Source organism: Pseudophryne corroboree, chromosome 8 (assembly GCF_028390025.1).
Source record: "Pseudophryne corroboree isolate aPseCor3 chromosome 8, aPseCor3.hap2, whole genome shotgun sequence".
In the NCBI taxonomy this organism is placed as follows: domain Eukaryota; kingdom Metazoa; phylum Chordata; class Amphibia; order Anura; family Myobatrachidae; genus Pseudophryne; species Pseudophryne corroboree.
The window spans coordinates 196,572,172-196,716,350 of NC_086451.1; positions in this window are offsets into that span (position 1 = coordinate 196,572,172).

Genomic DNA, 144,179 nt, shown 5'->3' on the forward strand with positions numbered 1-144,179 from the left:
GTTGTATATCTCTTTCCGGCAGACACAAGTCTGCAGATGTTCAAAGACCTGCTGGTCAGACAATTGTCAAGTCAAGTGGAACGTGACTTGCCAACAACTCCTCCTTCATTTTCTGCCGCCACTGGAGCTGCCAGGAAAAGGATCAAATTTCTAAAACCACCCGCTGACGGTGATGCAGGGCAGTCAGGAGCGAAAACTGACATCTGGTCCGGACTGAAGTACCTGCCAATGATTACTGACATGTCGTCTACTGTCACTGCATATGATTCTGTCACCATTGAAAGAATGGTGGAGGATTATATGAGGGACAGCATCCAAGTAGGCACGTCAGACAGTCCGTACGTATACTGGCAGGAAAAAGAGGCAATTTGGAGGCCCTTGCACAAACTGGCTTTATTTTACCTAAGTTGCCCCCCCTCCAGCGTGTACTCCGAAAGAGTGTTTAGTGCAGCCGTTCACCTTGTCAGTGATCGGCATAGGAGGTTACTTCCACAAAATGTGTAGAAGATGATGTTCATCAAAATGAATTATAATCAATTCCTCCGTGGAGACATTTACCAGCAATTGTCTCCAGAAAGTACACAGGGACCTGTGATGGTGGATTCCAGTGGGGACGAATTAATACTGTGTGAGGAGGGGGATGTACACAGTGAAAGGGGTGAGGAATTGGAGGATAATGATGAGGTCGACATCTTGCCTCTGTAGAGCCAGTTTGTGCAAGGAGAGATTGATTGCTTCTTTTTTGGTGGGGGCCCAAACCAACCAGTCATTTCAGTCACAGTCATGTGGCAGACCCTGTCGCTGAAATTATGGGTTTGTTAAAGTGTGCATGTCCTGTTTATACAACATAAGGGTGGGTGGAAGGGCCATCTTTCACTTCTTTTTTTTAATTTATCTTTGCATCATGTGATGTTTGGGGCCAATTTTTTTAAGTGCCATCCTGTCTGACACTGCAGTGCCACTCCTAGATGGGCCAGGTGTTTGTGCCGGCCACTTGGGTCGCTTAGCTTAGTCATCCAGCGACCTCGGTGCAAATTTTAGGACTAAAAATAATATTGTGAAGTGTGAGGTGTTCAGAATAGACTGGAAATTAGTGGGAATTATGGATATTGAGGTTAATAATACTATGGGATCAAAAATACCCCCAAATTCTATGATTTAAGCTGTGAATGGATAATATGTTCAACCACCCCACGTGTTGCGCAAATACTTCACAAGGCTGCCTTATAGTTCCCGTGAGCAAAAACCCCTCAAAAACAGCTTAAATCATAGATCTAAACAAAGGAAAATTATGGCCACGGGTACCACCGGGCACCTACACCAAATAAATCTTGTATAATGGTGTCTAAATATGCTCCACTGGTGATATCAAATAAAACATATACAACCCCTTGTCTGATGTGGAATGTCCAATCTTCAAGATCCACAACTCCTCGCAGCGTGTGTCACACAACACGGCATATGCAACAGAGGGGAGAAGGAAACCACATGTGTCGTACAGTATTTTTAATAACATATACACACATATAATAGGACATCAATCACAAATGACACAAAAAGGGAAAATTATAAAATATCCCATGTGTGGGAGCCACAGGGGGAAAATGCGGAACAATTACCGGAGTGTCCGAGAACCCACAAAAAGTTCTCAGACAAGTTCTTTAAAGTCCAGAAGCCGCCCGGGCCGCAAACCGGAATGGTCCCCGATCTCTGTATCGCAAGATGCCCTCTGGATGCTGTCCACGACTGGGTGCTACCAACGCGTTTCAACTCCTTTCCGGAGTTTTTCTCAAGGCTGGATACCATTTTTGAATCTCACTGTCCAGATATTTAAATGTATCTCTAGCCAATCAATCTTGGCGTTGTTGCATTGTCTCCACCCCCCCAGTTCCAGCACATTGCCAGATTTGCAATGGTAACTGGAAGTGTATACCACATCACTTCCGCCCCCGGGTCCGTGCATTTGGTTGCCACGGTAACTATACGCGCCGGCCCTTCACCTCCGGAAATCGCGTCCTCTCTCCTGCAACCATAGCAACTGGACGCAAGAACCTCCTCTCCCTGATAGGACGTCTTCGACTAACGCTACATCGCCATGGCAACTGGACGCGCCGATCCGTCACTTCCGGAGATCCCGTTCTCGCTCCTGTAGCCATAGCAACCAGACACACGGATTTGATCTCCCTGACAGTGCGCCCTCGGCTAACGCTGCATCACCATAGCGACCATGTACACAAGCCCGCTGCTGGTAAATAGAAGGCAATACCATTGAACAATTGTGAATAAGCAGTTCCAATAATCCTTTAAAATAGTTGATTGCATAATCATCTCATAGATTCTAAAAAGTACAAAAATAAAACATGTAAACAAACCAGAATAAAATTTATATAAACCACTTTAACTCAAAATCATTATTTAAGCCCATAGGGTGTAAAGTTTTAAAATCATAAATAAAATGCATTTCACTTTTGGCTAAAAGTGTAGTGATGTCTCGTTGCCGTGGTCCGCATTTGACCACTTTAATGGCCCCAAACCTAAAAATATCCCCTGTAGAGCTCTTATGATGAATTTTAAAGTGGTTTGAAAGGGCATGGGACTCTAGGCTTTTTTTAATGTTCCTACAATGCTCGCTTAAACGAGTTTTAAGCGGTCTTGTAGTTCAGCCGATATAAAACAAGTGGCATTTGCATTCAATAAAATAAACAACATTCTTTACGTTGCAGGTAATAAAATATCTAATCTTGACCGTCTTCCCATTAATACACACGGACTCAATTTTTTTGGTCCCATCATTTGGTACCTCCCGGCAACAGATACACATGCCACAATGGTGGAAGCCCTGTGTTAAAATTCTACCCTCCCTCTTTTTGTGGTGTATATAACTTTTGACCAGGGAATTTTTTAGATTAGGAGCCCTTTTATATATAAACGTGGGATGATCAGGTAATACACCACCTAAAATCGGGTCTTTCTTCAAAATTTTCCTATTACGTTTAACCAATTTCTCAAGAATTTTGTGCTGAGAGATGTAGCCAGTTAAAAATGCCCATTCAAATTTTTCTTTGCTGGCCAACCTGTGGGGTTTTTCTAGTAGCAGTTCAGTCCTATCCATCTTTTCTACTACCTCCATAGCTTTCTCAATTTTGGTGGTGTCATAGCCACTTACTTCGAATCTACCCTTCAATTCACGGGCTTGATTCTGGTAGGTCTCAATCTTAGAGCAATTCCTTTTCAACCTCTTTAGTTGACCATAAGGAATGGAGTCCAGCCAGTTATAATGGTGACAGCTTTCGGCGTGGATATAGGTTAGTTAATCAGTCTCCTTTGTATATGTGCTTGTGGATAGGCTGTTTTCCTCTACATTCAGGGTCAAATCTAAAAAGTTCACTGTAACCCTACTGATGGAAAAAGAGAGCTCTATATTCAGAGTGTTGGAGTTCAAATAGTTACGAAACAGCTCCAACCCTGTGTCATCCCCACTCCAAATGAACAGAATATCATCGATGTAGCATTTCCAGGACACAAGGTTCACTCCAAATGGGTGAACTGTGTAGACAGAGTCAGATTCCCATTTGCCCATGAAGATGTTTGCATAGCTAGGAGCGAACCTGGTGCCCATTGCCGTACCTACTTTCTGTATGTAATACTCCCTCTCCACAACAAAATAATTGTTGGTAAGGATAAACTGAATCCCCTCCAGGATAAATTGTTGCAAACTCTCTCCCAAAGAACTGTCTTTTCAATAAGATTCAACAGCACAAACCCCTGCCTCATGATCAATGATAGAGTAAAGAGACTTAACGTCAGCAGTGACTTACACGTAATCACTCCCCCAGGTTAAAGTTGACAAAAAATGAAATAAATCTTTAGTATCCCTCAGATGTGAAGGGTTGGTGAGTACCAGGGGCTGAAGGAAAAAAATCAATATACTCTGAGAGGTTTGCGCTGACTGACTGGATGCCCGAAACTATTGGGCGTCCAGGGGGATTCGAGGCATTTTTATGGACCTTGGGTAAGAGATAAAGAGCTGGTACAACTGGATTGGGGTTAAAAATGAACTTTTTCTCTGTATCCTCCAGAACTCCCAAGGTACTATACTTATCAATAAGAGTCTGCAAATTAGAGTTAAATTTACTTGTTGGGTCCGACCTAAGTTTTGAATAGGTACCCTGATCCCTAACATGTATTTCCAGTTCTCTAATGTACCAGCTCTTGTCCATCACAACAACTCCCCCGCCTTTATCGGCAGGTTTCAAAATCAATTCTGTATTGGACCTCAAGTCCTTAAGTGCAGCCCTTTCCTTAAAGGATAGGTTGGATTTGAAGCCAACTGGTCTAATTTCTCTCAAGTCCCCCTGTACAATTTCACTGAAGGCCTCGATAAAACTGCCCTTTACATGGGCAGGAAAAAGAGGGATTTGGGTCTAAATGGAGTAGTGTTTACAATTTCCGCTGCTCCAAGTTCACCAGTTAGGGATTTAGACATGAAACTTTTTTTAGACATAATTTCCAGACAAACTTATGTATGTCCACAAATGTCTCGAATTTGTTAATTGGTTTGGCCGGGGCATACTTGAGGCTCTTCTCCAAAACACTTTTTTCGTGTTTGGTCAAAACATGGGAGCTTATATTAAAAAATTTTAAACCCTTATGGGGTCTATTGTAGAGTCACCCACAGTGGGATTAATGGGTTCTAAGGTGGTAAATGATGAACTCATATTAGGGGGTGGGTCTGAAATTGTTGTGGTCCTTTTCTTACGTTTTTTCTTTTTACCTTTTTTCTTTCTCAAACGTTTCCCCTTGTTTCTACCACCCCTCCTTCCCCTGTGGGTAATACATTGGATTATCTCCATCGTGGGGTTCTCATTCCCCCCTCTAAAAAACGGGAATTGTCCCTAATTTGCCTCAATGGCTCATACTTATTTTCGTATCTAATCGGGGTAGTATTAGAGAGCTCTTGCTCATTTCTTCTTCCAAAATTATTCCTTTGCCTATTGTTAAATACCTCCACCAAGATCTGACCCCCCCCCCCCCCCCTCGGTCTATTATCCCTCCAATATTTGCTCTGATGTCTTGTTTGATGATATCATTGCGGTGAAGGACCCCTTCTTTGTCGTGTATAAAAATGATGTTCCTCCTAGTCCGTCTGCTTTCTCTCTCTAAATCTATTGAGCCGGAAACCACTCTGATTGTTCCGATAATTTCTAGGTTCATTGGGCTCATGCGGTGCTCTTTTTGGGTTACGATCTCTTACCCTTTGTGTATCCTGTCTATGGTTATATATCTCCTTAGGTTCCTCCTCCTCATCCTCTTTAAATTTGATGGACCTATTAAGTGGTTCTAAATCTTCCCCTTCCATATTATTCGTCTCCTTTTTGTCTCTAATAAATTTCCTAATCTATCTGTCCGCAAGGAGCTTTTCATGTTTCTTGATATTAAGTTTAATTCTATTTTCAAACTCCCTGTAGTCAGGAAGATCCCCGAAAGGGGCTTTTAGATCTTTATACTTTTTTATTTCAATATCCAAATTGTTAAGTTCCCTCCTCCTTTCATTTATGATAAGGTTCATCAGGGAGAAGGAACACTCATTTACGATCTTGCTCCATTCCTCCCTGAAAGACTCGGAAGCTGAATCAAAAGATGACTTTTATTGATCTTAAGTTCCCTTGGAATCAGTTCATGTGCAATGTACTTTTCCAGGGTTACGGTCTCCCACCACACCTTATTTTCTTTTAATAGAGTGGTTTCTAATTTCCTCATTATATTCTCTAGGCTCACATCTAGGAGCTCGATATGTTCGCCCTCATCCTTAAATAAATTCTCCAACATGGACCTCCTTTGGTCCCGGTCTTTAACATAGCTGCAGCAATTTCACAGAGTAGTTTTGGACAAAAGGAGAGAAAAAGAGTAATAACAGTGAATAGATAATATTTCCAACCACCCCACGTGTTGCGCAAATACTTCACAAGGCTGCCTTATAGTTCCCGTGAGCAAAAGTGATGTCTCTCCAAAACACCACAAAATAAGTCTAAACAAAGGAAAATTATGGCCACGGGTACCTCCGGGCACCTACACCAAATAAATTGTGTATAATGATGTCTAAATATGCTCCACTGGTGATATCAAATGTGGTTTCCTTCTCCCCTCTGTTGCGCATGCCATGTTGTGTGACACACGCTGCGAGGAGGAGTTGTGGATCTTGAAGATTGGACATTCCACATCAGACAAGGGGTTGTATATGTTTTATTTGATATCACCAGCGGAGCATATTTAGACACCATTATACACGATTTATTTGGTGTAGGTGCCCGGTGGTACCCGTGGCCATAATTTTCCTTTGTTTAGACTTATTTTGTGGTGTTTTGGAGAGACATCAATTTTGCTCACGGGAACTATAAGGCAGCCTTGTGAAGTATTTGCGCAACATGTGGGGTGGTTGGACATATTATCCATTCACTGTTATTACTCTCTTTCTCTCCTTTTGTCCAAAACTACTCTGTGAAATTGCTGCAGCTATGTTTAAATACCGGGACCAAAGGAGGTCCATGTTGGAGAATTTATTTAAGGATGAGGGCGAACATATCGAGCTCCTAGATGTGAGCCTAGAGAATATAATGAGGAAATTAGAAACCACTCTATTAAAAGAAAATAAGGTGTGGTGGGAGACTGTAACCCTGGAAAAGTACATTGCACATGAACTGATTCCAAGGGGACTTAAGATCAATAAAAAGTAATCTTTTGATTCAGCTTCCGAGTCTTTCAGGGAGGAATGGAGCAAGATCGTAAATGAGTGTTCCTTCTCCCTGATGAACCTTATCATAAATGAAAGGAGGAGGGAACTTAACAATTTGGATATTGAAATAAAAAAGTATAAAGATCTAATAGCCCCTTTCGGGGATCTTCCTGACTACAGGGAGTTTGAAAATAGAATTAAACTTAATATCAAGAAACATGAAAAGCTCCTTGCGGACAGATAGATTAGGAAATTTATTAAAGACAAAAAGGAGACGAATAATGTGGAAGGGGAAGATTTAGAACCACTTAACAGGTCCATCGAATTTAAAGAGGATGAGGAGGAGGAACCTCAGGAGATATATAACCATAGACAGGATACACAAAGGGTAAGAGATTGTTACCCAAAAAGAGCACCACATGAGCCCAATGAACCTAGAAATTATCGGAACCATCAGAGTGGTTTCCGGCTCAATAGATTTAGAGAGAGAAAGCAGACGGACTAGGAGGGACATAATTTTTATACACGACAAAGAAGGGGTCCTTCACCGCAACGGTATCATCAAACAAGACATCAGAGCAAATATTGGAGGGATAATAGACCGAGGGGGGGTCAGATCTTGGTGGAGAGATTTAACAATAGGCAAAGGAATAATTTTGGAAGAAGAAATGAGCAAGAGCTCTCTAATACTACCCCGATTAGATACGAAAATAAGTATGAGCCATTGAGGCAAATTAGGGACAATTCCCGTTTTTTAGAGGGGGGAATGAGAACCCCACGATGGAGATAATCCAATGTATTACCCACAGGGGAAGGAGGGGTGGTAGAAACAAGGGGAAACGTTTGAGAAAGAAAAAAGGTAAAAAGAAAAAACGTAAGAAAAGGACCACAAAAATTTCAGACCCACCCCCTACTATGAGTTCATCATTTACCACCTTAGAACCCATTAATCCCACTGTGGGTGACTCTACAATAGAGCCCCCGATGGATCCTCATAAGGGTGTAAACAATTTTAATATAAGCTCCCATGTTTTGACCAAACACGAAAAAAGTGTTTTGGAGAAGGGCCTCAAGTATGCCCCGGCCATACCAATTAACAAATTCGAGCAAATTGTGGACATACATAAGTTTGTCCGGAAATTATATATAAAAAAATTTTCATGTCTAAATCCCTAACAGGTGAACTTGGAGCAGCGGAAATTGTAAACACTACTCCATTTCGACCCAAATCCCTCTTTTTCCCTGCCCATGTAAAGGGCAGTTTTATCGAGGCCTTCAGTGAAATTGTACAGGGGGACTTGAGAGAAATAAGACCAGTTGGCTTCAAATCCAACCTATCCTTTAAGGAAAGGGCTGCACTTAAGGACTTGAGGTCCAATACAGAATTGATTTTGAAACCTGCCGATAAAGGCGGGGGAGTTGTTGTGATGGACAAGAGCTGGTACATTAGAGAACTGGAAATACATGTTAGGGATCAGGGTACCTATTCAAAACTTAGGTCGGACCCAACAAGTAAATTTAACTCTAATTTGCAGACTCTTATTGATAAGTATAGTACCTTGGGAGTTCTGGAGGATACAGAGAAAAAGTTCATTTTTAACCCCAATCCAGTTGTACCAGCTCTTTATCGCTTACCCAAGGTCCATAAAAATGCCTCGAATCCCCCTGGACGCCCAATAGTTTCGGGCATCCAGTCAGTCACCGCAAATCTCTCAGAGTATATTGATTTTTTCCTTCAGCCCCTGGTACTCACCAACCCTTCACATCTGAGGGATACTAAAGATTTATTGCATTTTATGTCAACTTTAACCTGGGGGAGTGATTACGTGTTAGTCACTGCTGACGTTAAGTCTCTTTACTCTATCATTGATCATGAGGCAGGGGTTTGTGCTGTTGAATCTTATTTAAAAGACAGTTCTTTGGGAGAGAGTTTGCAACAATTTATCCTGGAGGGGATTCAGTTTATCCTTACCAACAATTATTTTGTTGTGGAAGGGGAGTATTACATACAGAAAGTCGGTATGGAGATGGGCACCAGGTTCACTCCTAGCTATGCAAACATCTTCATGGGCAAATGGGAATCTGACTCTGTCTACACAGGTCACCCATTTGGAGCGAACCTGGTGTTCTGAAAATGCTACATCGATGATATTCTGTTCATTTGGAGTGGGGATGACACAGGGTTGGAGCTGTTTCGTAACTATTTGAACTCCAACACTCTGAATATAGAGCTCTCTTTTTCCATCAGTAGGGTTACAGTGAACTTTTTAGATTTGACCCTGAATGTAGAGGGAAATAGCCTATCCACAAGCACGTATACAAAGGAGACCGATTAACTAACCTATATCCACGCCGAAAGCTGTCACCATTATAACTGGTTGGACTCCATTCCTTGTGGTCAACTAAAGAGGTTGAAAAGGAATTGCTCTAAGATTGAGACCTACCAGAATCAAGCCCATGAATTGAAGGGTAGATTCGAAGTAAGTGGCTATGACACCACCAAAATTGAGAAAGCTATGGAGGTAGTAGAAAAGATGGATAGGACTGAACTGCTACTAGAAAAACCGACGGGTTGGCCAGCAAAGAAAAATTTGAATGGGCATTTTTAACTGGCTACATCTCTCAGCACAAAAATCTTGAGAAATCGGTTAAACGTATTTGGAAAATTTTGAAGAAAGACCCGATTTTAGGTGGTGTATTACCTGATCATCCCACGTTTATATATAAAATGGCTCCTAATCTAAAAAATTCCCTGGTCAAAAGTTATATACCCCACAAAAAGAGGGAGGGTAGAATTTTAACACAGGGCTTTCACCATTGTGGCATGTGTATCTGTTGCCGGGAGGTACCAAATTATGGGACCAAAAAAATTGAGCCCGTGTGTATTAATGGGAAGACAGTCAAAATTAGAGATTTTATTACCTGCAACGTAAAGAATGTTGTTTATTTTATTGAATGCAAATGCCACTTGTTTTATATCGGCCGAACTACAAGACCGCTTAAAACTCGTTTAAGCGAGCATTGTAGGAACATTAAAAAAAGCCTAGAGTCCCATGCCCTTTCAAACCACTTTAAAATTCATCATAAGAGCTCTACAGGGGATATTTTTAGGTTTGGGGCCATTAAAGTGGTCAAATGCGGACCACGGCAACGAGACATCACTACACTTTTAGCCAAAAGTGAAATGCATTTTATTTATGATTTTAAAACTTTACACCCTATGGGCTTAAATAATGATTTTGAGTAAAAGTGGTTTATATAAATTTTATTCTGGTTTGTTTACATGTTTTATTTTTGTACTTTTTAGAATCTATGAGATGATTATGCAATCAACTATTTTAAAGGATTATTGGAACTGCTTATTTACAATTGTTCAATGGTATTGCCTTCTATTTACCAGCAGCGGGCTTGTGTACATGGTCGCTATGGTGATGCAGCGTTAGCCAAGGGCGCACTGTCAGGGAGATCAAATCCGTGCGTCTGGTTGCTATGGCTACAGGAGCGAGTACGGGATCTCCAGAAGTGACGGATCGGCGTGTCCATTTGCCATGGCGACGTAGCGTTAGCCGAAGACATCCTATCAGGGAGAGGAGGTCCTTGCATCCAGTTGCTATGGTTGCAGGAGAGAGGACAGGATCTCCGGAAGTGAATGGCCGGCGCGTCTAGTTACCGTGGCAACCAAATGCACGGACCCGTGGGCGGAAGTGAAGTGGTATACACTTCCAGTTACCATGGAAATCCGGTGATGTGCCGGAGCTGGGGGGGTGGAGACAATGCAACAACGCCAAGATTGATTGGCTAGAGAAACATTTAAATATCTGGACAGTGAGATTCAAAAATGGTATCCAACCTTGAGAAAGACTCCAGAAAGGAGTTGAAACGCGTTGGAAGCACCCAGAGGGCATTTTGCGATACAGAGATCGGGGACCATTCCGGTTTGCGGCCCGGGCGGCTTCTGGACTTTAAAGAACTTGTCTGAGAACTTTTTGTGGGTTCTCGGACACTCCGGTAATTGTTCCGCATTTTCCCCCTGTGGCTCCCACGCATGGGATATTTTATCATTTTCCCTTTTCCCCTTTTTGTGTCATTTGTGATTGATGTCCTATTATTTGTGTGTATATGTTATTAAAAATACTGTACGACACATGTGGTTTCCTTCTCCCCTCTGTTGCATATGCCGTGTTGTGTGACACACGCTGCGAGGAGTTGTGGATCTTGAAGATCGGACATTCCACATCAGACAAGGGGTTGTATATGTTTTATTTGATATCACCAGTGGAGCATATTTAGACACCATTATACACGATTTATTTGGTGTAGGCGCCCGGTGGTACCCGTGGCCATAATTTTCCTTTGTTTAGATCTATGATTTAAGCTGTTTTTGATGGGTTTTTGAAATAAACACTCGAATCCAAAACACACCCGAATCCAACAAAAATTTTTAAGGGAGGTTTTGCCAAAACGCGTCCGAATCCAAAACACGGCCGTGGAACCGAATCCAAAACCAAAACACAAAACCCGAAAAATTTCCGGTGCACATCACTATTATAAATACACACATGTAAATATATGTGATATGCATAATTAGATATGATGCTGAATTTCTAGAAAATCTTTATTTATTTCCAACCCACTGTCAGCAAATTTTTTTAGAGACATACACAATAATTCCTGCTTAAAGGAATATGGTATAGACCTCTTCTATTTGTGAGAAGCAGCAACCTGAACCATCAGGTGACCACTCACTAGGGTACTGTATACCATTATTAGTAGGTTTAACTGGAACCAGTCTGTGTTCTAGGCAAGGTGCGAGACTGTACTGTGGAAAGTATATGAGAAAACATTTCTCAGAGAGAGACTCATAGACTACTTATATTATCCACAAAGTTCGAACATCCTTGTCAGCAGATGTAAGACACATTATAAGTTTGTATAATAGACGTGGTGTAAATGTTTTTCTTTTCCTTGTAAGGAAATGCTGACCTAATTTACTATGTGGAACAATAGTCAGCATCATAGCCAGTAGACATATTACCGTGTGTATTGAAAATACAAATATGACATCACTATCTGTCTTTCTATGATCTATCCATAGTACAAATATAGTGGGATTTATATGCGTATCCAGAACAACAAAATCTATTATATATATAACCATTGACCCCCTGAATAAAATTTAATGTGTAGCCCTGATTTACCAATCATCAATACAGTTATAACATTCATCAATTCAATGTAATGAAATAATAACACAGTGAGCCCATATGATATTGTAATCAATTTTATTAAATTATACTTCTTACATGTGTGTTTATATTTCATAAAACAGGATATTTTAGAACATAAACAATAAAAGTTGTTTTAAAATAAAATCAATAATCATATTGATATTTTATTCTCTTCTCTTTAAGTGTGCCAACATAAAAGACAATCTTGTTCCTTCGTCCTTTTGTTCACAAAATCTTTAGGCTGATGCCCTTTCCCGCTCCTGGGAGCAAGAAAATGAGTTAAGTTCAACTGAAAAGTATCCAATTATTGATCCTGTAGCATTCTCCACAGTGGGAGTGGACTCTACGTCTCCTCCAGGGAAAAGGTTTGTCAAGCCAGCACTCAGGAAAAAGCTCCTTCAGTGGGCACATGCTTCTTTCTTTGCTGGTCATGCAGGCATTCATAAGACCTACAAGTTCATCACTAGGCAGTATTGGTGGCCAACCCTCAAACGGGACGTACAGGACTTTATTGCTTCTTGCTCTAAGTGCGCAGAGCACAAGATCAGTCGTCAGTCTCCGGCCGGGCAATTAATGCCCTTATCTGTGCCCCATCGTCCATGGACTCATCTCTTGATGCACTTTGTTACAGACCTCCCTGAGTACAATAAATACAATACCATCATGGTGGTAGTTGACCAGTTCACCAAGATGGCCCAATTCATTCTGCTCACCTGTCTTATTTGTGCAAGAGATCTTCAAGCTGCATGGGCTACCTGTGGAAATTATTTCTGACAGAGGAGTCCAGTTCATCGCCAAGTTTTGGCAAAGTCTCTGCCTTATACTCCAAGTCAAATTGAAGTTCTCCACGGCCTATCACCCCCAGACGAATGGACAGACTGAGAGGGTGAATCAAGACTTGAAGTCATTTCTTCGAATTTATGTATCCTCCTCTCAAGACGACTGAGCCCACTTGCTTCCTTGGGCAGAGTTCTGCCATAACAACAACAACGTACCACTCTTCATCCTCATCCACACTATTCATTCTAAACTATGAGTTTCATCCCAGAGCTCCTGAATTCAGCCAGCTTCCAGCTTCTTCTCTGCCAGCAAGGGATCTTACACTCCAACAATTCTCTAAAAATTGGAAACTCATTCGATCATCGCTTCTCCAGGCATCTGTAAGGTATAAGAAGTTTGCTGATAGGAAGTGGAAAGAGGTTCCTGATCTCCAACCGAAAGATCGTGTGTGGCTGTCTACCAAAAATCTGAAGTTGAGAGTGCCCTCCATGAAGTTCGCTCAAAGCTATATTGGTCCATTTGCAATTGAGGGAGTTGTCAATCCGGTGGCTTACAAGTTGAAACTGCCTCCTTTCCTGAAAGTCCCCAACACCTTTCATATCTCACTGTTGAAATCTCTGGTCCTGAATATATTTAATTCCAAGCTTCCCAAGGCACCTAAGGTGCAAACTCAGTGAGGAGTGGAGTACGAAGTGGCTAAGATCCTGGACTCTCGTATTCGGTATGGTCATCTCCAATACCTATTCGATTTGAAAGGGTCTGGTCCAGAAGAGCGATCCTGGACCAATGCATCTGATGCCATGCTCCGAAACTTGTCCAAGCCTTCCATACCAGGTTTCCACGCAAGCCTAAGAGGTTTGATTGCTCCACTTGCATTTACCAGGCAAGCCTTTAGAAGCCTTGGACCACCTCTAAAAGGGGAGGGGGTGCTGTCAGGGTCTGGGTAATTGAACAGACATTCTTACCTCTCAAGTGCCTGCCCACGTTGTCACTACGCTCCAGGCCCAGTTGCTATCAGCATGGTCTGCATCCACTGCATAGTGTGGCATATCTGCAGCCACATGTAACACAAACATAGTTTCCTTCCTAAACCAAACATGGGGGCTGCCATGTTTGATCCGGTCCTCTGATTCCAGTGAGCCTATCCTGAGCATCCTGCTGTCCAGCTGATTATCCCAGCCAATCACTGCACACTGGCTGCTATAAGAATGCTGGGTAAGGACTGCCTAGTTGCCAGTGCTATGATTGTCATTCTCTGTATGGTTGTTTGCTCTCAGCTGCTTCCAGGTTACCTTGCTCCAGGAGATTCCACTCTGTCCTGAGACTTGAGTTCCATCCAGCTTGCAGCTCTGCCTGGTTCATCGGTGTTCCACCATTGATCTTTAGCTCCATCAGTGTTCCGCCATCGATCTCTAGCTCCATCGGTGTTCCGCCATCAATCTCTAGCTCCATCGGTGTTCCGCTATTGATCTCTAGCTCCATCGGTGTTCCACCATCGATCTCTTGTTCCATCGGTGTTCTGCCATCGATCTCAAGCTACAGTGGTGCTCCGCACCAATATCCAGTATCATCGGTATCCATCTCATTTCCAGTGGTCAGTAACCTTGTGCTCATTCAGATTGGAACTTCATCAGTGGTTTACACTGCATCCAAGTCTGCTGCTGTGCTTATTTATGTTGAGACTTCATTAGTGGTTCACACTACATCCAATATTACATCTTGCCATCGATGTTACATCTGCTACAGCATTGCCTCAGTTCCTATGCCTAAGTTACTGCATTATCTGTGATACCGATTATCTGACTCTATTACCAACTGCCGCTTACTATATTATCTTACGTGCTGAAAAAAAGACTTATTTTATTTTACAATCTCTGTTGTTTGGGTCACGCCTTCGGGCCTATGCTCTAGTACACCATGTCCTGGTTAATGTACAAGAACTTAGTCAAAGCTGCCAGGTTCACATACCATTCTGCCCCTACGCATGAGATCTCTACTGTCCAGAGTCCACACTCAGGCGTGACACGTAGCTACCATAGGTGTAGAGAGTGCAGCCGCAATGGAGCCCAGAGCTGGAAGGGGACTACCATTGCTATCAAAGTTACACGTGTTATACACATTTTTCACCATTGGGTGGTACATAGAGGCCCTCACAAACGTATTCCTTGGGGCATACAAATATCTAGTTAACGCCTCCGGGCCTGATCATTGTAATGTGTGAAAAAATAAACTGGAGGGCATTATAATGTTACATAATATGAAATTGGGCACTATAATTTGGCACACTATAAGGTTAAGGCACTATAGTGTGGCAAAATATGAACTGGGTGCACTGTAATGTGGCATAAACTGGGGAAACTAACATATTGTGAATTAGGAGTATTACAGGAATTCATTTTGTGTGCTACAGCATACATTCACTGATGCATTTATAATGGGTGCAATGTGTGTGATGCCCAGTGGGCCCCCACACGGCACAACCTGCACCCATTTAATTATACGTACCACCCTGTTGGCCCAGCGCTGGTTGCAGAAGTGCTAAAATCACTGGAAAAAGGACAGTTGCAGCACTTTTCAGGTGATTCGTGCATGTCCATATGGGCATCATGTTCCCAGAGACCTGCGCATACGCAGTAGACTCTCTGAATAATGCCTGAACCTACTGCACCGCAGGAGAGGAGGGGGCCCAATCGGAGTCTGCACATAGACCCCCTCCTCTCTTAAAGCGCCTCTGTATGCATTGTTGCAAGGTCATTAAGACCAACTTTATTTGCAATATTGCAGAGCCATGGTGAACAGGAGCTACCTCCAACTTTCTAGACAATGCCCTCAAATCAGGATCCTCCAGGACAATTGGGAGATTTATGTATTTACTGTCAATAAGGTATGCCACTGACTACCAGTTAGTTATTTTCCTACTGTAACTAGAGCACCCTTTTCCCTGGATTTAAAGACACAAATTAGCCACATAAATAAGGAGGATGACTGGACCCCTTCAATAAGATCCTAGATTACAACATAGAGAATCTAGCTATGTGCTCACTGTTTCATTTGCAGCAATACATCTAAAAGCTATAACTGTTCAAACTAAAAAAAGGCTATCACTGCTCAAGAGTCAAAACTAAAAATGTAGTATTAAAGGAATGATTTAAAATAAAAAAAACATTCCACGTATCCTGTGCGGGAAGTTTGATTGCTCCACTTGCATTTACCAGGCAGGCCTTTAGATGGTATTTTAGTTGTCCAGAATAGAAGCCCTCCAGGGCTGGAATGAGGCACAAGTCCAAGGGTCCTGGGAGGATATGACGGGTTCCGGGTGTTGGGGCGCTGCCAGGGAATTGTGGTCATTTGCCCTTGCTCCCTTTGGTATTCACAATTGTTGTGGCCTTGCCTCACACAATTGGCCATGCCCCCTATTCCTGGTAGTCCTGAGCATGCCACATGGGGGAGGGGGGGTTTGCAGAAGGCAGCAAAATAGGAAGATAGAAGAGTCTGATATGTACAGCTCTGGATGAAACAAGGTAAGTAGGGAGTTACTGTTAATTTAAAAATAGGCGAGAGTGGGAGCTAATCAATTAATGGTGGGTGGGAGTTATTTATATATTAGTACGGTACTATTTGCTAACTGTGACATGTAACAATTCTCCTCTCTACCTGATACCAATGCAGCTGCGTCTATATAGCAGCACAGCTCCAACTGCACATAGAGCAGTGAGATAGAGGAGACTGCTGCTGCTGCTGAGCAGAAGCAGTCTTTTCTCTCTCACTGCCTGATGTGCCATTGTGGCTTAGATGCTATAGAGACGCAGCCGCAGTGGTAATGGGCAGAGAAGAGAAGTGTTACAGGTGGGCCCCTGGACCGCACCTCCTGCCCTGGAGATACACCTGTGCCACGCACATATTATTTTGATAACATTTCTGGGTGAGGGGCATGGACATGCCTCCCAGACTTGACCATGACCCCCAGCAGGGCCGAAACTAGGGTTTCTGTCACCCGGGGCAAGACAGTCATTTGGCGCCCCACCAACACCACCCCCCACCCCCACCCCCCACCCCCATGATACAGAAATACATCCTCCCATACATGTACACACCATCAATAATACACAGTATGGTACATATCTACACAGCCCCTGAATATACACATACTACCAAAATTAACATATATACGTGCTCCTGTATATACACATACCCCAATATACTGTGATTAAATACACCCCTCCTATACATACAAATGAACTGCTCCAACACATGCACACACACACAGGGGTCACACTGCACTGCTCCAACACATGCACACACACAAAGGGTTACACTGCACTGCTCCAACACACATACACACAGGGTTACACTGCACTGCTCCAACACACACAGGGTTACACTGCACTGCTCCAGCAGACACACACTGGGTAACACTGAACTGCTCCAGCAAATGCACACACACACACACACACACACACACACACAGTTACACTGCACTGCTCCAACACATGCACACACACAGGGTTACACTGCACTACTCCAACACACATACACACAGGGTTACACTGAACTGCTCCAGCACACACACTCACACACAGGGTTACACTTCACTGCTCCAACACACATACACACAGGGTTACACTGCACTGCTTCAACATACACACACAGGGTTACACTGCACTGCTCCAGCACACACACACACACACACACACACACACACACACACACACACACACACACACACTCAGGGTTACACTGCACTGCTCCAACACACATACACACAGGGTTACACTTCACTGCTCCTACACACATACACACAGGGTTACACTGCACTGCTTCAACATACACACACAGGGTTACACTGCACTGCTCCAACACACACACGGTTACACTTCACTGCCCCAACACACATACACACAGGGTTACACTGCACTGCTTCAACATACACACACAGGGTTACACTGCACTGCTCCAACACATGCGCACACACATAGGGTTACACTGCACTGCTCCAACACACATACACACACACAGGGTTACACTGCACTGCTCCAACACACATACATACAGGGTTACACTGAACTGTTCAAGCACACATACACACAGGGTTACACTGCACTGCTTCAACACACACACACACACACACACACTCAGGGTTACACTGCACTGCTCACACACATTAGGTTAAAGTACACTGCACACACACATATTGAACATATATAGCTGCCCGTCTCTCCCTACCTACTTTTACTGCTGATCTGACTGTCAGTCAGGGCCCCTCCTCTCCATTTCCGAAGCGCGCTGTCACAGTCACACACACAGCGCTGGCAGAAGCGACGGCTGTGTTACTTTCCGGGTCGGGAAGCAGCTCTGACTAGCCTTTACGGAAGTGTCCTGGCGCAGCGGAGTGGGACGGCGTCTCTTCAACCCTGCGCCGTCATGCACTGGTAGTTCCCGCTTACTGCCTCGCGCCGGCGCCCTCTCCTTTTCCGCGCCCAGGTCGCGTGCGCACCTAGCCCCCCCCCCCCCCCCCCCCCTAGTTGCGGCTCTGCCCCCAGTACCAGGGCCCTTTGGAGTTCTCAACGGCCCTGATCGTGCACTCTCTGGTGACTTGTTCATGGAAACCCACCTCTAGAAATCCCATATTTGTGCTGCCCCCAATAACTTTAACATCACATCACACTGCTTTAAAGTACAAAATCAGTGTGACAATGGGTAATTGGGCATAAAGTCTGGAAAAGAAATGTGAGAGTTGTTGATGAGGCCAATGCTTAGTACTGCCAGGAACAAAGGTAATCTTGTGTTGCTTGATACTAAAAATATTACACTTTTTGTCATCGGCCGTGGCTGTAAATGCAACATATTGCTTGTAATAATGTTGGGAATGCTATAAACATTCAGCAAAGTACATACAGAGGAAGAGAGACTTTCAGTGTCAACAACTCTACAATTCTATTTTACTTCCTCTAAATGACTGTTCAGGTCTGCTCTCTTTTCCTACAGCTGTACAAACCTTATTAACTTACAACATGACCTCATTGTCTTATGTAAACAAGCGTATGTGTATATTCTGTGGTCATGCTTTGAAATAACCTGTGTAATTTAAAAAACATTTTGCTGTCAGATTCGTTTTTTGGATGAAAAGAGTTTTTAAGATTTGTTATTAGATGGATAATAATTACTCATAGAGAGATGGAGACATTTGGATGTCACACTGCATGATTCTGATAAATTCATGTGTGAGTTTCACATGTGTTTATGCAGGTGAAACAATACTTTGTCCAAAGGAAAAACAAGTTGTGTCCTGCGTACTCTGGTTAAACAGTAACTGCGTTCATGTACAGGGGCTATTTCTAAAAGTCAAAAAGCCCTAATCCTGTATAAATGGGACATTTTCACAGGATTTACATCTATCATATGCAATGAGCTTTCAATGGGGGTCATTCCGAGTTGATCGTAATGTGAATACCAAATTGCTTTCTATCAAATATTTAAAATGCCCACTCTAATTTATACTGCAGATGCCAGGCGCATGTTAGTACCATATACGATAAAAGTGCGCTGTACATCGCAAAACACTACATCCCTTAAGAGAACACAATACACCCACACATTATCTGAGTTCCAAAGCTCATTGATGTATATATTTGTTATTAAAATGATATGTATTCAATATATCACAATGTACAGTGTATATATATATATATATATATATATATATATATATAGTTACATGGTTACAATTTATACAGTAAGCAGTTAATACAAACTGAATCAAATACATACAGTTACAGGCCAGCAAATACATCACCGTATCTTTCTCATATAAAGTCTTCCCTCCATATCACTCTCTCTCTCTCTGTAAAATCATGTAGGCACAGGTCTGGCAGCATCTCCATCATCGTCTGGGACAAAACAGCAACTCCTGTGTGTCTGATCAGCAATGTGCTATCTAGTTTGGGGGAGTACACACATCTAGTCTAAGGGAGGGAACTTTCTCATTCATGATGAGTCACTGGTCAATTCATATGCAAACCAGGTTCAGCCTTAAAGACATCAAAAGGGCTAGCGTGAGTTTCCTGTACACCACCTGCTTGGAATGTCCATTGTTCTAATAAGAGTGACTTTAGCTTTCATACATTTAATCATAACTACTCATAGCAATGTCCTACAATTTAATAACAAGCATCAAATGAATCTACACATTAATCTGGTTACAGTAATACCAAACACGACATGTCTATCTTGCTCTGCTCCAATAATACACATACATGACGTTACTCCATTATATAATTTTAAATCATTATGATGTCTGGAACTTGATATGTTATAATTATGTGCTGTATGAAATATGTGTCGAATCTATCTCTGTGGCATGTCTGTGTAAATGCGTATGTTACCATATATTGCTATGCTCGCTGCGCGTATTTGCAAGCATAGTGACTCATAATGTGTGGAGTCTGTATGTTCTCTCTATGTAATATTGTTGACTTCGACAGTCCACCCTTTGGCAGTAAACAATAACTGCCATAAATTATGAACATAAGAAAAATATTTCAGACAATAATAGGTGACCTAGACACAAGTATGTATTCATTTCGCAAATCAGATGTTTGACCATATTTGGGGAAGACAGGGAGGAGGACGAGACATCCTCTATATGCACTCGGCAGTCACGGGACCACTGGTTGGGTGTAGGACAACATTCAACCTATAGAGCATGCTGGGACAGTGCTTTGGCCTATAATGTCTGATTTGGATGAACATTTCACACATACATGTACCTACATCTTTGTACACTGATGTTCGGATTCGATTGAGGTTCTGCTGGGTAGATGAAGAAGACACAAACAAATCGTGAAAGTGACATATAAAATTTTCATTATTTACATATTCCTATCATTTTCTGAACATTGTTTCCATTTTTGGAACGTATGCTAGGTCTGTTTAATCATTGAACAAGGGTTATATGTAGTGTCCTTCCTAAATAGCATAAACCTTCGGAGTTCAGGGAGAGCCACTCATAAACCTTTCTTCCACATATATTAATGAGCTCTTTATCTGCAATGTGTGAATAGCCATTGTCTGATTGTTCCTGATTACCTCCCAATTTCCTGAAATTGGTGAGATTTAAACATACCAAGGATTTATTTATGGTACTGGTGGATCTTAAGGCTAGGGGGTCTAGTTATATTATATTCTTTGTCCACCAGTCCCCTCCCCCTTCCGTGTAATTCAAGTACCTCAGCTAACTCTAAAAAAAAAATATGGCACTAATCCTGCATCTTTTCGTCTTAGAGGTACCTGTGAGCACATCCAACACTCCGTTTGGTTTAAGACCTTACCCACTAGTGAGTTGTAATCACTCAAGGGATGTCTGTCACCTTATTGCTAGACTGACATCTCTGGACGCTCTCATCTTCAAATATAGTGTCACAATAACTACAAAATACAGTATTCCTCAGACAATAGCCTATCACGTTACCTCCGAACTCCGTAACTACTAGACCTTTGATTTTTTTTCTGGCTTTCACAAACTGATCGGCTAATACTGGGATCCTATAAGGAAATCACTCCTTCCTCCAGAACCAGTTCCAGTCCCACACTCGACTCCTCATAAAAAAAACCTCGCAAAAATAGAATGTCCTGAAAAAAAAATGTTTGTCAGCGGGAAAGAGAGAAAAGAGAAATAGATCAAAACAACTCTTGTCCATAGCAAATCAATTATGACTGGTCTTTCTGTGATCCTTTAGCACGCTCAGGTAGTGTTCAACAATGCCACCTCTCAGTCTTCACGGAACAGACTCTCTGGTGATACTTTTGCGATCTCACTCCATTTACGAGTTCCTTCCGGACTTCCGATTTTCCTGCAATGGGAACCGTGGACCCAAGTCTCTCTCTCGGCTACTTTCACTGGGATAGTGCTGTCAACAAAACTTGGTACGGTCCTACCCACCTGTCTATTAGGCAACCTGAGCGTAAGAACAATCACACAGTCTCTTGGTTCACAGTCAAGACAGTTAGTATTTGGCATACCAGCAATCAACAGTTTCAAGTTCTTTTGTCAAGTTCTCAAATGCTGGCTCATCTCGATAAAGTACTGTACTGTCACCTCATTGGTGTATTTCTGATCATTGTGCGGATCAATCATGACATGAGGTTGTCTTCCAAAAAAAACAAAAAGACACAAATACCAAAACCAAAACAAAAACAAATTTCGAAGATGGTGATTCGTTAAGTGAAGATCTGGGAGTGGTTCCGATGCTACATAATACTAGTGGCAGTATCTATGATCACAATAGTACAATTTAAAGCTTTGCTCCTACTTCTAGGGGTACCATTATCTACACACAAATTTCTGCGCAATTTTTCTTTGCAGTAAACACAGCAGTATCTGTGGTGGCAGGAAATGCCTCTACCCAGTTTGAGAAAACACCAGTGCACACCAATACATAACAATAATTCCTAAACGGTGTTAACTGTACGAAGTCGTTGTGCGTTTGCAATGTATAGTATCATGAGCATAATTAAAAAAAAAAACATCTCTAGAGGAGAGAAAGAAGGAGAAAATCAAAAAAGAAAAATGTCAGGTTTGCCATTCACCAACATCAGTGTCTATACAAAATTTCCCTTCACAAGTATTCTCATCCTTCCTCCACCCTTTGTGCATGACAAGGCACACTGCAGTAATACTGGTGTTATCGTGCTGGTGAGATATAGTGGGTTCGGGCAGAACTCTGAAGGACCAATTAGGCATGTGGAGTTTGAACTGTAATCGGGTCCATATATTGTACCACCCTGTGTGAACGCAAAAGATGAAGAGGAAACTGTGGAGAAACAGAATAGAGGTTGGTGACAGATGAGTTTGTAGAGGTGGAGAAGATTTTACTAAAATGAAAAATGGATTGGGCACTACGGGGAAGTGATTCTCTACTTGGTCTACTTCCCGTAAAAAAAATTCTGTGTTTGTTGTATCGCTATTGGGACTATCTCAGCCATCAATCCAGTGTCCTGTCCATCCTAAGTTCATAGGGAACCCGGTATCTGTGAGATAATTTCCTCTACCTGTGATGGACATGCATCTAGAACAGTGAAATGTAACATTAGTCTTCGTGGGTGTCTAACATACTTTGTACTTCCTGAGCGGGAACACATTATATGTATATCATATCTAACAAAGCTCCTGTTAAGTTAATCAGGGGCCATTTCTGCTAGGAAAAGAAGCAAAAGTTTAGAGGCCCCACCTTAACCCCAGCAAGTTTTGTCAAAGGGTAATGTTGCATTTATTTTGTTCTTCCCATTAGCCGAATCTGTGTTTTCTATATGGCTTATGATTCCTTACTATATGTCCCTTGGTCCCGTCTAAGTGTTTAATAATGTGGCTTGTGTTTTCTGTCTAGGGGATCTATATTGACTATGTTTCCTACTACTCCTACAATCTCTGGCAAAATGCCCTTCCTTCCTACAAGTGTAACATATTATTGACCTTGACTTACCATTAGGGATCTGGGGTGTAGACTGATGGGTCTTCCCTGTATGTGCCTGTATACTTACCGTCCTCAACCTCTCCACCTGTTGTTCTCTGCGCCTAGCAATATTCTTGTGATGTTCAATAGCACACTCTCTAAGATTAGCTACTGTGACCCCTTTCCAATTTGGCAAAGAAGTCTGCACCCTGACCCTCAATGCCTAATTGAGCCAGTCCATTAACACAGAGACAGCCACCTCCCATTTGCCGAATTAGTGTTTACCAGTGATCTTATCCAGATGGAGAGTTTACTATTACTGCAAAAGATTTTTTTTTTTTTTAACAAGCTTCTAGGTCATGCGAAGTATTCATTCAATCCTTCTCATCCCGTATTAAGGGTCTGTACATGGTCCAACAAACATTTCCGAGCTCATCTTGACTAGGGGCATTACTAGGAATGAATACTTCTTATATGGTAACTAAAAGAAATACCCGGGGGTTACCCTGTCTCTGTCCACTTTCTTACTGGCAAATACTAATGTGCTGAAAGGTTTTTCTCCATTTCTGATGTTACTTTCTTGATTTTTATTTTATTTTTGTGTTTTACTATATATATATGTTGTAACACTGTAGGGGTGCAAGGCGCCTCTTCCTGGGGAATATGGCAGCACGCAGCAGCTGAGGAACAACACAAGTCCAGTGTCTGGTACAACTGGCCCCGGCCAGTTTTATTGAAACAGAAAATAAAACAAACACCAAAAGAAAATACCTTACCTGTCCGGCACTAACTAAACACAAGATGTTCCTAACTATCACTAAACAAAAACACAGAGTTCTCCAGTAAACGCTGTATAGCTCACTTGTATCAGGAAGCGTGTTTCTCTCACACAGATCCCTCCAGTCTTCCCAGGCAGACTCTCTTACTAATCAGGCTAGCAGCCCTATAACACTCTTACACAGCTGAAACCCTGATTAGCCCTCTGTGAGGCCTAAGACCCGAACTGGGCCCAATGTCTAGAACTCGCCCTATCTCTCTCTCAGAGCCTTTACCCAGCTTTTACAGCAAACTGAAAAGGTTCTGACAAAACAAAAGCATTTTTCCTAGAAGTTTCCATTTTCTAAAACATGTAAGACAAGAACCTGGGACAAACATACCTGCCCTCAAACACTATCCCAGTGTTCTTGTCACATATCCCCCTCCCCTGTTTCGACCTAGGGGCCAGAACACTTGTAGCCCCCAAACAGAAGATGCGAGACAATGCATCTGCGTTGGCCAATTGTGTTCCCGGTCTATGTTCGACAGTAAACTTAAAATCCTGCAACGCTAGAAACCATCTAGTTACCCGAGCATTCTTGCCTCTATATACATACATCCATTTTAAAGGGCCATGATCCATCACTAGTCTGAATTGTCTACCCAAGAGGTAATATCTCAAGGTATCTAGTGCCCACTTAATGGCCAAAGCCTCCTTTTCCACAATGGCATACCTTTTTTCATGCTCATTGAGTTTCCTACTCAAATAAATGATAGGGTGTTCGTCCCCATCTCTGGTTTGGGACAGCACAGCACCTATCCCTACCTCTGAGGCATCTGTCTGTACCACAAATTCTTTTGAAAAATCTGGTGTTATCAACACCGGTTGTGAACACAAAGCCACTTTTAACGCTTGGAACGCTTTTTCTGCATCAGGGTTCCATTTCACCATATTTGACTGCTTCCCTTTGGTAAGGTCTGACAACGGCACCGCTGTGGTCGCAAAACTGGGAATAAACCGTCTATAGTACCCAGTAATTCCCCAAAAAGCCCTTACCTGTTTTTTATTCACTGGACGAGGCCAGTTTTGAATAGCATCAATTTTATTCAATTGGGGCCTAATCAGACCTCTGCCTATGGTGAAGCCCAAGTATTTGACCTCCTCCATTGCGAGGCAGCACTTCTTTGGGTTAGCAGTTAACCCTGCCTCTCTGATTGAGTCCAGTACTGCTTGTACTTTAACCAAATGGGACCCCCAGTCTGTACTGTGAATTACCACATCATCCAAATAGGCAGCTGCATATTTTCTATGGGGCCTCAAAATTTTATCCATCGCCCGTTGAAAGGTTGCTGGAGCCCCATGCAACCCAAAGGGTAACATCTTATACTGGTACAGCCCCTCCGGAAACGAAAAGGCTGTTTTTTCTTTGGCGCTATCAGATAAAGGTATTTGCCAGTAACCTTTGGTCAGGTCCAACGTGGTGAGAAACCTGGCTGTTCCCAGCCTTTCTACAAGCTCATCCACACGGGGCATGGGGTATGCATCAAACTTGGACACCTCATTTAACTTACGAAAGTCATTACAGAAGCGTATGCTACCGTCGGGCTTCATGATGAGCACTATGGGACTGGACCACTCACTGTTAGACTCCTCTATGACTCCAAGTTCTAACATGGTTTTAACTTCTTTAGAAATAGCTTCTTGCTGAGCTTCAGGAATCCTATATGGCTCTAAATGAACCCTGACCCCTGGTTCTGTGACAATGTCATGTTTTATTATGGTCGTTCGGCCAGGCAGCTCTGAAAATATCTCCCTATTTTGGATGAGAAATTCTTTAACCTGATTGTTCTGATCAGCTGATAATGTCTCTGACACCTTCACTGCGGGAAGCATCCGGGGTGAACACACCGAAGGGCAAGGCTCCGCTGACAGAGACAACCTGTCTTTCCAGGGTTTGATTAAGTAAACATGGTAGATCTGCTCTGGTTTTCTCTTTCCCGGCTGGTATACTTTGTAATTAACCTCATTCACTTTTTCCCTAATCTCAAATGGACCCTGCCATTTAGCTAGGAATTTGCTTTCCACAGTGGGTACCAAAACAAGAACTCTATCTCCAGGAACAAATTCCCGTATCTTGGCACTCCGGTTATAGACCCTCTGTTGAGCACTTTGGGCCTGTTCCATGTGCTCTCTGACAACAGGTACCACGGCTGCAATCCTATCCTGCATTTGTGTTATATGTTCAATAACACTCCTATAAGGAGTGGGCTGTCCTTCCCACGTCTCTTTGGCAATGTCCAACAGCCCTCTGGGGTGTCTACCATACAACAAATCAAATGGAGAAAACCCCGTAGAGGACTGAGGAACTTCTCTGATGGCCATTAACAAGTAGGGCAACAAACAATCCCAGTTTTTCCCATCTCTCTCAACAACCTTTTTTAACATACTTTTTAATGTTTTATTAAACCTTTCCACCAACCCGTCAGTTTGGGGATGGTAGATGGACGTCCTGAGGTGAGTGACCTTAAATAATTTGCACAATTCTTTCATGAGCCTTGACATAAATGGAGTACCTTGGTCAGTCAAAATTTCTTTTGGTATTCCCACTCTACTAAAAACCTGCACCAGCTCCCTAGCTATCGCCTTGGTTGTGATAGTGCGTAAAGGGACAGCCTCAGGATATCGAGTGGCATAGTCCATTATTACCAGGATATACTGATGGCCCCGAGCGGACTTCAACAAGGGCCCCACGAGATCCATGGCTATTCTGTCAAACGGGACCTCTATAATAGGCATGGGAACTAGTGGGCTCCTGAAATGGGGTCTAGGGGCATGATACTGGCACTCAGGACAGGAAGAACAATATTCAGACACTTCTTTATAAACCCCTGGCCAAAAGAACCTTTGTAAAACTCTTTCAGTGTTTTTTTTCTGCCCCTAAATGTCCTGCTGTAACGTGACTACGAGCTAAATCTAGTACCGTTCTCCGATAAGGCTGGGGTACTACCAGCTGTTCCACCACATCCTCACCCTTTTTGACAATGTGGTACAAGAACTCATTACAGATGGCCATGTGGGGATACGTAACCCTGTCACCTGGTACCACAGGCTCCCCATTAACAATCTTAACATTCTCTCTAGCCTTTATCAAGGTAGGATCCTTTAACTGTTCAGATGCAAACAGATCCTTTTTTACCTCCAGGTCAGGCACGCTTTCGTTTCTACCCACTATGTCTCTGTTCCCAGCAAGAGGGTCCTCACTGGACTCCTAATCTGTCACTTCCCCAGCCAAACTGGCAAAAGGCAAAGGGTCAGAAAGTTCAGAAGACACACGTACATCCATACAATCACCGGTATTACCAACTGGCTCTTCACTTCTCACATCTGTTGATAAACGTGATTCCCACAGTTTCCAAAAATGAGGAAAATCCCTCCCTATTATGGCCTTATGCACCAAGGTGGGGACCAGTCCTACTTTAACCAATGCTGACCCACAACAAGTTTCTATATTCACTTCAGCAGTGACATAATATTGGGTATCCCCATGTATGCAAGTTACCCCAATAGGTATTTGCTGGACCTTTAAGGGGTTCACTAACCCAGCTTTCACGAGGGTAACTAAACTTCCTGAATCCAGCAAGGCCTCTACCCGGTTACCCTCTAAGAACACATCACACATTTGTTTTTCCAGCTCAGGTGAAGGTACCACAGTACAGGCTAACCTAGCAAAGAAAGACATTCTGCGACAATCAAAGGCAGCATCACATTGCATGGGTTCTTGCATAACTGGGCAATTGGCAATAACATGACCTGGCATACCACATCTAAAACATTTAACCACACGATTATCAACCCGTTTGGGCAACATAGACCGTTCTAGCCCCATTGGCCTGTCTCCAGGGCCAGTGTTTACAGTCTCTCCAGCCTTGCGTTCTCTTAACCGCCCAGCAACGTTTTCCCACGGAACAGTCTTACCAGTTTTTACTGAAGGGCGCTGTCGAGGATCTATGGGTTGCTGGGTGGTCATCAGTAGTTCCTCTGCTGCCAAATACCGCTCTACCATGTCCACTAATTGGTCAGCAGTACCCGGGTTTCCATGGCTCACCCACTTGCACAGGACCATGGGCAAAGATCTCAAGTAGCGGTCCATGACGACTCTTTCAATTATCTGAGGACCAGTTAATGTCTCTGGCTGTAGCCATTTTTTGGTTAGCTGAATAAGGTCGTGCATCTGGGAGCACGGAGGCTTCTCCATGGCGTACACCCAACGGTGCACCCGTTGTGCTCGTACTGACAGCGTGACTCCCAGGCGGGTCAGGATCTCAGTCTTTAGTTTATCATAGTCCCGAGCCTCAGCAGGGCTTAAATCAAAGTACGCTTTTTGGGGCTCGCCTGACAAAAAAGGTGCCAGCAGACTGGCCCACTGCGCTTTCGGACAGTTCTCACGCTCGGCAGTCCTTTCAAACGTGGTCAGGTAGGCCTCCACATCATCAGCCTCTGTCATTTTCTGCAGGAAGTGACTGGCCCATATAGAACTAGAGCTGGTCGGAGCACTGACGGCCACATCTCCAATCCGGGCTGCAAGGCTCTGCACCACTTCTGCTAAGGCCTCTCTATCCTGACGCTGTTGCCTGTAAAGTTCGTCAACAGCTGTCTGCTGTTGTCTCCTATTTTCCTCCATTGCCATCTGCTGCTGTCTGTTGGCCTCCTGCTGTAGTCTCCAATTTTCCTCCATTGCCACCTGCTGCTGTCTCCTATTTTCCTCCATTGCCACCTGCTGCTGTCTGTTGGCCTCCTGCTGAGCCGCTGTAGCTTGCAGCAAGGCTTTAAGCAGATCCTCCATGTCGACAGATTTTCCAGGCGGCTTTGTAGCTGCTTTCACCCAGGACATATATCAAACCCTCAGGGGTGAGTCTCAGTAACTTCCCACTGGGCTGTATCTGCATAAACCACCATTTTCTGCAGGCCTCACAAAGCTGCTGCTTTTACTTATGCGCAGAACGGCATTGCTCGCATTCTCCACCAAGTTGTAACACTGTAGGGGTGCAAGGCGCCTCTTCCTGGGGAATATGGCAGCACGCAGCAGCTGAGGAACAACACAAGTCCAGTGTCTGGTACAACTGGCCCCGGCCAGTTTTATTGAAACAGAAAATAAAACAAACACCAAAAGAAAATACCTTGCCTGTCCGGCACTAACTAAACACAAGATGTTCCTAACTATCACTAAACAAAAACACAGAGTTCTCCAGTAAACACTGTATAGCTCACTTGTATCAGGAAGCGTGTTTCTCTCACACAGATCCCTCCAGTCTTCCCAGGCAGACTCTCTTACTAATCAGGCTAGCAGCCCTATAACACTCTTACATAGCTGAAACCCTGATTAGCCCTCTGTGAGGCCAAAGACCCGAACTGGGCCCAATGTCTAGAACTCGCCTTATCTCTCTCTCAGAGCCTTTACCCAGCTTTTACAGCAAACTGAAAAGGTTCTGACAAAACAAAAGCATTTTTCCTAGAAGTTTCCATTTTCTAAAACATGTAAGACAAGAACCTGGGACAAACATACCTGCCCTCAAACACTATCCCAGTGTTCTTGTCACGATATATATATATATATATATATATATACGAATGATACCATACTTACAAGTTCCACTGGTCTCAGCCACTTCCCCAGCAGGCTACTGCTCTTCTTTTACCGGTTGGATACTCCTCTGAGTGCATGAGAAATGGCTGAAACCAATCAGGTCGCCTTCTCCTCCTAAATAAAACTTTAACATTCATTAGTACATATATAGGTTACAGTCATATTTTTCATATTTTTATTATTTCCTATAGTTTGCATGCTGGCCGTAACTGCTTCCACGTCTACATATGGCGGTGTACTTGCTTTCTCTTTTTCTTCCTACTTGTTTATTGTTGCTACAAGTTCAAACAGTTCTTATATTTCCATTCTTGTCTTATATATGACTTTGGTTAGACATACCACCTGCAATACCTTAGGACCAAACTCCCCAACCCCTCTTGCTGCCACAGGTTTAAACAATTTGTATGTCTGACCCTTTGTTTTCTGGATTTAATCAGACATATTTTAATCTTTACGTTCTGTAACACCTCTGATTCAAAGCTATCCATCTTTGGGAATGGGCCCTATCTTCCGCAGTCATACGCACCCACTCATTGCAAAAAGCCTCCGTGTGTGAACCATATTTTTCACACATAATAAACCTTGCTGACCCTCTCGGCCGCAATTCTGACCTTCTCGGTCCCAACTCTTCTGCCTGAACCCTAGTTACCAAACGCCCACTGCTTGTGCAATTGGATCCCATAACGGACTTTTTGCCAATAAATGCAATCCCCAATGCACCCCGCAAATAGATGGTGAAAGACACCTAGCGCTTTCACTCACTCCTTCTTAACTTTTCCAGCGAATATCCGCCATTGAAGATTTTCCTGAGAGAGACTAGCGAAAACTTCCCTTTTTGACTTACACAAATCACGCTTGCATATGCTCTACACAGCGCTAATGATACCGCGATTTTACGCAAAAGCTTGTAAAAGGGGTATCAAGTTGCGCTATGTATCGCACCCACAAACATGCGGTCCAATTGCACAGCGTATAGGTACTTGTTACCTATCCGCCCTACGACCACTGGAATCGAATCACAAGCTGCGAAACCTCAGCCGGAGCGTAATACAAAACCTTTAAACTTCAATTCACAATTTCTATACTTCTGCACAATGCACAATTCTATATCACGCTCCTCTACAAATCACCTCACGATTTGCGTATTATCTCTACCTTTATTAATGTGAGTCAACCCAAATTTCCGGTGTTCAAATCCTCTCACTCCACTTTCACTCACTCAAATACACCTTGTTTTTCTTTTCTGTACAGAAAATTTTTACTCCCCTAAGTCAGCAGCTTTATTCCAGAGGTGCTTACAGTTTTTAAACTAAATTTAGAGTAACCAGCTTTTGAAATCGGATAGTTATGTGCTATTGTATTAAATGTCTACTATCCCACCTTAATTGAACAAATATTGTGTGTTTTGTACTTAGCGTCTGCACTCCTACGCAACCTTGTGTAATCATGTGACCAGCGTGTCTTTTACGCCACGTGTGCGACCCTGTACTTTGTCCGTACCATGTGTACAACGTACGTTAGCAATTCAACAAACTACACAGTCTCTATAAATGTGAGCAATACTTAACACAACACCCAGTTTTTTTTTCTGTATAAACCATAACCAGGCCAGAACTGAGTTTCATGTCTTTATAATTACTCCCTTAAATATATTTATTTAAAATTTATCTGTATAGCAAACAAATGTATCCGATTTCACACATCTATAATGACTGCAATGATCTATAATTTAAATGATATGGTTCAGATTGGATAGCTATCTTGCAGAACATATACTGATATGAATATTCAAATAATTATAATAATATTATATATATATATATATATATATATATATCATTTACTGCCCTCCTATGATACACCTTACCTCTTCTCTGCCTCTAATTTGCATATCAAAGATATTTGCTGTTCACTACTAAAACAAGTAGTTACACAGTTTAATTTGCATTTCAATGGCTATCCTCCACAAGTCTTGGAAGAAAAGAAAGTAAAAAAAACCCTCTTAGACAAGAAGGAAAAAAAACACTTATCTCACTATTTACTCTCACTAGGCCCAATTGAAACTATTTGTAATTGACTATGGCATGGGTTAAATAAATTCATTGGTAACTCATAAATGGTGCTGGATGTGACAAATGAAACTGATTGTTCTGAGCACACTGAAAATCAGCTATTTAGAAAGAGACCTTCCTAAAATGGCCACTGCTCCTCCCCGTTCCCCATCCATGAGGTTTACACAAGATGGCTGACAGGCCATGTGGTTAGTCCAAAATGGAGGACAGACCATGCGGTTCCTTTGTCACAAAGAAATCACTCTCCACACTGGCACCAAAGTTACTTTAGGTCTGAGTTTTAAAAAAAAGCTATATCAAGGCTATGCAGCAACTTTTAAATGTACTTTTAAATCTACTTAACAGATAAACAATCCAATCTGAATCAAACACAAAATGACTTATTTGAACTTTTTTTTTGCAACAATAAAAATACATTTTAGCATTTTAAATATTATGAGAAACACATTGTCCCTTGAATTTCATATCAGCGGCTTACTAATAACACAACAGAACACACGGATGTGATTTCTCAGCGTCACGATACGTCCACCATTAGCTGATCGACTACAGTGTCGTGTTTGTAATGTACAGTGCATCATTAAGACCGTGATATCGCGGACGCAGCCCTCATCTGTGAATACCAAATTGCTTTCTAACAAATATTTAAAATGCCCGCTCTAATTTATACTGCGGATGCCAGGCACATCTTAGTACCATATACGATAAAAGTGCGCTGTACGTCGCAAAACACTACATCCCTTAAGAGAAAACAATACACCCACACATTATCTGAGTTCCAAAGCTCATTGATGTATATATTTGTTATTAAAAGGATATGTATTCAATATATCACAATGTACAGTATATATATATATATATATATATATATAGTTACATGGTTACAATTTATACAGTAAGCAGTTAATACAAACTAAATCAAATACATACAGTTACAGGCCAGCAAATACATCACCATATCTTTCTCATATAAAGTCTTCCCTCCATATCACTCTCTCTCTCTCTCTGTAAAATCATGTAGGCACAGGTCTGGCAGCATCTCCATCATCGTCTGGGACAAAATAGCAACTCCTGTGTGTCTGATCAGCAATGTGTTATCTAGTTTGGGGGAATGCACACATCTAGTCCAAGGGAGGGAACTCTCTCATTCATGATGAGTCACTGCAATTCATATGCAAACCAGGTTCAGCCTTGAAGACATCAAAAGGGCTGGCGTGAGTTTCCTGTCCACCACCTGCTTGGAATGTCCTTTGTTCTAATACAAGTGACTTTAGCTTTCATACATTTAATCATAACTACTCATAGCAATGTCCTTCAACTTAATAACAAGCATCAAATGAATCTACACGTTAATCTGGTTACAGTAATACCAAACACGACATGTCTATCTTGCTCTGCTCCAATAATACACATTCATGATGTTACTCCATTATATAATTTTAAATCATTATGATGTCTGGCACTTGATATGTTATAATTATGTGCTGTATGAAATATGTGTCGAATCTATCTCTGTGGCATGTCTGTGTAAATGCGTATGTTACCATATATTGCTGTGCTCGCTGCGCGTATTTTCAAGCATAGCGACTCATAATGTGTGGAGTCTGTATGTTCTCTCTATGTAATATTTTTGACTTCGACAGTAGCTGTGCTAAATTTAGCACAGCTACGATTGTAAACTCAGACATGCAGGGGGACGCCCAGCACAGGGCTAGTCCGCCCCACATGTCAGTGCCGCCCCCCCCCCCCCCCCCCCGCACAAATACAAAAGCATCGCACAGAGGCGATGCCTTTGTATCTGTGGAGTAACTCCCGGCCAGCGCAGCTCCTGCGGCTGGCCGGGAGTTGTGTGTCGCTGTCGCTCGCCGCAGTGGCTGCATGAGACGTCATGCAGTCGCCACGCCACCCCCCCATTGGTCCATGCACAGTTCTGACCCGATCGATGCGCTGCGACAAACTGCAGCGAGCGATCGGGTCGGAATGACCCCCATTGTGTAAGTCCTTAGCAAATAGGGCCTAATTCAGAGTTGATTGCAGCAGCAAATTTGTTAGCAGTTGGGCAAAACCATGTGCACTGCAGGGGTGGGGGGGGAGATATAATATGTGCAGAAAGTGTTAGATTTGGGTGGGGTGTGTTCAAACTGAAATCTAAATTGCAGTGTAAAGGTAAAGCAGCCAGTATTTATCCTGCACAGAAACAAAATAACCCACCCAAATTTAACTCTCTCTGCAAATGTTATATCTGCCCCCACCTGCAGTGCACATGGTTTTGCCCAACTGCTAAAAAATTTGCTGCTACAATCAGGTTTGAATTACCCACATAGGGGGTAATTCTGAGTTTATCGCAGCAGCAAATTTGTTAGCAGTTGGGCAAAACCATGGAGATAATTCCAAGTTGATCGCAGCAGGAATTTGGTTAGCAGTTGGGCAAAACCATGTGCACTGCAGGGGAGGCAGATATAACATGTGCAGAGAGAGTTAGATGTGGGTGTAGTGTGTTCAATCTGCAATCTAAATTGCAGTGTAAATATAAAGCAGCCAGTATTTACCCTGCACAGAAACAAAATAACCCACCCAAATCTAACTCCCTCTGCACATGTTATATCTGCCTTTCCTGCAGTGCACATGGTTTTGCCCAATTGCTTACAAAGATCCTGCTGCGATCAACTCAGAATTACCCCCCATGTTCACTGCAGCTGGGACAAATATAACATGTGCAGAGAGAGTTAGATTTGGGTGGGGTGTATTCAAACTGAAATCTAAATCGCAGTGTAAAAATAAAGCAGCCAGTATTTACCCTGCACAGAAACAAAATAACCCACCCAAATCTAACTCTCTCTGCAAATGTTATATCTGCCCCTCCTGCAGTGCACATGATTTTGCCCAATTGCTAACAAACTTGCTGCTGTGATTAACTAAAAATCAGGCCCATAGTCCTTAGCAATATTATCAGCGGATAACACAAGAAATAAAGACTAGTTTGTTAATTCTGATGCATTTCTAGTTTTATCAGATAATTCTGTTACGAAACTGGACAATCTATTTGTGGATAAATATGTCAGACACTAACAAACTTTGAAGTACAGTACCACAGCTTAAAGGTAGGCAGAGATAGGAACAGTTTAGATAGCCTGTGCCCGCACCAGCCACCAAAGCACAGCCGCACACCACCAGCAATCGGAACCCTGGATTCTTTTTCACTCACAGACTTTTTACCATATCACTCGCTCTCATAAAAGAGTGTAAACATTGCTGTCTAACAACCTTTTTCTTTACAGGCATCACGTTTAAAAGCATTTTATTTATTTTAAGCGCTCCCTTGTAACAATTATATCTATATCATTAAACGGAGCTGCTATGTACATAAACTATAGCTAGCGCGGAGTACCACTCACAATATATAAACTGATGACTGCACCTTGTATAGATGATTAGCAGTCCTCTCTGAAATTTAAATGCAGTTTATTCCAGGACACCTGATTCTATGGACAACGAAAACTGATCATCTACAGAGCAGTGATTGACTCATCTGCAACCACTGATTCAATTAAGCCATGGCCACGACACTGGTGATTGTTAAGCCATTTTTCTATCACTGGATTCATTTACCACTGAGGAAGAATTTGTGCTTGGACCATGCACCATGGCTTAATCTATTAGGTTTATTTCAGTTTGCTGTCTATGACTATTGCCTATGACGATTGTTGCAAAGAGATTATTTTCAGAAATGTTCAATCAATGCCATACCCAGATGTGGCTAAATTCTGCAGGGACCACAAGCTGATAAAACCCAACCTACAAAACTAAGCAGCTAGACTGCAAATTAAAAGTTTTTTTTATATGAATTGCTTTTATTTGTATGGTCTTTCAATCCCAAACCAAAAGTGTCCCAAAGACTAAGGGCCTAATTCAGCACGGATCGTAGATGTACAAAAAAATCGCACATCTACAATCCATTACTCTGACATGCGGGCAGAGGCGGGGGCAGGGTGCCATGTGCCCCCCGGGCCACTCTACTGCCAAGGGTCACGGGCCGGCCGCCACCTTCCACTACACCAGCGGTGGCCAACCCGTGGCTCTCGAGCCGCATGCGGCTCTTTCTGTCTCCGCATGCGGCTTGTAAGCTCCCGCGGCGCCTCCCGCAGCCCTAGTCTGCAGTGCCCAGCGCCGGCCTGTAAGCCAATCAGAGCTTGCGGACCAGCAGCCAATCAGGAGTCTTAGCTGCCGGTCTGCAAGCTCTGATTGTCTCACGGAGCGGCGCGTAATTAGAGAGAATCAACGCCGCCAGAGAGTGGAGACTGAGGGGCAGGAGAGGTGCACGCTGCACTCTACTCCCCTCACAAGCAGCAGACTGATCAGAGCAGCAGCGCAGCGGTGAGCAGCACTTGGGGGGGGGGCGCAGTGTGGGGACATGTGTATCTTACACTGGGGGCATATCTGGCACTGGGGGGACGTGTATCTGGCACTGGGGGTATATCTGGCACTTGGGGATGTGTATCTGGCACTGGGGGCATATCTGGCACTGGAGAGATATGTAGCTGACAGTGGGGGCATATTTGGCACTGGGAGGATGTGTATCTGGCAGTGGGGGCATATTTGGCACTGTGGGCATATCTGGCACTGGGGGCATATCTGGCACTGGGGGGACATGTGTTTCTGGCACTGGGGGGACGTGTATCTGGCACTGGGGGCATATCTGGCAGTGGGGGGGACGTGTATCTGGCACTGGGGGCATATCTGGCACTGGGGAGATGTGTAGCTGACAGTGGGGCATATTTGGCACTGGGAGGATGTGTATCTGGCAGTGGGGGCATATTTGGCACTGGGGGCATATCTGGCACTGGGGAGATGTGTAGCTAGCAGTGGGGGCATATCTGGCACTGTGGGGATATGTGTATCTAGCACTGTGGGCATATCTGGCACTGTGGGCATATCTGGCACTGGGGGGACATGTGTATCTTACACTGGGGGCATATCTGGCACTGGGGAGATGTGTATCTGGCACTGGGGGACATGTGTTTCTGGCATTGGGGGGACGTGTATCTGGCACTGGGGGCATATCTGGCACTGGGGGGGGACGTGTATCTGGCACTGGGGGCATATCTGGCACTGGGGAGATGTGTAGCTGACAGTAGGGGCATATTTGGCACTGGGAGGATGTGTATCTGGCAGTGGGGGCATATTTGGCACTGGGGGCATATCTGGCACTGGGGAGATGTGTAGCTAGCAGTGGGGGCATATCTGGCACTGTGGGGACATGTGTATCTGGCACTGTGGGCATATCTGGCACTGTGGGCATATCTGGCACAGTGGGGACATGTGTATCTGGCACTGTGGGCATATCTGGCACTGTGGGCATATCTGGCACTGGGGGGACATGTGTATCTTACACTGGGGGCATATCTGGCACTGGGGAGATGTGTATCTGGCAGTGGGGGCATATCTGCCACTGGGGGGATATGTGTATCTTACACTGGGGGCATATGTGGCACTGGGGAGATGTGTATCTGGCAGTGGGGGCATATCTGGCACTGGGGAGATGTGTATCTGGCATTGGGGGCATATCTGGCACTATGGGGACATATATAAAATATTGAAGATGTTAATCCGGGTGTAACATGATTTGCAGTTGTTAACTAGTCATAAAACTTTCTTCAGCAGGTACATTAAAATCAACTCAACTAAATACAAAATACAGGTTGAACGCGATGGGCATTTTGCCTCTTTCAACCTTGAATACTATGTTACTATATGTATCTGACACTGTGGGGACTGTAAAGTTAGATTAAATTACAAGGAAAAACACAAATTAATAACCACTAAGGTACATATGCACGTTGTGTATACACGCTGACACGCTGTTCGCACAATGCAGCGACACGTGTGGCTGAATACACCTTATTGACCAAACAAGAATGGAATGTGACATCAGTAGTTATGTGTTATGTTGTGGTCCAACGCATCAACAAATATTTACTCATAAGATACAGTATGAAAATATACAACAATATTACAGAGAAGAGCTACAACCAATAGTACATATGTTTGTTCGCCAGCGCTCCCGGATCCGGTCCTCAGTCAGTCTTAGCAAGATGACCTTCAGAGAAATAGACTGAGCTTGGTCAGGAAGCCTTTCTTTTATACAATGGGTCCAAATTCAATACAATGGGAATGTAAGCTCTTCTTCCATAGGTCAAGGGGTAGGTTATTTACAGTACATGAGGGGTCATAGGTTGGTTTGAATGAGTGGGCAATGCTTGGTCCAGGTGTGCTTGCAGGTCTCCACCACTGGGTTCCCGCCGAATATCATGAGTACAGTATTTACAGTATTTGTGAATATTACAATTATGTGCAGAAACATGCGATTAACTGCACATAACAACCAGGACATAGATCTCAAAATACTGCACATCTGGATACCAAACACTAAGTCCTAACCTGGTTCTGTCCCCTCACATCCTGTAAAGCTGGATAACTCTATTGTCCTACCCTTTGAGTAAATGTAATTTGCTGTCAATGTGTGCGGAGACTATGTGCACTATATGAATTGTTTATTGAATATGTCTTTGTAGCTTTTTTGTGAAAATGCGTATGCTACCGTATATACTCATATCACGCGCCAATGCGCAAGGCTCGTGAACCAATGTACGTAGCATGCGTGTATGCGTACACACGGTGATTACGCGCAAGCACAGAGGCAACTCTGTGTGGTGTTTGCACGTGGAGTGTGTGTGTAAGATTTTTTACTTCGACAGGGCATATATGTATCTGGCACTGTTGAGGAATATATGTATCTGGTACTGTGGAGACATATATGTATCTGGCACTGCGGGAGCATATATGTATTTGGCACTGTGGAGGTGCCCATTTTTTGGTGTTTTTATATGTATGTGGAACTGTACAGGGGTTTTATTTGTATGAGGCACTGTACAACATGACTAAAAATGGGGTTATGACAGAAGGTCCTACTCCTACAAACGTCAAACCGAAAGGTGTGCGCATAAAAATGGGGCGTGGCTTTGTGACAACAAGGCCACCCCCCATTTTTACTTGCGCGTGTCACAACTGAGGGTTTAAGCTGACGGGAGGAAGCCTCAGTTGTAGGGGCTGGAATGAAGTTAAACTTAGATGGTTTAATCAGACCCCTGGACATGTAAGTGTGGAAGGAAACCCGAAGGTGTGACCATGACAAGCAAGTTAAAAGTCAAATGAAAGTTTATTAAACAGACTCCGTATAATCACAACAGTGTTCACAGTCAGTATTAGCAGTGGCAGATAATACAGTTCCTGGATCACTAAACCATAGAAGGTATAACAGGGCACTGGTAGGTTGCAAAACAGATGTTATAGTCCTTGGGTAGAATAACCTTACCAGGCCAGGCTGTAGTAGTGGAGACAACCGAGGAACACGCCAGTAGGTGTATAAGATGATGCTGGTAACTGGAATGCACTGAAGGAGTCACTGGACGGAACCAGCCAGATGGTGGAGATACGGAGTTAAAACTGAAAGATGCTAGGGTGCGTGGAAACAGATGAAATGAAGAGGGGTTACCGGTGGTAGTGGATACTGCTGGTAAGTAGAAATCCGCTGGGAGAACACCGGCTCTTTAAGGAGGTTGAATTCTGTTGAAAGCAGGTTGCTGGAAACAGATGGGTTAATAGCTGAAAGCTTGGAAGCTGGAAGCAAACGAAGTAATGGCTGAAAGCTGGAGCAGTCACAGAGGATTGCAGAGTCAGGCTGCACCGCAGGATGGAAAGCAGGTGCGGGTCTCTTTGTGGATGCTGGAGACAGGAGCTGGAACCTGGAGAAACAAACCACAGGAGAGAGAGACTGGAACAAGGTATGACATTCAAAGCACTGACATCTATCTGGCCTAGACACAGGATACTTATACCTGCTGCTATGCAGGCATTGGCTAGGCAATTATGCAGATTCCAGAGATGGTGGATTGGAGGAATTGGAGCATGTGATCAAATCCAACATGGCTGCGCCCATGCTGGAACCTGGAGGGAAAACTGGTTTGTAATGAAATGTGCAAACATAGTGATAATGGCGGCGCCGGCCGCGGAGGACAGGAGACGCCAGACGACAGCTACATGCTGAGACACCTGGAGGGCAGCAGAGGCCGCGGCAGGCATGATACATGATTCTGAGAACCTGCAGCAATAACACAGTAATGGCGGCGGAGGCCGCGGAGGACGGGAGACGCCATGTTGGATTCAAACATGGCGCCGCTGTGGTAGTGTCTCAGAATGACAGGAGGGATGTGCAGAGTGTTGACACAGATGAGATCCGGATTTGGAACGCTGGGCCAGTCTCAGAAGACAACTAAACGGCAGGTAATGGCGTCCAGATACCCGGATCGTGTCAGCACCCCCCCCTTTAGGAGTGGCCCCAGGACACTTCTTAGGCTTTAAAGGAAACTTTGAGTGGAAATTTCGGACCAAGGCAGGAGCATGGACGTCTGAGGCATTGGTCCAAGAGCGTTCTTCAGGACCATAGCCCTTCCAGTCAATGAGATACTGTAACTGACCGTAACGGAAACGTGAGTCCAAAATCTTGGCCACCTCGTACTCGACTCCCCGTTGAGTCTGAACTTTGGGAGCTGGAGGAAGTGCGGAATGAAACCGATTTAGGATCAGCGGTTTCAACAAGGAAACATGAAATGTCCTGGGTATTTTCAAGAAGGGTGGTAACTGTAATCTGTAGGCAACAGGATTGATGACTTGTTCAATCTTGAAGGGTCCGATGTAGCGAGGTGCAAATTTCATGCTGGGAACTCTCAACCTCAAATTCTTTGTGTACAACCACACACGATCACCCACCTTGAGAGCAGGAACCGCTCTACGCTTCCTATCGGTGTTAGGGTCTCCTGCCCTGTGCTGCCACGTCGTCATGGCAACCGGGAGACAAGTGCTAGCGGAGTAACCTGAGCGCAGCTGATACTCCGGTTCGGGTCTTTTGCTGTGCAGTGGTTATAGGCTCTGTGCACGGCAGGGAATCCGGTGCTGGTTTTTGTGCTCACAGTCTGTGAGGTCTGAGTGGGGCGTGGACAGCACCTGCTTTATAAGGCCTCTTCTCAGGTTAAGCAGATGCTGCTGAATCTTTGTTGGTTAGTCAGTTCCTGAAAGTTAGCCAGTACTGTGTAGCTTTGTATTTGTTTGTTGCTTACAGCAAATAGGCCTGGGGATTTGGTATTACACTCTGCCAATCCAGACCTAGCAGTAAGACTGGAGTCAGTCGTTTAGCTTGCTGGGGTTCTGTTACTACTCTGTGAACTTAGCAAGTTTGCGGCTGTATTCTAAGACTTGCCTGTCTAATCCTGTCTCACTGTGCTAGGTGTCAGGGGTCAGTTTAGTGGCAGTAAGCTGAACCTGTGCACTGCAAGTGAGAATTAGGATTGTGGAGACTCTCCTTGTGTCTATCATTCCATCTCTGACCAAGGAGTTTACTGCCACACCCGTTGGTAACCCTTTAGGGTTTTGCTGTTGCCCTTAGCAACAGCATTTCGGGTTCTCTACGTATTAAAACAAAACATCTTGCTTTTCCCATCTGAGCATTACTAATACTAGGGAGACACCCAGTTCCTTAGCCTCTGGGCTTCTCTGTTCACTTTGTGTGTATTTTGTTACCCTATCACCTTCTGTGTACGTAATGTCATATTCCCCAGTCTGTCTGTGAGTCCATTTGTTTTGCATACCTATCTGTTCAGACACCAGTACATTCCTGCAGGCACTGGTGTGCATAACAGTTCAAACACCAGTACATTCCTGCAGGCACTGGAGTGAATAACAGTTCTGACACCAGTACTTTCCTGCAGGCACTGGTGTGCATAACATATTCAGCAGCCTAATACTCCTGTTGAAATTTTGTGGGAATATGGAGCATACCCCTCAAAATACGTTGCAACAGGTGGTCGATCAGGTGCAGGTCCTGACTCGACAATTTAATGATTTGTCCATTAAAATGCACACCTCCCAGGCTGCTGGCGGAGCTCCCGCAGCAGCAGCACCTGCAGGGGTTAAGGAGCCGAAAGTAAATCTCCCGGATCGTTTTTCTGGAGATCGCTCGCAGTTCTTTTGTTTCAAGGAGAGCTGCAAGCTATACTTCCGGCTTAGGCCTCAGTCTTCTGGGTCGGAGATTCAGCGGGTGGGCATAGTGATTTCCTTGCTACAAGGAGACCCACAGGTCTGGGCATATGGGTTGCAGCCTGACTGTCCGTCGCTTAAAAGTGTTGATGCTTTTTTTACGGCACTGGGCATGTTGTATGATGACCCTGACAAGACGGCCTCAGCTGAGGCTCAGATTTCGATCCTTAAGCAAGGGCGAAGGCCAGTTGAGGTTTACTGTGCGGAGTTTCGGAGGTTGGCCCATGATACCCAGTGGAATGACCCAGCCCTGAGACACCAGTACTGAAGAGGTCTTTCTAACCAGATAAAGGACCAACTGGTACAATATCCCTTGCCTGATAGCTTGGATCAGCTCATGCAGTTATCCATCCGGGTGGATAGACGGCTGAGAGAGCGTAGGCTTGAAAGGGAGACTGAGATTTCCTTCTTTCCCAAGGGAACCTCAGACTCTGAGGAATTTTCCGAGGAGCCTATGCAGATTGGGGCTACCCGCCTCTCCTCGCGTGAGAAGACGCGGAGGAGACAGCAGGGGTTGTGTTTGTACTGTGGGAATAAAGGTCATGTGGTAGTATCATGCCCAGAAAAGCCGGAAAACTTCAGGGCCTGAGGGTGATGGGAAATATCCTGTCAGGCCAGAAGTCAGAATTTCCCAAGAAGACTTTTATCATTCCGGTGACCTTGAAGATCCTCGGTCAAACTGTCAAGACTGAGGCCTTTGTGGACAGTGGGGCCGACGGGGTTTTTATGGACCGCCAATTCGCCCTGAAACACTCTGTTCCCTTGGTACCCTTGGCATCGGAAATTGAGATTTGTGGGTTAAACGGGGAACCATTATCCCAAGGTAAAATTACCTCTTGCACTAGCCAGATTTCTTTGTTTATTGGAGCCACACACTCTGAAAAATTGTCCTTTTATGTGACTGTCTGTACTTTTGCCCCATTGGTGTTGGGGTTACCCTGGTTAAGGGCCCACAATCCTCAATTTGACTGGGTCTCTGGGGAGATTCTTAGTTGGGGTACTGATTGTTTCAGGAGTTGCTTGAGCCTTCCAGTCAGGCTCTCGCAGCTAAGTTTGCCAGGATTGCCAGGGTGTTATGCAGATTTTGCGGACGTGTTCTCCAAAAAAGTTGCAGAGGTACTACCTCCCCATCGCCCCTATGACTGTGCCATTGATTTGTTGCCAAATGCTAAGCTTCCCAAGAGCAGGTTGTACTCCCTGTCACGTCCTGAGACTCAGGCTATGGCAGAGTACATTCAGGAGAACTTGGCTAAGGGATTTATCAGACCTTCACAGTCTCCAGTTGGGTCGGGGTTCTTCTTCGTGGGTAAAAAGGACGGTTCGTTGCGACCCTGCATCGACTTCAGGGAATTGAACCGTATCACGATTAAAAACTCATACCCACTGCCTCTCATTTCGGTCTTGTTTGACCAGCTTCGTACTGCCACCATTTTTTCTAAGATTGACCTACGCGGTGCGTACAATCTAATCCGAATAAGAGAGGGGGATGAATGGAAGACTGCCTTTAATACCCACTCAGGGCATTATGAATATTTGGTGATGCCTTTTGGGCTCTGTAATGCCCCGGCAGTCTTCCAGGATTTCATGAATGATGTGCTCAGGGAATATTTGGATAGATTCTTAGTTGTATACTTAGATGACATCCTAATCTTCTCCCATTCCCTGGAGGAACATCGGAAGCATGTACGCTTAGTCCTCCAGAAACTCAGAGACCACCGGCTTGGGGCGAAGCTGGAGAAGTGCGAATTTGAAGTTCAGCAAATCGCATTTCTAGGATATATTATCTCCCCAGAAGGTTTCCAAATGGAGGGTTCCAAGGTACAGGCAGTCCTGGATTGGGTGCAGCCCACTAGTTTGAAGGCGCTTCAGCGTTTCCTGGGCTTTGCGAATTTTTATAGATGATTTATCGCTGGATTTTCGTCTATAGTGGCGCCCTTGGTGGCACTCACTAAGAAAGGGGCGGATGTTGCTCACTGGTCTTGTGAGGCTAAAGCGGCTTTTGCCCGTCTCAAAAGGGCATTTGTTTCGGCCAAGGTGCTGCGACACCCAGATCCAGAGCGTCCTTTTGTGGTGGAGGTGGATGCCTCTAAGATGGGTATTGGGGCAGTGCTTTCTCAGATGGGAGTGTCTGATAATCGCCTTCATCCCTGTGCTTACTTTTCCCGTAAATTTTCGCCTGCCGAGATGAATTATGACGTGGGTAACCGGGAATTGTTGGCTATTAAGGATGCACTCGAGGAGTGGAGACACTGGCTTGAGGGGGCTAAGTTTGTGGTCTCAATTCTCACTGACCATAAGAATCTGGCATATTTAGAGTCAGCGAAGCGTCTCAATGCCAGGCAGGCACGATGGGCTTTGTTTTTTGCTCGCTTTAATTTTTTGATAACATATCGCCCTTGGTCAAAAAACATCAAGGCTGATGCGCTCTCGCAGAGTTTTGCTCCAATCCAGGAGACCACCGAGGAGCCGTTGCCCATTGTTTCCCCATCATGTATTAAAGTGGGCATTACCCAGGACCTGTTATTATTAGTCCTTAGAGCACAGGAGCAGGCTCCTCCAGACCTTCCGGTAGGTCTTTTGTTTGTGCCTCCTAGGTTAAGACAGCGAGTGTTCCTGGAATTCCATGCCAAGAAGTCGGCAGGTCACCCGGGTATTGCCAGAACTCGGGAGTTGCTATCTAGGGTGGTGTGGTGGCCCTCGGTGGCTAAGGATGTGGATCAGTGGGTTCGGGCATGTGACATCTGTGCCCGAAATAAGACTCCTAGAGGGGTTCCTGTTGGCCCATTACATCCACTCTCTATCCCATCTAAGCCATGGACCCACATTTCAATGGATTTTGTGGTGGACTTGCCCAAATCCTCGGGGATGACAGCCATCTGGGTTGTCATTGACAGGTTTTCGAAGATGGCGCACTTCGTTCCACTGGTTGGGCTGCCATCGGCCAGACGCCTGTCTGAATTATTTATGCTGCATGTTGTGCGTCTCCACGGGTTGCCACTTGATGTGGTCTCTGACCGCGGATCCCAGTTTGTGGCCAAATTCTGGAGGGCATTTTGTTCCGATCTCCAGATTTCTGTCAGCTTGTCGTCAGGCTACCATCCGCAGTCTAATGGGCAGACTGAAAGGGTGAACCAGTCCTTGGAGCAGTTCCTCAGGTGTTATGTCTCCAAGTGTCAGACTGACTGGGTTGCTCATCTGTCCATGGCGGAGTTTGCCTATAACAATGCGGCTCACTCTGCTACAGGGATCTCTCCCTTCCTTTGTGTGTATGGGCATCATCCTAAGGCCAATTCTTTTGACCCCCTGGACTCCACGCCTGGTGGTTCCTCTGTGGTTTCGGTCCTTAGAGGTATTTGGCGGAAAGTGAAGAAAGCCCTTGTGTCTGTGTCATTAGTGACCAAAAGGGTTTTTGATAAGCGGAAAAGACCCTGCAGCTTCAAATTAGGAGACTTCGTCTGGTTGTCTACCAAGAATTTGAAGTTGAGACAGCCATCTCATAAGTTAGGCCCCCGGTTCATCGGCCCTTATAAGATCACCAGGGTTATCAATCCGGTGGCATTTCAGTTAGATCTGCCCCGTTCTTTGGGTATCAATAAAACATTTCATTGTTCCCTTTTAAAACGGGCGATTAGTAATCCTTCTTCCAGTGGAAGACCTTCCCCTCTTCTGATACGTGGCCAGAGGGAGTTTGTTGTTGAAAGGATTCTTGACTCCAAGGTGGTTCGGGGTCGGCTGTCATTTTTGGTGCACTGGAAGGGGTATGGCCCGGAGGAGCGGTCGTGGGTGCGCAGTTGTGATCTTCATGCCCCCAGACTGATACGCTCTTTCTTCTCGCAGTTCCCCGATAAACCCGGTGGTAGGGGTTCTTTGACCCCTCGTCAGAGGGGGGGTACTGTTAGGGTCTCCTGCCCTGTGCTGCCACGTCGTCATGGCAACCGGGAGACAAGTGCTAGTGGAGTAACCTGAGCGCAGCCGATACTCCGGTTCGGGTCTTTTGCTGTGCAGTGGTTATAGGCTCTGTGCACGGCAGGGGATCCGGTGCTGGTTTTTGTGCTCACAGTCTGTGAGGTCTGAGTGGGGCGTGGACAGCACCTGCTTTATAATGCCTCTTCTCAGGTTAAGCAGATGCTGCTGAATCTTTGTTGGTTAGTCAGTTCCTGAAAGTTAGCCAGTACTGTGTAGCTTTGTATTTGTTTGTTGCTTACTGCAAATAGGCCTGGGGATTTGGTATTACACTCTGCCAATCCAGACCTAGCAGTAAGACTGGAGTCAGTCGTTTAGCTTGCTGGGGTTCTGTTACTACTCTGTGAACTTAGCAAGTTTGCGGCTGTATTCTAAGACTTGCCTGTCTAATCCTGTCTCACTGTGCTAGGTGTCAGGGGTCAGTTTAGTGGCAGTAAGCTGAACCTGTGCACTGCAAGTGAGAATTAGGATTGTGGAGACTCTCCTTGTGTCTATCATTCCATCTCTGACCAAGGAGTTTACTGCTACACCCGTTGGTAACCCTTTAGGGTTTTGCTGTTGCCCTTAGCAACAGCATTTCGGGTTCTCTACGTATTAAAACAAAACATCTTGCTTTTCCCATCTGAGCATTACTAATACTAGGGAGACACCCAGTTCCTTAGCCTCTGGGCTTCTCTGTTCACTTTGTGTGTATTTTGTTACCCTATCACCTTCTGTGTACGTAATGTCATATTCCCCAGTCTGTCTGTGAGTCCATTTGTTTTGCATACCTATGTGTTCAGACACCAGTACATTTCTGCAGGCACTGGTGTGCATAACAGTTCAAACACCAGTACATTCCTGCAGGCACTGGAGTGCATAACAGTTCTGACACCAGTACTTTCCTGCAGGCACTGGTGTGCATAACAATCGGCAAACTTCTTATACCTGGATGAGGCTTTAAGCAGGGCTGCGCGGACGTTCTTCCAGTTATTTGAAAACTAACGCAAGGTGACATCCACTGCTGGAACAGAAGTTGCGATAAGCGGTTGAAATTCTGGGACTTTAGGGTGGAATCCATAATTAATGGAGAATGGTGTCGAAGAAGATGAGGAATGGTATTGATTGTTGTGGCTGAACTCGGCCCAAGGAAGGAGTTGAACCCAGTCATCTTGAGAGGAAGACACATATATATATACGGAGGAAGGCCTCCAAGTCCTGATTCACCCTCTCCGTTTGACCATTGATCTGAGGATGGTAAGCCGTGGAAAACTTTAACTTGACTTGGAGGGCTTGACACAAACTTCGCCAAAATTTGGCTACAAATTGTACTCCACGATCCGAGATGATCTCTTCAGGAAGACCGTGAAGCCGGAAGATCTCTTGTATAAATACTTGAGCCAACTTGGAAGCTGACGGAAGACCGGTGAGAGGGATGAAATGTGCAATCTTGGTGAACCGGTCAACTACCACCCAGATGGTATTAAACTTGTTGCAGATAGGTAGATCGGAAACAAAGTCCATCGACAAATGGGTCCATGGTCGACGGGGAACAGATAATGGAACCAGTTGCCCCGCAGGCGACTGGTGGGAGACTTTGTGTTGGGCACACTTTGGGCAGGAGGCAATAAATTCCATAACGTCCTTCTTCAGAGTTGGCCACCAGTATGACCTAGAAATAAATTCAAGGGTTTTCTGAATGCCTGTTTGTCCAGCAAAACGGGAAGCATGGGCCCAATGCATGAGCTTCTTCCTTAGAACTGGCTTAACAAAACTTTTCCCTGGTGGAGGCGTAGAGTCCATCCCTACCATGGAGAATGCCAACGGATTAATAATAGGATGCTTGTCTGCAGACTCGGACTCATTTTCTTGCTCCCATGAGCGGGAAAGGGCATCGGCCTTACGATTCTGAGAACCCGGACAGAACTGGAGTTTAAAGTCAAACCTAGAGAAGAAAAGTGCCCATCTGGCCTGACGAGGATTCAGACATTGTGCGCCTTTGAGATATAAAAGATTTTTGTGGTCGGTAAGTATGGTGATTGAGTGGGAAGCTCCCTCCAACAGGTATCTCCACTCCTCCAGAGCGAGCTTGATGGCCAGCAACTCCTGATCGCCAATGGCATAGTTGCGCTCAGCTGGGGAGAACTTCCGGGAGAAGAAACTGCAAGGATGTAGATGTCCATCTTTGGCCCTCTGGGATAACACTGCTCCTACTCCAACGGAGGAGGCATCTACCTCTAAGATAAAAGGAGAGTCAGTGTCGGGCTGTTTCAGAACTGGTGCAGAGATGAACCGTTGCTTCAGAAGGTGAAAGGCCTGCGTAGCTTCCTCGGACCACTTGGACGGATTAGCACCTTTCTTGGTTAATGCAGTGATAGGCGCCACAATGGTGGAAAAGTCTCGTATAAATTTTCTATAATAATTGGCGAACCCTAAGAACCTCTGGACCCCTTTGAGGGTTAAGGGTATAGGCCAATTCTGGATTGCTTGGAGTTTCTCGGGATCCATCTCTAGTCCGGAACCGGACACAATGTAACCTAGAAACGGAATGGTTTTAACTTCAAACACACACTTCTCCAATTTACAATAGAGGTGATTGACACGGAGACGGGAAAGAACCTCTTTTACCCAGAAACGATGATCTTCGAGATTATTAGCAAAGATGAGGATGTCATCCAGATAAACCACGACATGGCGGTACAAGATGTCCCTGAAGATCTCATTCACGAAGTGCTGGAAGACTGCTGGAGCGTTGCTCAATCCGAAGGGCATGACGAGGTACTCATAATGTCCATCACGGGTGTTAAAGGCGGTCTTCCACTCGTCACCCTCACGGATTCGGATGAGATTGTAGGCACCCCTCAAGTCCAGCTTTGTAAAAATGGTTGCACCACGAACTCTATCAAAGAGCTCGGTAATCAGGGGTAAAGGGTATTGGTTCTTGACGGTAATGTCGTTCAGACCTCTGTAGTCGATGCACGGACGCAGACCACCGTCTTTCTTCTTAACGAAGAAGAAGCCTGCGCCGGCTGGAGAAGAAGATGGTCGGATGAAACCCTTCGCCAGGTTCTCTTTGATGTACTCTTCCATGGAGTGTGTCTCAGGCAGAGACAACGGATAAGTTCGGCCTCGCGGTGGAACCTTCCCTGGAATGAGGTCGATTGGGCAGTCCCATTCTCTATGAGGAGGAAGGATATCAGCAGAGGCTTTACTGAACACGTCCGTGAAGTCTTGATATGGAGGAGGCGGAACATCAGATGACCTGGGGAAGGAAGAACAAACAGGAAGAACTTTGGCTAAACAAGTCTCAGCACAGGAGGGACCCCATGCCAGTATTTGCGTAGTCGTCCAGTCAATCGATGGGTTGTGGAGACGGAGCCATGGAAGGCCTAAAACCACTGGATGTGTGGCTCTTGGAATCACTAGAAAAGAAATATACTCAGAATGAAGAACTCCCACTCTCAGACGAACTGGAAGAGTCCTTAAGGAAATGACTGCGTCAAAAATCTTGCTGCCATCCACGGCAGTCAAAGAGATGGACGAGGACAGTCTCTCGGTGGGTAGGGACCACCGTTTAACATAAGCTTCGGTTATGAAATTCCCAGCTGCTCCGGAATCAAGGAGGGCAATGACGTTCCTGTAACGTTGAGCAATTTGGAGCGACACTGGGAGGTTACAATCATGAGGAGATGGAGAGGAGATCATAACTCCTAGCCGGCCCTCTCCTTGGCGAGCTAGGATCTGGAGTCCCGAACGTTTGGGACAGGCGTTGATAGTGTGCGACGGAGCTGCACAGTAGAGACATAGAGACTCTGAGAGGCGTCTTCGGCGCTCAGCGGGAGATAGACGGGAACGACCAATTTGCATAGGCTCATCCTTGGATGGAGATGGTTGACGAGGAGGAGGAGCAGAAGATTTAGGAACGGATGATCTTCCTCGCTCGGTTGCTCTCTCTCTGAACCGTAGATCAACCTTCGTGCATAGTGAAATTAGCTCATCCAACTTAGAAGGCAAGTCTCTGGTAGCTAACTCGTCTTCAATGCGTTCTGACAAGCCATGCCAGAATGCAGCATACAGGGCCTCGTCGTTCCAGGCCAGTTCAGATGCCAGGATTTTGAACTGTATAAGATACTGTCCCACAGTACGTGTTCCCTGGCGTAGACGGAGAATCTCAGATGAAGCAGAGGAAACCCGGCCCGGCTCGTCGAAGATGCGCCTGAATGATGCTACAAAGTCAGTATAGGAGGACAGCAGGGGATCAGACTTCTCCCATAACGGTGATGCCCAATCAAGGGCTGAGCCACTGAGGAGAGAAATAATATAAGCAACTTTGGTACGGTCACTGGGGAAGTTGCCAGATTGAAGCTCAAAATCGATTTCGCATTGGTTGAGAAATCCCCTGCAGAACCTTGGAGATCCGTCAAATTTTGCTGGCGTTGGAAGATGAAGACGTGGTATGGAAATGGGCATGGTGGGTGGGGTTACAGCTGGAGTCACTGTGGTGGACGCACCAGACGTGCCAGGTCCACGGAGGGTCGTCTGAATCCCATCCAGCCGAGTAGAGAGATCCTGGAGACAGCGGATGATGTGACCTTGTGCAGCCTCCTGATGTTCGAGTCTGGCTGCCAGTTCTTGCATAGGTCTAGCCGCTTGATCCTGGTCTCCGGCTGGATTCATAGGGTCAGTGCTTACTGTCACAACTGAGGGTTTAAGCTGACGGGAGGAAGCCTCAGTTGTAGGGGCTGGAATGAAGTTAAACTTAGATGGTTTAATCAGACCCCTGGACATGTAAGTGTGGAAGGAAACCCGAAGGTGTGACCATGACAAGCAAGTTAAAAGTCAAATGAAAGTTTATTAAACAGACTCCGTATAATCACAACAGTGTTCACAGTCAGTATTAGCAGTGGCAGATAATACAGTTCCTGGATCACTAAACCATAGAAGGTATAACAGGGCACTGGTAGGTTGCAGAACAGATGTTATAGTCCTTGGGTAGAATAACCTTACCAGGCCAGGCTGTAGTAGTGGAGACAACCGAGGAACACGCCAGTAGGTGTATAAGATGATGCTGGTAACTGGAATGCACTGAAGGAGTCACTGGACGGAACCAGCCAGATGGTGGAGATACGGAGTTAAAACTGAAAGATGCTAGGGTGCGTGGAAACAGATGAAATGAAGAGGGGTTACCGGTGGTAGTGGATACTGCTGGTAAGTAGAAATCCGCTGGGAGAACACCGGCTCTTTAAGGAGGTTGAATTCTGTTGGAAGCAGGTTGCTGGAAACAGATGGGTTAATAGCTGAAAGCTTGGAAGCTGGAAGCAAACGAAGTAATGGCTGAAAGCTGGAGCAGTCACAGAGGATTGCAGAGTCAGGCTGCACCGCAGGATGGAAAGCAGGTGCGGGTCTCTTTGTGGATGCTGGAGACAGGAGCTGGAACCTGGAGAAACAAACCACAGGAGAGAGAGACTGGAACAAGGTATGACATTCAAAGCACTGACATCTATCTGGCCTAGACACAGGATACTTATACCTGCTGCTATGCAGGCATTGGCTAGGCAATTATGCAGATTCCAGAGATGGTGGATTGAAGGAATTGGAGCATGTGATCAAATCCAAGATGGCTGCACCCATGCTGGAACCTGGAGGGAAAACTGGTTTGTAATGAAATGTGCAAACATAGTGATAATGGCGGCGCCGGCCGCGGAGGACAGGAGACGCCAGACGACAGCTACATGCTGAGACACCTGGAGGGCAGCAGAGGCCGCGGCAGGCATGATACATGATTCTGAGAACCTGCAGCAATAACACAGTAACGGCGGCGGAGGCCGCGGAGGACGGGAGACGCCATGTTGGATTCAAACATGGCGCCGCTGTGGTAGTGTCTCAGAATGACAGGAGGGATGTGCAGAGTGTTGACACAGATAAGATCCGGATTTGGAACGCTGGGCCAGTCTCAGAAGACACCTAAACGGCAGGTAATGGCGTCCAGATACCCGGATCGTGACAGCACCCCCCCTTTAGGAGTGGCCCCAGGACACTTCTTAGGCTTTAAAGGAAACTTTGAGTGGAAATTTCGGACCAAGGCAGGAGCATGGACGTCTGAGGCATTGGTCCAAGAGCGTTCTTCAGGACCATAGCCCTTCCAGTCAATGAGATACTGTAACTGACCGTAACGGAAACGTGAGTCCAAAATCTTGGCCACCTCATACTCGACTCCCCGTTGAGTCTGAACTTTGGGAGCTGGAGGAAGTGCGGAATGAAACCGATTTAGGATCAGCGGTTTCAACAAGGAAACATGAAATGTCCTGGGTATTTTCAAGAAGGGTGGTAACTGTAATCTGTAGGCAACAGGATTGATGACTTGTTCAATCTTGAAGGGTCCGATGTAGCGAGGTGCAAATTTCATGCTGGGAACTCTCAACCTCAAATTCTTTGTGTACAACCACACACGATCACCCACCTTGAGAGCAGGAACCGCTCTACGCTTCCTATCGGCAAACTTCTTATACCTGGATGAGGCTTTAAGCAGGGCTGCGCGGACGTTCTTCCAGTTATTTGAAAACTGACGCAAGGTGACATCCACTGCTGGAACAGAAGTTGCGGGAAGCGGTTGAAATTCTGGGACTTTAGGGGCGTAGAGTCCATCCCTACCATGGAGAATGCCAACGGATTAATAATAGGATGCTTGTCTGCAGACTCGGACTCATTTTCTTGCTCCCATGAGCGGGAAAGGGCATCGGCCTTACGATTCTGAGAACCCGGACAGAACTGGAGTTTAAAGTCAAACCTAGAGAAGAAAAGTGCCCATCTGGCCTGACGAGGATTCAGACATTGTGCGCCTTTGAGATATAAAAGATTTTTGTGGTCGGTAAGTATGGTGATTGAGTGGGAAGCTCCCTCCAACAGGTATCTCCACTCCTCCAGAGCGAGCTTGATGGCCAGCAACTCCTGATCGCCAATGGCATAGTTGCGCTCAGCTGGGGAGAACTTCCGGGAGAAGAAACTGCAAGGATGTAGATGTCCATCTTTGGCCCTCTGGGATAACACTGCTCCTACTCCAACGGAGGAGGCATCTACCTCTAAGATAAAAGGAGAGTCAGTGTCGGGCTGTTTCAGAACTGGTGCAGAGATGAACCGTTGCTTCAGAAGGTGAAAGGCCTGCATAGCTTCCTCGGACCACTTGGACGGATTAGCACCTTTCTTGGTTAATGCAGTGATAGGCGCCACAATGGTGGAAAAGTCTCGTATACATTTTCTATAATAATTGGCGAACCCTAAGAACCTCTGGACCCCTTTGAGGGTTAAGGGTATAGGCCAATTCTGGATTGCTTGGAGTTTCTCAGGATCCATCTCTAGTCCGGAACCGGACACAATGTAACCTAGAAACGGAATAGTTTTAACTTCAAACACACACTTCTCCAATTTACAATAGAGGTGATTGACACGGAGACGGGAAAGAACCTCTTTTACCCAGAAACGATGATCTTCGAGATTATTAGCAAAGATGAGGATGTCATCCAGATAAACCACGACATGGCGGTACAAGATGTCCCTGAAGATCTCATTCACGAAGTGCTGGAAGACTGCTGGAGCGTTGCTCAATCCGAAGGGCATGACGAGGTACTCATAATGTCCATCACGGGTGTTAAAGGTGGTCTTCCACTCGTCACCCTCACGGATTCGGATGAGATTGTAGGCACCCCTCAAGTCCAGCTTTGTAAAAATGGTTGCACCACTAACTCTATCAAAGAGCTCGGTAATCAGGGGTAAAGGGTATCGGTTCTTGACGGTAATGTCGTTCAGACCTCTGTAGTCGATGCACGGACGCAGACCACCGTCTTTCTTCTTAACGAAGAAGAAGCCTGCGCCGGCTGGAGAAGAAGATGGTCGGATGAAACCCTTCGCCAGGTTCTCTTTGATGTACTCTTCCATGGAGTGTGTCTCAGGCAGAGACAACGGATAAGTTCGGCCTCACGGTGGAACCTTCCCTGGAATGAGGTCGATTGGGCAGTCCCATTCTCTATGAGGAGGAAGGATATCAGCAGAGGCTTTACTGAACACGTCCGTGAAGTCTTGATATGGAGGAGGCGGAACATCAGATGACCTGGGGAAGGAAGAACAAACAGGAAGAACTTTGGCTAAACAAGTCTCAGCACAGGAGGGACCCCATGCCAGTATTTGCGTAGTCGTCCAGTCAATCGAAGGGTTGTGGAGACGGAGCCATGGAAGGCCTAAAACCACTGGATGTGTGGCTCTTGGAATCACTAGAAAAGAAATATACTCAGAATGAAGAACTCCCACTCTCAGACGAACTGGAAGAGTCCTTAAGGAAATGACTGCGTCAAAAATCTTGCTGCCATCCACGGCAGTCAAAGAGATGGACGAGGACAGTCTCTCGGTGGGTAGGGACCACCGTTTAACATAAGCTTTGGTTATGAAATTCCCAGCTGCTCCGGAATCAAGGAGGGCAATGACGTTCCTGTAACGTTGAGCAATTTGGAGCGACACTGGGAGGTTACAATCATGAGGAGATGGAGAGGAGATCATTACTCCTAGCCGGCCCTCTCCTTGGCGAGCTAGGATCTGGAGTCCCGAACGTTTGGGACAGGCGTTGATAGTGTGCGACGGAGCTGCACAGTAGAGACATAGAGACTCTGAGAGGCGTCTTCGGCGCTCAGCGGGAGATAGACGGGAACGACCAATTTGCATAGGCTCATCCTTGGATGGAGATGGTTGACGAGGAGGAGGAGCAGAAGATTTAGGAACGGATGATCTTCCTCGCTCGGTTGCTCTCTCTCTGAACCGTAGATCAACCTTCGTGCATAGTGAAATTAGCTCATCCAACTTAGAAGGCAAGTCTCTGGTAGCTAACTCGTCTTCAATGCGTTCTGACAAGCCATGCCAGAATGCAGCATACAGGGCCTCGTCGTTCCAGGCCAGTTCAGATGCCAGGATTTTGAACTGTATAAGATACTGTCCCACAGTACGTGTTCCCTGGCGTAGACGGAGAATCTCAGATGAAGCAGAGGAAACCCGGCCCGGCTCGTCGAAGATGCGCCTGAATGATGCTACAAAGTCAGTATAGGAGGACAGCAGGGGATCAGACTTCTCCCATAACGGTGATGCCCAATCAAGGGCTGAGCCACTGAGGAGAGAAATAATATAAGCAACTTTGGTACGGTCACTGGGGAAGTTGCCAGATTGAAGCTCAAAATCGATTTCGCATTGGTTGAGAAATCCCCTGCAGAACCTTGGAGATCCGTCAAATTTTGCTGGCGTTGGAAGATGAAGACGTGGTATGGAAATGGGCATGGTGGGTGGGGTTACAGCTGGAGTCACTGTGGTGGACGCACCAGACGTGCCAGGTCCACGGAGGGTCGTCTGAATCCCATCCAGCCGAGTAGAGAGATCCTGGAGACAGCGGATGATGTGACCTTGTGCAGCCTCCTGATGTTCGAGTCTGGCTGCCAGTTCTTGCATAGGTCTAGCCGCTTGATCCTGGTCTCCGGCTGGATTCATAGGGTCAGTGCTTACTGTCACAACTGAGGGTTTAAGCTGACGGGAGGAAGCCTCAGTTGTAGGGGCTGGAATGAAGTTAAACTTAGATGGTTTAATCAGACCCCTGGACATGTAAGTGTGGAAGGAAACCCGAAGGTGTGACCATGACAAGCAAGTTAAAAGTCAAATGAAAGTTTATTAAACAGACTCCGTATAATCACAACAGTGTTCACAGTCAGTATTAGCAGTGGCAGATAATACAGTTCCTGGATCACTAAACCATAGAAGGTATAACAGGGCACTGGTAGGTTGCAGAACAGATGTTATAGTCCTTGGGTAGAATAACCTTACCAGGCCAGGCTGTAGTAGTGGAGACAACCGAGGAACACGCCAGTAGGTGTATAAGATGATGCTGGTAACTGGAATGCACTGAAGGAGTCACTGGACGGAACCAGCCAGATGGTGGAGATACGGAGTTAAAACTGAAAGATGCTAGGGTGCGTGGAAACAGATGAAATGAAGAGGGGTTACCGGTGGTAGTGGATACTGCTGGTAAGTAGAAATCCGCTGGGAGAACACCGGCTCTTTAAGGAGGTTGAATTCTGTTGGAAGCAGGTTGCTGGAAACAGATGGGTTAATAGCTGAAAGCTTGGAAGCTGGAAGCAAACGAAGTAATGGCTGAAAGCTGGAGCAGTCACAGAGGATTGCAGAGTCAGGCTGCACCGCAGGATGGAAAGCAGGTGCGGGTCTCTTTGTGGATGCTGGAGACAGGAGCTGGAACCTGGAGAAACAAACCACAGGAGAGAGAGACTGGAACAAGGTATGACATTCAAAGCACTGACATCTATCTGGCCTAGACACAGGATACTTATACCTGCTGCTATGCAGGCATTGGCTAGGCAATTATGCAGATTCCAGAGATGGTGGATTGAAGGAATTGGAGCATGTGATCAAATCCAAGATGGCTGCACCCATGCTGGAACCTGGAGGGAAAACTGGTTTGTAATGAAATGTGCAAACATAGTGATAATGGCGGCGCCGGCCGCGGAGGACAGGAGACGCCAGACGACAGCTACATGCTGAGACACCTGGAGGGCAGCAGAGGCCGCGGCAGGCATGATACATGATTCTGAGAACCTGCAGCAATAACACAGTAACGGCGGCGGAGGCCGCGGAGGACGGGAGACGCCATGTTGGATTCAAACATGGCGCCGCTGTGGTAGTGTCTCAGAATGACAGGAGGGATGTGCAGAGTGTTGACACAGATAAGATCCGGATTTGGAACGCTGGGCCAGTCTCAGAAGACACCTAAACGGCAGGTAATGGCGTCCAGATACCCGGATCGTGACAGCACCCCCCCTTTAGGAGTGGCCCCAGGACACTTCTTAGGCTTTAAAGGAAACTTTGAGTGGAAATTTCGGACCAAGGCAGGAGCATGGACGTCTGAGGCATTGGTCCAAGAGCGTTCTTCAGGACCATAGCCCTTCCAGTCAATGAGATACTGTAACTGACCGTAACGGAAACGTGAGTCCAAAATCTTGGCCACCTCATACTCGACTCCCCGTTGAGTCTGAACTTTGGGAGCTGGAGGAAGTGCGGAATGAAACCGATTTAGGATCAGCGGTTTCAACAAGGAAACATGAAATGTCCTGGGTATTTTCAAGAAGGGTGGTAACTGTAATCTGTAGGCAACAGGATTGATGACTTGTTCAATCTTGAAGGGTCCGATGTAGCGAGGTGCAAATTTCATGCTGGGAACTCTCAACCTCAAATTCTTTGTGTACAACCACACACGATCACCCACCTTGAGAGCAGGAACCGCTCTACGCTTCCTATCGGCAAACTTCTTATACCTGGATGAGGCTTTAAGCAGGGCTGCGCGGACGTTCTTCCAGTTATTTGAAAACTGACGCAAGGTGACATCCACTGCTGGAACAGAAGTTGCGGGAAGCGGTTGAAATTCTGGGACTTTAGGGGCGTAGAGTCCATCCCTACCATGGAGAATGCCAACGGATTAATAATAGGATGCTTGTCTGCAGACTCGGACTCATTTTCTTGCTCCCATGAGCGGGAAAGGGCATCGGCCTTACGATTCTGAGAACCCGGACAGAACTGGAGTTTAAAGTCAAACCTAGAGAAGAAAAGTGCCCATCTGGCCTGACGAGGATTCAGACATTGTGCGCCTTTGAGATATAAAAGATTTTTGTGGTCGGTAAGTATGGTGATTGAGTGGGAAGCTCCCTCCAACAGGTATCTCCACTCCTCCAGAGCGAGCTTGATGGCCAGCAACTCCTGATCGCCAATGGCATAGTTGCGCTCAGCTGGGGAGAACTTCCGGGAGAAGAAACTGCAAGGATGTAGATGTCCATCTTTGGCCCTCTGGGATAACACTGCTCCTACTCCAACGGAGGAGGCATCTACCTCTAAGATAAAAGGAGAGTCAGTGTCGGGCTGTTTCAGAACTGGTGCAGAGATGAACCGTTGCTTCAGAAGGTGAAAGGCCTGCGTAGCTTCCTCGGACCACTTGGACGGATTAGCACCTTTCTTGGTTAATGCAGTGATAGGCGCCACAATGGTGGAAAAGTCTCGTATACATTTTCTATAATAATTGGCGAACCCTAAGAACCTCTGGACCCCTTTGAGGGTTAAGGGTATAGGCCAATTCTGGATTGCTTGGAGTTTCTCAGGATCCATCTCTAGTCCGGAACCGGACACAATGTAACCTAGAAACGGAATGGTTTTAACTTCAAACACACACTTCTCCAATTTACAATAGAGGTGATTGACACGGAGACGGGAAAGAACCTCTTTTACCCAGAAACGATGATCTTCGAGATTATTAGCAAAGATGAGGATGTCATCCAGATAAACCACGACATGGCGGTACAAGATGTCCCTGAAGATCTCATTCACGAAGTGCTGGAAGACTGCTGGAGCGTTGCTCAATCCGAAGGGCATGACGAGGTACTCATAATGTCCATCACGGGTGTTAAAGGTGGTCTTCCACTCGTCACCCTCACGGATTCGGATGAGATTGTAGGCACCCCTCAAGTCCAGCTTTGTAAAAATGGTTGCACCACTAACTCTATCAAAGAGCTCGGTAATCAGGGGTAAAGGGTATCGGTTCTTGACGGTAATGTCGTTCAGACCTCTGTAGTCGATGCACGGACGCAGACCACCGTCTTTCTTCTTAACGAAGAAGAAGCCTGCGCCGGCTGGAGAAGAAGATGGTCGGATGAAACCCTTCGCCAGGTTCTCTTTGATGTACTCTTCCATGGAGTGTGTCTCAGGCAGAGACAACGGATAAGTTCGGCCTCACGGTGGAACCTTCCCTGGAATGAGGTCGATTGGGCAGTCCCATTCTCTATGAGGAGGAAGGATATCAGCAGAGGCTTTACTGAACACGTCCGTGAAGTCTTGATATGGAGGAGGCGGAACATCAGATGACCTGGGGAAGGAAGAACAAACAGGAAGAACTTTGGCTAAACAAGTCTCAGCACAGGAGGGACCCCATGCCAGTATTTGCGTAGTCGTCCAGTCAATCGAAGGGTTGTGGAGACGGAGCCATGGAAGGCCTAAAACCACTGGATGTGTGGCTCTTGGAATCACTAGAAAAGAAATATACTCAGAATGAAGAACTCCCACTCTCAGACGAACTGGAAGAGTCCTTAAGGAAATGACTGCGTCAAAAATCTTGCTGCCATCCACGGCAGTCAAAGAGATGGACGAGGACAGTCTCTCGGTGGGTAGGGACCACCGTTTAACATAAGCTTTGGTTATGAAATTCCCAGCTGCTCCGGAATCAAGGAGGGCAATGACGTTCCTGTAACGTTGAGCAATTTGGAGCGACACTGGGAGGTTACAATCATGAGGAGATGGAGAGGAGATCATTACTCCTAGCCGGCCCTCTCCTTGGCGAGCTAGGATCTGGAGTCCCGAACGTTTGGGACAGGCGTTGATAGTGTGCGACGGAGCTGCACAGTAGAGACATAGAGACTCTGAGAGGCGTCTTCGGCGCTCAGCGGGAGATAGACGGGAACGACCAATTTGCATAGGCTCATCCTTGGATGGAGATGGTTGACGAGGAGGAGGAGCAGAAGATTTAGGAACGGATGATCTTCCTCGCTCGGTTGCTCTCTCTCTGAACCGTAGATCAACCTTCGTGCATAGTGAAATTAGCTCATCCAACTTAGAAGGCAAGTCTCTGGTAGCTAACTCGTCTTCAATGCGTTCTGACAAGCCATGCCAGAATGCAGCATACAGGGCCTCGTCGTTCCAGGCCAGTTCAGATGCCAGGATTTTGAACTGTATAAGATACTGTCCCACAGTACGTGTTCCCTGGCGTAGACGGAGAATCTCAGATGAAGCAGAGGAAACCCGGCCCGGCTCGTCGAAGATGCGCCTGAATGATGCTACAAAGTCAGTATAGGAGGACAGCAGGGGATCAGACTTCTCCCATAACGGTGATGCCCAATCAAGGGCTGAGCCACTGAGGAGAGAAATAATATAAGCAACTTTGGTACGGTCACTGGGGAAGTTGCCAGATTGAAGCTCAAAATCGATTTCGCATTGGTTGAGAAATCCCCTGCAGAACCTTGGAGATCCGTCAAATTTTGCTGGCGTTGGAAGATGAAGACGTGGTATGGAAATGGGCATGGTGGGTGGGGTTACAGCTGGAGTCACTGTGGTGGACGCACCAGACGTGCCAGGTCCACGGAGGGTCGTCTGAATCCCATCCAGCCGAGTAGAGAGATCCTGGAGACAGCGGATGATGTGACCTTGTGCAGCCTCCTGATGTTCGAGTCTGGCTGCCAGTTCTTGCATAGGTCTAGCCGCTTGATCCTGGTCTCCGGCTGGATTCATAGGGTCAGTGCTTACTGTCACAACTGAGGGTTTAAGCTGACGGGAGGAAGCCTCAGTTGTAGGGGCTGGAATGAAGTTAAACTTAGATGGTTTAATCAGACCCCTGGACATGTAAGTGTGGAAGGAAACCCGAAGGTGTGACCATGACAAGCAAGTTAAAAGTCAAATGAAAGTTTATTAAACAGACTCCGTATAATCACAACAGTGTTCACAGTCAGTATTAGCAGTGGCAGATAATACAGTTCCTGGATCACTAAACCATAGAAGGTATAACAGGGCACTGGTAGGTTGCAGAACAGATGTTATAGTCCTTGGGTAGAATAACCTTACCAGGCCAGGCTGTAGTAGTGGAGACAACCGAGGAACACGCCAGTAGGTGTATAAGATGATGCTGGTAACTGGAATGCACTGAAGGAGTCACTGGACGGAACCAGCCAGATGGTGGAGATACGGAGTTAAAACTGAAAGATGCTAGGGTGCGTGGAAACAGATGAAATGAAGAGGGGTTACCGGTGGTAGTGGATACTGCTGGTAAGTAGAAATCCGCTGGGAGAACACCGGCTCTTTAAGGAGGTTGAATTCTGTTGGAAGCAGGTTGCTGGAAACAGATGGGTTAATAGCTGAAAGCTTGGAAGCTGGAAGCAAACGAAGTAATGGCTGAAAGCTGGAGCAGTCACAGAGGATTGCAGAGTCAGGCTGCACCGCAGGATGGAAAGCAGGTGCGGGTCTCTTTGTGGATGCTGGAGACAGGAGCTGGAACCTGGAGAAACAAACCACAGGAGAGAGAGACTGGAACAAGGTATGACATTCAAAGCACTGACATCTATCTGGCCTAGACACAGGATACTTATACCTGCTGCTATGCAGGCATCGGCTAGGCAATTATGCAGATTCCAGAGATGGTGGATTGAAGGAATTGGAGCATGTGATCAAATCCAAGATGGCTGCACCCATGCTGGAACCTGGAGGGAAAACTGGTTTGTAATGAAATGTGCAAACATAGTGATAATGGCGGCGCCGGCCGCGGAGGACAGGAGACGCCAGACGACAGCTACATGCTGAGACACCTGGAGGGCAGCAGAGGCCGCGGCAGGCATGATACATGATTCTGAGAACCTGCAGCAATAACACAGTAACGGCGGCGGAGGCCGCGGAGGACGGGAGACGCCATGTTGGATTCAAACATGGCGCCGCTGTGGTAGTGTCTCAGAATGACAGGAGGGATGTGCAGAGTGTTGACACAGATAAGATCCGGATTTGGAACGCTGGGCCAGTCTCAGAAGACACCTAAACGGCAGGTAATGGCGTCCAGATACCCGGATCGTGACAGCACCCCCCCTTTAGGAGTGGCCCCAGGACACTTCTTAGGCTTTAAAGGAAACTTTGAGTGGAAATTTCGGACCAAGGCAGGAGCATGGACGTCTGAGGCATTGGTCCAAGAGCGTTCTTCAGGACCATAGCCCTTCCAGTCAATGAGATACTGTAACTGACCGTAACGGAAACGTGAGTCCAAAATCTTGGCCACCTCATACTCGACTCCCCGTTGAGTCTGAACTTTGGGAGCTGGAGGAAGTGCGGAATGAAACCGATTTAGGATCAGCGGTTTCAACAAGGAAACATGAAATGTCCTGGGTATTTTCAAGAAGGGTGGTAACTGTAATCTGTAGGCAACAGGATTGATGACTTGTTCAATCTTGAAGGGTCCGATGTAGCGAGGTGCAAATTTCATGCTGGGAACTCTCAACCTCAAATTCTTTGTGTACAACCACACACGATCACCCACCTTGAGAGCAGGAACCGCTCTACGCTTCCTATCGGCAAACTTCTTATACCTGGATGAGGCTTTAAGCAGGGCTGCGCGGACGTTCTTCCAGTTATTTGAAAACTGACGCAAGGTGACATCCACTGCTGGAACAGAAGTTGCGGGAAGCGGTTGAAATTCTGGGACTTTAGGGGCGTAGAGTCCATCCCTACCATGGAGAATGCCAACGGATTAATAATAGGATGCTTGTCTGCAGACTCGGACTCATTTTCTTGCTCCCATGAGCGGGAAAGGGCATCGGCCTTACGATTCTGAGAACCCGGACAGAACTGGAGTTTAAAGTCAAACCTAGAGAAGAAAAGTGCCCATCTGGCCTGACGAGGATTCAGACATTGTGCGCCTTTGAGATATAAAAGATTTTTGTGGTCGGTAAGTATGGTGATTGAGTGGGAAGCTCCCTCCAACAGGTATCTCCACTCCTCCAGAGCGAGCTTGATGGCCAGCAACTCCTGATCGCCAATGGCATAGTTGCGCTCAGCTGGGGAGAACTTCCGGGAGAAGAAACTGCAAGGATGTAGATGTCCATCTTTGGCCCTCTGGGATAACACTGCTCCTACTCCAACGGAGGAGGCATCTACCTCTAAGATAAAAGGAGAGTCAGTGTCGGGCTGTTTCAGAACTGGTGCAGAGATGAACCGTTGCTTCAGAAGGTGAAAGGCCTGCGTAGCTTCCTCGGACCACTTGGACGGATTAGCACCTTTCTTGGTTAATGCAGTGATAGGCGCCACAATGGTGGAAAAGTCTCGTATACATTTTCTATAATAATTGGCGAACCCTAAGAACCTCTGGACCCCTTTGAGGGTTAAGGGTATAGGCCAATTCTGGATTGCTTGGAGTTTCTCAGGATCCATCTCTAGTCCGGAACCGGACACAATGTAACCTAGAAACGGAATGGTTTTAACTTCAAACACACACTTCTCCAATTTACAATAGAGGTGATTGACACGGAGACGGGAAAGAACCTCTTTTACCCAGAAACGATGATCTTCGAGATTATTAGCAAAGATGAGGATGTCATCCAGATAAACCACGACATGGCGGTACAAGATGTCCCTGAAGATCTCATTCACGAAGTGCTGGAAGACTGCTGGAGCGTTGCTCAATCCGAAGGGCATGACGAGGTACTCATAATGTCCATCACGGGTGTTAAAGGTGGTCTTCCACTCGTCACCCTCACGGATTCGGATGAGATTGTAGGCACCCCTCAAGTCCAGCTTTGTAAAAATGGTTGCACCACTAACTCTATCAAAGAGCTCGGTAATCAGGGGTAAAGGGTATCGGTTCTTGACGGTAATGTCGTTCAGACCTCTGTAGTCGATGCACGGACGCAGACCACCGTCTTTCTTCTTAACGAAGAAGAAGCCTGCGCCGGCTGGAGAAGAAGATGGTCGGATGAAACCCTTCGCCAGGTTCTCTTTGATGTACTCTTCCATGGAGTGTGTCTCAGGCAGAGACAACGGATAAGTTCGGCCTCACGGTGGAACCTTCCCTGGAATGAGGTCGATTGGGCAGTCCCATTCTCTATGAGGAGGAAGGATATCAGCAGAGGCTTTACTGAACACGTCCGTGAAGTCTTGATATGGAGGAGGCGGAACATCAGATGACCTGGGGAAGGAAGAACAAACAGGAAGAACTTTGGCTAAACAAGTCTCAGCACAGGAGGGACCCCATGCCAGTATTTGCGTAGTCGTCCAGTCAATCGAAGGGTTGTGGAGACGGAGCCATGGAAGGCCTAAAACCACTGGATGTGTGGCTCTTGGAATCACTAGAAAAGAAATATACTCAGAATGAAGAACTCCCACTCTCAGACGAACTGGAAGAGTCCTTAAGGAAATGACTGCGTCAAAAATCTTGCTGCCATCCACGGCAGTCAAAGAGATGGACGAGGACAGTCTCTCGGTGGGTAGGGACCACCGTTTAACATAAGCTTTGGTTATGAAATTCCCAGCTGCTCCGGAATCAAGGAGGGCAATGACGTTCCTGTAACGTTGAGCAATTTGGAGCGACACTGGGAGGTTACAATCATGAGGAGATGGAGAGGAGATCATTACTCCTAGCCGGCCCTCTCCTTGGCGAGCTAGGATCTGGAGTCCCGAACGTTTGGGACAGGCGTTGATAGTGTGCGACGGAGCTGCACAGTAGAGACATAGAGACTCTGAGAGGCGTCTTCGGCGCTCAGCGGGAGATAGGCGGGAACGACCAATTTGCATAGGCTCATCCTTGGATGGAGATGGTTGACGAGGAGGAGGAGCAGAAGATTTAGGAACGGATGATCTTCCTCGCTCGGTTGCTCTCTCTCTGAACCGTAGATCAACCTTCGTGCATAGTGAAATTAGCTCATCCAACTTAGAAGGCAAGTCTCTGGTAGCTAACTCGTCTTCAATGCGTTCTGACAAGCCATGCCAGAATGCAGCATACAGGGCCTCGTCGTTCCAGGCCAGTTCAGATGCCAGGATTTTGAACTGTATAAGATACTGTCCCACAGTACGTGTTCCCTGGCGTAGACGGAGAATCTCAGATGAAGCAGAGGAAACCCGGCCCGGCTCGTCGAAGATGCGCCTGAATGATGCTACAAAGTCAGTATAGGAGGACAGCAGGGGATCAGACTTCTCCCATAACGGTGATGCCCAATCAAGGGCTGAGCCACTGAGGAGAGAAATAATATAAGCAACTTTGGTACGGTCACTGGGGAAGTTGCCAGATTGAAGCTCAAAATCGATTTCGCATTGGTTGAGAAATCCCCTGCAGAACCTTGGAGATCCGTCAAATTTTGCTGGCGTTGGAAGATGAAGACGTGGTATGGAAATGGGCATGGTGGGTGGGGTTACAGCTGGAGTCACTGTGGTGGACGCACCAGACGTGCCAGGTCCACGGAGGGTCGTCTGAATCCCATCCAGCCGAGTAGAGAGATCCTGGAGACAGCGGATGATGTGACCTTGTGCAGCCTCCTGATGTTCGAGTCTGGCTGCCAGTTCTTGCATAGGTCTAGCCGCTTGATCCTGGTCTCCGGCTGGATTCATAGGGTCAGTGCTTACTGTCACAACTGAGGGTTTAAGCTGACGGGAGGAAGCCTCAGTTGTAGGGGCTGGAATGAAGTTAAACTTAGATGGTTTAATCAGACCCCTGGACATGTAAGTGTGGAAGGAAACCCGAAGGTGTGACCATGACAAGCAAGTTAAAAGTCAAATGAAAGTTTATTAAACAGACTCTGTATAATCACAACAGTGTTCACAGTCAGTATTAGCAGTGGCAGATAATACAGTTCCTGGATCACTAAACCATAGAAGGTATAACAGGGCACTGGTAGGTTGCAGAACAGATGTTATAGTCCTTGGGTAGAATAACCTTACCAGGCCAGGCTGTAGTAGTGGAGACAACCGAGGAACACGCCAGTAGGTGTATAAGATGATGCTGGTAACTGGAATGCACTGAAGGAGTCACTGGACGGAACCAGCCAGATGGTGGAGATACGGAGTTAAAACTGAAAGATGCTAGGGTGCGTGGAAACAGATGAAATGAAGAGGGGTTACCGGTGGTAGTGGATACTGCTGGTAAGTAGAAATCCGCTGGGAGAACACCGGCTCTTTAAGGAGGTTGAATTCTGTTGGAAGCAGGTTGCTGGAAACAGATGGGTTAATAGCTGAAAGCTTGGAAGCTGGAAGCAAACGAAGTAATGGCTGAAAGCTGGAGCAGTCACAGAGGATTGCAGAGTCAGGCTGCACCGCAGGATGGAAAGCAGGTGCGGGTCTCTTTGTGGATGCTGGAGACAGGAGCTGGAACCTGGAGAAACAAACCACAGGAGAGAGAGACTGGAACAAGGTATGACATTCAAAGCACTGACATCTATCTGGCCTAGACACAGGATACTTATACCTGCTGCTATGCAGGCATTGGCTAGGCAATTATGCAGATTCCAGAGATGGTGGATTGGAGGAATTGGAGCATGTGATCAAATCCAACATGGCTGCGCCCATGCTGGAACCTGGAGGGAAAACTGGTTTGTAATGAAATGTGCAAACATAGTGATAATGGCGGCGCCGGCCGCGGAGGACAGGAGACGCCAGACGACAGCTACATGCTGAGACACCTGGAGGGCAGCAGAGGCCGCGGCAGGCATGATACATGATTCTGAGAACCTGCAGCAATAACACAGTAACGGCGGCGGAGGCCGCGGAGGACGGGAGACGCCATGTTGGATTCAAACATGGCGCCGCTGTGGTAGTGTCTCAGAATGACAGGAGGGATGTGCAGAGTGTTGACACAGATGAGATCCGGATTTGGAACGCTGGGCCAGTCTCAGAAGACACCTAAACGGCAGGTAATGGCGTCCAGATACCCGGATCGTGACAGCGTGCCTTCGGAGCGCATGATATGGCTCTTACCCTTGACTACAGATCTTTTCTGGCTCTTTGCCACTGACTGGTTGGCCACCCCTGCACTACACAGCTCTGCTGAAGCCGTGGCCGCACTGACAAATTTATAATAAAGTATCTTTGGGATAATTTACACCAGGCCTAATTTTTTTATTAATAAATATTTTTTAAACAAAAAAAACTTCATTTAAGATGGCGCCATTACTTATGGGCAAGTGCTCTGGACTTTCCCCCCAGGCTAAAAGTTGCCAGCCAGCCCCTGCATGCGGGGAGGAGACTAACACAGGGCATGTCCACCCTCCATGCCGGGCCCTGTCTCCCCCTTCCCCCGCCGCACATATGCGAAAGCATCGCACTGCGCAATGCTTTTGCATGTTTTGGCTAGCCCTCTGCCTAGCTGCGAAGACAGACGGCTACACTCCATGTTTCGGGTTGCAGCACATGCGCACACTTTACAAAGCAGCACTTTGCAGCAGCGTTCCATGCTTAATTAGGCCCTAAACAGAATAAATAAAGCTATTCTGAGGTGGTGACCAAGGGTGTTATTCAATTGGCAAGAGCAATATTTTTCCTATATATCTGAGAAACACACAAATGTCATCAATAATCTCATAATCATCTAGTACAATAGTAGACAAAACCAGGGGCATAGCCAAAACTTTGTAGGCCCCCGAGCAACATTTTGAAGAGGCCCCTGTCCCAATGCTTCTAGAGCAGGGATGGGGAACCTTCGGCCCTCCAGCTGTTGTTGAACTACAGATACCATACAGCATTGCTACAATTTTGCTATTTGGCCATGCTAAAACTGTTGCAGGGCATGCTGGGATGTGTAGTTCAACAACAGCTGGATGGCCAAAGGTTCCCCATCCCTGTTCTAGAGAGACACCTCTCCACAGCAGTCGTTAATTTTCTGCTCCATAATTGTGCCCAGGTTCATTTTCTAAACCATAGTTAGGTCCTAGTTGATGTTACGCCACATAGTAGTGCCCTACTTTATATTATGAGCCATACTAGTGCCCTAGTTCACATTATGTCACATTGTAGGGCTGTCAGTACATATTATGTAATTTGCATTAAGACATACAGTGTCCTAGGGGCATATTAACAAAGGAGGTGGCTCGTGTCTATCCTCAACCTCTGTGTTTGACACAATAGAGTTTGAGCAATAGAGGGAGACAAGTTCTATTGCACATGCAGAAATCTCTGGGAAAATGGTGTGGCAGACATTTTCCCACAGATTTCCTTACTATGCATGCGCAAATCTCTGGAAAAATGTCTGCAATGCCATTTACCGGAGATTTGTAGAGCGATGCTGCCGCCGGTGGGAGACTCTGGTGATGTGATTATTTTAAAAAGTGGGTGCGGTGTCCCCAGTTCATAGTATGCCACATTACAGTGCACCCACTTCATATGCCAAACTATAGTGCCTCCACTTTATATTGTGCCACATTACAGTGCCCCACTTCATATTGTCACATAATGCCCTACAATTAATGTTTTAACACATTACAATGAGCAGGTCCAGGGGCGTAACCAGATACAGTATATTGTGGGCCCCATGGCAAAAGTTTGTAATACCCCTATGCACCACCCATTGGTAAAAAAATGTATATGACACATGTGACTTTGACTTTGACAGAGAAGGTGGGCCCCTCTAAGCTCTGGGCCTTATAGCAGCTGCATTCCCTGCACTTATGATAGCTAAGCCCTTGGACAAAACAACGATTATCAAGTAGTAAATAGTTGTTGCCTTTTGGACACCAGATACAATAAAAGTGTTACATGAATATATTCCCACTAATACAGGTTTACCATGAGTTGGAAATGTTTGAAAATAAGTATAACAAAGACTTTGGTGAACCTACAGATGCATTAGGAATCACTAAAGTTGATAGACATAAATTGAATCTGCCACAATATATATCTACATTGACACTTTATAAGATTTGTCTAGATTACTTAAACCATACCTCCCAACTGTCCCGATTTCCGCGGGACAGTCCCGTTTTCTGTCCCACCCGCGGGCCGCAGTGTCCCGCGGTGGAGGGGGGGCAGTTGGGAGGCTCTGTCTCTAACTGCCCTGCTTAACAGAGCAGCGGTGAATAGACGCTGTGCGCATGCCGTGTGCTGTGCATCTATTCAGTGGAGTCAGAGGGAGAGGGGGCATGCCAGCAACTCAGAGAGCGCTGGGCATATCTCCTCAGTGACGAAAATGGGGGCATGACTCGCGATCGTGGTAAGCCTGTGAAGCCTTGCCCCCTTTTCACAGACCACACCCCCTTTTCAAAAACAGGCGGTGTTCGCCGCGCTGATGTCCCTCTTCCACAGGTTTCAATGTTGGGAGGTATGCTTAAATGTTATGGCATCTGAGTAGTGATAGATTTCCCCCAAAAAGCATTAAAATTGTCTTTTGCTGTGGACATGAATGGCGGCGTGAGATGTAGGTAAGTATGTGTACGTGTGTATGAGTGTGTAAGTGTGCGTTAATAAAATGTTACTGTCACGGTGTATGTGAATATTTCTTTTGTTGTGAAACTACAGGTACCAGCGGGCCCTTTAATGCCCCACATGTTGGTACTTGTGGTTCTCCAAATATCAGCATGTGGGGGAGGCTTGCTTGGACCTGTAGTACCACAGCCAAAGTCAATATTTCTTTATTTCTTTATTTTATACATTTCATAGTTATCAGCCTGGCACCCACCGACCACAGGTGCCAGGGACAGCTCCGTGCTTCATCCCTGGCCCTTGGGTGCCTGGAGGGGGGGGGGGGGGGGGGGACTCCTTTATTATAGGCATCCCCACTCTCCAGGGAACCCCAGCCAGGGGTGAATAGTTGGAGGGGGGGGGGGTGATGCTGCGGCCACAGGGATCTGTAAAAGTGTCCCCCAGCTGTGGCATCACCTCCCTGGCTAGTGGAACCCGGTGCTGGTTGCAAAAATACGTGGGACTCCTACTTCTTTTTCCCCCCATATTTTTGGAACCAGGACCACTCCAGGAGCCCGGTGCTGGTTGATAAAATAGGGGAATCCCTACACATTTTTTTCCTGTATATTAGCAACCAGGACCAGCTCAAAGAGCCCGGACTGCTTCTGCTTTTGTGGGGGAACTGCACCTTTTTTTTTTTAAACACTTTCTTTACTTTTCCATACAGAAGCATGCACGGATCTCACTTAACTGTGCATGCTTCTGTCAATCTCGCCAGCAAGAAGCTGGTCTATTTATTGGCGATTTTTTGGTAATGTTTTAGGTGCGAGTTGTAAACTCTCATCCTATTACATTGCCCGAGATGTATGTTTGCAATGGCAAAACATCTGCATGCGAGTTTTGTCATTGCAATTTTTTAGACTGCAGGAAACGTGCGGTTTTGCATGTTTCCGCACCCCAGTACATTGGTCGAGTTTGCAAAATGTGCGAGTTTAGCTCTAAACATTTAGGGGAGATTTAACAAAGAGTTATCTTGAAATTTTACAGGTACTCATGAAGTTCCAGTAAATGGGAGTTCTCCGATGGTCACAATGGAAGACCTTTTGCACCGTTCAACCCAAATAGACTTTTACCTAAATGCACATTTCTAGGCAACTTACAAATAATATAATAGAATAATTCAACCAATAAAAGTGACAAGTAATAAAGACAGTCACTGTGTCCTCTCATTCGCATGAGTAATTTAAGACGTAAATTACAGTGGTCTTTATGGACTGTATTTAAGGAGAAAAATAGAACAGCTGAAATGAATGAAGCTGCTGCTTCTAAAGTGCCAAGTTGGATATTTTTTTTATATTTTACTGTGTCCGCTTTTAACATTTCCAGTTGGACCCACAATCCTACTAAAGTCGATGCAAATTGATTTTTCTGGGGCAGTTCCAAAGTATGGGTAGTCAGATGCACCATGAAATTACAAGAGTCAGAAAAAAGCACATTCGTACAATTAGGAATGCTCTGTGTTTTTGCACTTTTCCAAATAATTTCTGTGCAGTACAGTATATTGCAGCTACAGTAATTCTTTGTGTGTATATTAGAGATGTGCGGCGGGCACTTTTCGTGTATTGTGTTTTGGTTTTGGATCTGGATCCTCACTCGTGTTTATGGATCTGGATTGGTTTTGCCAAAACCACCCTTTTGGGTTTTGTTTTTCGGATCTGGATGATTTTTGAAAAAAACACAAAAAAAGCTAAAATCATAGAATTTGGGGGAAATGTTGATCCTACGGTATTGTTAACCTCAATAACATTCATTTCCACACATTTTTAGTCTATTTACCTCACACCTCACAATATTGTTTTTAGGTCAAAAGGTTGCACCGAGGTAGCTGGATGACTTTGCTAAGCGACACAAGTGTGCGGCACAGACACCTGGCCCATCTAGGTGTGGCACTGCAGTATCAGAAAGAATGGCACTTTTAAAAACTAGGCACCAAACAGCACATCTTTCCAAGAAGAAAAAGAGGTGCAATGAGGTAGCTGAGCTTATCATGCAAAGAAGAGAAAGAGGTGCACCGAGGTCGCTGGATGACTTTGCTAAGCGACACAAGTGTGCTGCACAAACACCTGGCCCATCTAGGAGTGGCACTGCAGTGTCAGACAGGATGGCACTTTTAAAAACTAGGCCCCAAAGAGCATATCATGCAAAGAAAAAAAAGAGGTGCAATAAGCTCTCTGGGTGACTAAGCTAAGCGATACAAGTGTGCGGCACAAACACCTTGCCCATCTAGGAGTGGCACTGCAGTGTCAGACAGGATGGCACTTTTAAAAACTAGGAACCAAACAGCACATCATGCAAAGAAGAAAATGAGGTGCAATGAGGTATCTGGATGACTTTGCTAAGCAACACAAGTGTGCGGCACAAACACCTGGATTGGTTTTGCCCAAACCACCCTTTTGGGTTTTGGTTTTGGATCTGGATTTTTTAAAATCCACCAGCTTACAATTCACTCTATTTTGGGATCCCCGGTAAGAGCCCCACGTGACTCCTGCAGCCGGACTCCGCCAGCTCACTGATTACCATCCAGCAGGGTTGCTCCCGAATGAGCGGCAGGTATCCAGCTGGCACTATGGTGCTCACCAAACCAGTTCCCACTGCAGTTTTTACAGAGAAGCCGGCTTCAAGTGTACAGGCGGATTTTTAAGCGTCCCCAGCGGGACCTTCACCATAAATTCTTTGGATGCAGCACGGGACAGCCTTAAGAATATGGATAGCTCATACCCACCCGATCTGACAAGGAATCATTCCCATTCGGGAAAGGGTAACTATACTCCATAACTGATACTTCAAACACCTCTCAATGACAGTGATATGTACATTTGAGGTCAGCAGCTTCACTGGGATGCCAGTGATAAAGCACACATGGAATGAAAGGAACATTTTTCTATACTTATGCTTCAATTAACTGAGCGTGGAAACAATTAGAATCAACTTTCTTAGAAGTATTTCTTATGTTTGATTATTGTAACTTGCAAGTGTTTGTTACTTATTCAAGTATACACTTCTGCCGAGATTTTTATTGCATGTGATATATTTGACTTGATTTTAAAAATATGTATATATTTTATTGGATATATGTTTACAACAATAAATTAATTGAACTAAATAAATGATACTAATATGTCTGAATGAGAAGCCTATGTCACTTAGAAATTATTATAATAGATCAGCGCAGTGATCATTTTTGTTCTTTATATTTTTATAATTTTAAGCCCTCACCAGGCTTCTTTTTTCACTAGCAGCAGTTCTTTAAGGATGCTTTTATCCAATATATATATATATATATATATATATACACTGCTCAAAAAAATAAAGGGAACACAAAAATAACACATCCTAGATCTGAATGAATGAAATATTCTTATTAAATACTTTGTTCTTTACATAGTTGAATGTGCTGACAACAAAATTACACAAAAATTATCAATGGAAATCAAATTTATTAACCCATGGAGGTCTGGATTTGGAGTCACACTCAAAATGAAAGTGGAAAAACACACTACAGGCTGATCCAACTTTGATGTAAAACAGGTCAAAATGAGGCTCAGTAGTGAGTGTGGCCTCCACGTGCCTTTATGACCTCCCTGCAATGCCTGGACATGCTCCTGATGAGGTGGCGGATGGTCTTCTGAGGGATCTCCTCCCAGACCTGGACTAAAGCATCCGTCAACTCCTGGACAGTCTGTGGTGCAACGTGGCGTTGGTGGATGGAGCGAGACATGATGTCCCAGATGTGCTCAATTGGATTCAGGTTTGGGGAACGGGCGGGCCAGTCCATAGCATCAATGCCTTCTTCTTGCAGGAACTGCTGACACACTCCAGCTACATGAGGTCTAGCATTGTCTTGCATTAGGAGGAACCCAGGGCCAACCGCACCAGCATATGGTCTCACAAGGGGGTCTGAGGATCTCCTCTCTGTACCTAATGGCAGTCAGGCTACCTCTGGCGAGCACATGGAGGGTGTGCGGCCCCCCAAAGAAATGCCACCCCACACCATTACTGACCCACTGCCAAACCGGTCATGCTGGAGGATGTTGCAGGCAGCAGAACATTCTCCTTGGCGTCTCCAGACTCTATCACGTCTGTCACATGTGCTCAGTGAGAACCTGCTAACCTGCTTTCATCTGTGAAGAGCACAGGGCGCCAGTGGCGAATTTGCCAATCTTGGTGTTCTCTGGCAAATGCCAAACGTCCTGCACGGTGTTGGGCTGTAAGCACAACCCTCACCTGTGGACGTCGGGCCCTCATACCACCCTCATGGAGTCTGTTTCTGATCGTTTGAGTAGACACATGCACATTTGTGGCTTGCTAGAGGTCATTTTGCAGGGCTCTGGCAGTGCTCCTCCTGTTCCTCCTTGCACAAAGGCAGAGGTAGCGGTCCTGCTGCTGGGTTGTTGCCCTCCTACAGCCTCCTCCACGTCTCCTGATGTACTGGCCTGTCTCCTGGTAGCGTCTCCATGCTCTTGACACTACACTGACAGACATAGCAAACCTTCTTGCCACAGCTCGCATTGATGTGCCATCCTGGATGAGCTGCACTACCTGAGCCACTTGTGTGGGTTGTAGGGAGGTCATACAGGCACGTGGAGGCCACACACACTACTGAGCCTCATTTTGACTTGTTTTAAGGACATTACATCAAAGTTGGATCAGCCTGTAGTGTGTTTTTCCACTTTAATTTTGAGTGTGACTCCAAATCCAGACCTCCATGGGTTAATAAATTTGATTTCCATTGATAATTTTTGTGTGATTTTGTTGTCAGCACATTCAACTATGTAAAGAACAAAGTATTTAATAAGAATATTTCATTAATTCAGATCTAGGATGTGTTATTTTAGTGTTCCCTTTATTTTTTTGAGCAGTATATTAACTGAAACAATTATTTTATTCAATTTGTCCGCGCCAGGAATTTTTGAACAGTTTACCTGTTCATACAATCTTCGGTTCTCAGGGAGCCGAACCCGCTCATTCCTAATATACACTGCTCAAAAAAACAAAGGGAACACTTAAACAACACAATGTAACTCCAAGTCAATCACACTTCTGTGAAATCAAACTGTCCACTTAGGAAGCAACACTGATTGACAATCAATTTCACATGCTGTTGTGCAAATGGAATAGACAACAGTTGGAAATTATAGACAATTAGCAAGTCACCCCCAATAAAGGAGTTGTTCTGCAGGTGGTGACCACAGACCACTTTTTGCACAGCTCCCCTGCACAAGTGATTGCACACTTGCTATGCTAAAATACACTCCCCCATAGGCGGCGACAATCTGATCACATGGCTGCAAAAAACTGCTACCGTGTGATTAACTCGGAATAACCCCCTAAGCACATGGGGTAGCTTACAGCTACTGAGCATTGTAGCTGATTAATAGGTGCAGCAAATTACACAATGGGGAAAGGGGAAGAAGACTCTTGGGTTGGCGCACTCTTTAATTAGGATAGATAAGAGAAATATAGTATGTAGTTTTAAAATTTAACTTTTATTTATTTTAGTTATAACATATACTGTATCTCATTATTAATACCATACATAGATAATCTAAACAGAAAAAATAAGAAAAATATAATAAAATATTTGATAAAATATTTAATGTATTCTGGTATATCTATATCCACATAGATTGGCAGGAGGATGTGTACACTGGCAGTACTACACCCGTGTTCTGCTCCACCAGTACAAGCTTGACTTTTATTTTAATGAAGATCTTATATTGATCTTATATGTTATAATCACTTGTCGTATATGTCCAGTTTGTACATATAGGAAAAAACTGGAGTTGTCCTATCTTAATGCCAGACTACATTTAGATTGAAGGAAGATAGATTTGGTGATCCTGCTGTTAGTGATTGCTCGGAATTGACCAAATGCCGTACTACTTACACTCGGTATTCCCTGGGGGGTCCCCCCTCCAGGTACTGACCTAGCCCACCACTGTTTAGCTTCCAAGATCGAGCGAGGTTGGGCATAGGCAGTGGGGTATGGTCGTAGATAAAGTGGCAAGGTTATGTCTCCGATACACTAATGAGAGTGCACCAGGGGGGAAGAAGGGGATGAGGATAATAAAGATGGATCTGCTGTCCGTGTTAGGCTGGGATTTCCCAGAATCACGGATGAGAGTCCGAAATGTAGAAAGAGTGTGAAATTGAAGTAAAGTCTGTCATGGTAGGGCAAAATTGGCTAAAGTCATACTTCTAGTGCCCCAAATGGAGTGTAAGGAGACACCACCGTGCTTAACTATCCAGAGTTATCCCCCCAAAAAATCCTGTTTCACAAACAATACTAGGGAATATGCAGTTAGTAATCAATTTCCATCCTCTATATACATATCAGGATAAGTCTGATAGGGGTGGTGTCAGATCTGTCGTTATGTCTGTCCCTGGAGGGGGGCACTAGTGGGTCAGTGGTGGTGTGATGGAGAAACCGAGGAGGCTGTAAGATATTCCTGCACATGTGCACAGTGATATTTATTATATGCTCACGAGTATAAACAGTAATTGAAGCAGATGATGACTTGGAATGGATGGTACATGGAATGCTGACAATGATGAATAAACAGTCACAGGTATTTAGCTGGTCTGGGAACCAGTGCAGTAATTAGGCAATAAAATACAGGCAATGAACTAGTCTGGAAACTAGTATAGCAATCAGATGGTGATCACTCCCACAGTTGGTTTGAAAACCAGCAACAATACTCAACACAGTCAGTTTGTAATGCAAAGTCCACAACCAAGCAAGGTTAAGCAGGAGACAACTTGAAATACATATGAAGTGGTTGTATTAAGTGCCAGATGCCATAGCACAATGCTGAATGCAAGTTAACCATACACAGGTGAGGATAATGAATAGCACCTGAAGAAAGTCTCTTACTGCAAAAGGTGGAGGCTGACTGTAGCAGAATTGTAGCTGAAGTAAATGCTGGGACCTGTAGTTCCACCGGAATACTGGTACCGGGAGATCACTTGAAGATGCCAGAAATAGAAGATCACTGGAAACAGGAGATTGAAGACTGGAGACTGGAGATTGGAACTGGAAACTGGAGATTGGAAAGTTGAAACTGGAGTTTGGAAACTGGAAACTGGAACCAGGAGATGCTATGCAGCAATGCGACGCATTGTCCAATGTGATGAGACTGAGCCGATGCTCTGGACTTATACCCCCTGGTCGGCAGTCATTGGATACTTGGATCATGTGAGCAATCAAAGCTCAGGATTGGGTGCTCTCCGGTCAGCTGACCGCAAGTGTCATAGCGGCGCCCATGCTGTGCAGATGGCTGGTACACAGGAGGGCACCTGCAGAATGGACTTCAGGGGTTCACCACAATAGTAGGTACTGCGCTCCGCAGACAGGATGCCCATACAGCCGCAGACTAGGGCTGTGACCTCCGGAGGCCTGCACACCAGCGCACTGGTGAGACATCACTGAATGCTGATTCCTGACAGTACCCCCCTTTTATGGGTGGGCACCGAACACCCACGAGGCTTGGAAGGAAACAGTGTATGGAAAGCTTGGACTAACCATGGAGCATGGACATCAGTGGCGTTAACCCAACTCCTCTCCTCAGGACTATACCTGGACAAGTCAATAAGGTACTGTAGATGACCATACCAAAAACGTGAGACCAGGATCTTCTCTACCTCGTATTCTACACCCCGATTAGTTTGGATTCTTGGAGCTGCTGGAAGAGCTTTCTGAAAATGGTTAAGAATCAGGGGTCTAAGGAGAGAGATATGAAATGTGTTTGGGATTTTCAAATAAGGAGGCAATATCAGTTTATAAGCCACTGGAGTAATCACTCGTTCAACTGGAAATGGACCAATAAACCGCAGAGCAAACTTCATGGAGGGAACTCTAAGGCGGAGATTACGAGTAGATTACCAGAATTTATCACCTGGCTTTAAACTGGGAACTGCTCATCTTTTCCTATCAGCAAAGACCTTGTACTGTCGTGATGCTTTCTTGAGAGAAAGATGAATCTTTGCCCAAACCTGAGAGAACTGCTGAAGACCTGAAGTGGCTGCAGGAACATCGACAACTGGAAGGTCTTGGAAATCTGGAACTCTGGGATGTTGACCGTAAACTGCAAAGAAAGGAGTAGTATTGGTGGCTGTATTATAGTGGAAATTATGAGCAAACTCTGCCCAAGGCAATAAATCTACCCAGTCGTCCTGTGATGAGGATTCTTGAAGAAGAATTTAGGAATACACAAGAGCAGAGGTCCTCAAAAGTCCTCCCAACTTTCATCTTCAGAAGAAAGACTTTTCTCATCAGAACAAGTAGACCATTCATGATCATTTGAGACAGAATTTACTTCCTGGGAGAAGACATAGCTAGGAAGGATAGAACCTCCCATAATGTAACTTGAGTCGTAATCAACAAACTCACTTTAAGAATCAGAGTCCAGGTCTAGTGTGGTCATTGGAGTCTTTTGTTTAGGAATAACAATATCTGAGTCAACCTGTGGTCCAGTGAATTTTAAACTACAGATGTGCCCACATACATATTTTCTATATCTCGCCATGTATGGCACAGTTTTGCATGCCATAGACTCAGAGATTTAGCCATGCCTTGTGATTTTTCTCAATTTGCTTCTTTAATATATTACTTTATACATATTCTATTATGGCAAACAAAAATTTTAAAATTCATCCACTCGCTACTCGTGAAAAACAGCTTAGCCATGTTTTGCATGTTGTGCCAATATGTAAAAAAGCAAAGATGTAAGTGGACACATCTGTATGTGAGACAACAGGAATAGAGTTAACGGAAGCATAGCCAACTCTTAAGTCAACAGATGGTAGACTTTGAACTGGTTTTGAAGCTCTCCAATTCCTGTAATTCTTGAAATCTCTGGTGCATTGATTCAACAAAGACTGATTATGCTTGGAAAGAATTGGATCGAAAAACTGAGATCTGGAAGACTGATCAGAAGACTAAGTAGATGCTGAACCCGAGGAGTCAATACTTTCATAAGTGTTGCTGTAAAATGGAGACACGGAAGTATATGCAACTTTCAAATCCAAAGTCTGAGATCCTTGTTTTGACTTTGCGAGGTTTCCTTTCTTTGCGGCTTGGAAATCTTTGACAGCTTGGTCTAATGTAGCCTGATCTTCCTCAGACAGAGATGGTGGGGAGGATTTAGCAGTAGGCAGACTGTTGACAAATTGGGCAGAATGCCCAGATGGCTTTGTATGGACTAACTTTGGAGCAAACTCCTGTTTTACTGCTTCGAGAAAAGCAGCAAGATCATTCAGTAGCGGATCTTTAGATTCAATGAGAGGATTTTCCCAAACCAGTGCTTTACCTTTGAAGAACAGGAGAACATATCTGATTCCATTGACTGGAGTAATACTCATTGAAGATCCCGACTTAGTAATAGTGAGGTATTGGCTCGCTAATGCACGGAACTGAGCATAATCACCATCAAAGTAAATTGGAGATTGGGTATTAAGTGGACACTTTGAAGGCTGAATGTCAGTTGAAGTCTCAGAAGACAATGTAGGACACTTGAGAATAGAGGACTGGAATATTCAGAAGCAGGAGTAGATATCTTAAAGAGCATTAAGGAGACTTGGGCCGTAGGCTTGTGGCTATTACTTCAAAGGACATTGGGGGGTAATTCCAAGTTGATCGCAGCAGGAAATTCTTTTGCAGTTGGGCAAAACCATGTGCACTGCGGGGGGGGGGGGGGGGGGGGAGGGCAGATATAACATTTGCAGAGAGAGTTAGATTTGGGTGGGTTATTTTGTTTCTGTGCAGGGTAAATACTGGCTGCTTTATTTTTACACTGCAATTTAGATTGCAGATTGAACTCCCCACACCCAAATCTAACTCTCTCTGCACATGTTACATCTGCCTCCCCTGCAGTGCACATAGTTTTGCCCGACTGCTAACAAAGTTCCTGCTGCGATCAACTCAGAATTACCCCCATTATTCAAAGGAAAACTACAACATTAAAAATAATTTCGACGTTACACCGATGTTATTAGATATATTGGTCACATTTTCAACTGATATTGATTGTAAAGTGACTCCTCCTCCTTCTTCATATATTTCAACAGGTAATTCCATCTACTACACTCCTGCAGAACATTGCACTCAAATAACTGCTAGTAAATCCATCTACTACACTCCTGCAGAACATTGCACTCAAATAACTGCTGGGAATTCCATCTACTACACTCCTGCAGAACATTGCACTCAAATAACTGCTGGTGAATATATACTTGTCTAGGTTTATTGTAAATAAGAGCTGCAGATTATCACTACTGATTGCACTGAACTAGTAATTAGCAAATTGGGTGATAAGAATGATAGCATTGCTATAGGCATAAAGCATCTGCTTTTATATTAGATTGCTTATGCACATGATGGGTTGCTATTGATAAATTAGAATGTTATCTCCTGAGTATAGGCATGAGGGCATGACTCTGATATTTCTAAGTTGATTGGTTTGTTAGCTTGTTTTCTTTAAACTGTTTTATTACTATCCTTTGCTGGGGGGAGGGGTCATTGGAGTTTGGGTGTAATCAGTGTATTCACATGCTTGGTCCATTACTTAAAGAGCATTAAGGAGGCTTGGGCCGTAGGCTTGTGGCCATTATTTCAAAGGACATTATTCAAAGGAAAACTACAAGTTTAAAAATAATTTCGACGTTACACCGACGTTATTAGATATATTGGTCACATCTTCAAACTGATATTGATTGTGAAGTGACTCCTCCTCCTTCTTCCTTTTCTTCAACAGGTAATTCCATCTACTACACTCCTGCAGAACATTGCACTCAAATAACTGCTGGTGAATAAATACTTGTCTAGGTTTATTGTAAATGAGAGCTGCAGATTATCACTACTGATTGCACTGAAATAGTAATTAGCAAATTGGGTGATAAGAATGATAGCATTGCTATAGGCATAAGGCATCTGCTTTTATATTAGATTGCTTATGCACATGATGGGTTGCTATTGATAAATTAGAATGTTATCTCCTGAGTATAGGCATGAGGGCATGACTCTGATATTTCTCAGTTGATTGGTTTGTTAGCTTGTTTTCTTTAAACTGTTTTATTACTATATTTTGCTGGGGGAGGGGTCATTGGAGTTTGGGTGTAATCAGTGTATTCACATGCTTGGTCCATTACTTATAGAGCATTAAGGAGGCTTGGGCCATAGGCTTGTGGCCATTACTTCAAAGGACATTATTCAAAGGAAAACTACAAGTTTAAAAATAATTTCGACGTTACACCGATGTTATTAGATATATTGGTCACATCTTCAACTGATATTGATTGTGAAGTGACTCCTCCTCCTTCCTTTTCTTCAACAGGTAATTCCATCTACTACACTCCTGCAGAACATTGCACTCAAATAACTGCTGGTAATTCCATCTACTACACACCTGCAGATCATTGCACTCAAATAACTGCTGGTAATTCCATCTACTACACACCTGCAGATCATTGCACTCAAATAACTGCTGGGAATTCCATCTTCTACACTCCTGCAGAACATTGCACTCAAATAACTGCTGGTGAATATATACTTGTCTAGGTTTATTGTAAATGAGAGCTGCAGATTATCACTACTGATTGCACTGAAATAGTAATTAGCAAATTGGGTGATACGAATGATAGCATTGCTATAGGCATAAGGCATCTGCTTTTATATTAGATTGCTTATGCACATGATGGGTTGCTATTGATAAATTAGAATGTTATCTCCTGAGTATAGGCATGAGGGCATGACTCTGATATTTCTCAGTTGATTGGTTTGTTAGCTTGTTTTCTTTAAACTGTTTTATTACTATCCTTTGCTGGGGGAGGGATCATTGGAGTTTGGGTGTAATTAGTGTATTCACATGCTTGGTCCATTACTTAAAGAGCATTAAGGAGGCTTGGGCCATAGGCTTGGGCCATTACTTCAAAGGAAAACTACAAGTTTAAAAATAATTTCGACGTTACACCGACGTTATTAGGTATATTGGTCACATCTTCAACTGATATTGATTGTGAAGAGACTCCTCCTCCTTCTTCCTTTTCTTCAACAGGTAATTCCATCTACTACACTCCTGCAGAACATTGCACTCAAATAACTGCTGGGAATTCCATCTACTACACTCCTGCAGAACATTGCACTCAAATAAATGCTGGTGAATATATGCTTGTCTAGGTTTATTGTAAATGAGAGCTGCAGATTATCACTACTGATTGCACTGAAATAGTAATTAGCAAATTGGGTGATAAGAATGATAGCATTGCTATAGCCATAAGGCATCTGCTTTTATATTACATTGCTCATGCACATGATGGGTTGCTATTGATAAATTAGAATGTTATCTCCTAAGTATAGGCATGAGGGCATGACTCTGATATTTCTCAGTTGATTGGTTTGTTAGCTTGTTTTCTTTAAACTGTTTTATTACTTTCCTTTTCTGGGGGAGCGGTCACTGGAGTTTGGGTGTAATCAGTGTATGCACATGCTTGGTCCATTACTTAAAGAGCATTAAGGAGGCTTGGGCCATAGGCTTGTGGCCATTATATCAAAGGACATTATTCAAAGGAATACTACAAGTTTAAAATAATTTCAATGTTACACCGACGTTATTAGATATATTGGTCACATCTTCAACTGATATTGATTGTGAAGTGACTCCTACTCCTTCTTCCTTTTCTTCAACAGGTAATTCCATCTACTACACTCTTGCAGAACATTGCACTCAAATAACTGCTCGTAATTCCATCTACTACACTCCTGCAGAACATTGTACTCAAATAACTGCTGGGAATTCCATCTACTACACTCCTGCAGAATATTGCACTCAAATAACTGCTGGTGAATATATACTTGTCTAGGTTTATTGTAAATGAGAGCTGCAGATTATCATTACTGATTGCACTGAAATAGTAATTAGCAAATTGGGTGACAAGAATGATAGCATTGCTGTAGGCATACAGCATCTGCTTTTATATTAGATTGCTTATGCACATGATTATTTATTATTTATTATTTATTAACAGTTTCTTATATAGCGCAGCAAATTCCGCTGTGCTTTACAATTTGAAATAACAATGACAAACTGGGTGATAAACATTCATAGAGGTAGGAAGGCCCTGCTCGCAAGCTTAAAATCTATAGGGAAATAGGCATGTGTACACAAGGAAAGGTGCTATCTATTGCATAAAATGAGAAGACGTGAGGATATGTGTGGATTGTACAGAGTGGATGCAATTTGATAGGAATGTTTATGAAAGTTATGTGGGCGGTTCTGGAATTTGATATGCTTGCCTAAAGAGGTGCGTTTTCAGGGAACGCTTGAAGGTTTGGAGACTAGAGGAGAGCCTTATTGTGCATGGTAGGGCATTCCACAGAGTGGATGCAGCCCGATGAAAGTCCTGCAATCGTGAGTGGGAGCGAGTAATGAGTGTGGATGAGAGATGCAGGTTTTGTGAAGAGCAAAGAGGTCGGGTTGGGAGATATTTTGAGATAAGCAAAGTGATGTACGTTGGTGTAGTTTGGTTAATGGCCTTGTGTGTGAGTAAAAGTGTTTTACATTGAATGCGGTACAGGTAACCAATGGAGGGACTGACAGAGTGGATCTGCAGACGATGAAGGTCTAGCGAGGAAGATAAGCCTCGCCGCTGCATTCAGAATGGATTGTAGTGGTGAGAGTCTCGTTTTGGGAAGACCAGTTAGGAGACTATTGCAATAATCAATTCGGGAGATAACGAGAGCGTGGATTAGAGTTTTAGCAGTGTCTTGTGTAAGTTATGGTCATATTTTGGATATGTTTTTTAGATGCATGTAACATGACCTTGAGACAGATTGAATGTGGGGAACAAAGGACAGATCAGAGTCAAGGATGACACATAGGCAGCGAGCTTGTGGGTAGGGTAGATAGTCGAGTTTTCAACAATGATAGAGATATCAGGTTGGTACCTACTATTGACCAGTGGAAATATAATTAACTCTGTCTTTGAAATATTCAGTTTGAGGTTGCGAGATGTCATCCAGGATGAAATGGCAGAAAGGCATTCAGTGACACGGTCCAGTACAGATAGGGACAAGTCAGGGGAGGATAGGTAGATTTGAGTATCATCTGCATACAGATGATACTGAAAACCAAAAGAGCTGATTAGTTTACCAAGAGAGGAGGTATAGATAGAGAAAAGCAGAGGACCCAAGACTGAGCCTTGCGGTACTCCAACTGAAAGAGGTAGCGAAGAGGAGGTAGATTCATAGAAGCGAACACTAAAGGAGCCATTAGATAGGTAGGATAGGAACCAAGAAAGGGCTGTGTCTTTAAGACCTAGGGATTGTAGTGTCGGTATGAGAAGAGAGTGGTCTACAGTGTCAAATGCAGCAGATAGATCTAGAAGAATAAGTAGTGAGTAGTGGCCTTTAGACTTAGTAGTGACCAAATCATTAACCACTTTAGTCAGTGCTGTCTCTGTGGAATGTTGGGAACGGAAGCCTGACTGAAGTGGGTCCAACAAAGTGTATGAGTTAAAGTGTGTGAGTTGAGTGTAGGCAAGTCTCTCAAGTAGCTTAGAGAGACAAGGGAGCTGTGAGATAGGGCAGTAGTTTGAGAGAGCATTAGGGTCAGAATTTTGTTTTTTTTAAATGGGAGTAATCACTGCATGCTTGAAGAGTGAAGGAAAAATACCAGTAGAGAGATAGATTACAGATGTTAGTTAAGGTAGGGATGAGCACCAGAGACAGAGCTTTACTTATTTGTGAGGGTAAAGGATCAAGAGGAGAGGTAGTAGAGAAGCAGGATGAGAAGAGTGATGATACTTCATCTTCATTTGTGGGATCAAATGAAGAAAGAGTGCCAGAGGGTTCAGGTAAAGAACGGAGCAGGTCACTGGCTGCCGAAGAGCATACCATTTCATCTCGGAACTTATCAATCTTCTCCTTGAAGTAGGAAGCAAGATCCTGTGCCTTGATAGTGGCTGGTTGGGTAGGTGCGGGAGGATTCAGAAGTGATTTAAATGTATTAAAGAGTTGTTTGGGGTTAGAGGCTTGAGCAGAGCTAAGAGTTTGGAAATATGTTCATATGGCAGTGTCCAGGGCATCTTTATAAGAATGGTAGACAGTCTTATATGTGAGGAAGTCACTTGAAATACGAGATTTACGCCACTGACGTTCAAGTTTTTGTTGAGTTTTTGTAGTTGTCTTGTTAATTTGGAGTGCCATGGTTGACATCTAGGCCTACGTGGAGTGTGATGGGTAGCTAGAGCCACTTCATCAAGGGCTAGTTCTAGAGTCTCATTAAGGTGTGATACAGCCATCTCATTAGAGGTGAATGCAGAAATAGGTGAAAGCAGTTGTTGGAGTGAAGTGGAAAGTTCTTGAAGATTAATTGTGTTAATATTTCTGTGGGTTTGAGGAAGATTGGAGGACTTCTGCAACACAGGGTTTGAATTAACGGAGGAGAGCATGCAGGTGATAAGGTTGTGATCTGAGAGGGGGAAAGGAGTGTTAGTGAGTTCAGAGACGGATCATAGTCTGGTGAATACTAGATCAAGGCAGTGGCCCTCCTGATGAGTAGAGGAGTCAGTCCATTGGGAGAGGCCAAGAGAGGAGGTTAGAGAGAGTAGTTTGGAGGCGTGAGCAGCAGATTTTGGACAATCAATAGCAATATTGAAATCACCCATGATAATGGTGGAGATGTCAGAGGATAGGAAGTGAGGGACCCAGGCAGAAAAATCTTCCAAAAATTGTTTTGGATGCCCAGGTGGGTGGTAGATAGCTACAACACGCAGAGAGAAAGGAGAGTAAACCCTAATGGAATGTACTTCAAATGATGTAAATGTGAGTGATGGAACCTGTGGTAGAAAAGTGTATGCAAAAGATTGGGAAAGTAAAAGTCCAACTCCTCCTCCTTTCTGGTTACCGGGTCTGGAGGTGTGTGTAAAGTGGAGACCACCATGTGCCAGTGCTGCAGGGGAGGCTGTGTCAGATTGTGTGAGCCAGGTTTCTGTTATAGCCAGCAGATTGATGTTGTTGGATATGAAGAGGTCATGGATGGATGTTAATTTGTTACAAACAGAGCGTGCATTCCATAAGGCACATTTTAGTGATCTGGAGGGTAATGGAAGACATGTGATGTTTCTGAGGTTAGCTGGATTTCTATGTTGGTGTGAATCAGGTTAATGTGAGTGATGCAAGTGGCTGGGTCCTGAATTTGGTGAAATGTCACGAGCTATCAGAAGCAGAAGTGAGAGAAAAATGTGGGTGTCAGAGGTTTGTGAAAGTTTTTTTTATGGTGAGAGGTTGTAGATGTTACTGTCAATGAGTATAGGGAAGTGAAAAGCTCATGAGTGCTAATAAGAGGGGAGTGTAGAATTGAGGGGGCAACATGTACAGAGGGCTGAGTTGCTGGGAGACTGAATGATGCAATGGTCTTTATGAATACTCCATGAAGAGCAATGCAGAAAATCAATTTGTGGAACATAGTTAGTTTGAGATGAACCCAGTGTTATCTAGGCTGAGAGTGTAAGGTTTCACTTGTTCAAGTTAAAAGTTCAGGTGACTATTTACTGGTGTTGTTCCGCTGTATGTTAGCTGTGCATGATTGAGCAAAGTGACAAACAGGTATGTACAATCACATGTAAATCACAATGTAAATGGTTATGTACAAAATTGGTTGCATTTTGTTCTTAGAGGTCATGAGGATTGTAGTTGGTAAAATATATACATACGTTGAAATGCACAGATGATTGGGAATGAAAGGAAGGGTGGATGTTTTTCTGAATTGTAGGTGGGATGTTTCTGTCTCTTTTCATCCTGGCAAGTCCTGGGTAAGTCTATATTGTAATATTTTCTTAACCCTTTTAAACAGCCCTTATAATAAAGCCCTGTTCAGCCGGCTGTTGTTCAGCCAAGCATCTTTCCTTATGAATGTAAGGTATCCATGTGTGTCTAATAATTGCAATCAGGGCCTAACATCCCACCCCCAGTTTACAGAGCATGCTATAAAACTCAACTAAAACAAACACTGGGGTATATTTACTAAGGTCCCGATTTTGACCGAGATGCCGTTTTTTCTTCAAAGTGTCATTTCGGTAATTTACTAAGCAAAAATCTCGGCAGTGATGAGGGCATTCGTAATATTTTGGAAGTCTTAGGAAAAAATCACGAATCAATACACCATCGGTCAAATACGCCTGCAATTTGGTAGAAATTGGTAATTTACTAAAAAGTGCAAATCACAAACACTGCCGACAATAGCCAAACACTGCCGTGCAGAAATACAATTCGTGAAAAAGTGCTAAAAAAAAACAGACCTGCTTTTTTATCCCGTGTTTGGATAGGCATGCACGGATCCATGAGATCCGTGCATGTTTATCAGTGGGAAGGGGATGGGAAAGTGTTTATTTTTTGGAAAAAAAATGCGTGGGGTCCCCCCTCCTAAGCCAAACCAGCCTCAGGCTCTTTGAGCCGGTCCTGGTTGCAAAAATATGGGGGGGAAAATGATAGAGGTTCCCCCATATTTAAACAACCAGCACCGGGCTCTGCTCCTGGTCCTGGTTCCAAAAATACGGGGGATAAAAAGCGTAGGGGTCCCCCGTATTTCTGAAACCAGCACCTGGCTCCACTAGCCAGATACATAATGCCACAGCCGGGGGACACTTTTATATAGCTCCCGGCGGCCCTGGCATTACATAACAAACTAGTCAACCCTGGCCGGGGTACCCTGGAGGAGTGGGGACCCATTCAATCAAGGGGTCCCCCCCTCCAGCCACCCAATTACCAGGGGTGAAGCCCGAGGCTGTCCCCCCCATCCATGGGCTGCGGATGGGAGGCTGATAGCCGTTGTGTAAAAAAAATAATATTGTTTTTAGTAGCAGTACTACAAGTCCCAGCAAGCCTCCCCCGCAAGCTGGTACTTGGAGAACCACAAGTACCAGCATGCGGAGGAAAACCGGGCCCGCTGGTACCTGTAGTGCTACTACTAAAAAAATACCCCAATAAAAACATAAGACACACACCTTGAAAGTATAACTTTAATACATACATCCACACCTCCATATACACATACTTACCTTATGTTCACACGAGGGTCGGTCCTCTTCTCCATGTAGAATCCATGGTGTACCTGTGGAAAAAATTATACTCACAAAATCCAGTGTAGAAGGCTCTTCTTCTTGTAATCCATTTGTAATCCACGTACTTGTCAAAATAAAAAAACGGATACCCGACCTCACACTGAAAGGGGCCCCATGTTTTCACATGGGACCCCTTTCCCCGAATGCCAGAAACCCCCTCTGACTTAAGTCTAAGAGGGTTCCATCAGCCAATCAGGGAGCGCCACATTGTGGCACCCTCCTGATTGGCTGTGTGCTCCTGTACTGTATGACAGGCGGCACACGGCAGTGTTACAATGTAGCGCCTATGCGCTCCATTGTAACCAATGGTGGGAACTTTGTGGTCAGCGGTGAGGTTACTTTCGTAAAACACTGCCTAAAAAAACGAATGATATCGACATCGGTAAAACCGAAAATGCAGAATACGGCAACTTAGTAAATTAGTCGTACTAAATTCAAAAAGTTGCATATTTACGCTTTCGATGTCATTCGTGATTGAACTTTGACCTCAAACGGGAAAATACGAATTTTAGTAAATATACCCCACTGAGCTAGCAGTTACCAACTATTTCAAAGCTGCAATAAAGTTTCATCGTAGAATACAATATAGCTTATAATATACAAATTGACAGTGTAGATTACCTAGTATAATCACAATATCACTGCTGCATGTATATTCTGAGAAGATCCAAACTGCAAATGAGTGTAGATTACCTGCAGAGAAAGGAAAGCAATCGTCATATTGGTCCGGCACAGACCTTCAGTATATGGCAAACATACAGCCACTATGTAGAAGTCCTGGGTAAGTCTTTATTTTAATATTTTCTTAACCCTTTTAAACAGCCCTTATAATAAAGCCCTGTTCAGCCGGTTGTTGTTCAGCCTAGCATCTTTCCTTAAAATGATGGGTTGCGATTGATAAATTAGATTATCTCCTGAGTATAGGCATGAGGGCATGACTCTGATATTTCTCAGTTGATTGGTTTGTTAGCTTTTTTTCTTTAAACTGTTTTATTACTATCCTTTGCTGGGGGAGGGGTCATTGGAGTCTGGGTGTAATCAGTGTATTCACATGCTTGGTCCATTAGTTAAAGAGCATTAAGGAGGCTTGGGCCGTAGGCTTGTGGCCATTACTTCAGAGGACATTATTCAAATGAAAACTACAAGTTTAAAAATAATTTTGACCTTACACCGACGTTATTAGATATATTGGTCACATCTTCAACTGATATTGATTGTTAGTGGTAGGTTGAAAGTCCTTAAGAAAGATTATGGGGACTTAGGCCAGAAACTAAAAAAAAGGACATCTAAGGTAATTTTCTCTGAAATATTACCAGTGCCACGTGCTAGCCCTGGAAGACAGAGGGAGATTAGGGAGGTAAATGTGTGGCTCAGAGACTGGTGTAGGAAAGAGGGGTTTGTGTTCTTGGAACACTGGGCAGACTTCTCAGTCTGGCGCTATCTTTTTTCTCGTGATGGATTGCACCTGAATGAGGAAGGGGCTGTGGTGCTGGGTGGTAAGATGGTTAGTAGGTTGGAGGAGCTTTTAAACTAGGAGCCTAGGGGGATGGTTTAGCTAGAAACTATGGGTCATGCAGCAAGTATAGTAGCGATGGTGGTAGCTAGATAAATGGGGGTGGAAAAGGGGGTAGTGAAAGTGCAGCCGGTAAGGGTATTTACATGGGTTCTATTAAGGGTGTTAAGAAAGGTATTGCTAAAGCATTAAATAATAACAATTACGTGTCATCATTACAGACTATAAAAAATGTTGTACGGGACTTAAGGGAAAATACTTATGTCAGGGTGGTGATTTTAGACGGGAACATTGGGTTGACCAAAGAGAAAAGTAAGGTGGGCAATACTAAGTACGGTGGGGTTGAAGAGGGAGCGAGAAGGACAGTCTGTATCAGTAACTCTACGGATGCACTAGTTAACCAGGATGGGAAATCTTTAGGAAAACAAACAAAGGAACCAATAAACTAAAATGTATGCTTGCAAACGCAAGAAGTCTAGCAGGTAAAATGGGGGAATTGGAATTGTTAGCATCAAAGGCTGAGTATGACATTATAGGTATTACGGAAACATGGTGGGATGACTCTCACGACTGGGTTGCTAACTTGGAGGGGTATTCTCTTTTTAGGAGGGACAGGGCTAACAAAAGAGGAGGAGGTGTATGTCTTTATGTTAAACCATCACTTAAACCATACCTAAAGGAGGTTATCTATGAGATGACTGGCGATAATGTGGAGTCACTATGGGTAGAAATCTCAAGTGGGGGAATTGATGCAAAAAGACTAGTCATAGGCACATGCTACAAACAGCCGGATAATAGCATACATGAGGAAGAACAACTATTGCAGCAAATCAAAACGGCTGTGGGATTGGGGGACATCCTTGTCATTGGGGATTTTAATTACCCGGATATAAACTGTAGTACTGATTCATGTGCTAAAGCGAGGGGCAGCAGGTTCTTAAATATGTTTAGGGATCACTACTTGTCTCAATTAGTCGAGGACCCAACTAGGGGTAAAACTACCCTGAATCTAGTAATTGCTAATAATGTGGACATTATATCAAACACTAAAGTTGGGGAAACTTTGGGTGACAGTGATCACTATATGATCACATTCTATATCAGTTTCAGGAAACATAGCTACAGGGGTTCCACCAAAACTTTTAACTGTAGGAAGGCTAATTTCAGTATGCTGAGACGTGCACTTAATGACATAGAGTAGGAGGTTCTGTTTAATAACAAGAACACTTCGGAAATGCGGGATGTTTTAAAAGGGTTGCTGGATAGAAATATTCATAACTTTATTCCCATGGGCAGTAAACGCAGGAGTATTAAACTCAAACCGATGTGGCTTAACAAGAAGGTTAAGGCAGAAATGGATTAAAAAAAAGCAGGCTTTCAAAGCATTCAAATCTAATGGAAAGGAGGAGTCTTTCAAGTATTACAAGGAGTGTAATAAGAAACGCAAAATAGCAATAAGAGCAGCTAAAATAGAAAATGAAAAGCAAATCGCTATAGAGAGTAAAACCAATCCTAAAAAGTTTTTTAAATACATAAATGGTAAAAGGTTAAAAAAGGAGAATATAGGTCCATTAAATGATGAATTAGGAAAATTGATAAATGATGACAAAATAAAAGCGGAAATACTGAACAAATTATTTTCATCAGTATTCACCAGTGAAGAACTGATGGTGGAAGTAGTGCATAACACTTGTGACAGTAGTGATTCATGGTTAGATACTTGTTTAAGCGAAGAAGTAGTCCAGGAGAGACTAAGGAAAATTAAGATTAATAAATCACCTGGTCCTGATGGACTTCACCCGAGGGTTCTTATGGAGCTTAGTTCACAAATAGCACGACCCCTATACTTGAATTTTAATAGTTCAATTAGATCAGGCGTGGTACCGAAGGATTGGCGTATAGCTGAGGTAGTGCCATTATTTAAAAAGGGATCCAAAAATCTTCCAGGAAACTACAGACCAGTTAGTTTAACATCTATAGTGGGGAAAATATTGGAAGGAATTCTAAGGGACGTCATACAGGAGTATCTAAAGTCTGCTAGGATTATTAGCAAGAACCAGCATGGGTTTGTGAGGGACAGGTCATGTCAGACTAACTTAATTAGCTTCTACGAGGAAGTGAACAATAATCTTGATCAAGGAAAAGCACTGGATGTGATCTTCCTAGATTTTGCAAAAGCCTTCGATACAGTTCCTCACAGGAGACTGATGATCAAATTAAAGGAGATTGGCCTAGGAAAAACAATTTGCACATGGATAAGCAGCTGGTTGGATAGCAGGGTACAGCGAGTAGTGGTCAACGGGAAGTCCTCAACCTGGTCCCCAGTAGTGAGCGGAATACCACAAGGGTCCGTACTCGGACCACTACTGTTCAACATATTTATCAATGACCTAGAAATAGGCCTGGAAAGCACAGTGTCAATCTTTGCAGATGATACTAAACTGTGTAAGGCAATTAATTCAGAATTGGATGTGGAGTCCTTGCAGAATGATCTATCTAAACTTGAACTCTGGGCATCTAAATGGAAAATGAGGTTCAATACAGACAAATGCAAGGTTATGCATTTTGGGACTAAAAACAAACTTGCATCCTACATATTAAATGGGGAACGCATAGGGGAAGCAGAGTTGGAAAAAGATTTGGGGGTATTCATTGATAATAGGCTTAATAACCGTACACAATGTCAAAACGCAGTAAAGAAGGCAAGTAAGGTGCTAGCGTGCATAAAAAGGGGAATTGAGACAAGGGACTAGGATGTAATCATGCCACTGTATAAGGCATTGGTACGTCCACACCTGGAATATTGTGTTCAGTTTTGAGCACCATTGTATAAAAAAGACATCAGTGAACTCGAAAGTGTTCAAAGGCGAGCTACTAAATTGATTAAAGGCCTAGAAGGACTGGACTATAAGGAAAGACTTACTAGGCTGAATATGTATACACTAGAAAAGAGGCGCCTAAGAGGAGATATTATTAATATCTTCAAATATGTAAAGGGACATCACAAAGAGTTATCAGAGGAATTATTTATTAAAAGAACACAGTTTAGGACACGTGGGCACTCGCTGCAACTGGAGGAGAGAAAGGTCCGAACGCAACGGCAGAAAGGGTTCTTCACTGTTAGGGCAATCAGGATGTGGAATTCCCTGCCAGGGAAGGTGGTAATGGTGGACTCTGTAATTGGATTTAAGAAAGGAATGGATACATTTCTGAATGAAAAAGCTATCCAAGTTTATAATACTTAAAATATCAACGTGGTTAATCCGGGGGTAACATGAGTTATAGTAGCTAACTAGTCATAAAACATTTAGCAAGTATGTAGAATCATCACAACTTAAAACAGGTTGAACACGATGGGCAATTTGCCTCTATTCAACCTCAAATACGGATGGTCTTCAGTATGCCGGCTGTCGGGTTCCCGGCGCACAGTATACCGGCGCCGGAATCCTGACAGCCGGCATACCGACACTTATTTTCCTTCGTGAGCCCCTTGCGAGCGCAGCGAGCCCGCAAGGGGCTCATTTGCGCTCGCCACACTGTCGGTATGCCGGCGGTCGGACTCCTGGCGCCGGTATGCTGGTCGCCGGGAGCCTGACCGCCGGCATACCATACTACACCCTCAAATACTATGTTACTATGATTGTGAAGTGACTTCTCCTCCTTCCTTTTCTTCAACAGGTAATTTCATCTACTACACTCCTGCAGAACATTGCACTCAAATAACTTCTGGTAATTCCATCTACTACACTCCTGCAGAACATTGCACTCAAATAACTTCTGGTAATTCCATCTACTACACTCCTGCAGAACATTGCACTTAACTGCTGGGAATTCCATCTACTACACTCCTGCAGAACATTGCACTCAAATAACTGCTGGTGAATATATACTTGTCTAGGTTTATTGTAAATGAGAGCTGCAGATTATCACTACTGATTGCACTGAAATAGTAATTAGCAAATTGGGTGATAAGAATGATAGCATTGCTATAGGCATAAGGCATCTGCTTTCATATTAGATTGCTTATGCACATGATGGGTTGCTATTGATAAATTAGAATGTTATCTCCTGAGTATAGGCATGAGGGCATGACTCTGATATTTCTCAGTTGATTGGTTTGTTAGCTTGTTTACTTTAAACTGTTTTGTTACTATCCATTGCTGGGGGAGGGGTCATTGGAGTTTGGGTGTAATCAGTGTAATCACATGCTCGGTCTATATTTAAAGAGCATAAGGAGGCTTGGGCCGTAGGCTTGTGGCCATTACTTCAAAGGACATTATTCAAAGGAAAACTACATGTTTAAAAATAATTCCGACGTTACACCGACGTTATTAGATATATTGGTCACATCTTCAACTGATATTGATTGTGAAGTGACTGCTCCTCCTTCTTCCTTTTCTTCAACAGGTAATTCCATCTACTACACTCCTGCAGAATACTGCACTCAATTAACTGCTGGTAATTCCATCCACTACACTCCTGCAGAACATTGCACTCAAATAACTGCTGGTAATTCCATCTACTACACTCCTGCAGAACATTGCACTCAAATAACTGCTGGTGAATATATACTTGTCTAGGTTTATTGTAAATGAGAGCTGCAGATTATCACTACTGATTGCACTGAAATAGTAATAAGCAAATTGGGTGATAAGAATGATAGCATTGCTATAGGCATAAGGCATCTGCTTTCATATTAGATTGCTTATGCACATGATGTGTTTCTATTGATAAATTAGATTGTTATCTCCTGAGTATAGGCATGAGGGCATGACTCTGATAAATCTCCGTTGGTTGGTTTGTTTGCTTGTTTTCTTTAAATTGTTTTTTTACTATCCTTTGCTGGGGGAGGGGTCATTGGAATTTGGGTGTAATCAGTGTATTCACATGCTTGGTCCATTACTTAAAGAGCATTAAGGAGGCTTGGGCCGTAGGCTTGTGGCCATTACTTCAAAGGACATTATTCAAAGGAAAACTACAAGTTTAAAAATAATTTTGATGTTACACCGACGTTATTAGATTGAAAACAGAAGGACAACAACCATTCCACAATCTAGACCACTAACGAACAGCTTTCAAACAAATGTGAGTCCAATTCCTCTACACATCAAACTACTCCAGCCTGAGTAACCCATACTTATATCTTAAATCTATGATAGGAATGCTGCAAGACCTATCCACTTTATCCGCAACTACTCAAATTTATGTCTATAGCTTACCAACAACATCTGCATTCTCACCTGTATCAATGTTATCTGTCTTTTTACTCTATGAAAAGACATCCCCAAACTGTTCACTACAGCTCTCTCTTATGCAAACTCATGTATGTTTTTTGATGTAATGATTGGCTTTTAATTGGCATTGCATGTATGGGGAAGTTGCACAGTGAAACATAGTTTAGTATTGCATGCTCTCTGGTGTTTACCTCCTTTGATCATTTGGCCATTGTGGTCAGGTGTACTATATCTTTACATTTAGTGAGGTGTAGTCGTGGTGTAAAGGACACAGTGTGATTCCTGATTAGTAAAAAAAAAAAAATCACCAAACACTGAGCAACATCCCCAAACAGGTAATTTCAACTTTAAACTTGTCATTTATTTTGTACAGTCTGGACATGGCTACTAATAACAAATGCACAGACAAAATTCGTAAAGCTATGTGTGCAAATGCTAGGAGCTTAGGAGACAAAATTTCAGAGCTGATTGCGATAATGACAAGGGATTACCTGGATTTTGTGGCAATTACAGAGTGATGGTGCAATGGAAATCATGACTGGGACATAGCTATACCAGGATACAATTTAGTTAGGAAGGATAGAATAGGAAGAATAGGTGGAGGGGTAGCAATGTATATGAAAAAAAGCATAAATGCTACTTTAATACAAAATATTGAAGCCAAAACTGAGGCCCTTTGGGTCACCATAGAAACCGGGGAGAAGGACATTATTCGCATTGGGGTGATCTATAGACCACTAGGCCAGGGGCAGGATTTGGACAGGAATTTATTGTTGGACATCACTAAAATGGCTTTAAAGGGAGAAGTCATAATCATGGGAGACTTTAAGTTACCTGATGTAAATTAGGAGGGGTCTTTTGCAAGTTCAGCTACAAATGGCAAATTTCTACATTCCTTACAGGGAGCATCTCTCAAGCAATTGGTGAGGGAGCCTACTTGCAAAGACTCAATATTAGATTTAATTCTTACAAATGGTGATAGGATATCCGACATATAAGTGGGTGAGCACCTGGGATCCAGTGATCATCAAGCAGTATGGTTTAGTATAAACACAAGCTTGGTATCTGCACACTCAATATAATATAGAAATTTTATGGATGTGTGAGATTCATCACCACACATCCATTCAAAGAGGGACCCTCTTTCCAAATAATGAGTAATATTCAATATATTCAGGGGGTGCTGTCAACTATAGTATGCATATATTAGAATTTGGAAGAGAAAAAGAACAGAAGGAATCTGTAGTATTGACGCACTAACTTAGAATAGAATTATACTTAAAATATAACCTTTATTAGATATTCATTAAAAATGAAAAATGTATTATGAATGATTGGTCCGGACTATAGTGAAACATGGAGGTTAAAAATGACAAGGACTAACATGTATGTGAAATAAAGAAAATGGAAAGATGTGAATAAAGATTTAAAAAGCGTGTCCACATGTATTTTTCAATATAGGATCTCCTCAAAATTGCTGTATAGGCATATATATTGCCACTAGTCAATTATTTTATTATTATTATAATATCTCAAATAACCAACTCTATCTCATCTCCCACTGAATCTCTATTTCTGCATATTCCCTATGTGCATATTCCCAGACCACAAATCGCTGGGAAATAGATCCCCATATGTCGGAGATGTTTCATTTATTAATGTTGCATAAACTAAGAATATTCAAAACATTGATGTCAAAATACTCGGTTATAGAATATATATTTCACTGTGCTGTCTCACTAGCGGCTTTTATGATTGTTGACATACTTCAGCTGCTAGCAAGCTTATGAATGTTGCCAGTGAATTTGCTACAATGTGCTAAATTAAATATGCCAGTGAGGTATATTGCTGCTACCTAGCTCTCTAATGTTACCAGTTATGTTTGTTACAATGTGTAGTATTCCACTAGGGCATGAAGCTGCTCACATCTCACTGAATGTTATTAATCTGTAACAAATCAGTGATGTAACTATTTTAACCTTCACAGCCACTTGAATAAATGGTATTATTCCAGGGTGTTATAACTTATGCAGCATATTTCAGGTATCAAAGGTGATTTTTAGTTATTTCCTGATATATATGTTTTTAGTCCAGAAGCATTATTACAGACATTATGACAGACACAGTACATTTATTTCATCCCTAATATTTAACATGTAATCTAGTCAGGCTCTGCTAGATAGAAGTAGTGTAGATGGGCTCATGTGAGTATACCATCTTCCTGTATCAATGGATGTACATAGCATGATAGTCTCTCCACTGTCCACTGATACTAATAATATATCAGGTATGGTTACTAAATCGCTGTATATCCTCTCATCTATTTGATTGTATCCAAGCCTCTCTCGTAAGTGGAATAAGCTGTTACAATAGTATATATGTTTCATAACATTTGTACACACACACACACACGTGGATACGCTGTGCCCAACACGCGTGTTTCACTGCGCTATGGCAGCTTCATCAGGGAGCAACACGAGCGCCTCCCGAGAACAGAAATAAATCAGATCTGTATAATCCAATTAGCAGCTTGTTCTAAGTCACGTGGATCCGCTAACCTATCGTTATCTCGTCGGGACCCGGTACGTCACGGAAAGCCGCCGGTCAATGAGGATCAGTCTTTGGACCCACGTGACGCCGCTGTCCAGTCGCAGAGTTAAGATACCAATCAGGAAGTGATCTGTGTGGTCCTTTCGAAGAAGGGGATTATACCAACGCCGCGCCCCCGTCTCTGTATACATTAATAAAACTACTTGGTAATCGGAGTCAACATCTAACGTGAACTTAATTATTGGGGATTTCCTAAGCCTTTGCCACATTGTTTACTAGCGCTACTCATCAATTGTCATATCACATATTTTAATACGAGTTTTACTATCTCTCACCCAGTGATGATATGAGTACATACATGTTCCTGGGCCCACTCCTTTTTAGCCCATTAAATTAATGACCTTATCATTAACCACTGAATCTAGATTATTAAAGTATTACTACCATATATACGGAAAACAGGACTATTATATCCTTATATGGTAGTTAAATCACACTGTAAGACAAATAGGGATTATTTCCTTTAACGGTGTGAGTAACGAATTGATGCTTTGATATACGGTAATTCACTTTCTAGTGAAACTGATTTGAATCATCTGAATAAGAATTAAATTGTGTTGATAGGCAGTCTGCTTTCTAATAAAATTGGGGCTGGTATACCCCTAACGAAAGCAATATATTTTATATATTTTTTTATACTGTCAGCCAGAACAAATATGGCTAAAACACTAATATAAGTGGGTTGCGACACTTGAAAACTGGAATTGCTATATTCCTTAAGAACAACTCCACCTATCAGCTCAAATCAGAATAAATATTTCTATTTCAGGATCACTATTTTCGTTTCAGAAATACTCTAATAAATGAAACATCTCCGACATATGGGGATCTATTTCCCAGCAATTTGTGGTCTGGGAATATGCACATAGGGAATATGCAGAAATAGAGATTCAGTGGGAGATGAGATAGAGTTGGTTATTTGAGATATCATAATAATAAAATAATTGACTAGTGGCAATATATATGCCTATACAGCAATTTTGAGGAGATCCTATATTGAAAAACACACGTGGACACGCTTTTTAAATCTTTATTCACATCTTTCCATTTTCTTTATTTCACATACATGTTAGTCCTTGTCATTTTTAACCTCCATGTTTCACTGTAGTCTGGACCAATCATTCATAATACATTTTTAATTTTTAATAAATATCTAATAATGGTTTAGTATAAAGACAGGATCCAACTCCTGTCACACAAAAACAAAGGTGTTGGATTTTAGAAATGCTGACTTTGCAAAAATGGGGAGATGTTTAAGTGATTCATTGGCAGACTGGAGGAATTTGGAAGGTGTGCAGGAGAGGTGGGAAAGACTGAAAAGTGCAACACTAAGTGCTACAGACCTTTGTATCAAAAGGGTTAGGAAAAGCACCAGGAAAAGGAAGCCAGTGTGGTTCACAAAAGAAGTATCAACTAGTGTGAAAGCAAAAAAGATGGCTTTTAGGAAATACAAACAGACTCAAAATAATAACGACAAAGAGGTGTATCTTGACAGACGGAAGGATGCTAAGAAAGTGATTAGACGTGCAAAGGCAGAAGCTGAGGAAAAAATGGCCCAGTCAGTAGATAAAGGGGGCAAAACTTTTTTAAGTATATACATGAAAGGAGAAAATCAAATGGAGGAATACCAAGACTTAAGACAGAGAGTGAGCATTTGGTGGAGGGAGACAAGGCAATAGCAGATCACCTAAATAATTATTTTTGCTCAGTATTTACTACAGAAGAAGGGTTGGGGCAACAGTTAAGTTGCAAGGACATTCATAAAAATAAGGTAGATGAAACTACATTTACAGAGGAGAAAGTACTAACAGAACTTTCACAACTAAAAGTGGATAAATCAATGGGACCAGAAGGGATACACCCAAGGATACTCAAAGAGCTAAAAGATGTGCTGGTTACACCTTTAACAGAATTATTTAACCAGTCACTAAATACAGGTACTGGAAAAGAGAAAAGGTAGTTCCACTGCACAAAAGTGGAAGCAAGGAAGAAGCAAGTAACTACAGACCAGTAAGCCTTACATCAGTAGTAGGGAAAGTAACGAAAAAACTATTAAAAGAAAGAGTTGTGGAATATCTTAAATCAAACAATTTACAGGATCCAAAACAGCATGGATTTACTGGTGGGAGATCATGCCAAATAAATCTTATTGACTTTTTTGACTCTGTGATAAAAATAATAGATCAAGGGGGAGCTGTAGATGTAGCATATCTAGACTTTAGTAAGGCATTTGACACTGTCCCACATCGCAGACTGCTAAATAAACTTGAAAGTGTGGGGGTGGATTATTAAACAGATAAATGGATAAGAACCTGGTTGCAGGATAGGAAACGGACAGTTGTATTTAATGGAGTGCAATCTATGGAGGGAAATGTTACCAGTGGAGTACCCCAGGGATCTGTACTTGGTCCAGTTCTCTTTAATATCTTTGTTGGTGACATTGCAGCTGGTATTGAAGGGAAGGTATGCCTTTTTGCAGATTATACAAAGATATGCAACAGGGTAGACACACCAGGAGGGGTAAAACAAATGATTGATGACCTAGCTAGGCTTGTGAAATGGTCAAGAACGTGGCAACTACAGTTTAATGCTAAAAAATGCAAAATCATGCACTTGGGTCTCAAAAACCCAAAGGCTAAATATAGTATCAAGGGTACTATAATGGAAACTACTGAGGAGGAAAGGGATTTAGGAGTCACTATTTCAAGTGACTTGAAGGCAGGAAAGCAATGCAACAAAGCAATGAGAAAGGCAAGTCAGATGCTTGCAGTGGCAAACGCAGGATTTGCATGGGGGGGTTTCCAGAACTGGGTGGAACTAAGCACGGGGGTGGGGACTGAGGTGACCTAGTATATGCTGGGTCCGTAAAACTAGTGCGTCTGTGTGTATATATATATATATATATATATATATCTACACATATTTATACCGTTTATACACCTACGTATATATTTATATACACATATACACATAGCATATTAAACATGCATATATATATATACACACACACACACACACACACACACACACACACACACACACACACATACAGTACACATATATATACACATGTATATATATCATATGTGTGTGTATATATATGTATGCACAAATTGCACATGGATATATATGTACTATAGTTAAAATAAAGTAAACTTTTATTACGCACTAACAAGTGCCACCAGGAAGAAAGCAGGCTGCAGAGGATGCTAGACAGCCATTAATAATACTCATGCAGCAACAAAAAAAATAATTTTTTTTTATTTTATTTTTGGTGGAGGGGGGTTTCTGGGTGCTCGGAAACCCCCCCTGGGTGCGCCACTGGCTTGGTTGCATAGGGAGAGGAATCAGTAGCAAGAAAAAAGAAGTGATAATGTCACTGTATAGGTCATTGGTGCGGCCCCATCTGGAATACTGTGTCCAGTTCTGGAGAACATATCTACAGAAGGATATAAATACATTAGAGAGTGTACAAAGAAGGGCAAATAAAATGGTGCATGGCCTACGTCACAAAACTTACCCGGAAAGGCTAAAAGATCTTAACATGTATAGTTTGGAAGAGAGAAAAGAAAGGGGAGACATGATAGAAACTTTTAAATATATCAAGGGTCTTAACAAAGTTCAGGAGGGAAACATTCTTCAAAGGAAGAGAAATATTAGAACTCGAGGACATATACTGAGACTGGAGGGGGGGAGGTTCAGGGGAAATTTAAGGAAAAATTACTTCACAGAAAGGGTAGTGGATAAGTGGAATAGCCTCCCAACAGAGGTGGTAGAGGCTAAGAGCAATTTAAACATGCTTGGGATAGGCATATGAATATCCTTACAAAGAATTAAGGTTCAAAAAGGGTTGAGATTGCCTAAAGGATAAAAAAAAGGGGCAGACTAGATTGCCAAGTGGTTCTTACCTGCCGTCAAATTCTCTGTTTCTATGTAGAATCAACTTGAAATGCTCTAGGGTGGAGAGAGGACGACATCTCCAGAACTGACTGACTGGAGATCCCGGCAGATGTTGACTGAACACTAGAAGCTTCATCTAGGGGTGAGATGCTTAGAGCCTCCATCTGGGTTGAGGCAACTGCAATATCTGCAAGAACTGTGGACTCTGGACATATCGAAAGGAGCTCATTACTTGAAACACTGAAGAGAATCGCACCGGGTTCGGAGGAACTGGAATCCGTAGGAACCGAAGGTGACTTTGGACAGACGGATGGAACCGGGATTTGTCCAGTACTACTTGAATTGACTTGAACTGAAGGAGGCTGATCCAGATAGACGGATGCAACCGGATTGGGTCCAGAAGAGCTTGAACCGGCTGGAACCGTAGATGTCTTCGGACTGACGGATAGGACCTTATTAGATCCGAAGGTGCTGGAATCAGCTGGAACCAAAGGAGGCTGATCTGGACAGACGGATGGGACCGGATTGGGTCCAGAAAAGCTTGAACCGGCTGGAACCGGAGGAGTCTTCGGATTGATGGATAAGACCGGATTAGATCCGAAGATGCTGGAATCGTCTGGAACCGAATGTGGCTGATCCGGACAGACGGATGGGACCTGATTGGGTCCAGAAAAGCTTGAACCGGCTGGAACCGGAGTAGTTTTTGGATTAACGGATAGGACCAGATTAGATGCAAAGATGCTGGAATCGGCTGGAACTGAAGGAGGTAATTTAACATTAGAACAGAGCTACTCGGGCTGGCTGGAAACAGTGGAATCTTTGGACCGATGGCTGAACTGGGTTAGGTCCATTGATACTTGACTCTTTATAAACAGAATCTGGAGGTTCAGAGGGTCCATCTTGGAGCTGTACAGATCTTGTAGCACTCTCAGAATATGACAAACAAATCTACATGTCTGTATCTGTGGTTTTGAGAATTCCTCCTGGGATCTTGGCCCTGGATACCTCTCTTGAGGCTCTAACTCAAAAGACCCCTCCTGGGGTTAATAGATCAGACACTTTTCTTTGAGTTGCATGCCTGGATGCCGCTTCTGGAATCAGAACATCAGATACCCTTTCTGGGGTCACAACATCAGATGCCCCACCTGGGGCTGTAGAAATAGAAACTTCTTTAGTTATGGGTAAAATAGCCAGTCTCTTTTGATTTCTGAACTTGGAATTGGGCCTATTTGTCAAAGGACCCCAATCATAGACTTTTTGGACACTCCTCTCCGGAATAGAGGAAATCGGAACTGTAGACGATACACTGGAAAGTTTGCAGGTGAGAACTCTGTGATGTTGGGACCTGTCACCAACTTTTGACTTGCGGAGAGGACAGTCCTTAATGAGATAACTAGAACTCCCACAGTAGAAACAGAGGTGAAGCTGCTTGCGATGCCGGTGTACAGCTTCTGTGAGTTTGGAGTATGGGTAGCTCTGGAATCTACCCTCTCTCTACATAGGAGGAGAGACTTTAGTTTTAAGAAAGTCTGACATCCTGGTTCTATTAGTCTCAGTAGGTTGAGCAGAACTTTTTACTGTGTTTAAAGCACCTCCTAGAATTTCTGGTATTATTGGAATAATTATTGATAGAAGACTTTGAAGTTGTTCCAATAGATGACAGAGTGCTTATTGGTTCAGGTTTCACAGCAGAAGACAGAGGAGTCCTGGAACCTTCAAAGGAGGAAGTCACCCTCTCAGGAGAATTAGCTTTAAAGGGAGTGCCATAGTACTGACTTGAACGAGGTCCAACCATAGGAATGGATTGTGCAGGAGAAGCTGGAATAACCGGAGCAGGAGTGACTTGAACAGGAACCGGAGGAGAAGCAGAACTTGGAAGGGATTGCTGCAAAGTATTTAAGTGGGTAAACATTCCCTGTAGAAACAGGATCACTTGCTGATGCACAGCCTCTTGACCATCGAGTCGTGATGCAAAACTTTGGAGGGCCCCTGACCACACACTCTGACCGCCGTCCGAGTCCATGGAACTTGGACAAACTGTCAGAGCTGTGGTTATGTCTGTCCCTGGAGGGGGCACTAGTATGTCAGTGGTGGTGTGATGGAGAAACCAAGGAGGCTGTAAGATATTCCTGTGCATGTACGCAATGATATTTATTATATGCTCACAAATATATACAGTAATTGAAGCAGATGATAACTTGGGATGGATGGTACATGGAATGCTGACAATGATAAATAAACAGTCACAGGTATTTAGCTGGTCTGGGAACCAGTGCAGTAATTAGGCAATGAAATACAGGCAATGAACTAGTCTGGAAACTAGTATAGCAATCAGATGGTGATCACTCCCACAGTTGGTTTGGAAGCCAGCAACGATACTCAACACAGTCAGTTTGTAATGCAAAGTCCACAACCAAGCAAGGTTAAGCAGGAGACAACTTGAAACACATATGAAGTGGTTGTATTAAGTGCCAGATGCCATAGCACAATGCTGAATGCAAGTTAACCATACACAGGTGAGGATAATGAATAGCACCTGAAGAAAGTCTCTTACTGCAAAAGGTGGAGGCTGACTGTAGCAGAAGTTGTAGCTGAAGTAAATGCTGGGACTTGTAATTCCACAGGAATACTGGAACCGGGAGATCACTTGGAGATGCCAGAAATAGGAGATCACTGGAAACAGGAGATTGAAGACTGGAGACTGGAGATTGGAAACTGGAAACTGGAGATTGGAAACTGGAACCAGGAGGCGCTATGCAGCAATGCAATGCGTTGGCCAAGGTGATGAGACTGAGCCGATGCTCTGGACTTATACCCCATGGTCGGCAGTCATTGGATACTTGGATCATGTGAGTAATCACAGTGCAGGATTGGGTGCTTTCTGGACAGCTGACCGCAAGTGTCATGGCAGTGCCCATGCTGTGCAGATGGCCGATACACAGGAGGGCACCCGCAGAATGGACTTCAGGGGTTCACCACAATAGTGGGTACTGCGCTCCGCAGGCAGGATGCTCATACAGCCGCACACTGGGGCTGTGACCTCCGGAGGCCTGCACACCAGCGCGCTGGTAAGTGAGACATCACTGAGTGCTGCTTCCTGACAGGTGGATGCTGACAATAATTATAGCAAGGATAGTGGCTGACAATAATTATACCATAATACTTTACCAGCAAGCTTGAATTATAGTGAAGATATACACATGGGCCCTCATTCCGAGTTGTTCGCTCGCTAGCTGCTTTTAGCAGCATTGCACACGCTAAGCCGCCACCCTCTGGGAGTGTATCTTAGCATAGCAGAATTGCGAACGAAAGATTCACAGAATTGCGAATAGAAATTTCTTAGCAGTTTCTGAGTAGCTCCAGACTTACTCCTACATTGCGATCAGTTCAGACAGTTTCGTTCCTGGTTTGACGTTACAAACACACCCAGCGTTCGCCCAGACACTCCCCCGTTTCTGCAGACACTCCAGCGTTTTTCCCAGAAACGCCAGTGTTTTTTCGCACACGCCCTGAAAACGGCAAGTTTCCGCCCAGAAACACCCACTTCCTGTCAATCACAGTACGATCACCAGAACGATTAAAAATCTTCGTTATGCCGTGAGTAAAATACCTAACTTTTGTGTAAAATAACTAAGCGCATGCGCTCTGCGAACCTTGCGCATGCACAGTAAGCGACAAATCGCAATATAGCGAAAATTGGCAACGAGCGAACAACTCGGAATGACCCCCAGGGTTCCATACATTGTAGTATCACATTCACTATGCTACAATAAATTTTATGTGCTTAATGCCGGCAGACATAAATTATCCCCACATAGCAATACATTTTGGTCTGTTAAGTTGATACAAAGTATAGAATACCGGTAACTGCCCAGGTCCCTGGGCAGACTCGTGATCAGAGATAGAAGTCCTGCTGTGGATATGATATGACCAGAATAGGAAAGGAAGACGCGTTTCTCCCGTATACAACGGGCTTGTTCACTTCCGATTGTGATCAGGCTAATGCCCGGAAACTGTTTAAAAACCTATGAGTCCCAGGGGCTGTCCAATCACAGCAGTGTCTGGTGCTAATTGTTTGTGGGCAGAAGATGTCATGCTTCGTGTAATCGGATTATGTATATAGAGGATGGAAATTGATTACTAACTGCATATTCCCTAGTATTGTTTGTGAAACAGGAATTTTTTTGGGATAACTCTGGATAGTTTAGCGTGGTGGTGTCTCCTTACACTCCATTTGGGGCACTATAATTATGACTTTAGCCAATTTTGCCCTACCGTGACAGACTTTACTTCAATTTCACACTTTTTCTACATTTCGGACTCTCATCTATGATTCTAGGAAATCCCAGCCTAACACGGACAGCAGATCCATCTTTATTATCCTAATCCCCTTCTTTCCCCCTGGTGCACTCTCATTTGTGTATCAGAGACATAACCTTGCCACTTTGTCTACGACCATACCCCACCGCCTATGCCCAACCTCGCTCGATCTTGGAAACTAAACGGTGGTGGGCTAGGTCAGTACCTGGAGGGGGGACCCCCAGGGAATACCGAGTGTAAGTAGTATGGCATTTGGTCAATTCCGAGCAATCACTAACAGCAGGATCACCAAATCGATCTTCCTTCAATCTAAATGTAGTCTGGCATTAAGATAGGACAACTCCAGTTTTTTCCTATATGTACAAACTGGACATATACGACAAGTGATTATAACATATATGATCAATATAAGATCTTCATTAAAATAAAAGTCAAGCTTGTACTGGTGGAGCAGAACACGGGTGTAGTACTGCCAGTGTACACATCCTCCTGCCAATCTATGTGGATATAGATATACCAGAATACATTAAATATTTTAGCAAATATTTTGTTATATTTTTCTTATTTTTTCTGTTTAGATCATCTATGTATGGTTTTAATAATGGGATACAGTATATGTTATAACTAAAAGTAATAAAAATTAAATTTTAAAACTACATACTATATTTCTTTTATCTATCCTAATTAAAGAGTGCGCCCACCCAAGAGTCTTCTTCCCCTTTCCCCATTGTGTCATTTACTACAACACTGACTCAGGGTGCACCACCAGATCACTAAATCAAGGAATAATATCCCTAGATAATGTATATTTCTGGTTTAGTAACATAGTAACATAGTAATTGATGTTGAAAAGAGGCAAATTGCCCATCGTGTTCAACCTGTATTAAGTTGTGATGATTCTACATACCTGCTGAATAATGTTTTATGACTAGTCAACTACTATAACTCATGTTACCCCCGGATTAACCACGTTGATATTTTAAATATTATAACCTTGTATATCATTGTCATTCAGAAATTTATCCATTCCTTTTTTATATCCATTTACAGAGTCCGCCATTACCACCTTCCCTGGCAGGGAATTCCACATCCTGATTGCCCTAACAGTGAAGAACCGTTTAATCCGTTGCATTCGGAACTTTCTCTCCTCCAGCCGCAGCGAGTGCCCACGTGTCCTAAACTGTGTTCTTTTAATAAATAATTCCTTTGATAACTCTTTGTGATGTCCCTTTACATATTTGAAGATATTAATAATATCTCCTCTTAGGCGCCTCTTTTCTAGTGTATACATATTCAACCTAGTAAGCCTTTCCTCATAATCCAGTCCCTTTAGGCCTTTAATCAATTTAGTAGCTCTCCTTTGTACCCTTTTTAGTTCACCGATATCTTTTTAATACAGAGGTGCCCAAAACTGAACACAATATTCCAGGTGCGAACGTACCAATGCTTTATACAGCGGCAGGATTACATCTGAGTCCTTTGTCTCAATTCCTCGTTTTATGCATGCTAGCACCTTACTTGCCTTCTTTACTGCACTTTGACATTGTGTATGGTTATTAAGCTTATTATAAATGAGTACCCCCAAATCTTTTTCCAATTCTGTTTCCCCTAGGCGTTCCCCATTTAATATGTAGGCTTTCTTTTCACAATTATAAATATGAAAAAATTCTTATGACTGTTACGGAATCATCAAATTCTCTTTGGAAGATAGTAGATGCAGCATGTAGATGTATAGCATGCCTTTGGTAAAAGATGGTCGGTCCATCTGATAAAGATTTTTTGCATTTATTGGAGGTGTCGGCCTCTTTTTTGAAAGTATATATATAAGTATATATATATATATATATATATATATACACTGCTCAAAAAAATAAAGGGAACACTTAAACAACACAATGTAACTTCAAGTCAATCACACTTCTGTGAAAACAAACTGTCCACTTAGGAAGTAACACTGATTGAAAATCAATTTCACATGCTGTTGTGTAAATGGAATAGACAACAGGTGAAAATTATAGGCAATTAGCACGACTCCCCCAATAAAGGAGTTTTTCTGCAGGTGGTGACCACAGACCACTTCTCAGCGCCTATGCTTTCTGGCTGATGTTTTGGTCACTTTTGAAAGCTGGCGGTGCTTTCACTCTAGTGGTAGCATGAGACGGAGTCTAAAACCCACACAAGTGGCTCAGGTAGTGCAGCTCATCCAGGATGGCACATCAATGCGAGCTGTGGCAAGAAGGTTTGCTGTGTCTGTCAGCGTAGTGTCCAGAGCATGGAGGCGCTACCAGGAGACAGGCCAGTACATCAGGAGACGTGGAGGAGGCCGTAGGAGGGCAACAACCCAGCAGCAGGACCGCTACCTCCGCCTTTGTGCAAGGAGGAACAAGAGGAGCACTGCTAGAGCCCTGCAAAATGACCTCCAGCAAGCCACAAATGTGCATGTGTCTACTCAAACGAACAGAAACAGACTCCATGAGGGTCGCCAAGGAGAACGTTCTGCTGCCTGCAACATCCTCCAGTATGACCGGTTTTTGGCAGTGGGTCAGTAATGGTGTGGGGTGGCATTTCTTTGGGGGGCCGCACAGCCCTCCATGTGCTCGCCAGAGGTAGCCTGACTGCCATTAGGTACCGAGGTGAGATCCTAGACCCCTTGTGAAACCATATGTTGGTGCGGTTGGCCCTGGGTTCCTCCTAATGCAAGACAATGCTAGACCTCATGTGGCTGGAGTGTGTCAGCAGTTCCAGCAAGACGAAGGCATTGATGCTATGGACTGGCCCGCCCGTTTCCCAGACCTGAATCCAATTGAGCACATCTGGGACATCATGTCTCGCTCCATCCACCAATGCCACGTTGCACCACAGACTGTCCAGGAGACCATCCACCACCTCATCAGGAGCATGCCCAGGCATTGTAGGGAGGTCATACAGGCATGTGGAGGCCACACACACTACTGAGCCTCATTTTGACTTGTTTTAAGGACATTGCATCAAAGTTGGATGAGCCTGTAGTGTGTTTTTCCACTTTAATTTTGAGTGTGACTCCAAATCCAGACGTCCATGGGTTAATAAATTTGATTTCCATTGATCATTTTTGTGTGATTTTGTTGTCAGCACATTCAACTATGTAAAGAACAAAGTATTTAATAAGAATATTTCATTCATTCAGATCTAGGATGTGTTATTTTAGTGTTCCCTTTATTTTTTTGAGCAGTATATATAAATATATATATATATATATATATATATATATATATATATAGAAAAACGATGCAGGCGGCACTCGGAATACACTGCACAGCACAAGCAGGTAAGTAATAACGTTTCAAAGTTTATTCACCTCTTCATCAGATTACAACCATAAAGTACTAAAAACATACCTTTTATAGCATCTCCCCACCACGTGCACTGAACTCTGTCGCAGGTCAGCCGGAAACGCCTATTGATGACGTCACCAGGCCGAACCGCGTCACCCGGGCAACATATACAAACAAACCCATAATACAGCCCATAAATGGATCATCAGAAATTTAAAAATATACGGATACATAACATCAGTATATAAAAAAGAAAAATAACCAAGTGAAACAATACATAACAAACATATGCAGACAAGGACAAAAATGGCTCAATGAAGTAACCCTCCAGCTCAAGGTACATTTCTAAAGCGCAACCATTATAATCACACAGATAATAAAATTATCAAAGAATGAGTATACCTATTCATATTGTATTTAAAATATTATAAATTGACCTATGTTTCACAGAAAGCAGCGGAGTCCTAACGTTTCATTAAGTCCCTTTGGTGCCAGAGTCTGAATTTCTAAAATCCAACGGGATTCTTTTCTCAACAGCCGCGCAGACCTGTCACCCCCCCCCCCCCTCCCCCGAAGTCTCTCGGGCTCATGATCAATGATCATGTACTAAAGTGTAGCTACACTATGATGTAACAGAGCGAAATGCCGGGCAACCGGTTGGTCGTTATTCCCGGATGAAAGGGCATTCCTAATCGCTAATTTGTGGTTGGCCATACACTCACGCAACGTGCGGTCAATTTTGCCAACATAGCATAGCCCACTTGGGCACGTAATGAGGTAGATGATGAATTTAGTGGTGCAGGTAACCCGATGATCTATCGAGTATCTACGTCCACTGTGGGGATGAGAGAAAAAAGAGCCAGTGGTCATAGACCTACATGTGGTGCAATTAAGGCACCGAAAGCACCCTTTTCTAAGTGCCATAAAATTTTGTTCACTCTGTGCCGGATGTAGACCAGTGATATCCGTTCTCATAATCCAATCTCTGATGTTTTTTCCCCTAGTGTATGTAGGCATAATGGACACAGTATCCAAATTTAGATCCTTATCTGTCCTAACAATCGGCCACAAAGTTTTTGCCGTTCTAGAAATAGAAGTGCTACATGTTTAAAAATGGTTTACCCACGGCAATCGTTCGCTAACACATTTCTTACGTCTAGCTGTTAGTAATATCTCTCTATTCATGCTCAAAGCTCTAGATTTAGCTGATAATAAAGTATCCATCGGATATCCCCTCTGTCTAAATTTAATCACCATCTCATCAATGTGCTTACATGCTGCTGTCTTGTCACTACAAATACGTACTGCCCGTAAGAACTGCGAATACGGGAGTCCGTACTTAAGTGGTCTAGGGTAAAAGCTTCTGAATGTAATAAAGTATTACGGTCTGTGGGCTTATGGTAAAGTTCAGTTTGTAACTCTCCATTATGCACAGAGACTAGTACATCAAGGCAATTAACACATTCCTTACTGATGTTATAAGTAAACTTAATGGGATGGTTAGAACTATTGTGTTCATTAATAAATGCAGTGAAATCCTCCTCAGATTTTAACCAGATGATGAAAAGATCATCTATATATCTTTTATATACAAGAATTGATTCTGACACACAGCCATCAAAAAAGATTTCTTTCTCCGCGCAAAACATATACGCATTAGCGTACGATGGGGCCACAGGGTACCCCATCGCACACCCGGCAACCTGCAAGTAAAACTTGCCATCGAAAATAAAATAATTGTGTGTCAAAACCAATTCCAGTAAATCCACCACAAAGTTTACATCAGGTCCGGAATACAGCCTATTGTCGGTGAGTAACTTACGAACCGCCGACAATCCCATGTTGTTAGGTATGACTGTGTAAAGGCTGGATATGTCAACACTACAGTGTACTATTAACTGGAATATTCCCCAGTGATCTAATACAATTGATAAAAGCAGTAGTGTCAAGCAAGTAGCGCTCATTGTCTACAATGCAAGGTTGTAATAATGAATCAATGTACGTCGCCACTTTCTGGAATAAACCATTACGGGCAGATCTAAATTTGGTTACTGTGTCCAGTAATATTCCAGTTAATAGTACACTGTGTAGTGTTGACATATCCAGCCTTTACACAGTCATACCTAACAACATGGGATTGTCGTCGGTTCGTAAATTACTCACCGACAATAGGCTTTATTCCGGACCTGATGTAAACTTTGTGGTGGATTTACTGGAATTGGTTTTGACACACAATTATTTTCTTTTCGATGGCAAGTTTTACTTGCAGGTTGCCGGGTGTGCGATGGGGTCCCCTGTGGCCCCATTGTACGCTAATGCGTATATGTTTTGCGCGGAGAAAGAAATCTTTTTTGATGGCTGTGTGTCAGAATTAATTCTTGTATATAAAAGATATATAGATGATCTTTTCATCATCTGGTTAAAATCTGAGGAGGATTTCGCTGCATTTATTAATGAAAACAATAGTTCTAACCATCCCATTAAGTTTACTTATAACATCAGTAAGGAATGTGTTAATTACCTTGATGTACTAGTCTCTGTGCATAATGTAGAGTTACAAACTGAACTTTACCATAAGCCCACAGACCGTAATACTTTATTACATTCAGAAAGCTTTCACCCTAGACCACTTAAGTACGGACTCCCGTATTCGCAGTTCTTACGGGCAGTACGTATTTGTAGTGACAAGACAGCAGCATGTAAGCACATTGATGAGATGGTGATTAAATTTAGACAGAGGGGATATCCGATGGATACTTTATTATCAGCTAAATCTAGAGCTTTGAGCATGAATAGAGAGACATTACTAACAGCTAGACGTAAGAAATGTGATAGCGAACGATTGCCGTGGGTAAACCATTTTAATACATGTAGCACTTCTATTTCTAGAACGGCAAAAACTTTGTGGCCGATTGTTAGGACAGATAAGGATCTAAATTTGGATACTGTGTCCATTATGCCTACATACACTAGGGGAAAAAACATCAGAGATTGGATTATGAGAACGGATATCACTGGTCTACATACGGCACAGAGTGAACAAAATTTTATGGCACTTAGAAAAGGGTGCTTTCGGTGCCTTAATTGCACCATGTGTAGGTCTATGACCACTGGCTCTTTTTTCTCTCATCCCCACAGTGGACGTAGATACTCGATAGATCATCGGGTTACCTGCACCACTAAATTCATCATCTACCTCATTACGTGCCCATGCGGGCTATGCTATGTTGGCAAAACTGACCGCACGTTGCGTGAGCGTATGGCCAACCACAAATTAGCGATTAGGAATGCCCTTTCATCCGGGAATAGCGACCAACCGGTTGCCCGGCATTTCGCTCTGCTACATCATAGTGTAGCTACACTTAAGTACATGATCATTGATCATGAGCCCGAGAGACTTGGGGGAAGGGGGGGGGGGGGTGACAGGTCTGCGCGGCTGTTGAGAAAAGAATCCCGTTGGATTTTAGAAATTCAGACTCTGGCACCAAAGGGACTTAATGAAACGTTAGGACTCCGCTGCTTTCTGTGAAACATAGGTCAATTTATAATGTTTTAAATACAATATGAATAGGTATACTAATTCTTTGATAATTTTATTATCTGTGTGATTATAATGGTTGCGCTTTAGAAATGTACCTTGAGCTGGAGGGTTACTTCATTGTGCCATTTTTGTCCTTGTCTGCATATGTTTGTTATGTATTGTTTCACTTGGTTATTTTTCTTTATTATATACTGATGTTATGTATCCGTATATTTTTAAATTTCTGATGATCCATTTATGGGTTGTATTATGGGTTTGTTTGTATATGTTGCCCGGGTGACGCGGTTCGGCCTGGTGACGTCATCAATAGGCGTTTCCGGCTGACCTGCGACAGAGTTCAGTGCACGTGGTGGGGAGATGCTATAAAGGTATGTTTTTTGTACTTTATGGTTGTAATCTGATGAAGAGGTGAATAAACTTCGAAACGTTATTACTTACCTGCTTGTGCTGTGCAGTGTATTCCGAGTGCCGCTTGCATCGTTTTTCTGTGAAGGACCCGTGGCTAAGTGCGGAGTCAAGGAGGGCACCGGAGCAGTATCGGACTGTGTGGGAGTGCTGCCACCAAGAACTGTATATATATATATATATATATATATTTATTAGAGATGTGTGGCGGACACTTTTCGTTTTGGATCTTGATATCCGTTTGTGATTTGGATCTGGATTGGTTTTGCCCTTATCACCCTTTCGGGTTTTGGTTTTGGATCTGGATTTTTTTTTAAAAACAACAACATACAAACATCAAAAATCCAACTAGTCACCCCTGGCCGGGGTACCCTGGGGGAGTGGGGACCCCTTCAATCAAGGGGTCCCCCCCCCAGCCACCCAAGGGCCAGGGGTGAAGCCCGAGGCTGTCCCCCCCATCCAATTGGCTGCGGATGGGGGGCTGATAGCCTTTTTTGAAAATGAAAAGATATTGTTTTTAGTAGCAGTACTACAAGGCCCAGCAAGCCTCCCCCGCATGCTGGTACTTGGAGAACCACAAGTACCAGCATGCGGCGGAAAAACGGGCCCGCTGGTACCTGTAGTACTATTACTAAAAAAATACCCAAAAAAAGACAAGACACACACACCGTGAAAGTAAAGATTTATTACATACATGCACACAAACATACATACATACTTACCTTATGTTCACACGCAGGTCGGTCCTCTTCTCCAGTAGAATCCAAGGGGTACCTGTTGAATAAATTCTACTCACCAGATCCAGGGTCCCAGGGTCCTCGGGGCAACCATTTGTAATCCAGGTACTTGAATAAAATAACAAAACGGATACCCGAGCCACGAACTGAAAGGGGCCCCATGTTTTCACATGGGACTCCTTTCCCCGAATGCCAGAAACCCACTCTGACTTCTGTCTAAGTGGGTTTCTTCAGCCAATCAGGGAGCGCCACGTTGTAGCACTCTCCTGATCGGCTGTGTGCTCCTGTACTGAGTGACAGGCGGCACACGGCAGTGTTACAATGTAGCGCCTATGCGCTCCATTGTAACCAATGGTGGGAACTTTCTGCTCAGCGGTGACGTCACTTTAGGTCAACCGCAGGGCAGAAAGTTCCCACCATTGGTTACAATGGAGCGCATAGGCGCTACATTGTAACACTGCCGTGTGCCGCCTGTCACTCAGTACAGGAGTACACAGCCGATCAGGAGAGTGCTATAACGTGGTGCTCCCTGATTGGCTGAAGAAACCCACTTAGACAGAAGTCAGAGTGGGTGTCTGGCATTCGGGGAAAGGAGTCCCATGTGAAAACATGGGGCCCCTTTCAGTTCGTGGCTCGGGTATCCGTTTTGTTATTTTATTCAAGTACCTGGATTACAAATGGTTGCCCCGAGGACCCTGGAACCCTGGATCTGGTGAGTAGAATTTATTCAACAGGTACCCCTTGGATTCTACTGGAGAAGAGGACCGACCTGCGTGTGAACATAAGGTAAGTATGTATGTATGTTTGTGTGCATGTATGTAATAAATCTTTACTTTCACGGTGTGTGTGTCTTGTCTTTTTTTGGGTATTTTTTTAGTAATAGTACTACAGGTACCAGCGGGCCCGTTTTTCCGCTGCATGCTGGTACTTGTGGTTCTCCAAGTACCAGCATGCGGGGGAGGCTTGCTGGGCCTTGTAGTACTGCTACTAAAAACAATATCTTTTCATTTTCACAAAAGGCTATCAGCCCCCCATCCGCAGCCAATTTGATTGGGGGGACAGCCTCGGGCTTCACCCCTGGCCCTTGGGTGGCTGGGGGGGGGGACCCCTTGATTGAAGGGGTCCCCACTCCCCCAGGGTACCCCGGCCAGGGGTGACTAGTTGGATTTTTGATGCCACGGCCGCAGGGCACTATATAAAAGTGACCCCCAGCTGTGGCATTATCTGTCCAGCTAGTGGAGCCCGGTGCTGGTTTTAAAAATACGGGGGACCCCTACTCTTTTTGTCCCCCGTATTTTTGGAACCAGGACCAGGCGCAGAGCCCGATGCTGGTTGCTTAAATATGGGGGAACCCCTGTCAATTTTTCCCCCATATTTCTGCAACCAGGATCGGCTCAAAGAGCCCGAGGCTGGTTATGCTTAGGAGGGGGGACCCCACGCAATTTTTTTAAAGAAAATAACCACTTTCCCACCCCTTCCCACTGATATACATGCACGGATCTCATGGATCCCTGCATGCCTATACAATCACGGTAAAAAAAAGCAGGTCTGTTTTTTTTAAGCACTTTTTTCCGAGTTGTAATTTTTCACGGCAGTGTTTGTTTTTTTTTTGCTTTGCACTTCTTAGTAAATTACCGAGATTCATAGTTAAACAGCCGCGTTTTGACCGATGGTGTATTCATTCGTAAATGTTTTGTTGGACTTCCAAAAAATTACGAATGCCCTCATCACTGCCGTGATTATTGCTTAGTAAATTACCGAGATGACACTTTGATGAAAAAACGGCATCTCGGACAAAATCGGGACCTTAGTAAATTTACCCCCTTGTTCTGGATTTGTGGAAAAATGATTCCACACCAAAAAGGTGGCTTTTTTGGTATTTTGCCCAGGCATGACAATGGGCATTTTCATCCCATGGATAACAACTGTCTCTACTGGTGCCTTATTTAAACAAACCACATCACCATCAGAATCCTCATCATCAATTTATTCCTCAGCGCCAACTACACCAATATCCTCCTCATCCTGGTGTACTTCTACAGTGACATCCTTAATCTCAATATCAGCAACTGGACTGGCGGTGCTCCTCCCAGCACTTGCAGGGGACGTGCAAATGGTGGTAGGTGCCTTCTCTTTCAATACAATCTTGAGAAGGTCAGGCCTAGACATCACAACTGCGGACACACTTGGACTCTCCTTGGGGATTTGTGATATCTCTGAATGCACAGTTGTTTTTTTCCTGTGCTTTAAGAAGTTTCATTTTTTTTTCGAGAGGGAGGAATGCTTCCATCCTCATGAGAAGCTGAACCACCAGTCATGAACATAGGCCAAGGCCTTAGCCTTTCCTTGCCACTTTGTGTCGTGAATGGCATATTGCCAATTTTAAGTTTCTCATCAGATCATTTCTTTTTTTTCTGATTATGAATTTTTGCTTCTTGAATTTTACATGCCCTCTATGACATTGGGCATCGGCCTTAGCAGATGACATTGATGGAATTGCATCATCAATATCATGACTGGTGGCAGCAGCAGCTTCAGCACGATTACTAGGAACTGGAGGTAGTTCCTGATATTTCACTATTTTTTTCTCCACATTTTTGTTCTCCATTTTACAGGACAGCTACCCTTCATAATTACAGCATACAGAACAGTGCCCCTTTATTTTCACAGCACTCACATATTTTTACAGCATACAGGACAGGGCCAGAATCCCTGTATTTGAACAACACCCCTGTAATTTTACAGTATGCAACACAGGGCCAGTCTACTTTTATTTTAACAACAGCACCCCTGTATTTTTACAGCATACAGGACAGGGCCAGTGTACTTTTTTTTTACCAGCAGCACCCCTGTAATTTTACAGTATACAAGACAGGGCTAGTGTAATTTTATTTTAACAACAGCACCCCTGTATTTGGGCCAATGTACCTTTATTTTAACAACAGCACCCCTGTATTTTTACAGCATACAGGATTGGGCCAGCACCTTTGTATTTGAACAACACCCCTGTAATTTGACAGTATACAAGACAGGGCCAGTGTACTTTTATTTTAACAACTGCCCTCCCCTGTATTTTTTACAGCATACAGGACTGGGTCAGCACCCCTGTATTTGAACAACACCCCCGTAATTTTATAGTATACAAGAAAGGGCCAGTGTATTTTTATTTTAACAACAACACACCTGTATTTTTTACAGCATACAGGACAGGGCCAGCACCTTTGTATTTGAACAACACCCCTGTAATTTTACAGTATACAAGACAGGGCCAGTGTACTTTTATTTTATCAACTGTCCCCCTGTATTTTTTACAGCATACAGGACAGGGTCAGCACCCATGTATTTGAACAACACACCCGTAATTTTACAGTATACGAGAAAGGGCCAGTGTATTTGTATTTTAACAACAACACTCCTGTATTTTTTACAGCATACAGGACTGGGCCAGCACCTTTGTATTTGAACAACACCCCTGTAATTTTACAGTATACAAGACAGGGCCAGTGTACTTTTATTTTATCAACTGTCCCCCTGTATTTTTACAGCATACAGGACTGGGTCAGCACCCCTGTATTTGAACAATACCCCCGTAATTTTACAGTATACGAGAAAGGGCCAGTGTATTTTTATTTTAACAACAGCACCCCTGTAATTTTACAGCATACAGGAGAGGGCTAGCACCCCTGTATTTGAACAACACCCCTGAATTTTTACAGCATACAGGACAGTGCCCCTGAACAGCATTGACAGGACAGCAACACCCATGTACAGCTGCAGCACCCTTAACAGCACAACACCAGTGACAGGACAGCACCCCTAACAGCACAGGGACACCACAGTGACAGGACAGCACCCTAACTGCACAGGGATACCACAGTGACAGGACAGCACCCCTAGAGAGCACACACTGACCCCACCCAACTCCACCACCCACAGAGAGACAGAAGTCTGTCTCCCATTCTCTCCAAGTATGGAGTGGCACTTTATATGGAATCCAAAACCACAAGAATCCGACAGCGGATGATGACATTTTGCCTCATTCTGGGATCAAAGTCTGGCAGGAAGTCCCGAGCCGGACTCGGATCCCGACTCGGATCGTGAAGTTCCAGGAGGTTCTCTGAGAACCGAACGCGCTCGTCTCTAATATATATATTAAAGCACAACAAAAATGCTGTGTTATATAAGTAACTGTTAAAATAAGAATTTACTTACCGATAATTCTATTTCTCGTAGTCCGTAGTGGATGCTGGGAACTCCGTAAGGACCATGGGGAATAGCGGCTCCGCAGGAGACTGGGCACAAAAAGAAAGCTTTAGGACTACCTGGTGTGCACTGGCCCCTCCCCCTATAACCCTCCTCCAAGCCTCAGTTAGGATACTGTGCCCGGACGAGCGTACACAATAAGGAAGGATTTTGAATCCCGGGTAAGACTCATACCAGCCACACCAATCACACCGTACAACTTGTGATATGAAACCCAGTTAACAGCATGATAACAGAGGAGCCTCTGAATAGATGGCTCACAACAAGAACCCGATTAGTTAACAATAACTATGTACAAGTATTGCAGACAATCCGCACTTGGGATGGGCGCCCAGCATCCACTACGGACTACGAGAAATAGAATTATCGGTAAGTAAATTCTTATTTTCTCTGACGTCCTAGTGGATGCTGGGAACTCCGTAAGGACCATGGGGATTATACCAAAGCTCCCAAACGGGCGGGAGAGTGCGGATGACTCTGCAGCACCGAATGAGAGAACTCCAGGTCCTCCTCAGCCAGGGTATCAAATTCATAGAATTTTGCAAACGTGTTTGCCCCTGACCAAGTAGCTGCTCGGCAAAGTTGTAAAGCCGAGACCCCTCGGGCAGCCGCCCAAGATGAGCCCACCTTCCTTGTGGAATGGGCTTTTATTGATTTAGGCTGCGGTCATCCTACCGCAGAATGCGCCAGCTGAATAGTGCTACAAATCCAGCGCGCAATAGACTGCTTAGAAGCAGGAGCACCCAGCTTGTTGGGTGCCATCAGGATAAACAGCGAGTCAGTTTTCCTGACTCCAGCCGTCCTGGAAAAATACAATTTTCAGGGCCCTGACTACGTCCAGCAACTTGGAATCCTCCAAGTCCCTAGTAGCCGCAGGCACCACAATAGGTTGGTTCAAGTGAAAACCTGAGACCACCTTTGGGAGAAACTGAGGACGAGTCCTCAACTCTGCCCTATCCATATAGAAAATCAGATAAGGGCTTTTACATGACAAAGCCGCCAATTCTGACACACGTCTGGCCAAGGCCAAGGCCAACAGCATGACCACTTTCCACGCGAGATACTTTAGCTCCATGGTTTTAAGTGGCTCAACCAATGCGACTTTAGGAAATCCAACACCACGTTGAGATCCAAAAAGTGCCACAGGAGGCACAAAAGGAGGCTGAATATGTAGTACTCCTGTAACCAAAGTCTGAACTTCAGGCAGTGAAGCCAGTTCTTTCTGGAAGAAAATCGACAGAGCCGAAATCTGGACCTTGATGGACCCCAATTTGAGGTCCAAACGTCACCCCTGCTTGCAGGAAGTGCAGGAATCGACATAGTTGAAATTCCTCCGTCGGGGCCTTCATGGCCTCCCACCAAGCAACAAATTTTCGCCAAACGCGGCGATAATGTCTTGCGGTGGCATCCTTCCTGGCTATGATCAGGGTAGGGATGACTTCCTTCGGAATACCCTTTACCTTTAGGATCCGGTGTTCTACCGCCATGCCGTCAAACGCAGCCGCGGTAAGTCTTGGAACAGGCAGGGTCCCTGCTGCAGCAGGTCTTGTCTAAGCGGCAGAGGCCAAGGGTCCTCTGCCAGCATCTCTTGAAGTTCCGGGTACCAAGCTCTTCATGGCCAATCCGGAACCCAGAGTATGGTTTTAACTCCTCGCCTTCTTATTATTCTCAGTACCTTGGGTATGAGAGGTAGAGGAGGAGACACATAAACCGACTGGTACACCCACGGTGTCACTAGAGCGTCCCCAGCAATCGCCTGAGGGTCCCTTGACCTGGCGCAATATCTTTTAAACTTCTTGTTGAGGCGGGACGCCATCATGTCCACCCGTGGTCATTCCCAACGGTTTACCCGCATTTGGAAAACTTCTGAATGAAGTCCCCATTCTCCTGGGTGTAGGTCGCCCATCGGAGAATCCTTGTGGCTTCTGCCATCGCCATCCTGCTTCTTGTGCTGCCCTGTCTGTTTACATGGGCGACCGCCGTGATGTCGTCTGATTGGATCAGTACCGGCTGGTTCTGAAGCAGGGGCCTTGCTTGGCCTAGGGCATTGTAAATGGCCCTTCGCTGCAGAATATTTATGTGAAGCGAAATCTCCTTGAAAATTTCTTCCCTGTGTGACTGCACCCCAGCCCCGAAGGCTGGCATCCGTGGTCACCAGGACCCAGTCCTGTATTCCGAATCTGCGGCCCTCTAGTAGATGAGCCCTCTGCAGCAACCACAGCAGCGACACCCTGTTTCTTGCTGACAGGGTTATCCGCTGTTGTATCTGTAGATAGGGCCCCGGACCATTAGTCCCACAGGTCCCACTGGAACGTCCTTGCGTGGAGTCTTCCGAATGGAATTATGCTTCGTACGAAGCTACCATTTTTCCCAGGACTCGTGTGCATTGATGTACCGACACCTGTCCTGGTTTTAGGATGTCTCTGACTAGAGATGACAACTCCTCAGCTTTTTCCACTGGAAGAAACACTCTTTTCTGGTCTGCGTTCAGAAACATTCCCAGGAACAGAAGACGTGTCGTCGGGACCAGCTGTGACTTTGGAATATTGAGAATCCAGTCGTGCTGTTGTAGCACTTCCCGAGAGAGTGCTACCCCCACTACCAACTGTTCTTTGGACCTCGCCTTTATCAGGAGATCGTCCAAGTACGGGATAATAAAAACTTTCTTCTTGCGAAGGAGTATCATCACTTCTGCCATTACCTAGGTAAAGACCTTCGGTGCCGTGGACAATTCCACCGGCCGCGTCTGGAACTGATAGTGACAGTCCTGTACCACATATCTGAGGTACTCCTGGTGAGGAGGGTAAATGGGGACATGCAGGTACGCATCCTTGATGTCCAGGGAGACCCTGTAATCCCCCTCGTCCAGGCTCGTAATATCCGCCCTGAGCGATTCCATCTTGAACTTGAATCTTCTGATATAAAAGTTCAAGTATTTTAATTTCAAGATGGGTCTCACCGAAACGTTTCGGTACCACAACCACTGTGGAATAGTAACCCCTTCCTTGCTGAAGGAGGGGCACCTTGACAATCACTTGTTGTGATTATAGTGTTGAATATCCACCAACACCGTCTCCCTGGCAGAGGGAGGTGCCGGTAAGGCAGATTTTAGGAAACGGCGGGGGGAAGAACGTCTCGAACTCCAGCCTGTACCCCTGAGATACTACTTGAAGGACCCAGGGATCCATGTGAGAGAGCCCACTGTCCGCTGAAATTTCTGAGACGGGCCCCCACCGTACCCGGGTCCGCCTGAGCAGCCCCCGCACCATGCTGTGGACCTACCGGACGCAGGGAGGACTTCTGCTCTTGGGAACCAGCTGTGTGTTGCAGCTTTTTCCTCTACCTTTGCCTCTCGGCAGAAAGGATGAGCCTCTAGCCCTCTTGCTTTTCTGGGGCCGAAAGGACTGTACTTGATGATACGGTGCTTTCTTTTGTTGTGGGGTAGTCTGTGGCAGAAAAATCGATTTCCCAACAGTAGCTGTGGAAACGAGGTCTGAAAACCCATCCCCAAACAGTTTTACCCCCTTATAGGGCAACTTCCATGTGCCGATTCGAGTCGGCATCGCCTGACCATTGCCAAGTCCATAACCCCCGTCTGGCGGCAATGGACCTAGCGCTTATTCTTGATGCCAGCCGGCAAATATCCCTCTGTGCATCACGCATGTATAAGACCACGTCTTTTATATGCTCTATTTTCAGCAAAATATTGTCCCTGTCCATAGTTATTTTCCGACAGGGAATCTGACCACGCAGCGGGAGCACTGCACATCCATGCCGAAGCAACGGCTGGTCGCAATATAATGCCCTATTGTGTGACTATATCTTATAGGGTAACCTCCTGCTTTCTATCAGCAGGTCCCTTCAGGGCAGCCGTATCCGGAGACGGTAGTGCCACCTTTTCTGATAAGCGTGTAAGCGCTGTATCTACCCTATGGGGTGTTTCCCCGCGTGACCTATCCTCTGGCGGGAAAGGGTACGCTGCCAATAACCGTTTTAGAAATTATCAATTTCTTACTGGGGGAAGACCACTCTTCCTCACACACCTCATTTAATTTCTCAGATGCAGGAAAAACTACTAATAGTTTTCTCTCACCAAACACAATACCCTTTTATGTGGTACCTGGGGTATAATCATAAATGTGTAATACATTTTTCATAGCCTCAATCCTGTAACGGGTGGACCTATTTGGAGGGTACACCAGTCTCATCTACGTCGACACTGGAGTCAGTATCCGTGTCGACATCTGTGTCTGTTATCTGAGGTAGCGGGCGATTTTAGAGCCCCCCATGACATTTGAGACGCTGGAACAGGCACAAGCTGAGTAGCCGGCTGTTCTGTGTCGTCGACCTTTTATGTAAGGAGTTGACACTTTCACGTAATCCTTCCATAAGTTCAACCACACCGGTGTCGACCCCGCAGGGGGTGACAACATATTTACAGGCATTTGCTCCGCCTCCACCTCATTATCCTCCACATACCTGTCGACACAGCCGTACTGACACACAGCACACACACAGGGAATGCTCTGATAGAGGACAGGACCCCACAAAGCCCTTTGGGGAGACAGAGGGAGAGTATGCCAGCACACACCAGGGCGCTATATATCACAGGGATAGCACCTATAAAAAGTGTTTTCCCTTATAGCTGCATATATATATGTATACTGCGCCTAAATTGTGCCCCCCCCTCTCTTTTTAACCCTTTCTGTAGTGTATTAACTGCAGGGGAGAGCCAGGGAGCTTCCCTCCAACGGAGCTGTGAGGGAAAAATGGCGCCAGTGTGCTGAGGAGATAGGCTCCGCCCCTTTTTCGCTGACTTTTCTCCCGCATTTTTATGGATTCTGGCAGGGGTTAATGTACATCCATATAGCCCTGGGGGTTATATGTGATGTATTTTTGCCAGCCAAGGTGTTAATATTGCTGCTCAGGGCGCCCCCCCCCAGCGCCCTGCACCCATCAGTGACCACAGTGTGAGGTGTGCATGAGGAGCAATGGCGCACAGCTGCAGTGCTGTGCGCTACCTTGATGAAGACTGATGTCTTCTGCCGCCGATTTTCCGGACCTCTTCTTGCTTCTGGCTCTGTAAGGGGGCCGGCGGCGCGGCTCTGGGACCGGACTCCGAGGCTGGGCCTGTGTTCGATCCCTCTGGAGCTAATGGTGTCCAGTAGCCTAAGAAGCCCAAGCTGGCTGCAAGCAGGCAGGTTCGCTTCTTCTCCCCTTAGTCCCTCGATGCAGTGAGCCTGTTGCCAGCAGGTCTCACTGAAAATAAAAAACCTAAAACTAACTTTTATCTAAGAAGCTCAGGAGAGCCCCCTAGATTGCACCCTGCTCGGTCGGGCACAAAAATCTAACTGAGGCTTGGAGGAGGGTCATAGGGGGAGGGGCCAGTGCACACCAGGTAGTCCTAAAGCTTTCTTTTTGTGCCCAGTCTCCTGCGGAGCCGCTATTCCCCATGGTCCTTACGGAGTTCCCAGCATCCACTAGGACGTCAGAGAAATATATATATATATATATATATATATATATACACACACACACACACACACACACACACACACAAAGATGGAGCGACGCTCATCTTAGCTTCTCTGCTGTGCCTAGGTGCACCATGGTTTTTTAGCATAAGCCTTTCATCTATCTATTCTCAGCTCCAATACAGTACAGAGAAAACAATACAGCAGGGGATTAAGTCATTACAGCAGGGGATTAATGGGGGGTACTCACGGAGCGATTGCTGCTTAAAATCTAAGCAACCTGACTAGATTGCTTAGATTTTAAGCAGTGATCTCTCCGTGTGTACCCCCCACAGTGATAGCGATGCACAGCCCCGCGCATCGCTATCGCTGGTGCTAGATTGGCCTGGTCGCTCACTTCACCTGCCCCCGCTCCCACCGCATGATCAGCACACATAGCGCTGTGCTGAGTAGCGGTAGAGAGGTGTGCTGAGCGTTTCGCTCAGCACACCTCTCCCACATCTGCCAGTGAGTACTGGCCTTAAGTCTGACTGCCCTGGCTCAGTTAATCCTATTAAAGGCTAAGATGAAGAGGGCTCCATCATGAACAGGGCTCCATCTGTATATATATATATATACATACATATGTATATTTAGACAAATATATAAATATGTGCTGTATATCTCTCCTTCCTCCTACACTCCACACAGTCTGTTTCTCCCCAATGACTCCATGCTGCAGTCCCATCTCTCCCACCCATCCCAAAGCCCTGTATCCACTCACAAACCCACTCTTACCTCGGAGAAACTTACCTGAGCAGTACTCCCCAGTATCCAGACCCGAACACCGCACAGCAGGTACCATGCGGCCATCACACCCCACCAGTTGAGTCCAGCGAAGGGCACGGCAATCCTGGCCAGCAGAGCTGCTGCAGAGTCCTGGCACTATTGGAGAAATCACTTGAAAAGGCAGTGGAAAAAGATAGAAGTTCTCTCTTATCCAGGAAAAAGAGGGATGGGGTAGAAAATAATAATTCGAACGATGAAAATATAATACTCCCATTTATAACTAAATATAATACATGTTCTAATGAAATTAAACAGATATTGAATAAAAACTTTGAAATTCTTAAATTAGATACAACATTGAAACCATCGTTGGGGGAGACAGTAAAAGTAGTTTTTCGTAAGGCTAAAAATATCAAGAACTTCATCTCTCCTAGTTTTTTTCAGGGACAGAAGAATGATCTATAAATATATCGGCAACCAAAAATTGGTTAACTCCTTTGAGAGGTTGTTATAAATGTGGTAGAAAGAATTGTCTTACCTGCAATTTCATAATAAATAGAAGTATGAGCTTTATATCTATGAATTTGGGTCTTACATTTGATATAGAGACTGTTAATTGCCAACAGACATATGTTATATATTTAATAAGTTGTAGATGTGGGAAACAATATGTGGGTAGGACTACCTGGAGTTTGAATACGAGGTTCCTTGAGCATAGAAGGAACGTATTGAAGAAGAACCTTAAGCATAGCCTGTCAAGGCATGTAGTTTATCATCATGCTGGTAAAATTGAAGTACTTACTATTCAGGGGATTGAAACGGTAGCACCTACCCCAAGAGGTGGGGACAGATTCAATCGCCTGTGTACAAGAGAGGCTTTCTGGATATTTTCATTGGGTACCCTCACTCCTGGTGGTCTCAATGAGAATATTGAATTGAACAACATAGGAGGTTGTTAGGTTTTTTAGTTATTGTGACGTCTCCAACTTTATTCTCTCTATCAGAAAACTGAACCCTTCCCACAAAAAACTGAATTCTTTCCCCCCCCTCCTTTTCCAAATCCCCCCCCCCTTTCCCCCCCCTTCTCTCCTTTCCCTGCTTTATGATATATGCTATATTATCGAAAGTGATAAACTCTTTTCCCTGTCCTCTAGAAAAGTACCTTTAGTTATTTCTTCAATAAGTGTAGATAAAATAAATGTATATAAAAATTATAATTTAATCATAATTAGTGGGATGTGATGGATTCATCACGACATAAGATTAATGGATAAATATCACTGTGTATAAAGGATGGTTCTTGTATAGATTTGAACCCACTACCCCTGGTGCTGTGTGCAGCGGAAAAACCCTCTGAGCTATTGAGGCTGCACTGGATTTGTGGAGGGATTGGTTAATATATAGTATTGTATATGGTATTGAACTATCGTATTATGTAACAAACGATATGTTAAAGCAGGGGTGGGGAACCTTTTTTCTACCGAGGGCCATTTGGATATTTATAAAATCCTTCGGGGGCCATACAAAAATTTTCAACTTAAAAAATGACCCTGCCCCCCAGTAGGTCTGCCCCTTAGAGTTACTGTGTGTGCGCGCCGGAGGCACGCACGCACCAAAAGAATGGGTGTGGCCAGTTAAAATGGGACGTGATACACATATGCCCCCAATAGTGCGGTGCCAGATCCACAATTGCCCCCACAGTGCCAGGTATACAAATGCCCCTCACAGTGCCAGGTATACAGATGCCCCTCACAGTGCCAGGTATACAGATGCCCCTCACAGTGCCAGGTATACAGATGCCCCCACAGTGCCAGGTATACAGATGCCCCCACAGTGCCAGGTATACAAATGCCCCTCACAGTGCCAGGTATACAAATACCCCCCACAGTGCCAGGTATACAGATGCCCCCACAGTGCCAGGTATACAGATGCCCCCACAGTGCCAGGTATACAGATGCCCCCACAGTGCCAGGTATACAAATGCCCCTCACAGTGCCAGGTATACAAATACCCCCCACAGTGCCAGGTATACAAATGCCCCTCACAGTGCCAGGTATACAAATGCCCCTCACAGTGCCAGGTATACAAATGCCCCCCACAGTGCCAGGTATACAAATACCCCCCACAGTGCCAGGTATACAGCCCCCACAGTGCCAGGTATACAGATTCCCCCACAGTGCCAGGTATACAAATGCCCCCCACAGTGCCAGGTATACAAATACCCCCCACAGTGCCAGGTATACAGCCCCCACAGTGCCACGTATACAGATTCCCCCACAGTGCCAGGTATACAAATGCCCCCCACAGTGCCAGGTATACAGATGCCCCCACAGTGCCAGGTATACAGATGCCCCCACAGTGCCAGGTATACAGATGCCCCCACAGTGCCAGGTATACAGATGCCCTCACAGTGCCAGGTATACAAATGCCCCTCACAGTGCCAGGTATACAAATACCCCCCACAGTGCCAGGTATACAAATGCCCCTCACAGTGCCAGGTATACAAATGCCCCTCACAGTGCCAGGTATACAAATGCCCCCCACAGTTCCAGGTATACAAATACCCCCCACAGTGCCAGGTATACAGCCCCCACAGTGCCAGGTATACAGATTCCCCCACAGTGCCAGGTATACAAATGCCCCCCACAGTGCCAGGTATACAAATACCCCCCACAGTGCCAGGTATACAGCCCCCACAGTGCCAGGTATACAGATTCCCCCACAGTGCCAGGTATACAAATGCCCCCCACAGTGCCAGGTATACAAATACCCCCCACAGTGCCAGGTATACAGCCCCCACAGTGCCAGGTATACAAATGCCCTCCCCTCTCCCCTCCGTGCAGCTTACCGTGGACGCGACGGAGGAGAGCGAGGCTGTCGGGTGAAAGCGGCGGCGTGTAGTACTTCAAATCAGCCGCCGGTTCGAGAGCCAATCAGAGCTCGCGGACCGGCAGCCGCGGCTCCTGATTGGCTGCCGGTCCGCGAGCTCTGATTGGCTCACGGACCGGCGGCTGGTTTGAAGTACTACACGCCGCTGGTCCCATTCTACAGCCGCGCTCTCCTCCGTCTCCCTGCTCTGACAGCTGAGACACGCTGCCGCCCGACTGAGCGGCAGCGTGTCTCACTGACACAACCTGGTGGGCCGGACCAAACGGTTTCGCGGGCCGTATACGGCCCGCGGGCCGGAGGTTCCCCACCCCTGTGTTAAAGGATGGTTCTTGTGTAGATTTGAACCCACTATCCCTGGTGCTGCGTGCAGTGGAAGAACCCTCTGAGCTATTGAGGCTGCACTGGTCCTGTGGAGGGATTCGTTAATATATAGTATTGAATTATCGTATTATATAACAAACGATATGTTAAAGGATGGTTCTTGTATAGATTTGAACCCACTATCCCTGGTGCTATGTGCAGCGGAAAAACCCTCTGAGCTATTGAGGCTGTACTAGACTTGTGGAGGGATTCGTTAATATATAGTAGAGAGTATCTGTATTTTGAGTAGTTTTAGTCTCCTGGTCAGTACTAAGAATTTTATTACCTTTTAAATATATGTTTCTGTTAGAAACTGTTGTAGATATATACCACCAAAAAACTATTAAAAACTATTAAAAACTATTAAAACTATGGAAAATAATGATTATTAACTGATAATTATTGTTAAGAAATGATGCAATGGATAAATGCTTGTTTTTGGTAGTAAGAATTGTATGTGTTGGGTGGATACACTAATAAGTCACACATGCCGAGTAAAAACATCTGAGTGTAATTAAGTTAATTAGCAGAATGATTGGCTAATCCTGCTATAAAATGATCCAACACTGCAGCTACGTTATTCCTCTGACGAAACCGTTTGCCCTATTTGCGGAGAAACGCGTAAGGAGGGCACGTTTGACTGATCCTGTTGCCTTTAGCTACTGCATCTCATCTTGTGACCTGTGGCAGGCCGGCGAGCCATTTGACCGGGGATACAGCTGAAGCGGGACCTGGCTAAGGAGGCCCGCTCCCCGTGTAACTAGGAGCTGCAGTGGCCGTGAGTATCCAGCAATTCATACTACGGCCGGGAAGGAGCTTGTAAAAGGGGTCGTAGCATACCGCTGTGTTCATCTTCTCACACAGCGCTCTCCCCCGCTCTGGACATACAATTAATGTGGTACCACAGAGACTGAGAAAATCTATACTAAAGGGACCAGTGTGTCCAAATATTACACAGCTGATACAAACTGGTCACAAGCGGACCTATGGATTGTTACTCAGGGAAACCGTAATGGACGGTTATTTTGTAATAAAGGCATGGGATTGAAGCATTTGCACATTTTATGAATTTTATCTTTGTGCTCTATGTGGAGTGTATTTAAATAAATTGATTATAAACCTATTTGATTGTATATCTTGTTTCGGCGCTCCTTTATAAGTTCTTTTATATTTCTGGTAATTAGTAAGTGGAACAGTACCACCAGTAGGAGCTGCAGGAACTTGGTATCAATTAAAACAGTTAATGCTAATAGATTTTTTTGGTGGTTATATAAGCGCTGTGTGTTTATGTATTAATATTGAGTCCTGTAACTGCCTGCAACACAGCTGGACCTGGAAGAGCGAGTGCACACTCATGCCACACAGTCACTGTGTTAGAGGGGCCCCTGTCACTCTGAGACTGCGCCCACACCACGTACAGCTCGCTATCCTATTTGGACAAGACTTGGGGTCCCTCTGATCCTTGGGTCCCGGTACAGGTGGCCCCTTTGACCCCCCCCCCCCCCCCCCGTCGCCGACCCTGATGACTTTGGATTTGTTGTTGCAAAAGTATATTTTCAACTGATCCACTCTTCAAATATAACATCATAGCCATTTCCCCTTTGTGATCTACATACACATGATTACTCCAAGATCAGTATGAGATCCCAGCGCTCGCCACAGGGTTCTATTCCCCCTCGGGTGGTGGCGCTCCCTGTATCTTTAATAACTGTCTCCTCTGAGGTGGCGGCCCTTTTTGGAGGGACGTTTACAATAAAAGCTTGCAGCATCCTCTCCCCCTCCTTTGACAGTGCCAGTACTCAATAACAAAAAGTAGGCGGATCATCGCGGTGGGCGGACGGCATCATGAATGGTCCAGGCCTTCTCCTCTCTGTCAGAGTGGCTGGGCCCGGGACATCTGTACCCACAGCACCCCCCTGTTGGCGGGCCTGCAGGGGATGTCCTCTATTTGACGCTTTCTTCCATGTGAATGCAATTGAATTGTGATCACATCACTGGACAGTGCTACACATGCTGAGTGGCTTTGCCCTATGCTGTGTGGCCCTCAGCATTCAATTTTATCTGTAGCAGTTTTTTTTCTATTTTACCAAAAACTGCTATGGACTCTGAATAACCCACTTAAATCACAGGGGGTGAGGGTGATTCAGATCTGATTGTAGATATGCGAAATTTAGCACAGCTACGATCAGTTACTCAGATATGTGGGGGGACGCTCAGCACAGGGCTAGTCCGACCCGCATGTCAGGCCCTGCCCCCCTCGCATGGGTATGAAAGCGTTAGACGGCGGCGATGCTTTCACACCCGCCGAATAGCTCCCTGCCTGCGCAGCTAAAACAAACCACCAGGTCGGCGCTCAATAACAATGGTGTTGATAAAAAACTATTTATTAACATATAAAAACAATAACAGACTTACTATAAAAGGCCACAACAATTCCCAAAGCATGAAACTGAGGTATTATAAGCCTCTAAGATTACATAGATGCATACATATATAGTATATTAATGTATGAAAGGGATGCTGAAATATATGGGGAGAGCCACTCTCTGTTGGATAGGATTAGTCTCTCAAAATAATTCCATATCTCAAATTCAAATGGGAATAAATCCTCCAAATGATATAATTGACGTCTATGACCATATGAAAGTGTCCAAACTTAAATAGCTGTTTCCATGGAGCAAGTAAGAATTAAAAAACCATGCGGTTGCTGTTACTCACTGAGACGCTGTAATCCCTTACTGCACGGGATAGATAGTTGAAAGCCCCTTGTTATCACCCTGTGCATGGGTGAGACATCCGTCAGCGGTACGTTCAGGTAAGAACCGTTCCCTTCAGTGCGGCACAGTGTGGATGCACCAAGCCACCGTGCAGATCCCCCAGCTCAAGTGAGCAATGCCCAGCCGGGTGGAATGTTACTATGTTCCAAGTGCAGGGGGAGGTTTAAGTGCTACCGCATCCTGGGACACAGCAGCTGTGTGTAATGTCACACAGCGGCCACGGCCCGCTACTGCAACGGTCCAGACATGCCTGCATTGTCCGGGTCACACACCACCAACGGTGTTCTAACGTCATTGGCACGCCCCCAGGGCCATCTTAACAGCACTGTAGGCCCCTGGGCACAGCAATGCACTGGGCTTCCTACCCATCCCCCAGCGGTAGGGTTGGGGGTACTATCAGCAGTAGCTTTGATGTCCCACGGGCGGTAGGGCGTGTTCTATCTTCCGCTCAGCATGTAGGAAGGAATTTATGCTAATTATTCCTTTACAGCACAGATTAGGCTAAACTGTGGAAGGGGGGGCTGAATGAAGAAGCCCTGGTACATAACTTTCAGTGTGGTAGGGGGTGTTTAATACGTAGGGGAGGGGTGGATAGTGGAGTGGGCTTAATATTTATAATTTTCCGGTGGGAGGGCAGCTTGCTTAACTGAAGATATATCAAGTTCCTGAAAATATATTTCTTAGCTTTGAATGGGATAAAAGACTAGAGAGTCCCACCTTTCAGAAGGTTCCAGGAACTTGGGGATCAGAGTTCAGAAGCCAGAGCAATTCACCAACGAAAATCTAAAACTGCATATTATGCATGTGGAGCTGAAGCAGGGATCAGCTGCTTGAAGGCTGATACTGTATCTCTGGTTCTGGGCATTGTAGAGACAAGCTTCCAGTGTCCACCAATAGGGGACAGTCTCAGCTTTTGGAATATACCCTCAGAAAAACTCTAAGTCATACAAAACCCGAGATATTTGGCTTGGAAGAGAAATTAACAGGCTTGGATGGGGACCACTGCTTTCAAGTTGGATATCTCCGGTTCCCCAGGGATGCTTTTCAAAAATGAGCCTAGGGCCCTTATACTAATGGAGCCCTTGGACAAGTGCCCATTGAGCCCAATACGAAAAGACGGCACTGCACACCCCCTCCCGCCCAGTGACCGCCTCTGCCTATCAATCAGGCAGAGACGATCGCAGCCCTGAGATCTCACTGGACTCCCAGGGTGCTCACACGCAGTACGCTCACTACGTGTGAGCACTCCCCAAAGGGCTTCAGACTGTGATCACTGCCGCTGCAGCAAGACTGTCTGAATTAGACGGACAGTGCTTGTTGTCAACTCAGCTCTATTCATAGGCTACAGAATATGAAAAATACAAGTCTACATTACAGAATGGCAAAGTAATAGTGGAATAAGAAGGTGGGTCTGTATCATGAACTTTGGAGCTCTCCAAGGGGCATATTCATTATGAAAAAATTGTGAAATGAGAATTTTCACTTTTCATTTCACAATTTTTTCACTATTCATCGTGCCTCTTTAATACACATATTACTTCAGAAAAACGGCTATTTTTGCGATCCAGTTTTTTGGAAAAGTGATGTTTTTCCCAATGCTGCTAAAGTGTCAATAAGGACTTCCTTACATTGCGCATGCGCATTTACATATTTTTTTCCATCTGTGCCCAGGGCCATCTTAACAGCAGTGTAGGCCCTTGGGCAAAGCAATGCACTGGGGCCCCTAGGGGTAGGAGCGGCGGATGCTATCAGCGGCACCTTTGCTGTCCCGCTGGTGGTAGAGGGTGTTCTATCTTCTGCTCAGCATGTAGGACCTGGAGCAGTAATTTCTGCTAATTACTCCTTTACTGCACAGATGGGGAGGGAGGAAGAACACTAAACTGTAGAAGGGGGCATTGGACTGAATGAAGGGGCCCTGGTACATGACTTCCATGGTGGTAGGGGGTGTTAAATACGTAGGGTGGATAGTGGAGTGGGCTTAATATTCATAATTTTCTAGTGGGAGGTCAGCATGCTTGACAGCAGATATCTACAGTTCCTGGAAATAGATTTCTTTGCTTTTAATAAAACACTAGAGAGTCCCACCTCTCAGGAGATACGGGGACTTGGGGGTCAGAGTGCAGGAGCCAGAGCAATCAATCACTGAAAATATAAAACTGTATAATAGGTGTGTGGAGCCGGAGCAGGGACCATCTGTTGGAAGGCTGATATCTCTGGTTCTGGGCATAGTAGAGACAAGCTGTCAGCATCCACTGACAGGGGAGAGACTCAGATTTTCGAGTATACTTTCATAAAAACTCTAAATCAGACAGAACCCAAGATATCTGTCTGGAAAGATAAATTAATAGGCTTGGATGGGGACCACTGCTTTGAAGTCGGATATCTCCGGTTCCCCAGGGCCTGGTACCCCTGGAAAGAGGAGACCCTCAGATATCATCCTTGGGCTCTTATACTCCTGGGGCCCTTGGGCAAGTGCCCACTGAGCCCATATGAAAAGACGGCTCTGTCTGCACCTTGTTAATAGATTTAGGTACTGGTTGCCATCTCAGGATGGCAACCAGTTTCACTTTCAAACTCCAAAAATAAAACATTTTCAGAGTTTTCTGACTGTCCTAATTTCTACCTACCCATACTATAGTATGGCGAGGTAAGAAATTGCGATAAATTAGGGATAATGAATATGCCCCAAAATCTCATATACTGTATCACACACCATGTTTTAATTGCCTGACCTTGTCTAACCCTTTGGTAATATCTTTGCCCTCACTTCCTGTGTTACATACGTAGGCGAGTACAGTACAAGTTATTAGGTCACTGCAAAGTGACTTTTGCGGCAATGTATATGTGGTACCCAGTGTGGGTATCCCTGTTGCAGGTCATGCAGCCCTAATGGCAGCCAGGATTACCTGAGGGACTTTTAGGAAAGGACGTTGATGGGGTTAAAACCCATTATCCGCAGTACCTGGTGAACAGCTGGGGCATCGGGACCCAGGAACCTCCGCTGCACGTCAGAAAGCTGGAGGTCCGAGATTCCATCCGATTGGCTGGGAAACATGTGGGAAGAGGAAGGAGTACCCAGTATAAAAGGGGAGGCGGGCTGGCGCGAAATGGAGATGGGCAGACCCTGGACGGATGACCGCTGCACAAGAGGAGAGCGCGCCGCAGTCTAAGGATCTACACTGTGGAAGGCCCACTGGTCACTGCCGCAGAGTGTGTATGCCGCCACAGCCACCGGGAAAAGAGACCCGCCAGCCGCGTGACGGGAGCAGAGAAGGAGAGGCCAGCCGTCGGGAGCCGGGAGCATCACGCTGCCCGTTGAGACACGCTGCCGCTGAGCGAGGAGAGGAGCCGTCAGCCACAGCAAGGAAGAAGGGGTAGCCCAACAACCATAGCAGCACCCAGGAGAGCCGCATACAGCCGGCAGAGAAGGGGAGCCCTGCCCAGCCGGCTACTGCATCGCCGCGAGCCTGGAGTCAGGTACTGCCACCAGCCCGCTCTAGCCATAAGTTAAATTCTAGCGGAATATCCCACCACACAGCCGCCAGGACAGTTAGGCTCGCATATTCTGCCCAGCAATTAAGGCAGGCACCGATTCCAACCCCCCATTAGCGTTACCAGCGCAACATTAAAACTAGAGATGTGCACCGGACATTTTTCGGGTTTTGTGTTTTGGTTTTGGATTCGGTTCCGCAGCCGTGTTTTGGATTCAGATGCGTTTTGGCAAATCCTCCCTGAAAATTTTTTGTCGGATTCGGGTGTGTTTTGGATTTGGGTGTTTTTTTTTCAAAAACCCCTCAAAAACAGCTTAAATCATAGAATTTGGGGGTAGTTTTGATCCTATAGTATTATTAACCTCAATAACCACAATTTCCACTCATTTCCAGTCTATTCTGAACACCTCACACCTCACAATACTATTTTTAGTCCTAAAATTTGCACCAAGCTCGCTGGATGACTAAGCAAAGTGACCCAAGAGGGCGGCACAAACACCTGGCCCATCTAGGAGTGGCACTGCAGTGTCAGACAGGATGGCACTTCAAAAAATTGGCCCCCAAACAGCACATGATGCAAAGAAAAGAGAAAAAGAGGTGCACTGTGGTCGCTGGATGGCTAAGCTAAGCGACACAAACACCTCAATATCACAGGAATTATTAATTCTAATCAATGGTATTATTGGTCCAAATCACTGGAAGAAAATGACAAAATCACTGGAATTATTCATTCTAATCAATGGTATTATTGGTCCAAATCACTGGAAGAAAATAACAAAATCACTGGAATTAAATGACAGTAATGTTGGGAATTATATTAAATGGCAGTACCACTGGACATATACGGAAGTGTCAGACAGGATGGCACTTAAAAAAATTGGCCCCAAACAGCACATGATGCAAAGAAAAGAGAAAAAGAGGTGCACTGTGGTTGCTGGATGGCTAAGCTAAGTGACACAAACACCTCATTATCACAGGAATTATTTGTTCTAATCAATGGTATTACTGGTCCAAATTACTGGAAGAAAATAACAAAATCACTGAAATTATTCATTCTAATCAATGGTATTATTGGTCCAAATCACTGGAAGAAAATGGAATGGATGGATACTTGCAGTTACACAGAGCTGCAAGATACAGCAATGGCCTACTGTACAACTATATACTGTTAGTCACCAAAATGCTGCACTGTAATACTAGAAGCTATAGAAAAGTATATATATTATTGTATATATCAGTACAGAGCGGTGTAACTGTGACCATGTGTCCTGACAAGCAGTATAGAAGCTATAGAAAAGTATATATATATTACTGTATATCAGTAGTAGTACAGAGCGGTGTAACTGTGACATGTGTGTCCTGACAAGCAGTATAGAAGCTATAGAAAAATATATATATTACTGTATATATCAGTACAGAGCGGTGTAACTTTGACCATGTGTCATGACAAGCAGTATAGAAGCTATAGAAAAGTATATATATTATTGTATATATCAGTACAGAGAGGTGTAACTGTGACACGTGTGTCCTGACAAGCAGTATAGAAGCTATAGAAAATGATTTAAAATTATTGTATATATCAGTACAGAGCGGTATAACTGTGACACATGTGTTTCCTGACAAGCAGTATAGAAGCTATAGAAAATGTTTTAACATTATTGTATATATCAGTACAGAGCGGTGTAACTGTGACACATGTGTATCCTGACAAGCAGTATAGAAGCTATAGAAAAGTATATATATTATTGTATATATCAGTACAGAGCGGTGTAACTGTGACCCATGTGTCCTGACAAGCAGTATAGAAGCTATAGAAAAGTATATATATTATTGTATATATCAGTACAGAGCGGTGTAACTGTGACCCATGTGTCCTGACAAGCAGTATAGAAGCTATAGAAAATGATTTAAAATTATTGTATATATCAGTACAGAGCGGTGTAACTGTGACACATGTGTCCTGACAAGCAGTATAGAAGCTATAGAAAAGTATATATATTACTGTATATATCAGTACAGAGCAGTGTAACTGTGACACATGTGTGCCCTGACAAGCAGTATAGAAGCTATAGAAAATGATTTAAAATGATTGTATATATCAGTACAGAGCGGTGTAACTGTGACACATGTGTGTCCTGACAAGCAGTATAGAAGCTATAGAAAATGATTTAAAATTATTGTATATATCAGTACAGAGCGGTGTAACTGTGACACATGTGTGTCCTGACAAGCAGTATAGAAGCTATAGAAAAGTATATATATTACTGTATATCAGTAGTAGTATAGAGCGGTGTAACTGTGACACATGTGTGTCCTGACAAGCAGTATAGAAGCTATAGAAAAGTATATATATTACTGTATATATCAGTACATAGCAGTGTAACTGTGACCATGTGCCCTGACAAGCAGTATAGAAGCTATAGAAAATGATTTAAAATGATTGTATATATCAGTACAGAGCGGTGTAACTGTGACACATGTGTCCTGACAAGCAGTATAGAAGCTATAGAAAAGTATATATATTACTATTTATCAGTAGTAGTACAGAGTGGTGTAACTGTGACACGTGTGTCCTGACAAGCAGTATAGAGGCTATAGAAAAGTATATATATATTACTGTATATATCAGTACAGAGCAGTGTAACTGTGACCATGTGTCCTGACAAGCAGTATAGAAGCTACAGAAAATGATTTAAAATGATTGTATATATCAGTACAGAGCGGTGTAACTGTGACACATGTGTGTCCTGACAAGCAGTATAGAAGCTATACAAAAGTATATTTATTACTGTATATATCAGTACAGAGCAGTGAAACTGTGACCATGTGTCCTGACAAGCAGTATAGAAGCTATAGAAAAGTATATATATTATTGTATATATCAGTACAGAGCGGTGTAACTGTGACACATGTGTCCTGACAAGCAGTATATAAGCTATAGAAAATGATTTAAAATTATTGTATATATCAGTACAGAGCGGTGTAACTGTGACACATGTGTGTCCTGACAAGCAGTATAGAAGCTATAGAAAAGTATATATATTACTGTATATATCAGTACAGAGCGGTGTAACTGTGACACATGTGTGTCCTGACAAGCAGTATAGAAGCTATAGAAAAGTATATATATTACTGTATATCAGTAGTAGTACAGAGCGGTGTAACTGTGACACATGTCTGTCCTGACAAGCAGTATAGAAGCTATAGAAAAGTATATATATTACTGTATATCAGTAGTAATACAGAGCGATGTAACTGTGACCCATGTGTCCTGACAAGCAGTATAGAAGCTATAGAAAAGTATATATATTACTGTATATATCAGTACAGAGCGGTGTAACTGTGACACATGTGTGTCCTGACAAGCAGTACAGAAGCTATAGAAGATGATTTAAAATTATTGTATATATCAGTACAGAGTGGTGTAACTGACACATGTGTGTCCTGACAAGCAGTATAGAAGCTATAGAAAAGTATATATATTACTATTTATCAGTAGTAGTACAGAGCGGTGTAACTGTGACACGTGTGTCCTGACAAGCAGTATAGAGGCTTGTTATGCACACCAGTGCCTGCAGGAATGTACTGGTGTTTGAACTGTTATGCAAAACAAATGGACTCACAGACAGACTAGGGAATATGACATAACGTACACAGAAGGTGATAGGGTAACAAAATACACACAAAGTGAACAGAGAAGCCCAGAGGCTAAGGAACTGGGTGTCTCCCTTGTATTAGTAATGCTCAGATGAGAAAAGCAAGATGTTGTGTTTTAATACGTAGAGAACCCGAAATGCTGTTGCTAAGGGCAACAGCAAAACCCTAAAGGGTTACCAACGGGTGTGGCAGTAAACTCCTTGGTCAGAGATGGAATGATAGACACAAGGAGAGTCTCCACAATCCTAATTCTCACTTGCAGTGCACAGGTTCAGCTTACTGCCACTAAACTGACCCCTGACACCTAGCACAGTGAGACAGGATTAGACAGGCAAGTCTTAGAATACAGCCGCAAACTTGCTAAGTTCACAGAGTAGTAACAGAACCCCAGCAAGCTAAACGACTGACTCCAGTCTTACTGCTAGGTCTGGATTGGCAGAGTGTAATACCAAATCCCCAGGCCTATTTGCAGTAAGCAACAAACAAATACAAAGCTACACAGTACTGGCTAACTTTCAGGAACTGACTAACCAACAAATATTCAGCAGCATCTGCTTACCCTAAGAAGAGGCCTTATAAAGCAGGTGCTGTCCACGCCCCACTCAGACCTCACAGACTGTGAGCACAAAAACCAGCACCGGATCCCCTACCGTGCACAGAGCCTGTAACCACTGCACAGCAAAAGACCCGAACCGGAGTATCAGCTGCGCTCAGGTTACTCTGCTAGCACTTCTCTCCCGGTTGCCATGACGACGTGGCAGCACAGGGCAGGAGACCCTAACAGTACCCCCCCTCTGACGAGGGGTCAAAGAACCCCTACCACCGGGTTTATCGGGGAACTGCGAGAAGAAAGAGCGTATCAGTCTGGGGGCATGAAGATCACAACTGCGCACCCACGACCGCTCCTCCGGGCCATACCCCTTCCAGTGAACCAAAAATGACAGCCGACCCCGAACCACCTTGGAGTCAAGAATCCTTTCAACAACAAACTCCCTCTGGCCACGTATCAGAAGAGGGGAAGGTCTTCCACTGGAAGAAGGATTACTAATCGCCCGTTTTAAAAGGGAACAATGAAATGTTTTATTGATACCCAAAGAACGGGGCAGATCTAACTGAAATGCCACCGGATTGATAACCCTGGTGATCTTATAAGGGCCTAACTTATGAGATGGCTGTCTCAACTTCAAATTCTTGGTAGACAACCAGACGAAGTCTCCTAATTTGAAGCTGCAGGGTCTTTTCCGCTTATCAAAAACCCTTTTGGTCACTAATGACACAGACACAAGGGCTTTCTTCACTTTCCGCCAAATACCTCTAAGGACCGAAACCACAGAGGAACCACCAGGCGTGGAGTCCAGGGGGTCAAAAGAATTGGCCTTAGGATGATGCCCATACACACAAAGGAAGGGAGAGATCCCTGTAGCAGAGTGAGCCGCGTTGTTATAGGCAAACTCCGCCATGGACAGATGAGCAACCCAGTCAGTCTGACACTTGGAGACATAACACCTGAGGAACTGCTCCAAGGACTGGTTCACCCTTTCAGTCTGCCCATTAGACTGCGGATGGTAGCCTGACGACAAGCTGACAGAAATCTGGAGATCGGAACAAAATGCCCTCCAGAATTTGGCCACAAACTGGGATCCGCGGTCAGAGACCACATCAAGTGGCAACCCGTGGAGACGCACAACATGCAGCATAAATAATTCAGACAGGCGTCTGGCCGATGGCAGCCCAACCAGTGGAACGAAGTGCGCCATCTTCGAAAACCTGTCAACGACAACCCAGATGGCTGTCATCCCCGAGGATTTGGGCAAGTCCACCACAAAATCCATTGAAATGTGGGTCCATGGCTTAGATGGGATAGAGAGTGGATGTAATGGGCCAACAGGAACCCCTCTAGGAGTCTTATTTCGGGCACAGATGTCACATGCCCGAACCCACTGATCCACATCCTTAGCCACCGAGGGCCACCACACCGCCCTAGATAGCAACTCCCGAGTTCTGGCAATACCCGGGTGACCTGCCGACTTCTTGGCATGGAATTCCAGGAACACTCGCTGTCTTAACCTAGGAGGCACAAACAAAAGACCTACCGGAAGGTCTGGAGGAGCCTGCTCCTGTGCTCTAAGGACTAATGATAACAGGTCCTGGGTAATGCCCACTTTAATACATGATGGGGAAACAATGGGCAACGGCTCCTCGGTGGTCTCCTGGATTGGAGCAAAACTCTGCGAGAGCGCATCAGCCTTGATGTTTTTTGACCCAGGGCGATATGTTATCAAAAAATTAAAGCGAGCAAAAAACAAAGCCCATCGTGCCTGCCTGGCATTGAGACGCTTCGCTGACTCTAAATATGCCAGATTCTTATGGTCAGTGAGAATTGAGACCACAAACTTAGCCCCCTCAAGCCAGTGTCTCCACTCCTCGAGTGCATCCTTAATAGCCAACAATTCCCGGTTACCCACGTCATAATTCATCTCGGCAGGCGAAAATTTACGGGAAAAGTAAGCACAGGGATGAAGGCGATTATCAGACACTCCCATCTGAGAAAGCACTGCCCCAATACCCATCTCAGAGGCATCCACCTCCACCACAAAAGGACGCTCTGGATCTGGGTGTCGCAGCACCTTGGCCGAAACAAATGCCCTTTTGAGACGGGCAAAAGCCGCTTTAGCCTCACAAGACCAGTGAGCAACATCCGCCCCTTTCTTAGTGAGTGCCACCAAGGGCGCCACTATAGACGAAAATCCAGCGATAAATCATCTATAAAAATTCGCAAAGCCCAGGAAACGCTGAAGCGCCTTCAAACTAGTGGGCTGCACCCAATCCAGGACTGCCTGTACCTTGGAACCCTCCATTTGGAAACCTTCTGGGGAGATAATATATCCTAGAAATGCGATTTGCTGAACTTCAAATTCGCACTTCTCCAGCTTCGCCCCAAGCCGGTGGTTTCTGAGTTTCTGGAGGACTAAGCGTACATGCTTCCGATGTTCCTCCAGGGAATGGGAGAAGATTAGGATGTCATCTAAGTATACAACTAAGAATCTATCCAAATATTCCCTGAGCACATCATTCATGAAATCCTGGAAGACTGCCGGGGCATTACAGAGCCCAAAAGGCATCACCAAATATTCATAATGCCCTGAGTGGGTATTAAAGGCAGTCTTCCATTCATCCCCCTCTCTTATTCGGATTAGATTGTACGCACCGCGTAGGTCAATCTTAGAAAAAATGGTGGCAGTACGAAGCTGGTCAAACAAGACCGAAATGAGAGGCAGTGGGTATGAGTTTTTAATCGTGATACGGTTCAATTCCCTGAAGTCGATGCAGGGTCACAACGAACCGTCCTTTTTACCCACGAAGAAGAACCCCGACCCAACTGGAGACTGTGAAGGTCTGATAAATCCCTTAGCCAAGTTCTCCTGAATGTACTCTGCCATAGCCTGAGTCTCAGGACGTGACAGGGAGTACAACCTGCTCTTGGGAAGCTTAGCACTTGGCAACAAATCAATGGCACAGTCATAGGGGCGATGGGGAGGTAGTACCTCTGCAACTTTTTTGGAGAACACGTCCGCAAAATCTGCATAACACCCTGGCAATCCTGGCAAACTTAGCTGCGAGAGCCTGACTGGAAGGCTCAAGCAACTCCTGAAACAATCAGTACCCCAACTAAGAATCTCCCCAGAGACCCAGTCAAATTGAGGATTGTGGGCCCTTAACCAGGGTAACCCCAACACCAATGGGGCAAAAGTACAGACAGTCACATAAAAGGACAATTTTTCAGAGTGTGTGGCTCCAATAAACAAAGAAATCTGGCTAGTGCAAGAGGTAATTTTACCTTGGGATAATGGTTCCCCGTTTAACCCACAAATCTCAATTTCCGATGCCAAGGGTACTAAGGGAACAGAGTGTTTCAGGGCGAATTGGCGGTCCATAAAAACCCCGTCGGCCCCACTGTCCACGAAGACCTCAGTTTTGACAGTTTGACCGAGGATCTTCAAGGTCACCGGAATGATAAAAGTCTTCTTGGGAAATTCTGACTTCTGGCCTGACAGGATATTTCCTATCACCCTCAGGCCCTGAAGTTTTCCGGCTTTTCTGGGCATGATACTACCACATGACCTTTATTCCCACAGTACAAACACAACCCCTGCTGTCTCCTCCGCGTCTTCTCACGCGAGGAGAGGCGGGTAGCCCCAATCTGCATAGGCTCCTCGGAAAATTCCTCAGAGTCTGAGGTTCCCTTGGGAAGGAAGGAAATCTCAGTCTCCCTTTCAAGCCTACGCTCTCTCAGCCGTCTATCCACCCGGATGGATAACTGCATGAGCTGATCCAAGCTATCAGGCAAGGGATATTGTACCAGTTGGTCCTTTATCTGGTTAGAAAGACCTCTTCGGTACTGGTGTCTCAGGGCTGGGTCATTCCACTGGGTATCATGGGCCAACCTCCGAAACTCCGTACAGTAAACCTCAACTGGCCTTCGCCCTTGCTTAAGGATCGAAATCTGAGCCTCGGCTGAGGCCGTCTTGTCAGGGTCATCATACAACATGCCCAGTGCCGTAAAAAAAGCATCAACACTTTTAAGCGACGGACAGTCAGGCTGCAACCCATATGCCCAGACCTGTGGGTCTCCTTGTAGCAAGGAAATCACTATGCCCACCCGCTGAATCTCCGACCCAGAAGACTGAGGCCTAAGCCGGAAGTATAGCTTGCAGCTCTCCTTGAAACAAAAGAACTGCGAGCGATCTCCAGAAAAACGATCCGGGAGATTTACTTTCGGCTCCTTAACCCCTGCAGGTGCTGCTGCTGCGGGAGCTCCGCCAGCAGCCTGGGAGGTGTGCATTTTAATGGACAAATCATTAAATTGTCGAGTCAGGACCTGCACCTGATCGACCACCTGTTGCAACGTATTTTGAGGGGTATTCTCCATATTCCCACAAAATTTCAACAGGAGTATTAGGCTGCTGAATATGTTATGCACACCAGTGCCTGCAGGAATGTACTGGTGTTTGAACTGTTATGCAAAACAAATGGACTCACAGACAGACTGGGGAATATGACATAACGTACACAGAAGGTGATAGGGTAACAAAATACACACAAAGTGAACAGAGAAGCCCAGAGGCTAAGGAACTGGGTGTCTCCCTTGTATTAGTAATGCTCAGATGAGAAAAGCAAGATGTTGTATTTTAATATGTAGAGAACCCGAAATGCTGTTGCTAAGGGCAACAGCAAAACCCTAAAGGGTTACCAACGGGTGTGGCAGTAAACTCCTTGGTCAGAGATGGAATGATAGACACAAGGAGAGTCTCCACAATCCTAATTCTCACTTGCAGTGCACAGGTTCAGCTTACTGCCACTAAACTGACCCCTGACACCTAGCACAGTGAGACAGGATTAGACAGGCAAGTCTTAGAATACAGCCGCAAACTTGCTAAGTTCACAGAGTAGTAACAGAACCCCAGCAAGCTAAACGACTGACTCCAGTCTTACTGCTAGGTCTGGATTGGCAGAGTGTAATACCAAATCCCCAGGCCTATTTGCAGTAAGCAACAAACAAATACAAAGCTACACAGTACTGGCTAACTTTCAGGAACTGACTAACCAACAAAGATTCAGCAGCATCTGCTTACCCTAAGAAGAGGCCTTATAAAGCAGGTGCTGTCCACGCCCCACTCAGACCTCACAGACTGTGAGCACAAAAACCAGCACCGGATCCCCTACCGTGCACAGAGCCTGTAACCACTGCACAGCAAAAGACCCGAACCGGAGTATCAGCTGTGCTCAGGTTACTCTGCTAGCACTTGTCTCCCGGTTGCCATGACGACGTGGCAGCACAGGGCAGGAGACCCTAACAAGGCTATAGAAAAGTATATATATATTACTGTATATATCAGTACAGAGCAGTGTAACTGTGACCATGTGTCCTGACAAGCAGTATAGAAGCTACAGAAAATGATTTAAAATGATTGTATATATCAGTAAAGAGCGGTGTAACTGTGACACATGTGTGACCTGACAAGCAGTATAGAAGCTATAGAAAAGTATATATATTATTGTATATATCAGTACAGAGCGGTGTAACTGTGACACGTGTGTGTCCTGACAAGCAGTATATAAGCTATAGAAAATGATTTAAAATTATTGTATATATCAGTACAGAGCGGTGTAACTGTGACACATGTGTGTCCTGACAAGCAGTATATAAGCTATAGAAAATGATTTAAAATTATTGTATATATCAGTACAGAGCAGTGTAACTGTGACCATGTGTCCTGACAAGCAGTATAGAAGCTATAGAAAAGTATATATATTATTGTATATATCAGTACAGAGCAGTGTAACTGTGACACATGTGTGTCCTGACAAGCAGTATATAAGCTATAGAAAATTATTTAAAATTATTGTATATATCAGTACAGAGCGGTGTAACTGTGACACATGTGTGTCCTCACAAGCAGTATAGAAGCTATAGAAAAGTATATATATTACTGTATATATCAGTACAGAGCGGTGTAACTGTGACACATGTGTGTCCTGACAAGCAGTATAGAAGCTATAGAAAAGTATATATATTACTGTATATATCAGTACAGAGCGGTGTAACTGTGACACATGTGTGTCCTGACAAGCAGTATAGAAGCTATAGAAAATGATTCTAAATTATTGTACATATCAGTACAGAGCGGTGTAACTGTGACACAAGTGTGTCCTGACAAGCAGTATATAAGCTATAGAAAATGATTTAAAATTATTGTTTATATCAGTACAGAGCGGTGTTACGGTGACACATGTGTCCTGACAAGCAGTATAGAAGCTATAGAAAAGTATATATATTACTGTATATCAGTAGTAGTACAGAGCGGTGTAACTGTGACACATGTCTGTCCAGACAAGCAGTATATAAGCTATAGAAAAGTATATATATTACTGTATATCTCAGTACAGAGCAGTATAACTGTGACCATGTGTCCTGACAAGCAGTATAGAGGCTATAGAAAAGTTTATATATTATTGTATATCAGTACAGAGCGGTGTAACTGTGACCATGTGTCCTGACAAGCAGTATAGAAGCTATAGAAAAGTATATATATATATTATATACTGGTGGTCCCCAGTCTCCACAATGCAGCACACTGATCAGATATTTGCAGCACACTGAGCACAGATATGGAGCGTTTTCAGGCAGAGAACATAGATATTTTCAGCACAGTGAGCACAGATTATTTGCAGCACACTGAGCACAGATATTTTCAGCACACTGAGCACAGATTACAGAGCTTTTCAGGGAGAGAACGCTGCCACGTCCCCTCCATTCAATCTCCAAAGCATGAGTGAAAATGGCAGAGACGCGCGGCTCCTTATATAGAATACGAATCTCGCGAGAATCCGACAGCGGGATGATGACGTTCGGGCGCGTTCTGGTTAACCGAGCAAGGCGGGAAGATCCGAGGCTGCATAGGAACCTTGTAAAATGGGTGAAGTTCGGGGGGGTTCGGATCCTCAGGAACCGAACCTGCTCATCTCTAATTAAAACACAAGGAGGGACATTGTGGCCAGGTTGCAGCCTGCTTATAATCCTACCTAAGGGGGTAATTCCAAGTTGATCGCAGCAGGAATTCTGTTAGCAACTGGGCAAAACCATGTGCACTGCAGGGGAGGCAGATATAACATGTGCAGAGAGAGTTAGATTTGGGTGTGGTGTGTTCAATCTGCAATCTAATTTGCAGTGTAAAAATAAAGCAGCCAGTATTTACCCTGCACAGAAATAAAATAACCAACCCAAATCTAACTCTCTCTGCAAATGTTATATCTGCCACACCTGCAGTGCACATGGGGGGTCATTCCGAGTTGTTCGCTCGGTAAAAATCTTCGCATCGCAGCGATTTTCCGCTTAATGCGCATGCGCAATGTCCGCACTGCGACTGCGCCAAGTAAATTTGCTATGTAGTTAGGATTTTTACTCACGGCTTTTTCTTCGTTCTGGCGATCGTAATGTGATTGACAGGAAATGGGTGT